This window comes from Pipra filicauda, unplaced genomic scaffold (assembly GCF_003945595.2).
Source record: "Pipra filicauda isolate LSUMZ 115617 unplaced genomic scaffold, ASM394559v2 scaffold125_size2111803_pilon, whole genome shotgun sequence".
Lineage (NCBI taxonomy): Eukaryota > Metazoa > Chordata > Aves > Passeriformes > Pipridae > Pipra > Pipra filicauda.
The window spans coordinates 1,478,070-1,622,248 of record NW_024103718.1 but is presented as its reverse complement, the minus strand read 5'-3'; the positions used below and the strand labels follow the sequence as shown (position 1 = coordinate 1,622,248).

General features: G+C 39.4%; 5 protein-coding genes across 10 annotated transcripts; 1 reads left to right on the top strand and 4 right to left on the bottom strand.

Annotated features, from left to right (window-relative positions):
• Positions 1-53,794: 53,794 nt before the first annotated feature.
• LOC113992990 (protein-lysine methyltransferase METTL21E-like) lies at positions 53,795-73,512 on the bottom strand. The gene is made up of 5 exons (XM_039389524.1): positions 73,234-73,512; positions 71,457-71,541; positions 60,835-60,992; positions 58,362-58,479; positions 53,795-57,484 (listed from the first exon to the last, which is right to left on the bottom strand). Exons 2-5 carry the CDS (start codon positions 71,524-71,526, stop codon positions 57,069-57,071), a joined length of 762 nt encoding a protein of 253 aa, XP_039245458.1. The 5' UTR covers positions 71,527-71,541; positions 73,234-73,512; the 3' UTR covers positions 53,795-57,068.
• A 2,193-nt stretch (positions 73,513-75,705) lies between these two features.
• Positions 75,706-90,147, bottom strand: ERCC5 (ERCC excision repair 5, endonuclease). Of its 2 annotated transcripts, none has more exons than XM_027730742.2 (16): positions 90,059-90,147; positions 89,793-89,896; positions 88,980-89,155; positions 88,354-88,469; positions 88,164-88,256; positions 87,343-87,403; positions 86,284-86,427; positions 85,220-85,427; positions 83,790-84,941; positions 83,223-83,455; positions 82,728-82,847; positions 81,792-82,005; positions 79,771-79,915; positions 78,709-78,909; positions 77,698-77,782; positions 75,706-76,366 (listed from the first exon to the last, which is right to left on the bottom strand). In XM_027730742.2, exons 2-16 carry the CDS (start codon positions 89,878-89,880, stop codon positions 75,818-75,820), a joined length of 3,585 nt encoding a protein of 1,194 aa, XP_027586543.2. In that variant the 5' UTR covers positions 89,881-89,896; positions 90,059-90,147; the 3' UTR covers positions 75,706-75,817. The 2 variants fall into 2 exon arrangements, with proteins under 2 accessions (XP_027586543.2, XP_027586545.2); XM_027730744.2 differs by having other exon boundaries at positions 89,793-89,893.
• A 1,408-nt stretch (positions 90,148-91,555) lies between these two features.
• BIVM (basic, immunoglobulin-like variable motif containing) lies at positions 91,556-107,154 on the bottom strand. Of its 3 annotated transcripts, XR_003542434.2 has the most exons (12): positions 107,070-107,154; positions 105,212-105,813; positions 103,650-103,776; positions 102,912-103,007; positions 102,716-102,820; positions 100,788-100,882; positions 99,370-99,502; positions 97,036-97,107; positions 96,114-96,197; positions 94,016-94,112; positions 93,409-93,566; positions 92,961-93,049 (listed from the first exon to the last, which is right to left on the bottom strand). XR_003542434.2 is itself a non-coding variant. In XM_027730748.2 (11 exons), the coding sequence occupies exons 2-11, from the start codon at positions 105,699-105,701 to the stop codon at positions 92,759-92,761; spliced, it is 1,590 nt and encodes a 529-aa protein (XP_027586549.1). In that variant the 5' UTR covers positions 105,702-105,813; positions 107,070-107,154; the 3' UTR covers positions 91,556-92,758. The 3 variants fall into 3 exon arrangements, 2 of the variants coding, with proteins under 2 accessions (XP_027586549.1, XP_027586550.1); XM_027730748.2 differs by lacking the exon at positions 93,409-93,566 and having other exon boundaries at positions 91,556-93,049; XM_027730749.2 differs by lacking the exons at positions 93,409-93,566; positions 97,036-97,107 and having other exon boundaries at positions 91,556-93,049.
• Positions 107,155-108,246: 1,092 nt separating this feature from the next.
• On the top strand, positions 108,247-121,926 carry POGLUT2 (protein O-glucosyltransferase 2). 2 transcript variants are annotated; one of them, XM_027730752.2, is made up of 10 exons: positions 108,247-108,440; positions 113,575-113,746; positions 114,162-114,367; positions 115,093-115,170; positions 118,233-118,405; positions 119,334-119,571; positions 120,158-120,367; positions 120,718-120,807; positions 121,346-121,450; positions 121,670-121,926. In XM_027730752.2, the coding sequence occupies exons 2-10, from the start codon at positions 113,665-113,667 to the stop codon at positions 121,685-121,687; spliced, it is 1,200 nt and encodes a 399-aa protein (XP_027586553.1). In that variant the 5' UTR covers positions 108,247-108,440; positions 113,575-113,664; the 3' UTR covers positions 121,688-121,926. The 2 variants fall into 2 exon arrangements, with proteins under 2 accessions (XP_027586553.1, XP_027586552.2); XM_027730751.2 differs by lacking the exon at positions 108,247-108,440 and adding an exon at positions 111,178-111,410 and having other exon boundaries at positions 113,541-113,746.
• Positions 121,927-122,939: 1,013 nt separating this feature from the next.
• Positions 122,940-128,950, bottom strand: TEX30 (testis expressed 30). Of its 2 annotated transcripts, none has more exons than XM_027730790.2 (5): positions 128,932-128,950; positions 127,592-127,822; positions 126,110-126,161; positions 124,472-124,683; positions 122,940-123,302 (listed from the first exon to the last, which is right to left on the bottom strand). In XM_027730790.2, exons 1-5 carry the CDS (start codon positions 128,947-128,949, stop codon positions 123,129-123,131), a joined length of 687 nt encoding a protein of 228 aa, XP_027586591.1. In that variant the 5' UTR covers position 128,950; the 3' UTR covers positions 122,940-123,128. The 2 variants fall into 2 exon arrangements, with proteins under 2 accessions (XP_027586591.1, XP_027586593.1); XM_027730792.2 differs by lacking the exon at positions 128,932-128,950 and adding an exon at positions 128,734-128,835.
• Positions 128,951-144,179: the final 15,229 nt, after the last annotated feature.

The following is a 144,179-nucleotide window of genomic DNA, read 5'->3' as shown; positions in this document are numbered from 1 at the left end:
TGGAAAATGTGAGACTTTGGAAGTACCAAATTGAAATAAAGTTCACGATCTTTTGGATTTCAATTAATTGGGGATTTAGCCATGAGGACTGGACTTTTGCTTTTCCAATAACTCACCAACTGAGAAATCCTTTGCAATCACACAAATACTTTAAAACTTCAAAGAAAGGGAAAAGAAAACTCAACACTGGAGAAAACTCTTACTGACTGCAAGATGGAGTTAATCAGTTCCTTTAAGTAGTTTATCCCCTAGTTACTATATGTCTATAATAATGTTATAAAAAGGAACAATTTCTGTTCCAGGCAAACAGAATCTAATTGTTTTTCCTTAGAGCACACGAAGCTTATGCACAGTTTCTCATTCTACCGTTGTTCCTGAACATACATTAGCATCTTCATATCTTATAGATATAACTTAATTGCTACAAATGTTCTGATTAGGTCTGCTGATCAGGTATCATTAAGGTAATCTGATACATTCTTTTATATATGACTGCAGACCTTCTGTCTCCTTCTTCTGCAATGAGTTTATGTATTACTCATTTGGGAGATTTCATCACAGTTTTTAAAAGACACTTTCCCCCATATGAATTCAAAATAGAAGCAAGGAGGTCATATTGAGATGGTAAGGCCCTGTTTAAGTAATTTGATGGCACAATTAATTCCCCATAAGTGGAATTAACTGCAGGGGATTAATGAAAATGTCAGGGTTACAGGTTGTGCTGGTGATGTGTTTCTAACGTCAGTAGTAAATCTGCTGTAGGTAGAACACAAATTCTTTCCACGTAAGGCTCTTTCTTTAAAAATGTACCCTGAACTCATAAAATAAACCACAGCTGATATGGAAGAATTTTCCATAAAAGTGCACCACTGAGGAAATAGAACAAAACATACAGCTTACCTAGAAGAACATATATTTCAGTTTTAAGATATCCAATGCTTGTTTAAAAAAATTATACAATTAATGCATAATATCTAAAAAATAGTCTTAAGAAAAAAATGGAAAAAAACTGATTTGTGGGCAGCAATTATCAATTTAATATGATACTTAAGGTAAAGCTCAGATAGTCCTTTGATAGTTGTTTGCTGGAAACTGTCCATATCTCTTACACACTTTCTTTAAGCACCTTCTTGTGTCATTCCCAAGCTAACTGGTGCTCTGAGGTTCTTGTGTCTGTTTGTGCAGTCCTTTTCAGTAATCATTAAATCCAAGGAAAAACACAAGCTGTGTTTAAATATTTTCCCTATTGAAAGGGAAATGACATCTGAGCAGAAGGACAGAACTGTCTATACTGAAATGAACAATGTGGTCATAGGGGGGACAGGAGAAAATTCAGAGGAAATTATTTTATGAAGACATATCTAGCTGTCTACAGAGGGAACAGTCGTTACATTAATTACTTTCTGTCTATTCTGTACCACTTCACCCATTCTGTTGTGTTTTTCAGAATTCTTCCACAGAAACTTTCATACGCAAATAAAAACCTCCCACAGTCAGGAAGTATAAAACAGCTGGACTGTTTACAACATCAAAATCACATAGGGTATTTGGGTCATCATTGTAATATGGTCAGACTAGTCTGAAACTCAGAGAGAGTATATGCTCCTCGAGGTCTTTGCAGTCACCCAGAAACACCACAGTGCTACTAAGTGTGTAGGGTGTTCAACTGCATGAGTTGAGACTTGAGGAGCCAGAGATGGCTGAGAGAGCAAGCTGGATTCACTCAGTGGTGCCCAGAGAGCAACATTTCACTCCTTGTTCTCCAGTCATCTAGACTGCACCAGCTGTTTTAGTACCATCCATGATGGCAGACCAGAAGGATGAGGCAGTCTCACTCTCTGTGCTTACTTTCCCCACTTGGTTACTTCCAGACAAGAGCCAGACAACAAGCCAACACTCAGACTTGTGTAGGCAAGAGAATAAACTGGGCTCAGGCACAAGCCCAAGCTAAGATGACAGCAGAGATGAAAGTTTAGGCTACCCCTTTGCTAGCAAATAAAATAAACCAGGGAGCAGTCTCTGACCCAAAGCTAAGCGGCATTGTCGCTCTCACATAAACAAAGCACAGTTCTCTTTCCCCATGAGCAGAAGGGATGCATTTCCAGCTCCCTTCTGGAAATATTCCTCTTCATCAGCCCTAACCTGGCACCACTCAACAATGCCAGGTCACAAGAGCTGAAGCTGTGCCATAAAGGGTGCAAACAGTCATGAGACCATGCCCTCCCCTTGGCATATTTACCAGTGTAAATGTAACAGTACATGCCCCAAACCATTTTTTTTCTTTAAACATTCAAAATCATGTGGCTTTAATGGGGCCAGAGAACACAGGGTAAAGACCATGTATTTTCCCCTATTGTCTCCTTATAGACCTATGGCAGCTCTGACTCATGTTGTTAATGATAAATTAAGTTTTAACTAAGTAGATACTTCAGTTAGAACAATTTCTACTTCTGTGGGACAGAGCCTTCACTTATATAAAAACCGAGCATGTTCATCCCAAAAGAATATTATATCTTTGATGTAGAGTTGGGCTTTTTTACAGCTTAATCATGGTTCCATTAATACTGCACTTTGAACATTACATATTTTATTGGTAAATAAATAAATGACTATGAGAGGAAATGAAAGTGATCCTCAAGATTAAGTTGTCAAAGGAGAATTTCTACTTTTTACTATGTTATGAAGGTTGATTGTGTTGCATGATCTATTTGTGTTTAACTGCCAAGAACTACAGAGCCAGGTTCAGGGTGATATGCTGTCTTTAGGTATGCTTTTCAAAAATCTGTGACTCGAATGCATACAGTGATAGAGTCACTCCCACATTTTCTACATGTGTCATGGCTTAACCCCAGCCAGCAACTAAGTACCGTGCTGCTGCTTGCTCACTTTCTCCCTCTTACTGGAAAGGGGATGAGAATCAGAAAAAGGTAAAACTCTTGGGTTGAGATAAGAACAGTTTAACAATTGAAATAAAATTATTATTATTAATAATATTTTTATTATTTTTATTGTAATGAAAATGAGAGAGAGAGGGAGGAATAAAACCCAAGAGAAAGAAGTGATGTACAATACAGTTGCTCTCCACCCACTGACCAATGCCCAGCCTGTCGCCCAGCAGCAATCAGCCCCTCCCGGCCAATTCTCCCCAGTTTACATACTGAGCATGACATTTTATGGTATGGAATATGCCTTTGGCCAGTTAGGGTCAGCTGAACTAGCCATGGTCCCTCTCTCCCAGCTTCTTGTTCCTCTCCTCACTGGTAGAGCATGGGAAACTGATAAGTCCTTGACTGAGGGTAAGCACTGCTTAGCAACAACTAAAGTATTCATGTGTTTTCAACATTATTCTCATACTAAATCCAAAGCACAGCCCTATACCAGCTCCTAGAAAAAAAATTAAGTCTTTCCCAGAGAAAACCAGGACATCTTGACAGTGGAGGAAGAGGATTAATGTTACAAGGCTACTCAGTCAGATCTATAAACACCTTTGCAAACGTGCAAAACTGTTTTCACACTTAATGCTAAACTCTTCAGAAAAGGTACCTGAATTCCAGAGACACATTACAGTTTTATCTAGGAGTTCCTCAGACAGTTAAGTAACACATTTATGCAGACTCTGAAAGTGCTTATAACACTATTCAGGTCAGATAAAAGTTTACTAAAGCCTAACCAGGACCTTGAAATGAGGGGTTCCCCCACCAGCCACTCCTCAGGGTCTCAGTTTAACAGTCATGTGCTGAGAAAACTTACTTGAGTCCCAGAGTAACAGGGTGTTTCTGCTGCTTTTTTATATGCAGTTGTTGTTGATCCATTTCCTATTCCCTCTCTCAGTGTACATTAGTCAAATTATCTTTGCTTTTGTGGGAGGGGGCCTGAGGGGCAGAGTTTGATTTCCTCTTCTAAGGAGATTTAAATCACATTTCCCAATTCCCTAAAGAAAGCTCAACCACCTAATTCTTTTTATTACATTTGTGCTCAGCATATATATCAGCATCCTTATCACACAGTCTGTGCACCAAGCTGTCCTTGTAGTTCTGCTCTCGACTGGCTTCCACTGTGTCACCTCTCTGAGGGACTGGACATTCTTAAAGCAAAAATCCCGTGTTCCAAGCAGCATGAAAACTTTCCCTAGAGGCAACACAACTGCTTACATTCCCAAAAATGTTGCAAGAGCACAAAGAATAATGTGTAGGTACCAAGAGGATCGTATAGAGCACTGAACACTACAGTACTGCTTCTAGACTCTCCACTACAATAAATGAACTGAGCCAGCAGCATATGTGGATCTTGACTTTTTTTTTCCCCACAAAATTTGATATGGAGGCATGTGTTGAGGAATATGTTTTATCTCCTTAAAAGAGCACTTTGACATTGGTGGTGCAGTAGCACAGGACTGCAAAATACCTAAGAGACAGAATAGACACCAACCCCCGGGGGCTGCCCTCCAGACAAGCTCTTAAGCAAGAGGGAAGGTAATCATGAGCACAGTTCATGTTGTACTGAAGGAGAGTGTCACACAGGCAGAGTCATCAACATAGCTGGATCTCAGAGAGATATGTTTCATCAGCAACCACTGCCAGTCATGACACCTCAGCTGCTTACATGCTCCAGTCTGTCGATGGAGATTACCCAGTGCACAAGGGCGTGCTGCTAAATGACAAGGTGGCCAGGAAGAAAGTCCGCACACAGGGTTGCAGTTCATCTCCACTGCTATTTGTGGTACCCATCAGTTTTGGCAGAGGCCAGCCCCCAGCATTATGGGCATGAATCACGCCCTGGACCTCTTTGCTTCAGCAGTTCATATATAACGAGGCAATCTTCCTTCTGGCTCTGTAGAGGTACCTTTACCTCCATCTGAAATGTGCCTTAGCATGTTGTAAACCCATCACAAACAGCGTTTGCTCTGGTGTCCACAGGAAGTAAACCTTGTATTCAGAAAGGCACAGCTCTACACACTGGCCCTTTGTCAGCCTTTGATAGATAATGCCATGTATTTCATGATACACAACAACAGATGGAAAGTCTAAACACAGTCAGAGAGGTGTAGAGAGCACTTCTGTCCTACTTCATGCAGATTGGCTAGATCATGAGCAGAGGCATGACAAAAACAAAAACAAGTTTTATCTGTTCTGGGAACACACATGTGAATGTAGGAATAGATATAAGCACAGAAGACACTATAAGGAGAGAGAATAAATGAGGAAGACAGGTAACGGAAGAAGAATGGGAAACTGAGCAACCACATTAACTATTGACTGAAGTAAAAGTGAGTAGATAGAAACAGAAGTGGGTATAACAAAAGGAAAACCAGAAGTGTCAATTGCAGCACTGCAATCCAACCAAGAAGAATTCTGACATAAAACTGAGAAGAGGAACCAGAATCAGTAAGAACAGTTTTGCTGAATCAAATAGGGTGTGTGCCTTACACTTTTACCATTGAGTCTTATCTTTACAGTATAAAAGATAAAAATGTCTTTTCTTATCAGATAAATTTCAGCAGATATGAGACAGGAGTTCACCTAAAACATATACTCTTTGCATTAGCAAATGAGCAATGGACAACTGCTAAATTGAAAAGAATCAAAGGAAAATAATTTATTTTCCCCTTCATCTTGTACCCTGGTAAATAGACAAGATGCGTCTAACTTTGTTCTTTTAAACAAACATTTCAGTCAGGTTTGCTCTGTAACTTTCAAGTAGAATATACTTTTACAGGCTGCAGTACAGGCTCTATCTCCTCAGCCCACTTTAATTTGGCTGGTTAGTTAGAGTCAGAAAAAGTGATACACATTAAACCGTTTCATGTAATGCACCATTTCACTGAATTTGTGCCACAGACTGAGCTTCCACAGAAAAATGGTGTAGTGTAGCAAATATAATCTATGTATTCTTAAGAAAAAGCTTAGAAAGAATCTTAAGCAAATATAAAATACTTTAGCACCATTTTACTGTGCTCTTACTAAGTAGTAGGCTGCACAAATTGCTTCTCTTTCCTTCCTAACTCTGATATTGAAGTCATGCAGATAGATATGACTGTTGTGTGGATAAAGGTTCTGCACGGATTATTGGAATTTGTGAATTCAGATTTTAGACTAATTTTATATCTCAATACAGATAATTGAAATCCTTTATTGTAGTTTAATCAATCATTTGGCATTTCGGCCTGGGTGATAGTGAGTACTCCATGTCTTGAAACACTACACTAAAATTTATTTTCTTTTCAGAACAAGAGTAGATTTTGGTTGCAGAAATTTTGATGCAAATTCCATGTCCTATCCTATACCACCAAACTAAACAAACTCAATAGTCTTAAAAACCCAGGGAACTGTGGAGTTAAACTCATAGGTCATCTAAGATCTGCCACTTACTATTTCAGTTGGAAAACAAATTACTGTTCTGATGCATTTGTTTTTCCTTCTTTCTAACAAGCTTAAATTATTTCATCCTTTCTTCTATTTTTCACTCTATGTCCTGAAGCTAAACTGTTGAAATCATGTGAAATATTTATACAGAAATCTGAAAACATCAGCATTGAACATGACATATGATGGGAGGAAGAAAACAGAACTTTGGTTTCATTTGGCTTAATCAGTCCTTAAGATTAGATCGTTTCACTGCACAGCAGCATGTGCCAGCACAGCGTGTTCAAATAAAAAGAAGTCTATAAATATTATCTACAGTAAAATGTGTGAAAAATTTATTGCTTCTTTGCATATCTTGTTCTCGAAAACTGACATCAGAGATATGAGATACCAAGGTGGAGACAAAAATCCAGGCAGTAATTAGTTTAATTTTTAGCTCTGAACAACACAGCTATAGGCACTTACTGTCAAGCTGCATATGTTTCTACTAAAAGATCTTTATTTACCCAACTCAGTGAAAACATCAACCCAGTGCAAACAGGTATCCAGTGTGACCCATGGACATGTCCTTGGTCAGTCTGCCTTGGCCCATTGCTGGATTTGGACAAAAATGCCTGTCCTTGCATGCAGCGCAAGATGTCACCCTGTTTGTTTGCAGAGCTCATGGGATGTTCACCCCACACAGCCAAGAGTCATAGAATCACAGAATCATTCAGGTTGGAAAACACCTCAAGATCATTGAGTTCAACCATGAACCCAGCACTACCAAGCCCACCATTGGTTCCTGAAGAGAGCTACATCCCAGGCACTGGGAAAGCTCTTCCCAATTCCTCTTGCAGAAGGCACCACTTCCTTAGGCTCAGCTGTAAACAGGACCACAGCCTGACTATATAATATTAAATGAATTGATGTGGGGACAATTTTCAGACCCCTACACCATAGCCACTCTCCATGATGTGTTGCAGCCTCACAGAATCAAAACTATCATAAAGACAAGTATATATATATATATGGATATAGAAAGTGATATATAATAAAACTGTTATATATCCCCTGTCCAGACAAGGAATACCTCCCCCATCCTCCATCCTTGCACTACATCCTGTGGCCATACAGTCTTCTCATCATTCTTTCATGTCTGAGAGAGCCATACAAGCCACCTTCACAGGCTTCAGCTCTTCAAAGCAGAAAGCAGTTCTGGTACTGAAAAATGAATTAATTATTGGGCACATTTGCACAAAATTCAGTCTATTTTTCCCAAACACTATGTTTATTCTGCTTCCTCTCCTACTTCATTCTGTTGAATTTTGTGTTATTTTTCCACTGCTGTAAATGCTCTTTCACTCCATCCCACAATAAAACCTGTTTCACACAATCCAGTGTTTGGGCTGTCAGCCTCTGGAGGCAAAAAGGGTTCCGGGGTCACACCTCTAACTGCTGTGGCTTCAGTAAATCATTTTAATAAAGAGTATCTCCAGTCTACATCCTTATCTGCATTTTCATGGAAAAACAGACCCAATTAGTGCTTATTTCTAGTATAGTTAGTTCTATTAAACTGATGAGGAAAGTTGCACACAATTTTTTGGAAAACTGATTTTTTCATAGTGATTCCCTAAAACCCATTCTTGTTTATTTGTGTTATGGGGGGACTCATAAAAAAGGTTCTGTGGAAGAGGAAAGAATGTGTTGACTAAAGGTATTATAATGTAACTTCATCGCAGAGAAAATTAGAATATAGAATCTGTTGATTTCAGGTAATATTTCTGTTTGTTTTTTCTGATTTTATTAATTTTCTCTGTAATTGTGTTTTCAGTTTCATTAATACGCTCCAACACTCTGGCACAAAGCAGAAGCAAGAATAAATCTTCATTGTTACACCTCTGAAAAAAGGTACACCCTGCTTACTTAGACCAAGATTTACCTTTCCTAGTTTAAATGGTCTATATTTGGCCTACTTTCTTTAGACTTCCCTTTCTAATTAAGAGAAAGCAATGGCAACTAATAAAACATAGTTTATCTTATCTATTATAAATATCTTGAAGCTGAGAATAATAGAATCCCTATTTCTCCCCATTGACCAGAAACATGAGTCTAGATTCAGGTATACAAGTTTGCATGGTAAACATTCTCATTTGTCCAGTTACAAGGTTTGTATGTTCCACTTAGATCAAGAAGTGCAATGTTTTCTAAGATTTTTAGCAATTCATCTTCAACTGATATAGTAACAGAAATTATGTAGAAAATATTTCTTCTGTAGTTTTATTTTTTCATGTAACTCCTTTTCACTGGTGATTGGTAATAGCCAGAAAAATGATGTAGAACTTGTTAATTCCTAATGGTATTGGTCTCATTTACCTGTTGAGTACCTCATGTTCATATTTTCAGGGCTAAAGATTTGGTGACAGGAAGAATATGTCTTTCTCTTCCCCAGATAAGGCTGAAAGGATCTGTTGGACTTTTTGTGCTACCTCACAATTCACTATTGCGGTCATCCGCTAGGTACCCCTTGGCAGTTTGATTAAATAACTTTCCTCTACACCGGGACTTAAGCCATTAGTAGTATTCTTGTCTCTTTTTCTCATTGCCTGATGTATATGTTTAATAAAGCATGTGACATTTTGGGTTGGTGTTTTGTAAGAGTTTCATAAAGTACATCTTTTTAGAATACAAGGCAGGTGTTATCAAATGTTAGTTGATTCCAGTCCTGTGCTCTTATAACTTGTCAGCCAATGAATATTTTATTTGATTTCAGAGAAGAAGGTAGATGATAAGAGGAGACAGAGTTGAATTAGTACAAGAGTATTATTAAGTGTTTTTTCCTATTATATTGTTCTTTAATTTTAATTTTATTTTGAACTATAGCGAGTCATTGTAAATCTTTTAGACAGAATAAAAAAAAATTACCACAAATTCCACACAACCCGTTGAAGAAACAGTGATAACCCTTGAGATCCTAACCCTATGGCTTATTTCACAGAAGGGCAAGTCACATGAAATTACCTAAATTAATATGAAAGTTTTGGGGAAGGTAGGAATATGAAGCATCACATTTTATTTTAAATTGTATATCTTGACTAGCAAATCTTTTTTTACGTTTCATTTTTCCACTATGCATATGCAAACTGTGTCATGGGAGGACTAGGTGCTGGCAGAACAGTGTGAAGGATGCCGTGCACCGTGTGTTACATAGTCACTACCACCAAGAAGATAAGTTATATACTCAATTCCCTTCTCCTACCACCAATAAATCCATCTTTATCTACCCCAGTGTTCTTGGGAGCCATATTTGACAATTTTTCCTTTATTCCCCCTGCAACTCCGTCTGCATATCACCTTGAATGGAGAGGTTTTATTGCACAGACTAGAATGTCATACAAGATAGGAAGATGGTGTGACACCATGTTTGTGATGACATAAACATCTCAGGGAAGTCATTTTGTGTTCTTTCTATCTAATCTAAGTCTTTATACTGCTGGCATTACTATGACTTTTAAGTTTAGTTATCATAGGTAATAATCTACAAAGATTACAACACAGTATTTCCATCACATTCCATTGCCATGTATTCTGTTTTTGCTGACTCAAATGATAGAAGTCTCCTGGGAGTGTGTTTAATTATGCATGGTCTGAGATGTGAAGAAGTTTGTTTTCCACACCCTATATGGCAATAGCATTTGATATTAAAATAAATTCCTTTCTTTACTGAATTCGCTCTTCTCTGTGATAGTCACAACCGACACTTTTCCACAGGAATCCAGTACTCTAATTTAGTGTGTTTCAGGCATGTATTCACCAGAAGAAGTAAGATCTGAACCTCTCTGCACTTTTAACACCACCATCTAACTCTACCACATACATATCCTAATACATGACTGCAGAAGTCAGTAACACACCCTCTACCCTCTCCATTTTCTGCCATAAATGCAGCTAACTCAGATCCTTTACCAGAGCAGGTAGTTGCTTCTTTTAGTGTAGTGTGTGAGCCCTGTACAAGAACACAAAAGGTTCAACTACCAGGCTTTGGGGAAAGCTCCGTGTAGGGTGGCACTGACAGCAAAACCAGGTGGCTAGCACTTAACACTCTCACGTTGAGCTAAGGCAAAAAGAATGTGGACAGGTCCATTTCCATCCAATTATATTTTATGTTTGTAGACTTGTCCTTCAGAGATTTTGGTTTTGTCTTTCATGCTAATTGGACAAAATAGTGTAAATCAGATCTGATCAAAAGCATTGTGTGCATGAAATGAGGGAAAGTTGAGAGAGGAAGGTCAGTCATGCAAAGGTGTGATATGGTCAGTGTGAGCCAAGTTGCTAAAGGGTTAGCCCTCTAAATGGCCAAGTTAAACAAGATACAATTGGTGCTAAGTTAGCTTCCAAGAGCTCCCAAGTGTAGGCTTACAAATGTCTGGAGGGACAGGTTTTCTTCGATTGTACTGTATTTAACTTGGCAAATTAAATGGTATAAGTCCTTTCTAAGTTGGCTCTTGGTATATATATCACACCTTTATATGGCTTAACATCTTTTCTAAAGAGGAATTTTTTTCTTCATGTTAATTAGATATTGCCATATGTGTGTACATAATAGTCAGATATATAGACACACACATAAAGTATATGCATCTATTAGATATCACAGAAAATTCTCATGGGGTAGGTAAAATTTTCCTACTTCTGGTCTGTAACCTAAACCCAGATTTTCAGTCTTGAGGAAACTAGTTTTCTTAAAGCAGGGTCCTAATGACTCAGATAGTCCAAGGAGACAGAGAAGTGCAATTAAGACTTCTAGAAAGAGATCCTGTCCAGTTTGGCTTGTTAGTTTTCTTATCTGGTAATTTGGGGGGGGTTGTCCACTTAGGGTTCAAGTGAATCACCAAATAAAGAGAACTGGGGTTTCCAGTGATTCGCCTTTTCCTGGTATCTCCATTGAAGACTGATAAGAGTGTACTAAAGATTACATGAGGTCACACTGTAGGGATAAGGTGTGCATTATACAGGTGTTCTCTGTCATTGGAACCAAATTCAAATATTAAAGGCTAAAAAGGGTGGTGTGATTAAATTTTTCTTAGCAAATCCTTTTCTAACACTGACATGACTGAGGCCAGAAGTTCTCTCTTTCTTAGTTTATCTCTTCATTTTTACTGTGATATGCAATGAACCTCCACTACTATTTGCCATTTTAGTAACCCAGGGGTTCTGCTCTGGGATAGAAATAAGAAAATAATTGAAGATAAATTGATCTGTTTTTTCTAGAATAGCAGCCCCATTTGTCCTCAAATTTTAGACTTTACAGCCTTAATAATGAGAACTTAAAGAACTTCAACCCTCTGATTTCTAAAGGGGCACTTTTCTCTCCTAAAAACCATCTTTTTCAGATAATACAAAAAAAAAATAAAATTTTTGTTTGTTTTGCATTGATTTAATTGAAGGAGATAGAGGAGATACAGATTAAAGGGTTGAGAAGATATGTGTTTTCTAGGAGAAAAAAGACTCTATCTTGGAACCTTTGGTCTGGAAAGCGTTCATTTCCAGGATGGGCTATTCCTTTATTACATATCAGATTTAAAAGTTAAATTTCACTTCCCCACCTTCTGTCAACAAAAATGTTGAATTTAGAAGGCAGATTACAGGTTGATGACACTACTGCAGGCTGTTTTGAAATGAGCTGTCTTGTTACTTGCTCCACTTTTAGTCACTTTTGCTTAATCCTTGCATTTGTCAAAATAAACTATACAAGCATCATCTCAAAATGGCTTTTTTTCACTTCACAGTATCAGCGGCATGTTTTAGAGGTGGGACAGTATTCTTCTGCCAGTTCAAGAGGTATGCCCTGTTTGGGTGATATCACAACCTTCAAATAGTAGACTGGGCACTTTGGGCTTCTGGTCTTGCAAAAGATATCAAAAGAAAGTAAGCAAGTAAATCTGTTAAGACAAGGTTCAAGATTTCATTACCTTTCATCATGTTTTATTGCATTGTCCATATCATCACTTATAATTCCTACTATCAGTAGAGTGTTCAATTACAGGAAGTTTCAGATATCAATTATTTGTTTAGGTGGGCCACTGTAGTACCTAATGCACAGTATTTCAAATAGAAACATGTATTTCAAAGGGGAAAACATAATATTTCTAGTTGATAGTTATGCAGTCATCACTGTCCCAAAACAATTAATTCTTTGCAAAGAGGCTGATGTGGCAATGTCATCTGCTGGGATATTTTATGCACAGACAAGTAGACATTAGGAAAATGGTTTAAAGGACAGTTTAGGTGCTGGGTTCAGTTTACTGCTTAGTCAATTGTTTCCCGGGACAACCTGGCAAAACATTCAGGACTACACCCACAAAAAAATGATGCCTGGTTCAGGGACATAAATATGCCAAGGCCACTGCCTGAACTCCACATGTGACAAGAGGGAGAGGAAGGCAGTAGAAAGAGAGATTCATAACAACAGTTTCTGGGAACCGAGAATGAAGTGGCAGGTTAGCATAACCTAGTAAACTGCAAATCAGTGGAGAAATGAGCATACCCAAAATTTTTGGAATGCGGAAATAAGACTCCCAGACACGGTCTACAATTAGACTTCAAAATGTACTCTACTTCAAAATGTAGCTGAAACAGAAAGAGCTGTTACCTTTTGCACAATAACTGAGACAATTGTTTTCTTTAGTATTTCTTTCAGTTGTCAATGAAGTCAATGGAGGAAGAAAAGTCACTGGAGGAAAAGAAATAAATAACAAGAGTTCCATGTAGTACATAGGGCTTTTCTTTTCTGCAGCACAAAACCATAATGATGACTTATAAAGATTCTGACTTTTTTTCTAGGGTTTTGTGTATAACAGTATGTCACAGCTGGAGTTCTCTAATTTATGTGTTGTGTTTATGAGAGTTCCACACTCAGTCTTTTCTGACTCAGGGTACTGAATGTTGCAATATAAGAAAACCCTAAGGTTCTAATTAACTTCAGTGTGGAAAACCAGTAGCACAAGTTTCCTTGAAATTAGTTGAGGAAAATTTACTCTATTATATTAACTTAAAACTGATGAAATTTTACTATGCATCTTTTACTTTTTAAAATCTTACTTTGCAATTTAAAAAAAAAAAAACAAACTTCATTGTTGAAAGGTATAGAAAGTATCATTTACACTGCTAAAAATCTTTAATGAAAGCCCCTCATTCGTTCAGAAGTTCCAAAACTAGTAAGCTACAGTTTGGAGAACAAGTAGGTAGCAAAGAAATGGCAAATCCAAAAGCAAAAAAACCTGTGCTTTTTTTAGACTCATGAGTTCAACACTAATTCTTTCCGATTCTCCAATTTCTTTTTCTTTCAGACTGAATTATTCTCTTACATGATTCCTTAAAAACTGACAAATGGGAACTTTAAATAGGCAAGCTAAGTTACCTAGAGCTGTCTGGAGCTATCCAGAGAAAAACCTGATCCTTCTATGTGATTTTGCCTTGTTAGCAGAAAAGGGTCATGTACCTGGATCGTGCTCTGATCTATCCAAATGAGTCAGAGAGGTAAAGTAGAGATGGTTCTTCCTTTTGACAGCCACTTGTCACTGGGCAGCTGGGCAATATAGAGGTTTAACTGGTCTGAGGTACCATATTCTCCATAATAGTCACTGGATTTTTTCTTTCTTTATTTATAGCAACTACATCATAGAACTACCATAGCTTAAGAAACTGTTCAGAACTGGTGTCTCATAGCATGCCTAGATATCTTCAAGATGCAGAAGATGTGTTAAAGCAGAGAGCAGTGCCCTTGCATGTGTCAAACTCAAACAGTGGAGATACTTCACATCAAGTGGTAATAGTCATGAAGCATGGAGAGAGCCATCTGTTTCCCATATTTGAAAGAGGTGTTGAAAAGGAAGCTTTTTTTTTTTCATTTAGCTAAGAATATGATTTTTATGAGACCAGAGTATATACCCAAAACAAGCAAAAATGAGTCCTCCTGTCCTTAGGATTATGACAATTTGAACTCTAATATTCCCTTAATATGACTGAATGAAAAAGAGTACAGTTAGGTGAAACAAAGCTCCTAAGTGCTATAGTTTTATATCAGAAAATTGAGTGGGGGCCTTCTGGTTGATCCCTAGATTCCTGCCATCCGGTGTTTGTGGGAAACTCACAGTTTGGAGCATTGCCATGGTCCTGCGGTGACAGTGAGAGACTGCTGATGCCAGGCCACGAAGGAGTGCTAGAAATAACACCTGCTCTCCTTCAGATGCAGATAACTCTGTGAGAACACTGTGACAGCTGTTAGAGATATGGGACACAGCTCTGATGGATAAGAGCATTCAGAGGGCAAAATTTGCTCTAGCAGTCCTGAGAACACTTGATAACTTCCATAGCAGAGTATGGCAGGAGATCAAAGGCAAGTATCTTCTAGAAGTCCTTTTCTGTCAACAACACACTTGGATGGCTTCAGCTTTCTGTGAAGAAATTGAAAGTAAAACAGAACCTAAATTATCTGTTCCCGTTGCTTGGCAAAGGTCCTCACAAGAGATTCCCATGGATCTGGAATGAATATTTGCTCTACACCATTCTGCCTTCCTAAAAGAAAAGCATCAAGTCAGCACTGGTGGGTTTATTCTTACTAATTTTTATTTAACTAAATTTTATTTATTGCTATTATAAAGTAATATATATATATAATTTTTTTTAAAGTGTATTACAATAAAATAGACAGGAAGTTAAAAAAAAACCAACATCTTAGGGACAACAGATCTATGGAAGCATTAATTTCACAATCAGAGATACTTGTATATACTTAAAAAACAATCCTTATAGAGCTTACAGATGGAAAATACATACTGCTTTCATGCAGCTTTGTAGCCTTTTCTAGACATCCAGGACAAAGTCAACATGTTATTAGTATTAATATGCCACTTTTCCTGAAGCATTATAAAGAAAGAAAATTTTGCTGTCTTCAGCGACCCTGAAGACCTTTGTCCCTACAGATGCACAGTGGATAAGGCAATACTTCATGGATCATTGTTGCAATTTCTGAAAGAAATAATATTTTTCTAAGAATCATACTTTAGTAATGAATGAAAAGTACCTTTGTTGCTAAAAGTACTTTGTTTCTTAAGTATTGACAGATCATGGTTTAATGCAAATCTCTGTAAAGTACCTTAGAATATACTGTGAACAAAAGTCAGGCAAATTTTCCTTTTCTTTTTCCCCCTTGTAGGGAATGAATATCTAATCTGATAAACTCTGAGGTTAAGGACATTAGAAAGCATGTTAAACATTAAGCAGCTGATGGCATTTGAAAACCATCATCACTAGTAAGAGCTATAAAAGGATTACATAGAACTACATTTAAATGAAACTAGATTCAAGTCAGGTGAAAAAAGAGAAGGATTCTGTAATTATTGCTAATTAAAGCAAAGTCTGATTTCAAAAGAAAAAAATTATTTAACATCAATGAAATACATTTCCACACTAATTTCCTACCTAATTGTCCACTGTCAGGCAGCTTGTAAAGCTATTTTCACCTGTGACTTCCCATATGCTTGTGAAACATAGACATTTCATTGCATGCTACGAAATCACTGTCCTAATGGGCTGCAACACAACCATTTGCATTACTTCAGGCACACAGAACTGAAAAATCACGTAAAGATGATGATGCTGATTTTCAAAGACTACACAGAGCTCATCAGATACCCAAAGCTAAGCTCAAGCAGAGGTGAATGCAAGAAGCAAACCCTGGGTAGGGCAAACCTTCAGGCATAGAGACATGAGTCATTGTGCACCACATGGCATGGAGTGTGCGTTACCCTACAAGACCAATGCGAACGTATGCAAATCATAATGTTAGCCCTCTATATAACTCTGTAAATATAATGTTTGGAATTTATCACCCAATAAATTCTGACCAAAAGGTTACTAATTGAAAGACAACCTTGCAGAAAGAATACCTGCATCTGATACAGAAGTCACAACTTCTGTTTACAGGAGTTTCATCTTGTTTATATTACAGGATTTTATAAAGTACATGAATGTTTGCATTGTAGCTCCTAGAATAAAAATAACCACCTTTATAGAATTCTCCCACAGCTGGCATGAACTCCTACCCCTGTGTTTTTTTTAAATTGTACAATTAGTTCGTTGCAACGATGGTCATTCCTCCCAGTTTGTGTCTCTTATGTTGAAGATAGAATTAAGGGAGACAGGCTGCAGAGATCCTGCTGTGATAAATGCTCACCACCACAGAGCTGTGTTGAGAGAATCACAGACATCCTTACTGGGATTCACTATATCCTGTAGCAAAGCAGCTATATAGTTGTGGTTTTTCTTATTGTTTCTCCTCTATCAATGGAGAAAGAAATTCAGGAACTTGTCATTATGTAGAAAATCTAGACAAAATATCTTTAGGAGGAAAAAAAAGTCAGCAAGGAAGGTTTCTCTAAGGACAGAGGCAGCAAAAGGAAGGCTAAGAGACTGCGAGAATTCCATAATTTAATCCAATCAACTAAGCACCATGCAGTCACTTGCCCCACCCCATCCCCAGGGGCATGGGGAAGAGAATTGGAAAAAAAAAGATAATACCCGTGGGTTCAGATAAGAACACTTTAGTAATCAAAATAAATAATAATAATAACAGCCTCACCTCATGCCTTGGGAAGATGGTGGACCAAATGTATTTAGAAACATTTCCTGGTCATATAAAGGATAAGATGACTTCAAACAGCCAACATTAATTTACCAAGGGCAAATCATGCCTGATCAGCCTGATCTTTTTCTGTGATGATGCTGTGGATAAGGGAGAGGGCAAGATTGTGCCACAAACCTTGACTTTATTAAGGTCTTTGACATAGTCTTCACGGCCTCCGTATCACCAAATTGGTAATGGGCTGGATGAGTGAACAATATGTGGATGGGAAATTGGCTGGACTGATGGCCTCAAGGAGTTGTGATCGGTGGCGTAAAGTTCAGCTGGCAGCCAGTTATAAAAGTGACATTCCTCAGGGATGAATACCAGGACCAACAGGACCTACTGTTTAGTGTTTTCATTAACAATGTAGATAGGAGTGCACTCCCTGCAAGTTTGCAGATGACACTAAATATATTGGTATTCAGAGAGATCTCAGACAAACTGGAGAAACAGGATGATAGGAAGTTCAGCAAAACTTTTGATGTTTTTATAAATGATCTGGATGCAGGAATAGAATGTAAATTAAGTAAATTTGCTAATAATAATTAGGAGGGGATGTGGGTCCCCTCGAGCCTTACAGAGAGACCTAGATAGAGATCTGGGCAATCACTAACCATTTGAAATTTAACAAAAGCAAGTGACAGATTTTACACTTGGAGTGAGTGTAATCTTGGTTACAGGTACAAATTAGGGGATGACAGGATAGAGAGCAGTCCTATGGAAAAAGATCTGGAGGTTTGGATTGACAGCAAGTTGAATATGAGTCAGCCACATGCCCTGGTAGCCAAAAAAGTCAAATGTGCCCTAGAGTACATCAGGCACAGAATTGCCAGCTGGTTGAGGAAGGTGGTTGTTCTGCTCTGCACCACAAAGTGTAGTCCCACCTTGAGTACTGTGTGCAGTTTGGGGCACCTCAATACCAGAAGAACATCAAATGAGAGTGCCCAGAGGAGGGCAAACAAGTTGGTGAAAGGCCTTGAAGGCAAGATTTACAAGAAGTGGCTGAGGACGCTTGGCTTGTTGAGCTCGGAGAAGAGAAAGCTGAGGGGAAACCTCATCATAGCCTACAGCTTCCTCAAGGGGGGCAGAGTAAGGTCAGATGCTGATCTTCTCTCTCTGGTGGCCGGTGATAGGACACGAGGTAAATGGAATGAAGCAGGGGAAGTTCAGATTGGGCGTAAGGAAAAGGTTCTTCACGAGAGACTGATTGGTCAACGGAACAGGCTTCCCAGGGAAGTGGTCGTAGCATCAAGCTTGTCTGAGATCAAGGACAATGCTCTTAGTCATATGGTTCACTTTTAGGCAGTCCTGAGAGGAGCAGGGAGTTGGACTCCATGATCCTTATGAGTACCTTCCAACTGAAGAGATTCTATGCTAACAAATGCATAGTCCTGCATCTCAGAGGGGAACAATCCCATGAGATAGCACAGGCTGTTTAGGAAGCAGCTCTGCAGAAAGGGACTCAGGGGCCTGATTCACAAGCAGCTGTGGGCAAAGGTCATCAGTATCCTGGTTATAAAAGTGCAAACAACAGATCCAGGGAAGAACTTTTTGGTAGTTGGAGTACTATTTGGTCTGAGGAGTCCCAAATACAAGAAACAGAAGAACATACTGGAGCAAGTCCAATGGACTTGGTGATTGAGAGAGAGAGAGAGAGAGAGAAATTGTTGCTATCTCATTATCCCTAATTACTATCCCTGAACACCTAAGTTGTTAGAGAGGAAATCACATGAATTCCTCTACTGCAGGTGAGGCTACTTTACTGAATTTTTCAGTGAAAACGCATGGAGAGACAGCCTGAAGCATGATTCAAGGTAGAAATCTTTTTTCAGAATCTGAAGTATTTTGGAGGATCTCTTATGCTCCCACTGCCTATGCAAGACAACTGAGGGATTTCAGCGTATAACATAATGGAACTCTCCCTGAATCTTAAATCTTTTTTCTTAACTTTCAAGAAAAAGTTCACATTTAAGTTTTATCACAGTTCAGCAACTTTTGCGTTATGCAGGACTCTGTGCCTCTACTGCAAGACCTGTGTGAGATTTAGGAAATTTCACACTCCATTTTACTTGTCTGCAATGAGACAGCTTTTGGTAGGCAGCCTTCTGTTGCAGTATCAGTGTCAGATTTCCAGTGGAAAGGGTTCCCCCACTTATGATTACCTGAGTGACTGAAGGTCTTATGCAATTAAACTAGGGATATTTTAAGTATATAGAGACTCCATGGCTTTGATTTACCCTCTACTGTGAGCCCGAGCCACAGAAACTATGCAAGAAACAACTGACAGTGCTGTCAGGGCAAGGAAGTTGTAATAGGAGACATTGTCATTGTGTAATATACCAATTTATTCTTTTTTATATCAATATTTTAATGTCATTTGCCACAGTCATTATCACTTTTTTGTGCACAATGGTATGAACAGACCCCCAAATCCACTAAAATTTTATATGTTTGATTCCGTATTGGATAAATCAAAAATGGGGACCTAGACAACACCTTCTCTGTCCCATATTTTCTTACGGTGACAAGTAGTCAGGCTTTGCTCTCCCTGTAAGTTCAGTGAGACTCTATTCTCTCAGTCTCCCTGAACCACCATCATATACTGATGCTCAAGGTATTTTCTACCTGATTAACTCAATAGCATGGCAAGTGTCACTACTCAATGCAGAACTCCCAGCGGATGCCAGTTGTCTCGTAGAGACACTTGCAAGGGAATTTTGTCTCTCCATTCCTCACCTGTCAGAAATACTGGTCTCATTCTCCTTTGTGCTCAGTCAAATTGCAAGTTCAGATATGACTGTGTGCAATTGCTACTGCTGCAGTGTTATTGGTGCAAAGCCTGGGGAATGGGAGGTGGAGAGCTTACATATCAATAATGAATCCTTAATGTCTGTACAAGTGTGGAGCTGGGAACATAGTAAGGAATATTTTTTAAGAAGCTGGACCACTATCTCGTTCAAAATAGATGTTCAAAATTAAAGTTGTTTAAATAGCAAGCTGCTTTTTACATTATATACATCTAATTTAACCTTTTTCTTTATTTGCAGACTCATGATCTATAGTTATGAAAAATAATATGATAAGCTGGCGTAGGTCTGTGCCCAAATGCCTATCAGCAGAGACATCAAGAGTTCTGAGCTTTTTCATAATCACCTGCAATTCATCGTATACAAGACAGACAACTTTTGTTCTTAACCTCCCTAAAATGCATAAAGGGATACTTTCATCTTAACTGCATCCTTACCACATCACTGTACTTAGCAAGCTTGCACATGTAGAATTAACAGAACTTGTTCCATTGCCTTCTGCCAAATTTAATGGTGATCCTTGACTGATAACAATCCAATAAAACTACACCACAAATTGTTTAAGAAAATTCCTGAGAACAAAAATGTAAAATATTGCCAGACATACTTTGTAGTATGTTATAAAATGAGTGAGAAAGAATTTGTTAAACTACTGCAACTCATCACAATCTTATCTACTTAGAGAGACAGCTGTCTCTACTTTCCCTTAAAACAGCAACAAAAAGCACTGAGGAGCACAGAGATAAATTCTTCACTGGATGATTTTCTTTATAAATCTGTATTAAGCTCAAAATTTTAAAACCTGAATATCTTAAATCAAGGGCTCATACCAATACATAAGCCTCCTTGAAGAAATGACCTGAGCATCTGCAGTTTCCATTTGTTTCTCTGAGCAGAAATTAGGCTTACCATGGATTTTGGTGTACTGTGCTTTTTAAATATATCTGAAAATCAGACCACTTACACTTGGAATCATAAACTTTTGCCCTGAGAGAGCAAAACCATCATTCACAGGTTCATTTCTATCATATTGCTAATAGTCTGCAGGGTATGGATAGTGACGCTACAAGTCCCCCACTGTAAAGGGATTCTTCCCTCTTTTTTTTCCTTGATTTAATTCCAAGATAAGTCACATGTGGAAGACATCATCATCCTCTTGCTATGATAGCTATTGTTTTTTGGGGGGTTGTTTTTGTGGGATTTTTAATGGAAATTAAATGGATAGGATGGAGAAGATGTAAAAATTAACTTTTTTTTAATATGATACCCAGGTAGAGAATGCTAACAGTTCTTGTTTTGGGTAAGAATTTTCTGTTTTATCAGTTGTTAGGAAATTTGTCATCACTGACTGTGCATTTCCCACATAGACCTGTGCTTGTGCGTCCTGGATCTTGTACTCCCAGCAACCAGGGGGACCGTTTGTCACCTTTGCCAAAATATCCTCCCTGACCTCAAGAAAAAGAGAGACAATGCCATTGTTGGTTGTGTTCAGCTGTTTGCACTTCCTTCTACAACAGTGTCGCCTTTCCTTCCACTATAGTTAGTGAAGCTATAGCACATAACCTTAATGTAGAGGAAACAGCGTTTTTTTCCTAGAAGGTGCCAGCACATTCATTTTCAAAGCTCACATTTTCTCTCTTCTTCAAAAGAAGATGACTGGGAAACACTTTCATCAAAGTGTTTTCCTGACCCACACTTCTTTTTATAACTTCTACAGGGCTAATTGTCTCTATGTCAGAAAGCTTTCAAGGTGTCAGTACTGAAGTATTTGTCTTTCTGCCAGTAAGCCGTAGAACCGGTGATCCTAATAAATCATCCTGAATTGTGCAACAATACTCTCGAAATGCTAAGTATAGTTCTTTTGAAACTTCCAGGGCATTTTTGAGTCAAGTTCACTGTATTGAATTGTTTAATAACCAGTTTAGCTTTTCATACCGTAACCTTGAAAAGAGTCCAAATGATACTTTAAAATAATCTCCCAAATTTGTTACCTAGCTATTACAAATTCACCAGGAATTTCATACGGAGTGCAATGCAATATAAACTGTGCAAACACATAGTCTTCAATGCACTGGAAAACATTTAATTCTATAACACTTTGAAGATAACCTTCACCAGTCTTGAGCTAAGAACAAAGAGAATTCCAAAGTCATTTCATTCATTGTTACATTTTTTCTACTTTATTTACTAAAAAAAAGATCCCATTGATTGGAATCATTCATGTATTGCAAGACTAAAACACCTTTATCCTTTTCTTCAGATGAAAATACGAATTATGTTTATATTTTATGACCACATTATTAACACTTTCCACAGAATCTTCTAATTTTACTCGTGTAGTCCAAAAAAGTTGTTAAGCTTGAAAATTTTGGGGATTTTTCTACTTGTCATTCATCCGGAGTATGGTTTTTAAGGTTTGATAAAAGCTTATTTTTTATTTCCACTTGAAGCAAAATCATCTCTAGGAATTAATATCACTTGTGTCTTACATTCTTCAAATCATTTTTTACAGTTCTGGAATTTGCTACTAAGAGGTATCTTTAAAATTCTGGGTCCACTGCAAGAATCATCATGTATAGTCTGCATTTCTTGTTTAATCAAGTAACCATTTTTTGAAGAATTTGAGATTTTTTTAATAGTTGGTACAATATTAATTTTGATTTTTTCTCTTCTAGCTCTTCCTTCATGTCTCTTTTTGCCTATGAATACTTTAAAAATGAACCCATGAAAAAACCTAGAGAACCAAAACCAAGCTTCCAAATGATTCCTGTAAATTATTCAAGTCTAATTCCAGTGTTTTTCTGTCACTAAAAACTGTTGCCACTCAACTACTGGCACTAAGGCAGTATATTGTCTACAGAAAAATCACTAGTAATTTTTAAAAATATGCTGATCATATTTAAATGTAAATCATACATGTAAATGTAAATTGAATGTTCAAAAAACAAGCAAAAGCATTGATTTATGCAATTTAGATAACCAATTTAAAACCTGTGGCTTTAGGTTATGTTACCAGAATAGGATAGGCACAGACAGGAGCTAAAACATTTAAAAAACACCAAAACAAACCAAAAAAAAACCCCAAATCAAACCAAACTCCAAACAACAACCAACAACAATGGCAAAAAAATATCAAACAAAAAAATACCAAACTATTACAAGAGACAACTCCACCACTTGCTCTTCTCAGAGTGAAAGTTTTTATCTGAAAGAAAGGCCACCACTACCTTCCTGCAAGGATGGATCAATGCTGGTATCAGTTTTGGGCAGAGGCAGGCTGGGCTGCTGGATGGCTGCCCACCACCAGCCAAATGGGGGACCTGTGGCTCCTGGAGACTCTGTGCCCTTCTTGATCCCATTTGGAGGGATCATACCAGGCATTCATGTTGGAGTTTTGCATGATAACATTGTCCAGCAACATGTGAAAGGACAGACAGGAAAGCCCCAGGGGACTTCAGTGTGAGGGGCTGCCCACAACCTCGCAGCACAATGTGCAGGGGATGCCTCCAGAGCCTGCTGTCACAGAAGAACCCACCAGATGTTTCTGAGTGAACCTCTGAATTGTGAGTAGCACCTTTTACAGTTCTTAATTGTCAAGAAAGCAAAGCATTGTTTTTCGTGGTGTAATGACGTGTTGAAAGAAGCAAATAGATCAACTGCCATATTCCTACACCCCAGCCAAGAGACTGAAGGATGTGTGTGAGCCAGCGTACTGCTGGCCTACTCAATATGAACGTTCCAGATTCTTTTAATTCCCAATCTCACATAAACTTTCTATTCTCTCTAGCATGTTCTGGCACTCATTCCCTTTTGTGTTTTTTCGCATGCCTTGAAATTTGCTGATGTCATATCAGGAGAGATCAGAAGATGTTTGCATATGACTCAGTGTAACAGCTTGACTTTCCCATAAACCTTCCTCCTTCCTGCACTTTTCTGAATACATAAGACCTCTTTAAATAACAGTGAGGCTGACAGGCATGAAAATAATGAATCCTTGTACCTAGAAGAAGGTTATAGAGCTAAATATTTTTTAACTTGATAATAATTTTGTGAAAGTATATTCACTTTCAAATAAAATGCAAAAAGGTAAGTACTGATATTTAACATACTATCAGCATATATATTTTTGCCAAGAAAAGGAAAATTAAATAGCAGTATTAACGCAGAGAAAGCATGCCAGATTTAATCTTAATCTCCTACTGGTATGAGAGAGAAGTCTATGCAACTGTTAAAACTGAAACCTTCATCTGCTACACCCCTATTTCACAGTAATTGCAACAATTTACATCAGGCTCCAAAATATTCCACATGACAAAGATTGGTCTTTTGATGTATCCATCTGGTTTTCTACAAAAAAAAGTGCAAAGTGATTCCAGGGGCTGCAGTTTCATTGGGTAGATATTGTCACTCCTTTTAAAACTTCTACAGGGATGCATGAAACAGGGATGCTTGAAGCATCAGATACTAGCAATACAAGCGTGGTACAAACACTTACCTTGTCATTCTGGAAAATCACTGACCAACAATGAACAGGGTGAGCTTTCCACCAGCTTCTTTTAGGCACTAACTTAATATTTCCAACCAAGCCTGATTTTTCTAAGCTCCCTTTATGCACAATGGGAAGATAAATATATCACCATATTGAAACTCACTCAGTTTCACGCCACAGCTCTAATCAGTGGGAGCCAAAAGTTAGAAAGTGTGAACTATCCCTGAGTTTCAAGAGAGATTTTCAGAGCCCACTCATAAAATATAAAAAGAAAATACAGATTTAATTTGAAGCTTAATTTCACAAAATTGTTCTTTACTTATGACCTCGTCCTTTCATGGATGTGTGAAAAAAAAAGAAAAAATTTTGGAGTAAATTTCTGCCGTTCACTTTAAGGATATGTTGTCTAGCTAATCATTACAAGAGTTTCAGCAATACTGCCTGCACTGTACTGTTCTGATTTCATCAACTGTTAACTCTATAAAATCAAAAAGGGATAAAGTTCAAGATAATTCCTGATAAATGAGTATGGCATCGTGAAATAAAATAGTACTATAGCTACTGTTCATTGGAATTTAGAGAATTTAGCCATCAGAACTGTCCAGACACATTACAAGCATTGCCTTTGATCCAAATGAAACTTCTACAGACTACATCAGATTGTACTGTTCACACTATTGAGTAGTTAAAAAAATGAGAATCTTAATTTAGCCTCACTGCACATCATGTAGTTATGAACACTGCATCCCAATACCCTAACCTCATCAAAAAGTACATTAAATGAAGTACTTAAAAAGAACAGTCCTATGGCATTTGTTGGCTTTCATACCCATGGGATCTGGAACTTGATGCATGAGCCCCTGGGATGAAGACTAACATTTGTTGTGTGGATTCCTTTAGACACAACTACATGGCATCAGCTCCTTGATATTGCGTGCTCACAGCTAATTCAGGATAAGTGTTAAAGAGTAACAGGTTTGTGTACAAAACAGTAATGATTAATATTCTATAAGATTTAGCCATGATCAAGAAATATGATGTTAATTAATTAATTTAGTGAAATTACATTTTAATGTTTAAAACCAGCCTGATTTTTCACTCTTCTAAACATTCCTATCACAATGATCATTAATTTCCTAATGGACATGTGTTCACCTGCAATGCTGTCTGGCTTTATCCCATTCCTTGAAATAGGCAGAAGTGTTACCATTAAATTAAATAAAGGCAGATCCAGAGTGACTTGGCTGTTTAGTATGTTTGGAAATAGTCACTATTTCCTCGCTTTAACCATCTTCTACCTTTCTCTCACATACTGATTCTCATACCTCTTTTTTCCCACTTTTGGTAAGGATGATCTTTTACTCTCATTCAAGTGAAAATTTCTCCATTTCTCTTTTATTCTTTTGTTGAACATTTATTCTTCCTGAAAGGCTGCAGAGGAACCACCCATACACGAGTACATTGATATCTTTTATTTAGCCACAGGTCCCATAGAAACAGGGGGGTGGAGTACAAGCCCCAGCCAAGATATCTAAATCAGCAGAAATAAATTACACTATGAAGGTGGTGATTTCTCTTCATTAACTGGAAAGAGAATCCAGGCACTTAACTTCGAGATGATTCAAGTTAGCAAAACAAGTGCTGCCTGGAGCAAAGAACTGATGAACATTGCTTCATAATGCTGTCAGGAGTTCAAGGTCCCTATTTAAGTGCAGGATAATGCAGGAACCAGAGTGAGCTGCACAGGCTTATGACGGATCTCATAATTTTCTCCCTAAGTTTCTTCCTTTCAGGAAATACAGGAGACTTGAGCTTTGGAGCCCTGACATAACTGGTGCTGGAAAATATGAGACACTGAGACTGGCAGATTTCATGGTACTGGTGATAAACATCATGAAACAAAATTATTTAATACTGGCTGAATATATCCTGATATCTTGTATGCAACAAAAATTTACTCAGCCATATGATCTTTCTATCATTGCTAGAGAAGTGCAACTGAATTGCTTTAATACTCCTCTGTTTTCATTACAGAGAGATTTGTGTATTGTAACAAAAAATGCATGTCTTTGTAGCAGAAGGACCTATTAGGGTTGTATACTGCCTCCTCTAATTATATATTTGTAGCTTGCCACAAACCAAATTTCACTTGACTTGAGAAACTAAGCAGTTTCAGTATGATTCAGTGGGTTTTTTTTCCTCTAAAGATGTAGAAACATATATCCAGCTTAGAAAAGCAGTAGTCAGTATAGCATTTGGGTGTCTTATAAACAGTAAGTAAGTAAACTAATTTCTCTTATTCTCCTTCAGCAGCATAATGACATAGCAAATGTGAAATGCTAAACCATCATATATTTCATGGTCCTCAACTCTTCACTATGTGTGCTCTAGAAACAAGCTTTTGCCGATATACATATCTAGAAGTATAATTAAATTAAATTCTACACTGTATGCTGAGTTCTCTCCCTAAGAAAAACGACAAATTTGAATGCAGTAAGGGACAGCTGGAATGGTGCAACATTTATCTACTTAAAGTAGACTCAAAACAGAAAAGCTACATGTATGCTTACCTCAGCAGAAAAGACAAGGCCATAAGCAAATAATTTTGAGACTGATCAAAAGCACCCAGAGCAAAAAATATTGCTATAATTACGCCATACTCTTTTGTGGAGTTTTCCAAAAGCACTGCATGCCTTTGCTAAGCTGTTTTCTATCTCTCCATCAATCTTACCATCCGAGGAGATGAGGCTGCCTAGGTAATTAAACTGTTGGACTGATTTGAGTTCTGGTTGGTCAATGGCGATGTGGGGATGATGGGGGACTTCCTGAGGTGCAGGTTGATGGAGAACCTCTGTCTTCTTTAAGTTGATTTCCAGCCCAAAGAGCTCAGCAGCATCTGCAAAGCAGGATGTTAAACGCTGCAGAGCTGCTTCTGTGTGGGCGACAAGGGCGGCGTCATCAGCATAAAGCAGCTCCCGGACAAGATGGTTTAAGGTCTTGGTGTGGGCCTTCAGACGCCTTAGATTGACTAGGCTTCCATCAGTATGATATCGAATGTAGATACCGTCCTGATCATTGAGATCTGCCATGGCCCTTTGGAGCATCGTGCTGAAAAAGACTGTGAATAGGGTAGCAGCGAGAACGCAGCCTTGTTTTACACCATTCTTAATTAAAAAGGGCTCAGAAAGTGCATTGCCATATCTGACTTGACTGTGTTGATCCCCGTGGAGTGAGATGATCATTTTAAGGAACTTGGGGGGACATCCTAAACATTCCAAAATCTGCCACAGACTCAGTGAAGTTCGCCTTCATGAAGAAGGCAGCCTCAGAGAACATGGTGCCGGTTACACACTCTTTTGGTCAGGCAAGCCCAGAACCGAAAAACATCTCCCAGGTGTCGGCTTCATGATCAAAAACTCTATTCTTCCCAAACTCGAAAATCTACCAACAGGTCACTCTGACCGCATTATCTCCCTACGCCTTCCACTCCACAATAACCAACACGTCGTCCTCTTTGGTATATACACCCCAACTCTCCAAACCGACCCTGCTGAAAAAGACAAATTCTACGCTGACCTGTGCCGCCTTACCCAAAAGGTGCCTGCAGATGATAAGGTCATTATCCTTGGTGATTTCAATGCCAGAGTAGGAAAGAATTTTGATGCCTGGAAAGGAATATTAGGCAAGCATGGTGTTGGAAACTGCAACGATAATGGTCGACTCCTGCTAGAATTCTGTGCAGAGCAACAGCTCACCATCACTAACACTATCTTTCAGCAGAAAGATAGTCTGAAGACAACCTGGATGCACCCGAGATCTAAGCATTGGCACCTCATCGATTATGTCCTGGTGCAACAGAGAGATGTTCGCGATGTCCTCCATACCTGCGTGATGCCCAGCGCAGAATGCCAAACAGACCATCGGCTGGTGCGCTGTAAACTCAACTTTAATCTCAAATTCAAACCTAAAAGGGGCAGTATCCCAAGGAGGAGACTCCAAGTTAACAATCTCCAATCAGCCACAGTTAGAGACAGTTTCCAGGCAAACCTTCAAACTAGGCTTGAAAACCATTCCACAGATTCTGCAGATTCCTCTCCTGAAACAATTTGGCACCATATTAAGAACAGCATCCTGCAATCCTCCGAAGAATCCTTAGGGTTCTCCCTCAAGAAGAACAAGGCTATAATATACATACTCTGAAAAATGAGGAATCAGACATAGAGGCATTCATCCTTACCTGATATTTCCAGTGTCTATAATCTACATCTAAGTTAGTCATCCCAAGCGCCTAGTTAGAAGGCGTATTTTCGGATACGGTTTGTCCAATCTACCTTTAGCATATCATTTAGGGTGGGAGCTGCTTGTTCTTCCCTTGTTTAGACTTGAGATGCTTGTTCCTCCCTGTGACCTTTCAAGACATTTGATCTAGGGAACCCATCCGAATAAGTCTCCGCAGTACATGTGAACACCTCATGATGCTGAATTTAAGTTACCCTGCGTGTTTTGATTTTTCATTCTTGCCTTCTCACAGGCAGTATTCTTGAAACTACATAAAGCACAGAGAGAACAGTAATTTGGAAGGCATTTCACCTTGGGTCGTTGGTGACAGTTTGCCAGTGACACAGTCTGCAGTGCAGAGTAGTTCACAGAATCACAAATCTCATCTTTACATATACTGCTCTCCAAGGACAGTGGAAGACCTCTAGCTCAGTGATGACTACCGTATGTTCACACAAAGTAAAGTTCAGAATAATCACAAAAGTATCCTGCCCTCTTTGGTGTTACCACAGTGCTAAAATTAGTGCTGAGTTTCATGTTCTTAATAAATATGTAAATATTTATAAACACTTCATCACTATTTTTATTCCATACGAAATTTTCTCTAAATGGCTCTTAAGTCATTTTTAAATACAATGTCACATTTTAAAGGCCATCTTATATTAGAAACACATTAGCAAACAATAGGAGTTCTGTCTCTTCTGATATTAGGTGAGAATTAATCTATTAATGCGCAATTCATGAAACACAATTTACCTTTTAATTTGCCTTGTTCCTTAACACGTAGGAGAAGAGCACTCTGGAAGTGCCTGCTAATCAACGCATTTTATGCTCACCAGAAAAAACAAGAATGCATATGAATTAGAGACTTTTCTGTTTCTGAAATTAGTGCCAACACCTCAGAGCGTCCAAATATTAGGAGTTGTTTCATAGACCTGAAGTTCATGATTTACTTCCATCCTAGTACTTGGTACTACTAGGTACTGCCTACTGTACTACTGCCTGGGTACTAATGTCTGCAGGAAACAACTGCAGAAAACCAGGGGAAGCAACAACTGGATTATGTTGGATCAGAGAGCAGGAAAATAAAAGGCATTTTGCGAGGGCAGAAATTGCTCTGAGAGGACTCTAGGAAGGATCTGATGATCATATAAAGTCTTTAGGTCTGAGAATGACAGTGGAGGAGATTTTGTCTGGGAGTGCTCTTTTCTTTTGGTAGAAGCTAGAGCTTGTCTTCAGAGGTGTGGCATCAAAGTAAAGCCCTTGATAAGAAAGTATGGCTTGCTGGAATGGAATTTCCAACACTCAAGAGAAGTGAGACAGAGGAAAAGATTCCCCAGAAGTCATTGTCTTCCCTTTTGCACACTCCGAGTGGCCTTTTTTTGCCATTCACCCTTTTCTTTTTATTGTTGTTTGTTCGTTAGTTTGATTGGAGTTTGTTTTAATTTAAAGAAGATACTATGAACTGAAGCATCTGTCTACATTTTGCTAGTGTTGCAGTGTCTAAAATCCCAAAAGGATCAGGAATGCCAAAAGTTAATTTATGCAAATTCATCAGCCCAAGATTTCTTCCCCTCTTGTGTGCACAGGACCAACCTTTCCCAGTAAGGAAAGGTTGCTTTGACTTGCCTGGCCTGCTGTCACTATCTCCTTCATTTTCTAGTTTTTCATGCTGCAGATGTGTTTTTCATGCTGCAGATTTTTTTTTTTACCACATTTTTGGTTACAGTAGCAGACTCATCCCCTGCATTAAATTCACAGGCAGCTTCTTAGCAGTCAGAAAGGCAAAGCATGAATATCAGTTTGTCAGATAAAGTCAATAATTGCTTGTGATTCAGCAACAAAGGCCAGCCGTGTAAGCAGAATCTCAGTAGGCAATGCTTGCAGTAACACACTTCATCCTGGGATCAGTCAGGCCAGGAAAAGGCTCAGCCTCCAGAACACTGCAGTCACAAATATGATGCTTGCAAGAGCAAAGGAAGAGTTTTCCTTTTCCAGGACACGACAGTAAAGGAGCGCTAGTTTGCATATGCCCCTTGATCACTGTGCAATCAGGATATAACCAGGCCACACGTTCAAGTTGGCCAAATACATCAAAAGCACAGGACAATAACATGATCAAAGTGTTTAAATAAAAATATGTTTATATTCATGAGTCACAGCTCCCAAGCAGAATACACTAACTCAGCATAACTCCAGATAAAGGATAGCTTCAGGGCCCAAGATAGTGAGCTGGCAATAGCTCAAGGTTGCCTTGAAAGTTATCTTTTCAGTGCTAATTTATCCCAGTCACAACCTGGAAGAAAAGGGGGTTAAAGTGTCAAAAGTCAGGGAACTCAAAAGGTGGCATTTTCGATCTTCTGAAAGTAGAGAACATTTTATACAGACGTGCAAAGGGATTTTCTGGGATTCCATGCTGAAGGTTTCCACAGTTAAATGGAAAAGAAAAAAAGGGACAGAAAGACTTCCTTGAGAAAAACAGAGTATTTTGAAAAATGAAGTCTGTGTAGTAGCAATGTTTTTCTCTTCACACTCCTCTCTCTCTTTCACACCATCTTAATACACATGCACCTCAATTTATATCTAAAGCTATGTATCTAATATTGTATATCATGTTTTATTCCCCTTTAATTACCTGTCCCTCTTCTAGTTGCTGAATACATGTGTTAACAGTAACAAATAATTTTGTAAATGTCTTTTTAATATAGACATTTAAATATTTGGTTATTCTTTAGCTATAACAACTGCCAAATAGTTTTTTCAACTTTCTATCAAACTGAGTTTTACTGTCCATGATTTTGTATATAAAAGTCTGTACGTCTATTTTCCATTTCTGTTTATGCATATGTAATAATAAATACATTATAAAAATAATTCAAAAAACAGGGCAATTCACAAGTTATGGTTAGGTGTTTATTAGTGATCAAATATCAACTGCATCAAAATTAATAATAAGGAAATTGTTAATATATACAGTAATAAAGAGACTTGTACATCAAAGTTAGAATCTGGCAGACGAGAAATTATTGAATATCTAAAATTAAAATGCCAAAGCTGGATCTGCTAAATAATGAGAAACTGATTGACTCAATTACCTCAGAGGAAATGAGTTCAGCAGTATAGAAATAAGCAACTGGGTCGATGGGTATCAAATTGAATATTTTATAGATTTTTTGAGAGAGCAAGCAGTTTTTCAGATAAGGAGTATATCATGGAGCAATGCATGGCCAATGAGATGAACACCTACATCTGTGATTCATAAGATGAGTGAGCTAGAACCTCATTCAGAGTGACAACATTTGCCCTGTTTAATTAATTAATTCTGCATCAAAGTCCTATCAGGTAGTTTAAAACAAGTCACAGATAAACTAATTCATAGAGATCAGGTTGATTCACTCCATGGCCAATTTATGGCTGATAATTTGTGTAAATTATCTAATTTAATACAACAAGTAAATAAATTAAACATATCCTCTACAGCAATCCCTGTTGATACACAGAAAGCCTTTAAAAGACAATTTACTCGAGTTCCCAAATGAACTGACTTCCCAAAATTTCTTACTAATATTTAATTACTATATTTTAATGTCACTGCATCTGTTTTCTCTAGCCATCGCCAATGCATGCAGTGAAGATGGAGGAAGAGCTTTTGACCCTCCCTCCTTAGACGTTTGTATTGCAGCTCAGTAAGATCAGCACTGAGGGAAGAGGTCCTTCCTCCCTTGTCCTGTTGTTTATTCCTTCTTTATCTCATGGAGAGAATTAGGTATTTCTCAAAGCCTTAGAATTCCTGGCTGTTTAGGCTAAGCTATCTTAGGTTCCCCCTGCCTTTTCTGTGATGAGTTGGAATGTTCTGCAAGGACTGCTGCTCATTATTTCACACACAGACACATTCACGGGGATGGAGCCATGCTATGCACCAATCCTTGTCAAAACAAGCCAGCAAAACAACACCTCTGAAAAATGTGCTATCATCCTGGCATTTGCTCTCCAGAGGTAAAGAAAAAAAGGGATAGGGAATGGAAACAAAAGGCTAGTCTCACAAGCCTGCTGAAGGAGGCAGCATGTGTCATGGTCAGCAACCTGATGGTTACAACGTCCACATTAGGGGTGTGGGACCCACCAAAGGGATAGCTCTGCTCCTAAAAACCAAGCTGTGGGCTGTTCCTTGATGGTGTTATAACTCCTCTCCTTGATACCTCTCTGTTTTTTGTAGTATTCTGAAATACTCAAAGCAGAGTGAGAATGACTCAGTAAGAGGGAAACTTAAGCCCCAATCCTCTCTCTAATCCAGGTCTTCCTGGGCTTACATTTACAAAGACAAGACAAGAGTCAGCAGAAGAGGCTGAGACAACACTGTCAAAGGACACTCATTTTCACCCCACATCCCTGGGAAGGGCAAGAAGGATCTTTAGGCAGGGGAAGAAGGTGAACCCTTGTCTGCAACATCCTGCAGAGATGCAGCCCCAGCACAGGGGATCAGCCCTGCCTCCAGCAAGCTGGCAGATGCTCTGAGGCAGTGAATGAATGAAAACAAACCAAGAGCAAAGAGAAGCAGTGTTAAGTGGCATGATATACCACATCTTCAGTCTACCAGCCAACCCACCACTATCAAGGACTAAGATGCTTCTAATCAGGATTCGAAGAATAATGAGAATAAGGCATTAAATTACTATCAGCAGGAATATCACAGAGGTCTGAGGAAGAAGAGGCAGCACGATTCTCCTCTTCTGGCAGCATGGTGTCTGTCTCCTTTTTCTCCTGTCAGTATAAGAACCTCACCCTGCAGACAAATCTGGAAACAACCATTTCAAAAAAGATCGAAGTAAACTCCTCCAATTTTCCTTACAGCATGCTGTCACTTTTATGTAACCCAGTCTTTTGGCAAAACTGAGACAAATATCATGAATTATTTCCAGCCACCTTGAAACAGTAGGGGTTTTTTTGTAAATACATTACTCAGAGAAAAACACTTTGCCTAGATCTAATCAGAAACTAATTAGAATCAGCATATGCTTTTCTTCACAGTTACCGTGTCATCTGGAACAGCAAGATGTACAAACAGATCTAATCAAACTGGGATGCTTAGTGTTGGGAGCATTATCATATGAAGAGTGTTCTGCAGTCAACAGAAAAATTCAACTTACCTAGGATCTTGAACCACCCTCCAAAAGTTATTATTGCTCCCCCTTGATTATAGAAGGGGTCTTAGAGTGTGATTTAGTTGCCTGAGCACTTGTAGCCAGCACTATCTTGGATAGCACAGAGTATCCTCCTGGTCTGCATCTGCCTCTTTGGAAAAGCACAGATCTCTCCTAGGTCCTGTGGTATATGTGACAGCCCCAGGCAAGTGTCTCAGGTACCCGGAGAATCCTAAATGGCATCTATGAGTTGCACCATAACCACTTCTTCATGATTCAGGTAGGGTCTGAAGTCATCAAAGGTGAGTTGGACCCGCTGAGGCAGTGTTATAGGCATGAGTGAATATACAAAGCCGAAGACATATGGCTTGGCTAAGAGAAAGCCAAGGAGCGAGGGAGCTATGCACAGCAAGCCATGAGTGTGGAGCTCTATTTGTTCTTGAGTGACGTGCTACTGTGCTATGAGGGGATTGCTGAGAGACTATTGTTATAAAACTCATGTCTCAAACTCCACCTGAACCCACTCCCAGCAGATACAAAGTCATAAAGCCATCAGACACACACACACACACAAATCCCCTTTTTCTGTAGCAATTTTTATTCTACACCTATTAACATTATCACAGTTACAGAAATAACACTTAGAGAGAGAAGCAACCAAACCAAAAGCCAGAATTTGCAAAACTGTAATCTTTGGCCACCACTAAATTCTTCTCTCTCCATTTTTTTGTCTGATGAACATCCCACTTGTCCTTTTGGTGTTTGCTTTTTGATAGAGCTAAATATTTTCCTACATCATAAAAAAAATTCTTCAGTTTTACCATTGCTCATAGAACTAAGACATTCATATGAAACAATTCATTTTATGGCAACACACTAGGCTTTTAAAAGGAGATATGAGAGGTTTTCCATCTTATGAGGATCAGTGTTGTTGTACAACCAAGAGAAATTTTAGTCCGTTTTTCAAACCATCTGAAGTCCCATGTATTGAAGAAAAATCATTCAGCACGTATAATTTCAATTCAAGTAGTAATTTATGATTCTATATGACTGCAATGATATTTGTAATACTGGCGACCAAAGATTGCCAATGAGACTTTGCCAAGCAAAATGCAGCGACCACCCATGCTAATTGCAAGTTTTCATTTAAACAGTTGTTCAGGATAGGACAGGTTCTCTGTATGATTGAAAACTGTTCACTAGATTTACAGTCAGTAGATAATGACATTTTTTGTAGAGTTGAACATTTTTAACCACTGAATAATTTCAAAGCATACAGTTAACAGCCCTACCCTGCTACAACATTACTCAGCTTACAGATTCTAAGGTGGTTTTCTGAGCTTGAAATCTAGGTTGTCTGCACAGACAAGTAGCATCTGACTTTTCCCTGGACTGACTATGCAGATTATAATTTGGGTGCCTATAGCAAATACCTCGAGTCAGGTCCTGAAATAATCCCTACTTTGTGTAATTCTGAGTCCAAGCGAGAGGTGGATAGAATGTTAATACTGACATATATGTAGGAAATGGATGTAGGGCTACAACCAAGCAACAATAATGATAATTTAAAAATATATAGTATGTCACTTAAGGATGTCAGATTATAAAAACCCAAGATGCAGAGATCTCTGCCAATATCCATCAAACCCTTTATCAAGACCAACCAAGACTGACACAGAAATAAGATGGACTGCAAAGATTTTCATTCATTTGCTTTTATGGAAAAGTATTAGTGTTTTGGTCCTATATGTTCAGGAATACCAAAGCACCACTCGGGTATAATATTTAAAACAACTTCATTATTCACAAATGCTCCAGCGTGTTCGACTTGTTAGGACCCCTCTGTGTCTGATGAAGTTGAATGTGCTTTGATGACAAGGTGCATGGAAGATCATTTGTGCATGACATTGAACAAGTGAAAGGAAGATTGTTTGTGCATGACATCGACCAGGCACAATCTGTGGAACTGGCCAAAGAACAATGACTTATAGAGGTCTGACCATTTCAACCTTTGTCTTATGATAAGAGAAACAGCTGCATGCAAAATTGGTCTTAAACAACAGAGATGCTGCTGGTAGAACTAAGAGAGAGTGTCACCTTTGATAAGAATGAAGGACAGAGACACTGCTGAGAAGCTGAAGAAAGAGTAGCACTGTTGGAGGCCAAAGAAGAGGACATGATGAAAATCCTTGAAGGTGTCAGACTGTATAATGCAAAAAAAATGAAAGGTTTTGCAGACATTCTTTGTATGGGCACTCACAAATCATTCAAACACATTGGACACAAGCCCAGCTCCATGCCCCAGGACCTTGGCTGGCCTCCAAGAAGCACCACGGGCAACTGGATTAGGTTAACTGCAGAGGCTAAGAGAAAGTTTAAGTATGAATGAATGTATAAGTATCTGCTTGAAATGAAGTTTCAGCCAACAAGAACATCGATACTCTTCCCCTTGCAACAGCCACACTTAAGATAAATCAAATATCAAATGTTACCTGCTGAAATGTATATACTTAAATATAACTATGTAACATACTTTAGTTTTTTGCTGGAGCATTTGTGCCCCGTGACATGAGACAACCTGAGTAGATTTAGCTTTGTCTTTGTAAATGCTTACAAAATTTTTCTAAAACTTGTTCCTCAGACAAACAAAAACTGAAGGGAAAGAAAGCAAGGTCAATCCAAAGCTAACATGAACACAGCAAAAAATCCTTTGAACAGACCTTGAAGCTGAATGATATGCCAGAGCTACTTACCAGAGAGATAGGCAGTGCATGCGCTTGATGGCAATAATAATGTTGTTATCAACATGGAAACGCTAGGTTTAAACTTAATCTTTTCCCTGATAAACTCTCCCTTCATCCAGCCCAAGGATTTAAAGCCTAGACTGTTAAAAGTATTTCAGATTCAAACACAGGACCAAACTGTGTATCTGTTTGTCCCATTTCTGTAAGGAGTGGAAGACAGTGCATGTTAAATGCAAATGCTTAAAGTCCAGACGCCAGAAGCTGAGAAGTATCTGAGGAGGTCCCTGGGGAGCCATATACTGAATAAAAAGCTGTGCAGCCAACAGTGCTGAGAGCTGGCCCAGGGCTCAGCAGCACTCCACGCTTACAGAGCAAGAGCTCTGAAGTAGGGGGTGGCAGTATCCACCCGGCTGCAGCAAAACAGGCAAAACAAAAGTAATAAACAGATACTTAGTGGTCACACAGTGTCTAGAGTCTTGTAAGGAAAATAAAAGTCTTGTAGTAAAAAGGTCAAAAAGGATCCTTTAACTTTTTTTCAGCAGTATATGAAAAGCCTTTTTGCTCTTCCCTAAGACATATATTTATTTTGAAAATCATAGATAAAAATATATTTATGTTTCCAATTTTTACAGCATTGCAAATTTTTCTGTTAAAGTATCACTAATTATTGTAAACAGTCATGGAAATGTCATTTCATTTTTGCTGATAGAAGACACATTCAAAACAGCTGAAATCAGATCTGTTTCTTGTACATATACTTTTCAGTAGTTTATCCATCATTTCACATTTTTCACCAACTTGCTGACATGACAAAGACTAAAGACTCCTGTGACCAAAGCTGGTGATTAGCACAGTGTGACAAAAGTCTAAGTAAAAGGTGAGCCACAGCTACAGCTGTGGAAATGGAGGAGAAATGGAGGAACAGAGACAACTCTGCTTCCCACAAGCAGAGAGAGTCAGTCACAGAGGGATCAGTCAACGTCACACAATGGCCATTAACATCTGAATATATGCTTTGCACTGAAGCGCATGGGTAGGTGGAGGTTTCTCGAATGTCCAGGAAAAGAAATGGCAGTGCCTTTCTGTTCTGCTACTTTTGACTAGCATGTGATGAGGAGGAAAATTAGTACATAACAGTTAAAGAGTAAAATTCCTTTTCTGATTTGAAGAAGAGAATGTGTAAATCATCATGTGGGTTTTGATGTTGATTTGCCAGTAGTGACATTCAGGGTGTGACATGAAGCTTTATAATACAGTAAAGTTTATTTCATATAAAATATTTTATTAAAAACTACCTCCCAAGCTACTTTGCTAAACATTGGACCACTTAATCAACAAATATAGTTGCAAGAGAGGAGAGTTCTCAGAGTTGTAAGAAAGGAAAACAGTGTTTCCAGGTGGTTTGAGCACCAGGGATCACCTCATCCTTCAGATGTTAGAAGCAAGGTCTCCTTTCAGTACGTTCACGTCCACTAAGAAGCAATTAGGATGTGCTCATTGGAATAAAAAGAGTTTGATAAAGAAAATTCTGGTCTCTGTGACACTTAATCTGCTCTGCTTCAAAACAGAAGCTGTGTTGTCACCATCAACATACTTGGTGCAGGACAGTCCTTGGGCACCAAGGAGGAGTTCAGACACCACAGCTGAGGAGAGCAAACCCTAGACTTCACATGTTGGCTGTCCAGAGTCCATCAGTAACAGTGCAAAGGGCAAAAAAGCAGAGTATCACTGCATTTTGTATCACTGCCTGGCAGTTTGATCACTTCCCCCAGATGTGGGATATTTGGTCTCCAGGCCAAAGGGTTCAGGGACGTATCTTCCCTGCTCTTCTAGTTGGGTGCGGACAAAGCGAGACTTGTCCCATGTTAGTGCTTATGGAGAGAACTTTCTCCAAAATAGAGACAGTGGGAGTAATGTCATATCTTTTTAAAAAGGAACCCAAAGTATACAGTATAAATCCATACAAATATAAACATTAAAAAAATCTCATGAAGCAGTTACGGAGTGGTCAACAGATGTAACAAGCCTTGTATAAATCAGAGACTTTCACTGTTAATCTCAAATTTGTCGTTATACAATACCTGCAGTCACATGTAAAATTTTCAATATGCTTTTTCAAATTAAGGCAGAATTCCTGCTACATCCAGTGCCAGTCATCACAGTATTAATTACTGTTATACTGAAACAGAAAGCATCACATGCCTCTATTCTTATTCACATAAAAGACCCACAGCTACACAAGAAGAGATTCATTTGCACCAAAAGCTTACCATCAAGGTAGTGAAAGATAAATGAAGGCAGCAAGCAGGTGGGACCAAGAAGCATAACAAAAGAAAGAAGTCCTCTTTTGACAAGTGTCGTGTTCTGCAACCAGAGCTTTAGAGACAATTTTTGTTACAAAACCCCATCTTCCTAGGTGCATTTCTACCCCTCTTTCTCCCTGGGTGAGGGACACCTTCTTCCCCATCTGCCTGGACTTCCTTCTGACCACATTTTGCCACTCTCCTAGCTATGCACATGTTTACAGAGTGTTTCAAAAGAGATTTGGCATCAAAAACTAACTTTTAAAAGTTACTCTTTGCAGACAAAACAGGCAGCATGAGAGAAAAAAAAAGTTGCTAAATGTCATGTCTTTCACAGAATAATACATTTTCAAATATCAGCAACAAGTATCAGCAACATCTTCATGCAAGTCTGTTCATTTTCAGGAGGTCATAACTCTCTGGGGTTTTTGGTTCTTTTTTTTTTCTTTTCCAGGGGTCAGAGCAAAGACAAAATTTACTAGAGCATAGTTAATTTTTATTTCAAGTGCACAGTTCTAACGAAAGTCCATAATAAGCTCTGCTCATTCCAATTTCCCTTATAGTGATACCCTTGACACTCCCCATAGCAATGGATTAAAACCAAACTAGGCCAGCCCTGTACGTGATCAAGAGAGTGCTGTTTTTACATTGTAAAGGATCAAGGGATTCTTTACAACCAAGCTTGATATTTGAAACCATTTATAAGGGTTCCTCATTTTCCCCTTTTTATTAAAAAATAATATACCCTGATGCATACATTCAGACTACGAATAAGAATAAAATTAAGCATTTGTACAAACAGTCACAAAAGCAAGACCTCAGAGTGTGAATTCTTTGGACACATGCTCCTTCTGTCCCTGCTAAGGCCAGACTTTTTGTCTTGGCATGTTCTGATGCCAACCACAACAGAACAAGGAATAAGTGGCAAACACTGAAGGATGGATTAATAGCTCTGTAGCTCTTTGAAGTTTACATCCAGGAGTGAAAATGAAGTACAGTTAAATGCCGAGTATCATGGAAGTCAGCAAACATAATTTTTTCCCAGTTCACTTCAAAAGTGAATTTAAAAGTTGAAGTGGGGAATTAACTTCAGACAGGAGGTCTGTATTTAGACCTAGCAAGAAATCTTTGAAAAGAAAGAATGGCAACCCTGAGACACAAATGAAATGAGCTGCCAAGCAGATTTTTCACAGTCATGATAATTATTTTTGAAATCTCACAGCTTGCTTTTCTCCAAGTAGAAAGCAATTCTCCTCACTATTCTGTTTCATGATAACTTGGATATCAGCTCTCTCAAAACTGATTTTCACTTGCAGTGGTATTGTTAATTATTGTAATGAGATATACAAGTATTTAAGGTTTAAAAAAATAATGCAGATATGATACCTCATTGTCTATTTAATTAGAACACAATAAAGTGTAGAATTCATCCTTTTCAATGTTTTGCAGGCAATTTTCACACATGCGGTAAGTCTGTTAGAAATTTCATGCATAGCCAGGTTTAAAGCTTCCCTGATGTTTGTCATATACAGCTGAAGCAGTGATTTTGTGTTGTAGATATAATTAGGTGGCGTATTGCCGTGAGTTTCCCTTTTTCCCCCCTTCTTTTTTTTAGCTCAGATGTCAAAGCAAATTATCAATCAGCTATGAGATGTAAGGAGGTTGGATATAGGGAAAAAAATTAAGCCTGAATTTTTATTAGTTTTTCATTTGAATTTTTAAGTTCCTGAAGCATATTCTCATGCAAACAGACTGTGTTCCCCACTCCATTCCTGTTGCTCTCTTATCCTAAGGCAGCCTGTCATTGAAATATTCTCACCTGGGAAATAATTGCTTATTTCAGTCAGGGTCTTGGTGACTGTGTGTCCTTCTCACAAGAACTATCACCCTCTTTGGCTTTTTTGATTCTTCCAACAACAGAAAAGCCAAGAATTGAAGGAAAGAGAAATACTCTGTACAGTGTTTGAGAACTGGCCCACAGCCATGCTAAAGCAAGAGCTGAAGTCTGCATGGGTAGGAGAGGCCAGTGCTGCCCGGGTACAAACGAAGGGCATCCCATGAGGAGAGTAGACCATGAGATTGACCCCCTCCACCCCAATGAGCTGCCTGCAAAGCTTTAGGGCACCAGTGGTCATCTCGTGCTGGCAGATGCTCTCACAGCTGCTTCTCAGAGATCATGTAGAGACCTGGTTAGAGACATTGACTCTTCTCCCTTTCAGCACAGCTTTTCTAAATCAAGGGCAGGAGATAGTGGTAGGATACCTGGAAAATGTTCTTCTGACATTTCCAACCATGTCTGCTCTCCGAGTACTCAGACGAGGGATGTGGTGGGCTTATCTGAACCTGCTGTGTCAGTTCCCTTCACCACCAGCAGCAAGGAACACATCTCATCCTTACGGAGACATTTAAAGTAGGAGAGGTGAACCGTATATTTTCAAGCAGCTCTTTTAAGGCACTTGGGAAGTCTGCTATTCAGCAGAAAGTGTACAAAAGGACAATGTAAGTGCCTGAAACTATGCAAAATAAGTCCCAGTTCAGAGTCGAGAAATAGTGATCTAATCCTTTCCTGCACACACTGTGCAAATGTTTTGGGAAATATACATGTATCAGTACCATTGATAATGACAGACACAAAGTAGAAGTGAAAAATAACTTACCTTTGCTTTCATTTTAAATCCCTTTGCCGTGTTATTTGAAGCTTTGGTTCTTTCATGCAGAAGCTGAATTCTGGTGGTATATAACCAGTGTAATTCTTTACATTGCTCATTCAGCAACAGAATTTTGAATTTCTTTTAATATGTAAGCATCGAAATCAAAATGGTTTTTAATAACAAAATCACGTTGTTCCTTTATTAAGGTAATTACATTGATAATGTCAAATAATAACAAGTGCTTTAGTAGTTTAGCAGTGCTAAATCAAACTCTCACAATCTTGAGATTTGTCTAAAACACAAAAGTGGTTGCCTTTGTTCTTTTCTGCTTTTGAGCATATTGACTCCAATTTGAACTCTTTTAAGTTGCACTGGGTCAAATTAATGGCTTTCTGTCTCCTTTCTTTGCAGTACCCATTCCTCTGGTGTGACTCTGCTGACCAAATATCATCCCCATTTTGCAAGGTGAAGCGTAGTGGTAAAAAAATTCCGAGAAAAAAATCTTACCACAAAGTTATGTGATGTTTAAGCAGCTACAGTATGACAACACCACCTCCCTGAGCCGCAGCTGTTATTTCCTACTCCAAACATGAGCAGACTAATGATTTTCCTCCTTACCTATTTCTTCACACCTCTGCAGCTTGTCAGTGAATCCCATACTATTTCTAACATTACAGTCGTCTTGCTTTCAGTCTCCTGCTGAACAGCATGTCAGTAGGTGGCAGCCCATGGCTCATTAAGGCAGTTCTGCGGTGCTAAATTCATAGCACGGTCTGGATTTACAGCTTTTTCAGTGGACAATTTATTATTTTAATGCCTTTTTTCTCTGTCTGTTATACCGAGAATGATGGAGACTAGCAGTAATGTGTCTAAATCCAAATTTTACTGCAAATTGCCCAATTTTATGTTCTCTAAACTGTGGCCCACAGTCAGACATTATTATTCACCGTGCACAATGTGTAGTGAAAGATTGGCTGGATATGTATGACCATGAGTTGCTGTAGTATCTCCCCTGGGGAACTGAGAAGAGCAGTTCAGGATACAACCCTCAGCAATCTTTTAACAAACATGGAAAGATCTCTGTTTGGTTTTGAGAAGGAATAAAAAATAAGAGGTGAAATTCCTTTGTGATCTTTTCATTCCAAGAGAGGACCTTTCAGAAGCATGTCCAAAACTGTGCATGTAGCAACCAAAATCCCAACAGCTAAAACAAGCCCTGCTAATTGCAGACCCTCTGTGACTCAACACAGCATTACAAGCAATCAGGGAAAATGCCTCCACTGCACAAATAAGGTAAGTAAAGCAGGGATGTGCGCTTTCTCTGAAATGATAGTACACGCAACATAATCACGTGTGATTGCATGTATGTGTCCATGTGCACCCTCTTTCCAGATCTTTGTCACACCCTCTGCTACATGGTCAAACCTGGTCAAGCTGGGTTGGGAGGATGATGCATCTGCACTGGTGGATAACTCAGACATGATAAACTGTTCATTTATAGTGTTAAAAATAGGAATGTGCAAGTTGCTGCATAGGATAGCCACATCTTTGACCTCCCAGCAGAAACAAATTCCAGCAGGGCACTATCTAAGTGTAATAAAGCGTTTGATGCCTGGGAAAAAGCCCAGACCCTCAGGGCAGCCCCAGTAGGAAGGGAGAAGGGGGAGAATGGGAAGGCTGGCAGTCTGTTGCAGCAGAAAGGGAGCCCAAGCTTGGAGAGCAGAGGCAGTTTCTCCTTCCCTTGTGTCATGCAGAGCTGCTGTGATAGACAGTGAGGGTAATCCTTCCACCTCTGCGTGAGCATGAAGCACAGAAACAGGTTCATTTTTACCATGGAGATGCCCTGGCAAATACATTACAGCATTCCTGACTTTGTTGGCAAGGTTTTGAGCATTGCAGCAGCCAGCAGATAAGGCTCACCTGTTCCAATAAGCAGAGGATTTCATGCAGCCCTTGTGACTGATATGTCCTGAAACTGAGCAGGCCTCTGACCATGACTTCTCCTGGATTAACAGCAACACCCGCACAACCCGCCTGCACATCAAAATCATCCCAGCAGAGAAAGCGTATCCGCAGAAAGTTTGGGAGAATAAAAGGGAAACAACACAATAGGTTACCAAGACTGAGCCTAGTAAGGGAGAAGAGAAAGCGAGAGACTGAATTGTTCCTCCAAAGGCAACCTGCCATGAAGGAACCAAGAAAGGACTTGGCGAAACTGTTGACATGGATTGACACATGCAGTTATCACTACCACCCCCCTCTCTTATGTTTCATGACCCGTAATAGCACAAGCTTAGCACTGAACGAGGCTCACAAGCGTACACAAAGACTTGCTTTAATTTGCTCGTCCCCACCAGCTAGAGACTGTGTAGATGATACAGTTACCATTTCATTAGGATTGGTATTGATAGAAAGAGCAGGAAGACCATGTGCAGGTTGAAACCACAGACCCAGCAGGTTTTGGTTATTTTTCTCAGATATACCTCTGTGGTGAACACGGATCCACATGAGATGGGAGGTGTCACACAGCCTTATAGGCTCCTTAGGGAGATCTAGGAGGTGAGGGCAGCTTATCCCATGGCTATTCGGTATCCCTGTCAAATGTACAGTAACAGGTCAAGCAGCAGTCCTGGAAAAACAGGGAGGAACTGGTAAACAGACTGGAAACACTGGAGTGCCTGAGAGAAGGCAGGCTTCATAGCACTCAGCAGGAAAACCATATTTGACTGACAAGAAAACAGAGGCAGGAGCACAGAGGCTTACCTAAAATCACTCAGGCAGTTATAGATAATTAGCAAAGTTGAGTTTCAAGTACATCACCCTGTGTTTGGTCTCGCTTCTCCCAAAGATGCCGGTGTATTAAGGAGAGACTGATGGATAATGTCTTTCAGATGCCAGGTCTCCTGTTTAAAGCTTGGCTGGTTTTTACAGAGTTGTCAGCCACACTTTCTAATCAGGAGCTAAAGAGCTGATTTTTCAAATTTGATAGGAGGTTAGGATCAAATGTTAACTTTTCTAAAATATTTCCTTTTGAGTACTCCTACAGTGAAATTCTTGCTGCAAATCCCTTGGAAACCGCCTTCTCCTCCTCTGAAATTTTTCTTCCTGTCTGATATTCAAATTGAATGGTAGAAAAAGGTTGTAAACACAAAATATTTTGAAAGCAGTAGAGTTGGTTGGTGAGTATTAAATGCATGATCTCTGTTTTCTCTATGAAAAGCAGTGAAGGAGGTTTCTCAATAGTGAACAGGAGCACCAGTGCCCACCTGCCCTTGAGACTTTCCCTTCTGTGTATGCCTCCAGACCCATGTACACACATGCTCCCCTCCTCCAGGGATAACTGCTGCACCTGGAGACTTCCTTACCTCTTCTCCAGATACAGTACCCATACTCAGCCCACATTATGCTTTCAGCCCCTTTTTCTGGCTGCCTTTATCAGGTCCATCAGAGCAAACCTGGTGCAAGTGCTCTCTGCTTGTCTCTGATGTGATTCAAACATCAACTCACATACTGGAAGGAAAATTGCAGACTTCAAGTAAGGCCTCTTCCCACACTTAGCTTTCAAAGAAACAAACCCAGAAGGCTAGCAAATCAGATGAAAATTCAAAGTCAGCATTGTAAGTGTCTCAAATTTCTGCCAGCTGGAAGCAGCAGAGCATATACCTTGACCCTCACCTCATGTCCTTTGTACCAGCCTCTCCCTTCCATCTATAATCCTGTGGAGGCAAAGTTTGTGACAGGAAAGGATTTAAGTAACACCTTGGTGTCAGAGAAGCTGTACATCTTACAGTACCAATGCCCAGTAACAAGACCAACCATGAACCTATTCCCCTCTTTTCTCATCTTCTCCAAATGTCTTCTTTGGCATTTTTAGCCTAGACATCTTTTGTGCATGAGACACATGCAATGAGCTGTCCTGGTGTAGCATTTCTCTATACTCCTTCAAACTCTAGCTCAGGACTCAATTCTAATGATATATTGAATGTATTTATGCACATAGTGAAGTCAAATATATTGATATTAACATCCTAACAGCTCCTCACACAAGTGAGAGATGCTGTGCAAGTCCATAAAGACATCGAACAACTAACAGATAACATCAGCCTTAAAAATATGTGACCTAAGTGGCACTACTCCTAAAGGAGGGGTTAATGGACACTCACAAAGGCCCTGTTCATAATCATTTTAAGCATTTCTAACAAAGAGGAAATAAAGAGGTTTTCTGGACTTTCTGTCACCAGAGAAAATGAGGCAACAGTGGTCTGAAATGGAAACATCAAAATCTCAAGCCCTTTCCAAATTTATTCCCCTTTTATTGAGATACAAACATAAAGCCAGCAGCTACAGCGCTACATACTACATACCTACCCCACACATCTTGCAAGGCTGCATGAGCCCACTGGAGGCATGACATGCAGACTGCATGCAGTATAAGTATATATGCAGAAAAACGAAGCCAGAGGATTCCACTACATGATTTAGCCATCTTTTATCTCAATCCACTACGCACTTGTCTTGCAAGCCTATTAACCACACCTCGCATCACCAGTGTCCAGATGTGCATGAAGGTTGTTTGCACCAACTATCAGATGTCAATACATATAATAAACAACACTTAAGCTATCAACACTTAACATACCAACACTTAAGTATGCATGAATTTTTTATTAAACTGGTTCGTTACCACCTCCCTCAAAGAAAGAGATGGGAGTGACCACTTGTCTCTGAAATGCACCACATTTGTGGCCTTTTCTGCTATTCAGTTGCCAACTTGCCTCACTTACAACAAACCTCTTTCTGCTGAAACAGGCAGATTGCTCCACGCCAGGTCTCTTGTGTTGCTGATAGCACAGCTTGTCTTACCACTGGGCATGACTGTCACCTAAGGGCAAGTACTTTCATACTGGGAAGGTGCCAACCTCACTCACTTGTGCTTTCTTCTGCACAGTGGAAAGGGTGCAGAGAGGGGGAATTCCCTCAGAACTAAATTATTAAAGGAGACCGAGACTTGTAATTTGCATAAGATGAACCTTGGCTTCAGTGCTTTTAGTAGATGTCAATCTACTGGAGCAGATTCTTAGTCCCTCTATATTTTCCCTCATTTGTATTTTTCATATTAACTGCTGACTGATTGTCTTTAGCTGAAGGCTTTTTTGAGGCCAGATCCATGTCTTCCACTGAGAGATCTCCAAGGTGCAGCACAAGAGACAGGAAACTTCGTAACCATTCTGGTACAAGAACTTAACCAATTCTGAGTCTTCTAAAAAGTTTTTACACTCTTCAACTGTATTCTTATCCACCATTTGAAGTCAGGAACATAGCTGTGACTGAGCATATGCTAAAGAGTTCTGCTGCAGGAAACCATTTTGTGTATTACTGCCAAAATTTCATCCTTCCCAAGTTGGCTTTAAGCTGGCTGGCTTGACAGCTGATGGCAGGACTGCTGCAGCAGCATGGAGCTTGGGGCAGGATAAAAGCCATAATGTCTAACCACCTTTTCACATTTATTTTGCAGCCTTTTTTGGTGTCACTGCTATACATGCAGCAGGTAACAAGTTTCAGTGAAGGTAGCTCAGTGCGTATTAAAGTGTTTGCTTATGCATCGGTAACCAGTAGTAATGAGAGCTGGTTTGGGGTCCTGGTGCATCAGGGCTTGCTGTGGCTGAGCATGTCATCTGCCTGCTGGAAGGCAGATGTTGCACTTTTACTGTCTGGAGGGAACAGAGAAGGACAAAGGTGAAATTTCTAGAAATCACAAAAGAACAGTAATTATGTTTCCTGTATCTTCATGGTATAGATCTCCTAAAGAGGTGGCCAGCTAAGAGAAGCAAATGCATCAGATAACAGTCACATGAGGCTGAAAACACTTCTTTGTAGAGAAATTCCTTCCTATGTAAAGATGAGAGGACAGGCATTATCCTAGTGCCTTTTCTCTCACACTTAGCTCTAGAAATCTTCACAGCATGTAGAGAAGGAGCATGTGGGAAGTGGACTCCTACACTATTTGCTCAAAATACATCCTAAACATGTACCATTTGAATAAAAAAAAAGTGCAAAAATATGTCACATTTTGCATTAGAGTTTTATTGTTTTTATCCCAGAGTTTTCACACTGTAAACACAGAAAAGAAAGTCTCAGAATACTCAATCTTTAAATCTTTCCTGGTCAGTTGTTAATTAATGGGTCCTTTTTTTTTTTCTTTTTTTTTTTTGTGTGTGTACTTGTGTGTAGAGCTACAGTGACCTCCAGTGGCCAACAGCAGCCTTTCACGCTTTTAGACTTATTTTGGGAAAGGTAAAACTATCCCTGATTATTATCCATGTGTGACAGGTGGGTCTGGAAATGGAGACAGAAATTGGATCCCTGTACTTCTGGATCAAAGCTGAAGACTAACTAACACTGTTATCTCGAATTAAGTAACAAGAGAGAAGCTTAAAGTATTCATTATCTAACCATTTCTTCAGCTGGTACGTCTTTAATTAAACAGAACTTGTTTATCTGTCTGTAAATCCTTCTAGCAGCATTTCTGGGTTTTGAGTTTAGTGGGATAAATTTCATTCCTCCTTATCAAATGTGAACACATCACAAGTGGTAAAAAAAAATAATCAAATATTGTAAAATATGGAAAAGCAACATCCAAGTTAAAAGAATAAATAGCTCATGTGTGACAGAAGAGTGCAGAAATGCATACACTAAACATTAATATTTTTTGATACTACAGTTCAACAACTTTATCTCTTTCATCTTCTGAAGTGTGCAACAGCTTTTTTCAGTCCCATGCTGGACTGATGAACATTCATGGGAGAACAGATGTTATGGTGTCCCTTATATAGCCCACAGTATGCTAAATCTTATTCTGTCAGCAGCTCCTACTATTTACATGCAGACACTTTGCCAAGCCAGCAAGCTCAACCTCCTCAGACTTGGCTTGAGATGGGAGATACCATCTCACCTAACACCCATTTTTGTAGGTGACACTCTTCATTATGGTTTCCAGGCTACTAAAATACTGTCAGGGTAATGATTTCCAAGGATATATACTGATACAGTCAGTAGTCTGATTTTTGATAGGCATAAATGAAAGAAGTGGGGGTTTAAGATGTGATCAAGTAATGGAAAAGAAACTCTAACTGGTCCTTTTCAAAGTGGCGTTATGGAGCTCACATACATAGTCGCCAGCAGTCCTAGCACAAATCTTTTTTTTCTTCTGTATCAGATTTCCAGGAAAGCCTTCTAGGCCATGTCAGGACAAGTGTCAAAGTACCTACAGAGATTACATCTTTAAAAGGCATAGATATTCCTTCTTTTTGTGCCAAGAAAACACCCGTTTTGTGGCTATGGGTTCACTCACTGTGCAGGTGACTCACAACAACACACCCATGAATGATGGAGGGGGTTCTTGGATGAGAAAAAAGACTGAAGGACAATGCAACAGAGGAGACATCAAACTGAGACATTCCATTAATATCATAAAACTTCAAGCAGCAGGCCATAAATTCCCAAATAGAGGCAGTAAAGTTCCTCAAACAGTGACAGAATCCACTTCTAAATCTCACAGTACCTTGACTCATCTTTGCCTCAAAAAGGCAAGTCCTCTAGATCTTTCGTCTCTAGACAGGTACAACCAGGGTCTTCCTGAACAGTCTTATTCTCCAGTTATTAAAAGTCCCCCTTTATATCCAATGCTTTCAAGATATTATCACAATCTTTCCATTGCTTGCTCAGCTCAGTTACAATTATGCTCTTGGCTTAGGGAGAATACACTAGCAACACACTGCTCAATGTATTGGTCTCCTGTATGGACAGATCCCTGATTACCCGGAGGGAAGACTCAGCCCATGGTGGTGCTATGCATCTCTGTAGGCACAAAGTGGCCTTAAACATGCAAAAAGGTGGAAGGTTCTTACTTCCCAGAGCTTCAGCACACTTGTTTGGTGATTGTATTTCACAGGAGAGAACAGGCTGTTAGCCCTTTGGAAAGAACTTTCTGGTCGAAGGAGGAGACAGACACCTGCCACTGTCAGCCTGGATGGCAAGGAACAGCAGAAGGGTGGTATAAACTCCAAATACTGAGACAAGATCAAGTGAAACTTCTTGCATACTAAGAGATGTATTGCCCTCCTGTTGCAATGAGCCCTCATTAACAAGAATCCCTGTAAAAAGAGACTGGAGAATAGGGTTTGGGTTTCAGCAGGGACACAAATAGCATTGTGCAGCCTTAGCATACTACACTAAGTGTAGCATTTCTCTGTGCTAATTCCCAGGCATAGGAAAACCTAGATGTTTGTGTTCTGAAAAAGTGTGTCACACAAGATTACAGTGCCAGAAAGGGGGAGGAGAGGAGGGGAGAAGGAGAGAGAGAGGGAGAGGGAGAAAGAGAGGGAGAGGAGAGAAAATAGGTAGATGAAAGATGTTGACTGCATCCAACAGGACTTGCAGCACTGCATAGGATACTAGTTAATCAGCAGTTGCCATATAGCCACAGCCTGTATGTAATGCAGTGGAAGTCTCACAAACATCCCTAGACAATAAGCAGACAGTAATGCCTCCAGAGATCTGCCTAGTCTTCAAATGTGCTTACCATCAGTGCCTCCATCTCTACATTTACATTATACAGAATTTAAACACCTTGGTAATGAGCCAGTTTGTTTAAATTATATAACTCCTTCTCCCACTGAGAGAAACAGCAGGTGTCTCTTGACCCAGACTGGGAAGTGGTGGTGCACGACAAACGGCTTTCAGCTAGGAAGACACAGCAAGGAGGCTTCCAATCACTGTCTAAAATATATTTGATATCAAACTTCCATGAAAAAGAAAAAAATTAACAAGGCCACATGCATGAAAAAGAATCCCAGATCTATTCTTTCATCGTCTTGCTATACTCTGACATTCTTTTTTTCCCCCAACTATTACAACCTGTGATAGTGTTGAGATTACCAGTGAGCATCCTTATGTACTAACCAAAAAGCAGATTCCTCTTCACAGGCTGTGTCAGACAATTTTTCTTATACAAATGTTTTCCTGCCTCTATTATTTAGCTATTTATGGCTACTACACAGACTATCTGCTAGGAGTTTACTGAAATATGGGCACTGGACTGCAAACAAGTATTGAATAAAGCTGGGCTATTTTACATAGCTCAGCAATAATTTCCATATGATTTCTTATCTCTGCAACCTTCTGTACAGCTTGTTTAATAGCTTTTTTTCCCCTGTTGCATTTGCCTAATTAGAAATTGTTAGGACTCTCCTGACAAAGTCAGTTTACAGTACAAAACACTGGTTTTACAGAATATATCAGTTCCAACAAACTCATTTTGACTGAAATTGTTTGTTTGCCTACCGTCCTGCTAGGAAAACCAGATTTTAAATGTTGAAGAGTCTCTATCTGCCATGTAGGCAAAACCAGAGTCTTTCAGGCCCCTGTGTTAGAGCACTGGGTTTCTGGAGATGGGGTACTAGCAGAGGTCATCAGATATTCAGTGTCACTGCCCAGATGAGTCTGTGAAACTGTGAGGTTTGTCATCTTATTCAGATTAAAATACTCTCCAAAAGCTTCCTTCTTTGATGAAGGAGTGGAAAGAGGCAGACTGTGTTTATGGAGTGCACTTTAAAATATTTTAACAGTCATCTCTGCTTGAGCAGGGATGTTGGACCAGACGACCCTCTGTGGTCCCTTCCAACCTTACCCATGCTGTGATTCTGTGATCTGAAATGGGTAAGAAAGCATTCTTTCCTCGTGTAGTCTCTGAACCTCTAAATCAGACTCTAGTCTGACTCCATCTATCCTCCAGTCTATCTCCATGTGTGTATTCCCTTTGTAAAGCAAAGCAACACTGTTTGATTTAATAAACTGAAATGGAGCCAGGTGTCTTTCTTACTGTTCACAGCAGCATGACAGCAGAATGTTCTAGGGTTTCACTGTTAGGTCACCTGGACCATGTGTTTTGGCTGTTCAGGCCACTTGGGGAACATTGTTAACAATTTTATTTTGAGAGAATAGCAGAAAAAATAATGAGAAATCATATGTTCTGAACAAAGATGGTCTCTGCTATCAAGAAATCTGTACAGTTACCCAGAGTGTTCATACACTTCTACCAATTAATTCAGAAGTGCTAATGCTACTATAAGCTGATTGACTTCTGATAGGAATACAGTCAATATCTAATGAGCCTTCTACTCTGCTGCCAAGGTTGAGCACCTTGGAGTGCCACAGTTATTGCTGCACACAGGAGTATAATAATCACAGGCGTCATGAGAGCAACAACATTTCTATTTACATGAACTGTTTTCAAGCTTGAAAGAAAGTGAGTAGGGTCAATAACATAACATGGAGGACAGTATTTTGTAATAAGTTGTAATAATAATAGAATTTGTAATAATAATCATCTGATAATGCATAATGTGGGTAATCCAATAATACAGTAATCTCATACTAGACGTTAATAATCTCTAACAATCAATGAACTTCTATAGAACACTCATCTAATTATGGACTTCCTAGAACATAAGCACTCAGGATTTCAGTACATTTAGACTTCATGCCCGTATAACTCGTAAGAGTCAGCATCTTTTAAGTAATCCCGATTTACTTGTCTCTTGATTTCCAATTATCACTCTTTCTCAGAGATAGTAATGGTTACATGTATATTTTAGAGCCTTGTATTTCAGATAAATGGCACAACTGCAGTGCTGTGATCCACAGGTCTTTAAGAAGGACAAGAAGAGAGGATAAAGACGGGAGTGGATTTGCACTCCGTGAGAAGAGGTTTAAATGCATGGCACCCTGCACATATTCCTGCAGATAATGCCAGTTAACTTCATTGTCAAGAGTGTAGCCAGCAGATCATTCAAAGTGATAATTATCCCAGTATGTGGCATAATGACACCCCATCTGCAGTCCACTTGTGGAACCATTAATGGTAGAAATCTTAACAAACTAAAGAGAATCCAGAGAAGGACTAAAAGGGTTCAGAGGCTGAAGGAAGCAAAGGCTGAGAGTACCGGGTTTGTTGAGAGGAAGATTAGAGGTGGATTTCATAGCTGTCTTCTGCTACATAACAAGAGAGTTATAGAGAAGATGAAGCCAAAGGTGCACTGCAAAATGACAAAAGACAGATGCCCAGTTGCAGCAAGAAAAATTCCATTTGGTTATGTGAGAGGGGAAAAAAAGAAATTAACAGGCTGCTCAGATATATTGTGACATGTCCTTTTTTCAAGATTTTCATGTACCAACTAGAGAAACTGAGTAACCTCTTCATACTTTGAATCTGGTTCAGATTTGGCCAGGAGGTAGGACTAGATAACCTTCAGAGGTGCCTTCCAACCTGAATGATTCTGAAATTCCAGAGTATCCAATACTGTCTGCGTATTGTGTGTTTGGATGGCATAACTATGCAAAAGGAAAAATTGATATTTTACTCTTGCTTATTGCTGTGTGCTTATACTTTTAGGGTGTTTATTATTTATTTAGAGTGGTATGGAAGCATTTGTTTTTACTCAATATGAAAAATAATTTTTTTTCTTAATGTGAACAAATTCAAAGCACGGGAAATGTTATTTTTACTGTGAAAGAACTTTGGTACTGACCTTACCACTAACTGACATTAAATCACCTGATAGTTAGCTTAGTCTCCCCTTTGTTTTACACCTGAGTAAAAATATTTCCCTTATGTCACAGAGTTATTATAAGAATGAACATGTCAATTTCTTAATTACATCCATGGAGTAGTAATATTTTGATAGCATCTATATCTCTTTCTCATTGAACTGGTTACCAGTGCAGTAAGAGTGGCTATGAGTAGGGAAAAGTCCTGCACCTTTCAGGTCTTCAGAATTCAAAGGCTGTTAGATGAATTGGAGCCTTCTAAATCCATTTAGGTTTCAGGACTTGGTCATCTGAAGAAATACTACATTTATCAAACACCCCAAGTTTCCTGTGCTGACATACTCAATGGTAATTGGCATTAAAGATCAATTAAGGAGGACATGTGTGGTATCCTTTTAATATTTTCTGCTCACCTAGTGCTTGTAGAATGGTTAATTTCATCATTCAACTGCCATTTGTGCCATGGGTAGTTATTTGGATATTTTTGGTAATCGCATTTCCTAGGCTGGGGCTCCATTGCTGCTTCTAAACAAAAATGAGGTTTTGCACAATAGATCTGTACTGTCACTTGAATGCTTTTTTCTAATTTTTCAGCAGCTACAGCTTTTTCTTACAGTTTTTATAGGAGGCAAGAGGCCACATGGGTGGGTGTAATAATGCAAATGAAACCAAATCACTCAGAGTTGCAACACGGCAATTCAGCAAGACAGAGACAAAAGCACAATATTACCATATGGAAACTGTACAATGTTGAAAGTGTTTGTTACTTTAATTCTAAGAAAGAAACAACAATGAATTGTAGAATACCTTGATGAAATTATTGTATGATAAGCAGCAAAGTAAATCACTGTAATGATTTTATATATACTTTATGCAGAAAGAACCCTTCCTGAAAACATTAGAGTTAGGGTTAGCACTTGAAAAACATTGTTTGGGGAAAATTTAGCAAATACCATCAAGTTACTTAATTATAGTGTTGCTCAGTAAGTTATTCTTATATTGGAATACAGAAAATCAGAGGAATGGATTTAACTTATACCATACATCCCAATTTATCTTTTCAATTAGTATGATTACCATAACACTCTATGAGAGACTGCAAAAACCTACCAGCATAGGCAGATTCTCTGGCATTCCTCAAAGGTGAAGCTCTTTCACCCACAAATTTAATTGACCTTCTTTTCCTTCTGCCTTTCACAAACTACAGATACAAATGCCAGTGTATGAGCAACATAATGCACTGAATAACAATTTGATCCTTTATCTGAAATGTTAAAACTAAGAATAGGTGGCTAGTAAAATTATTACTGAATTTAGGGGTCAGTAATACTTGACATTCATGTGAGACTTGTTCTCAAAGAGCAGAATTAAACTCCATAGGCAAATGTGATATACAACCTCACCCTCCACTGGTCATGGCTAATAACCTGCCCATCACACCAGAGGACAAAAGTTGGCTGTACAATAGAGCAGCCAGTCACCAGAGATTTCCCAGGAAGCTTCACACAGCAGTGCTAGGCAAACTTGTGAGAAAGAGAACTGATGTTACGTTCCAGTAAATATTAACAAGCTGTTGAACCTAAAGTGGCCAATCTCAAATCCATTCGACAAACACATCTCTTGTTGACTTCAGCAGGAGCTCAGCAGGGGTCAGTCTGCGGCCCAAACAGGAGGGCTAGTTAGCTGTTTAAAAGTGATCACACTTAACCACTTTACTGTAGCGTTCCTCTTTAGCCTTCATAACTTTGGAATTCACCAGATAATTTCACTGTTATTGAGTACTTATAGTCCCAATCCATTTATCCGTAAAGTATTTGTAGACAGAGATGCCCTTTTGGATACATGGATTACAGTGTCAATTGCAGTAGATTTGATGGTTGCAAACAAGTTATAAGGAAGCAGGGAAAGGAAATCAAGCAATGGTAGAGATCCGTGTTTGTTTCTTTATTCACCTACACTGAACTATTTCTATTAAACAGTCTGGAAAAATATTTCCATTTTGCAGTCATGTTTTTCTACAGCTGTAATGATCTAAGGCCATGTGCATAATAACATCTGTAAGGAGGGGTAATACTTCCTGCCAGATGGCATAGAATCTAATTTTCTAGCTATACTGATTGATCCAATAAAAGATGCTACCTGTATCTACAAACCTTGTCACAGGAAACTAACTGATGAGGATTAGAAGCTTTTTCTCCAATAACCTCCAAACCAAAATCTCACATGCAATCTCTCATCAGGAAAGCTAGAAAGTAGACTTGACTCCCTTTCTTCTCATTTGTTGTCCTGGGCTAAGACATACTACTGATTGCTTTAGTTTTATCCATGTCTCGCCAAGGATGCCCCCACTACAGTCAGTAGCAAGAAAGGCGGTGCTATGGTTCTTAAAACTTTTTGAAGTCAGTCTCACTATTCTCTTTCTTTTTCTCCATCTGACCTTCTCCCTACAGCTACCTTTTCTCTGCAACCCTCCCTCCAAAAACAGATCCCTCCTGCCACATCCTCATCTGCTCTTCCCCAAAATTTTCTTCAATACCTCCTTTCACACATAGGATACCCAGCTCCCACTGGAAAAGCTTGGCAGCTCAGCCTCTCCTCTCTGCAACACTTCATCTCTAACACCAAGCACCTTAGTCCCAAGAAAACCCAATGTTCAGCTGGAAGAAAAAGTACATCCCAGTTGTACCAGCTATTTACCATAATTCTGCCTTGTACTTGTGCCAGGCAGCAGAGTACATAAGTAGCATGCATCTGCCCCAATCAGAGGTATAAACACTAGTATGCTCTGGAAGTCAACAATAAAAAAATGCTCAAATCTACAATAGATAAAATACACTTTGAGGAAGTACAGATAGTGGCTAAAAAGTTAAAGACTGGCAGTCCCCAGAGCCTTCATATAGCTAGGGCAATTGCCTGCTACAGCAGAGGTGATAAAGCTCTCTTCTCTAGCCTGCAAGGGACTTGAAGGTTTCAAAATCAAGCAGAATCAGAAAATACGGTATGTGGAAAGAATAATTTTATTAATCTCCCCATAAGAAAACTATTGGATAGGCCACTGTAAACAGAAGCACACAATCCTGAGGACTAGGAGGAAAGTATTTTGTTTGTCCGTATCACAAAACCAAACAAATATCTAAGCCTGTCCATGCCTCAGGCACACTATGACAGGTTGGTTTAGTTTTCTACCTCCAGCCACCAGCAGCCGGCAGTGCAAAGCTCCTCTCTTCATGGTCACCATCATTTTTCCATTGTTGTTCCCTGATGTCCAGATAACTGTCTATTTTTGGAGGAGCAGACATCCAAGAATCTAAGGTCTTTGCAAAGGGCAGCTGGTGATATGCTGTACTCTTCTTATACAACTTACATATTGAGCACTTGTTCAAGCAACAAAACATTTAACTCCCTCTTGCCTCATGTGTGCAGCTGATGAAGAATCTCCAAATCTAAATAAAAAATGAAAGCATAATTATTAAATCAAAGGGTAACTAATATATTCTATCCCTGTATTATGACAATATAGGTAGTAAGGTTTTTTTTCAGCTAATTCAACATCCTATTAAGGGTGTTCTAAGGAAGGATTAACATGATAGTGAGAATGGGAAAAGATCATATTTAACACCTCAACTTTTAAATGCAAAGATTCATGACAGTCTTGAGTTTTAAATGATTGGTTGATCATATAAGACACCACTCAAAGCTGTAGCTGAAAGCTTTTGGAAATATTCATTACATGACCCATAACAATAGTGGTAAGACCAGTGAAACTTATTAAAGTTGTCATCTTAGCACGTAAAAGTCAAGAGAATGTCAAAAGTACATCTCTTCTGTGTATAAAACTATCAGCAAATTGAATTTAGCAATTTATTAGGGAGGCACTAGGAATCAGATGCTTTGTTTTAGCTACCTCTAAAACTGTGATTCACGTAGACGTTAGCAGCTACTAACATGGAAATTATTAAAAAGAGAACAAGCTACAGAACAGCTGAAACTGTCACCTTCCTATATCTCACTTTCAGGCCATCAGTTTGGAAGGTTGGCTTTCATGCTGTCTTTCCTCATTGCTTTATACAAGGTTATGTTCAAACTGGGGAAATTAGAAATCATCTCTAAGTCAAACAGGGTCTGAAATCTGTCCACAAATTTGTTCTCTTTCTCTAACCTAAATTTCATAGCCCACAGAATAACAGTATCATTCTTGCACAAGTGATCAAAAGTTAGGAGGAGTTCATCCAGGAACGGATGGTGGTAAACTACATCAGCAGCCATAATGTAGTCAAAATGACAGGAAGACCTAGGAAAGTTCTTTTCCAGATCAATTCCCCAAGACAATTCCTTAACACAAGGCTGGTGCTTGCTTTTCAGCTTTGTATTACGGAGAACGTTGTGCTGAAGGTTTCCCAGTAATTCTGGCAAATCTGTGGCAGTCACAAGGGCACCTGTGACATGGAGAAAACAAATGTAACATTTTAATATACTTCAAGACTTGAGTAAAAGTCCATTCACAAAAGCCACTGCACAAGGAACTCGTTTTATCAAATAGCTCTCACTGAGGCTAACAGAACAATGTAAATGCTCCCAATAACTCTTAGACATTGTGCTTGAAATAAATACTTGGTTTGTGATAGTTCTATTCTACAGATTGCCATCTAAGTGCAGCTGGTGGGGAGAAATTATATACTTATTGTGTCTTGATATCACATTGGTTAAAAGTACAGTGACCAGCTAAGGATAGAGGAATACCAGTTACTGACTCCAAGAAGTCAGCATAAGATTTAAGCATTGCCTCAGGTTTCTTCCTTTTCACAGAGAAAGAAGCTTTCTCAGACTACAGAAAGCTAAAGTTCTGTTAAAATGCAGACACCACTGACTTGGAATACTCTTGAGGAAGAATAGGTTACCATGAGAGAAAACACAACAGTGTCTGTAGCAGAAAAATCAAGATGTTGAAGGAAAATACTGAAACACAAATGGATAGAAAGTGACCTGGCATCTACGAGCTTCTTTGGTAAATGGAAGGGGGTGCATTGGTCGTACTTACATCTGGCTCCAACTGACATCCTGTGAAGCCACTAATTTCTTATTTTGGTCCTCTGTTTAACACAGTTAATGACAATATATTTATTCCTTTCTTGCATCAATACACTCAGACAAAAAAAAAAGTGACAAAGCATGTTTCCAATTAGAATTTACTGTTTCTCGGTCTGGGAAGCTCTCAAACAACAGCTTTTTAGAAGAACTAAGCCACTTCCTTTGTCCTCCACTATTCATCTGAGAGCTATTTCTAAGACCATAACAGCAATGGCACATACTCACCCAGTAAGCTGGCTACTATGGAGACCAACCCAGTTCCAGCTCCAATTTCAATCACATTTTTGTCAACCAAATTGTATTGTTTAGAATTAGTTTCCAAAAAATAACACAGAACAAGAGCCTGTAGTGGAGGAAATCCGTGAACATACTGAATAAATTAATTAAATAAACCCCTTCACTAAATATGCATTGTCATTCAAAAGCATGCAAAAAACCTGTTGTCTGTTCAAATGAGCAATATCCATTTAAACACTATCCCTAAAGGATCACAGTTCACTATGATCTTTGAGCTCTATAGGTCACAAAATAAATGCCACAACATGCCTCCATGTAGGTTAGTAAATTATTACAGCCAGAAGGAACAACTACAATTAGATAATCTGTCATTATGCATAACATGAGCTGTAAAATTACAGTCAGCAATTCCTGCTTATAACTGGAACTTCTGATTGATTTAAAAGGTGTCCTTTACAAAGAGATCCTGACATAAGGACTGCTTGTGAGAGAAAATCCACAATGACCCTTGTTAAGTTTTCCAGTGGTAAATTATTTCTACAAATAATTAATTATCATAATGATTCAAAAGGGACGAATAGATTTACCCCCTTTTCTTCCAGTTCAGTTTGTTTTCAGTTTCTATGTGCTTACCTCGTTAAGCTTAGCAAACTTTCATAGCAAATATAGCCACAAAGAGCCCTCTACAACAGACTCCTTACACAAGTATTTATAAACTGTGATTAAGAAGCCCCTTCAGTCTATCTGCCCTGTCTCACACTAATCAATGAATTTTAGTTCACTGTTGAAATAGAAATTGTTAACTTTATTTCTCTGGCAAAGATAGTTTCGAGCTTGTCTCCCATATTTTTCCCCAGATGATGACAATTACATAGTCTCCACTGACAAATATATATGATGGTTGCCACATCCTCTTGCCATTTGGAAAGGTTATTATTAGTGGCTTGGTCTGGCACAATAAAATTACACTCTTAGTTTTGCTTTTAACTAATTAAGAAGTAGAAGGAAAGGAACAGGAGTGTTGACCCAGTGTTAACATTCTAGAAATTCGAACAAAGTTTTTGTTTTCTACCTCTTAATTCAGACCATGAAAGAGTAGGTAATGCGAACTTTGGTAAAGAAACAAGTCTGTGAGAACTAGGACTAATTAAAGTCAGGTTCCTATAGATTGGGTCTGATATTTGACTAATATTTGGCACATTATATTAGGATTTCCTGTTATTCCATAAATTCCTATAATTCCTTCCCTCAGAGTTCACCCTATTCTGCTGTAGAAACCAGCTAGCAAAATCAAAGTTCCTGAGAGTTCTGCCTTCCCATGAAACATACAGAAACTTTATTTTCATTAAAGTTTCTCCCCTCTTGACAAATTTGGCTGACATTTTTCATAAGAGTTCAAGTAAAGCTAGATCAAGAGGAAGGGAGAACATCAAGAAACATAGATTGAAAGGTTGTCTTCCTTACACAGCAAAACTGGCTAAGCCCCTCCAGGAAAAAAAAAAAAAAGGTGCTTTTCAATGAAGCCCATGATTCTGTGAGAATAATCAGCAGCCAGCCAAACTTTCCATGAGGACATGCACTGACATCACTAAAACATATAGTAGAGATTATTTGTCCAGATCTCCTAAAATAAGGAATATCGCAGCTGAACTATAGCCATACTTCTTAAAAACAGTATGAACCTGGGACGCTGATACAGCTGGGACAGAAATGGAGCCTCGTGGGTCTCTCCTACAGGGACTGTTCCCTGAAAGCCACAAGTGTCAATGGTTTATCGTGGCACCTCTTGGTGCATTCTTTCAGTCTTAATTATTTCCAAACAGTCAGTTAGCTACATTGTACAGATTCAAAACCTTGAAGAAGGCTTCTTGTATGGTGGATGTGCTCACGGTTCTTATAGCAAGAGCCAAGGACAATGGTTCTCTCCCACTATATTTCTGGCTGCTTAAGCAACTGAAAGCTCCTTTTCCCTTGTCTACATATTTATATGGTAAATTTGTTTCTTACATGAGTAGCCTGCGTAGCTTCTGTGAGTGCTAATATCTTGTGAGCGTGTAGCATAGTGGTTTCCACAACCTGGATCTGCCTGATACACAGTCATCTGTATTTACAAAACGTACAGAAATGCAATAATCATAAAACTGCCATATTTCCTTCAAAATATGCATGTAATTGCCTAATAGAATCAAAAGTTACTGGTAAATGAGGAGGGGACACAAGATCATACACCTTGTATGACTGGGGCACAAAGAAGAAATACCATCTAAGCTTTCAGAACCACAAATTCAAACAAAATCAGGTTAAGTTCAGGTTTGAGATTTCCAGAACAGAGACAGAGAAGCACAGAATTATTTCCTTGAGTTTACAACATATAATAAAACATATTTGTCCTACAAAACAAATTAAAAAGTGCTACAAGACTCCAAAAATAAAAAATAACAATACTGCAAAAATATTGTACCGATGGCCAGACGACTGCCCCATAACAATCAGTGGCTTCTGTAATTCTTATCTCATGGCCAGCAAAGTGAAAGCCTTCCCAGTTCTCATGAGTTATAAGAGCAGGAAAAAACCGCCTCCTCATGATTTCTGCAACTATCTGTTCATCCTCTTTTTCCCCTGGAAGAAAAAGTATAAAAAGTCAAACAGGCTGAGTGGACTGATAATGAAACTACCAATTCATGTTGAAAAGTTTATTTGGAAGCAAGAACATGAATTACATCTGTAAATAAAAATACATTTCACCATTAGCAGTTTGCATGATATATGACAATTCTCCTGAATTCTAATTGAAGTTTTAAGTTTTATGACTAAATAATTTCTTTCTATTTTGCTGAAGCAGCTAAGTTCATAAAAAGTAAAGAAGGGAAATGTCACCATACGTTGTTTTTCCTTTCAGCAATCCAAAGGAAATTTTTAAACTTCTTTTTCCCTTCAAGAACAGCTGCCCTAGTATAGGTACTCATGGTCTTATGTGCCCAGATTTTTCATTATTTTCCATATCCTTTTGCTAATCACTTTCCCCACATTATGGTTCTTTTTGACAGTAAACAAAAGGAGGCAGAGTATCATTTATAAGTCTGTCACAAAACTTGTGAAACAGATCCTATCAACACAAATTATAACAGACAGGAGTGAAAGCACTAGTGTTATCAGGAAAGCTTATCCACCCACCCCAACAGAGCCCTGTCAGAGGTATTTTTTCCAGTTGGCTTGATATCCTGAATGCCATTCCTGTTGCTAAGCAAAGGATATTTATGCTAGCTAACATAATCTTGGATAACTCTTCTAACAGGAGAGGATTCATTCTTTTTTAGCTGCATACCAAGCTAGTTTCAGTTTTGCCATCATCACACAAAGCAGCACCACAATGTTAGGAAAAGAAATATGTAAGTGAAGTTGTCTAGAACATTTTCTTAGCAAAGTCTAGATTCATTCCAAGTTTTCACAAGAATTTTGCTTTCAGTGCCAACTACGATCTGCTGGCAAATCAGCTAAAACAAAACATGTTTACAAGCTACACCTTCTAGAAAGCATGCTAGAGATTTAGATAACTGGGTTACCACCTTGTCCAAAGCAGAGTTTCTGGATCAAGCCTGCAGCCCCCAACAAAATCACAGATATCAATATCAGGATCTGCATGGAAATTGTAGGCCCAAATGCTGTTAAAAATGAAAACATTTATGCTTTCAACAGCATAAAACACATTGGTCTACCAAAGATTCTTCATATTTTCTTCTCCCTCAAATCATTGCAGTCACAGGACATGACAGCCACAAGTGTCGTCACTTGTTTTGCCATATGCCTCAGTAATTTTATTGCTAACATATTGACAAAGTCTCTCTCCCTTCCTTGTGATACAAGGCCCAAGGAACAAAAGCAGGAGTGAACTAAGAAAAAGATGATACCAAACAAAATTACATGAGGAAGATGTTCAGGCTCATTAGCCAGTGCTTTAAGCTTGTAACTCAACTTTAAGTATCAGAGGAGACTAGAGAAAAGCAACAAATGAAGAAGAAAAAGCAAAAATATTCAATCTTAGTATGTTGACCCTAAGACACAAAACCCCAACAAAAACCAACTAACCAACCACAGTACTCCAAGAATTTATTGTGAGGGGAGAACCCTAATCATGGGATACAGCAAAATTAAAAATAATGCAGTGCATATTCTACTGGAAAAAAAATACAAACAGGTTTTTATAAATTTTATAAAGATAACTAAAATAAAATGCTCAACACTGAAACTTTGGTATTCTAAAATGTTAGGAAAAGTAGTATGTGTCAGCCCATTATATCTTCTTCAAGCCTCTAATGCTAAGCTGAGAGAAAACACATGAGTCATTGTGCCTGTAATCAGGGAGCTCTTGGCAAACATGAATTAAATGTCAGAGAAATGCTGCTTCAGGGCAAAATTAATCTTTTTTTTTTAATTAAAGAAATAATATAAAGCTGTCTTATTACTCATATCATAAGTGTATTTAATATATCGTCCTGTTTCCAAGCATACCAGATACAGACTGCTTTTAATCTTCTCCTATTGCTTGGAGCAGTCTGATCTTGTTCTGCGATCATTACTAGCTGGGAAGTAAAAGCTATTCTTTCTATTACTTCTCAATTACAGCCATTTTTCTTGATTCTTCCTCCCCTGACATCAGTTTTTGATCCAATTTTGTTGAGAAGCTGGTAACTTATTAAGTCTTAACTTACAAAGCTTCTGCCAGAAGATCTATAAAACTTTAGCAGTATTACAGCTGCCCCTCTAGCGCTTAATAAACATTTCCCATCTATTCCCTACGTGATCAGCAAACTTTCTATTTCAGCCTTGTGTAGCACCTACACTAACAGAGTTTGTAGGCCACTGCTTCCTTCCTGAGCTAAACCGTTGGCACTCCTAAAGGAAGAATGCCCAATCTGCTGATTAATAACACCATTTAAATTTTTGCCCATCTTATCCCTTTGGTAATCCTCCAGGTGAGTTCCCTGGAGAAGCTTACGCAATTTTTTATTTTTTTTTATTTCCCCTTAAGATGATACTAGTATAGTGAAGAATAAAGAAGAGTATCTGTTTCATCAGAGTTACCATATGGTAGGCAGGCTTTAAAACCTGAGAAACTTTATCAGGCCTGGGATTCTAATGATCCTGATGAAGAGTGCTGACAAAATAAGGAGTGCAGACTTTTAGTCAGATTCACTTTCCTTCATACAAGTTTACATACTGCAAAAGACACTCCTCTGTTTGTTGCTTTATATCTTTCAAACTAACTTCTTGTGGCATTATGCAAAGGGAAAGAAGTTAATTTTTCTGTAACTGCCTTCAGAGCAGTCAGAACAGAAAAATAAAGAACTAATGGAAAATCTGTCAAGTGACACAAAAATTACTATAAGAGTAAGTAAAATCCAAGTGAGATGAAGTCTTCTAATACCTGAAAACACTAAGAAAATTCTGCTGGTACTTTGATCAAGCTAGTTTCTTGATAACAGATGTAAAAAGCCAAAAGGAAGTTATGCTCCTGGAAGTGTTTATCTCTGTGTTCATATTCTCTTGTTAAAAAAAAACAAACTGAAATTATGGCTCAATGAATGATTCTAACGACGTTTTAAGACAAAAAGAAAGACTCATCAGTAGAACAGGATCAGACAAGAGAGGAGGTGGCTTGAATGACTTGGCTGTCAATTCTTCTAAGTATGGAAGTGCATAATGAGCATTTCCAGCAATACTACTCAAGCACCCATTCTGAACTGTCAGAACTTAAAGGTCTGCTAGGACTGGATCCTCCCCTCTTCATTTGCCTGTGCTTGACCAGGTAGGTTTGCCCTCACTCCTCTTCTGTGATGTGGAGAGGCATGAAAGTGGTATGTATATGTATATAGAATGATTTTCTTCAGCCTATTTATCTATTTGCATGAGCATGTATACAAAGAAACCACTGGAGTTTCAAGTCTAAAACCTTATTTATAGTAAAATGAGGCAATCTGATCCTGTTCAGGTAACACAGAAATTGAGATAGTTTTTCTTAGTGAAACAGATAGCACTCCTTTGGTCTTGAACTTGTGTTCACAAAGAAGTTCCCATCTATAGCTGCTGAAATTCTTTAAGAAATAGAATTTTAATGTCTTTAAGTTGCTTAAGACTTTATGCCTAATAGGCTAATTTCTTAAGTGTTCTTTGAAATACTTCAGATAAAGTATTGTTTATTATAGAAGTCTAACCTTGGAGTCAAAAATCTTTGGAGTGTGTTGTTTGAACTCCCTGCATTTTACATCAATATCAGGGCTGAGGGAAAAAAACTCAGGTACTGCTGACACATCTGGCACTGTATCAACCACATCAAAAGAACGAAAGCATCATTCTCAAAGGCAAAGCAATCATCATTATTACAACTGAAATGCAAACACAGTTTTCCAAAGAGACATACTAAATCAGGTGGAAGACCGGAGTTGTGAAGTCAGTGGCAGGTTAGTTAGAGAAACTTGTGTCAAGCTGCAAAATCTTGTGTAGGGAGCCAGAGGATTTTGCTGACACATTCACAAGTAAAATGTTAAAATGTGACTTTAGTTGTCTTGTTACAACAAAACTTAAAGAAAGAAAAGGATGTGAGTTCTGCTGAGACAGACCTGGAGAAGTCCTTCAAGTGGGAAGGAAAGGCAGAAGAAAATAACAGGAGATAGACCAGGTTAGAATGAAAAAAGTTGCAAACTGCAGCATTTTTTTCTTTAACAACGCAGAAAGCTGTCTTTATCTTCACACTTTTTGATTAGAATGAGTAGAAATAGCACTTGTTTAGAAACCAGCTACATGATCAGCTGTTCCCTTTACACGACTTGTCACATAAAAACATGCCTGGAAGTATATAGCTCCACTAGGAAATGGTAACCTTAAAATTCAGTTAAGTATCCATCAATTAATAGCATATGTTAAATCTCTCTTTGCATAACTAATGATATTGCTTACATTATTGCATTCTCCACAGAATGAAAAGCAAGCAGAGATAGGCACCATAAAACAGCACTTAAAATGCAGGGAAAACAGCAAAGACAAGGGGGGTAAATCAAAATTACATTAAAAAAAAAAGTTACCATTGTCTAAATACCTGAATTAAAATGTGGCTAAAAAAGTAAAATGACCCTTATACATGAAAGCTATTAAGAAGATACTAGCAGTTAACATCCATTTTCAGACTCACTCACAAATAGCACACAGAGTAACAAAACATATTCCAAATACTTTGCTAGTGGATTAGAACAGCATTAATTCAGAAACCACAGTTTCAACCACTGATTCATCAAAACAGCCTACAGAAAAAAAATACATGTTAGCCTCTTTCAAGTGCTGCTCTGACCCTATTTAATCTCTTGAGGTCAAATGGTGTCACAGCCCAAGGTCATAAGGAAATAAGATCCAATCATTTTCCGATTCTCTCCAGCTTTGATGGATCTTCTCCAACTGGCAAAAGGAATGAAATTCAAGACTTAAGCATGAACTTGACCTCACAAAGTTCAGCCCTACAACAACATACTCTCCCTTCTTCAGAAGCAATATAATCTCACCTATGGAGTTTAGATTTAAAATGTAGCATAAATATTTGTACTTACAAATATTTTAATACCATGTATCAACAGCTGTGAAGACATACGTGGAGAAGTCCTCCATGACTTCTCAGCAATTATGTCAGGGTCTGATGAACACAAGAGGACTACCTGTGCTGATATTACTGATTGAATAATGAAAAAAAGTAATTTGTAATATCCAGGACTCTTTAGATCCCCCCGCTCTGGACACATGGGACTGGAGTCATACAAACTAAGTATTTAAGATGTATTTTATATATATCATATGGACATGATATATATAATACACATAGCATATATATATATATACATATATATGTATAAAATAGCTATCTATATATCCCAAAGTCAAGAGGATACCTGCAGAAAGATTGGTGAGGGAACAAATCTGCCACCACTTCTGTAACTGTAAGAGATGACCGGAGAAGAGTTACATTACTCCACTGATAGAAATCATCAGAAGGTATTCCTGTGAATCCATATGGGTATTTCCAATGGCTCAGACCAAGTTTACCCCCAAAAAAAACCAGAAAGGTCTCAATACTAAGGGACTCTAGCATCTCAGAATTTTTACTGAGCTACTGATATCTCCAGATCAGAGCCCTGCTCCTGCAAGCATTACAGATGGCTCCATGGAAACATACAAAATCCTGAATCACAAAATAGTCCCTAAATTCCAGGTAGTATCCCTTTAGTATCTTTATGTCATTCCACTTATTTCTATTTCATTCTATTCCAGCCTGAGGACCTTTAAAGGAAGGGGTTAGGAGGGAAATCTAATCATGTTCTTGACTTCACAGAAGTCAGATGTAACCTATACCTTTCTAAGAATATAAAGCAAAGTACCATTGAAATACTTGTCTAAATGACAGTTAATTTTTCCTTATTTCATCCCTACCTACAAAAAGGGAGATCATCATGTAAGTGTTAGCAGTACATTCATTACAAGTTCAACCTGCTGAAACGATGGCAATGAAGAAGTGTATTATATTGATTAATCTGAGATACTATGTCAGGGTAATATAATACTTGAAATTTTATACTTTGAAATGCAGAAATACACAACTGCCACCACAGGCAGCCTCTTCTCAGTCAAAAGACAAAATGCACTTAGCTCAGAGCATGAGGACACAAGAACTGAAGAGGGGTACGCTCACAGTATCCAGTCTATGTATTTGCCCAGGCTTGAGAGGCACTTGTAAATTTGGAATTTACACCACTGCTATCCTAGTCCTATCCAAGTCACAGGTCATTTAAAATCTATTAAAAGGTTGAAAATAGAAGTACCATAGTGTCCATCTCAGGGACACATAATGAATTCTAATATGTGAAGTACTTCCCCTGTTACTTCATCATGTTTGTCTGTCATTGGAAACACCTTCAGGTCAAAGCTCTGCAGCTAAAAATAACTAAATTATTTGACTTTGACAACAAAAGATTGTAACTTTAAATTAGATGGTTTAATGTATATTAGAAAAGGCAACCAACTTCCTGATGGATAGAAAGAGACTCAAGAAAATGCCATCAGTTTTCACCTACCAATAATTCTAGGTTTCTAAAATACATCTTTGAATAAAGGACCTGAAATAAACTAAAAACACCAATCCATGCCACCTTTTCCATGTGGCAGTTGAAAAATATTATTTATTGTCAAACTGCAGTTAGTGCAAAGATTAGAGAAGTGAAAATAGGAAAGACGGGCACATGGCTGAGAGGGTAGAATAAGTTGCAGAGTTCTCTACAGAGTTGATGTATACTTTGATTATTTGTTGAGTGTTGCCTCCAACTTCTGCTCTATCCATATCCAAGAAGTTTCCACTTGAGCTTAGCAATGTCTTCAATGAAAGTGGGTCTACTTCTTGTGGGGAGAGAAAAGGAACACAGAAGTGTTAAATTAATGAATTTTTACTGATGTTTACTAGAGTACTTGAATGTTGCCACTTTCAAACAAAAGAGCTCAGAGGTAACTTACTGCAAGACATTCAAGAGATAAATAAAGAGAAGAGTTATTTCTAGACTATTCTGTTTTGCTGTGAAGGTGCCATTTATTTCTAGTCACTCCTTAATTGAGTTACACTGAGGTCTTATTCTAAACTACCTCTTTTAGACTTTTTTTGGTTTAGAAACAGCTTGTTGCCTAAGAGGAGTAGAATTTTAATTCTGCTATTTCTCAATCTTGCAATGAAGAAAAAAATGTAGGTAACTAATGGTGTGACTTCCATGAGTTGGAGTGTGTGTGTATGTAGGCATTAATGCTTTTAGGATGAGCATTAATGCTTTTAGGGTGAGCGTTAATGTAAGAGGTTATATGTTTTTTTGTGGGTTTGGTTGGTTTTTAATCTTAAGATAGAAGCATAATTCAAAGCAAAAAGACAAGAATAAAAATGAAAAAGAAGGAAGGTGAAAGAAGGGAAGTCAGGTGGTGTGGGAAGATATTGCAAAAGTGTTATTTCTATATAGTATAAATAAGCTCTTTATTTAACCAGCACTATAAATTGCAAAGTCCACTATATAAAGAATGGTTCAGTGATTGAGGAACTCAAAATGGAGGAACTGAGTGCTGGATCTTCCTCAGAAGAATTCAAATTCAGAACTCACACAAGGGGTGTGTTCCAGCCATCCTACAGAACCAGGTGCTTCCCCTCCCCTCCATCACCACCAGAGGTGGGCCATCAGAAAACCTGGATTGCAAGAATCATGCTAGAAGGACAATAAGCAAGGAAAAGCCCAACTACAAATTGGGCACTCAGTTGTGAAAGGCAAACTTGGACTCCATGCTCAGGTCCCAGGATATTTTTCACAGTTTACAGCTAAGTCTATGAAGTCAGTGGGAAAGTGTCAGCAGGAAAGGGAATGAGAAAGAGAAGTAGTATCTTTAGAACTAGACCTAGGAAATAGGTCACTCCTCTTCCCAGCTGAATATCTTAATTTCTAAATTACAGGGTTAGACTGATTCTCATTTTCCTCCATTCCAAGTATGTCCTGTTTAAGGCACCTTTCTGGACTTCACAAAAAGGTACTTGACATGATGGCAGGAATTGCCATCAATTAGGACATCTGTCAAGCAGGGTGAGTAGAAGGAGTGTGTCCCTTCTAAAGTGTCAGGAGTTATTAGACGGTTACTAGGTCAGCATTTTCTCAGATATTTATGGATTAAAAACTAAGGCCTGGCCAAGTGAACTGCAACGATGGACTGTCAAGGACAAGTATGCCTTGCAAACTTGTCCTCCTCCTTCTGTCTCAGACGTAAAGTTATTCTGGGCTAAATTTACACGATGCAACTGGGGTAAAGTAATCTAGTATCCCAAGAAATTTGGATGGGAGTGGTAGAATCTGATCTTAGAAACATTTAGCCAAGGAAACTTAAAGCTAATGATCGGGATAAATTATGTGAGGAAAGAAAGGAGACATCTAATAATGCAGATGTGGAGAACTGATTGGATAAAGACACACGAGGAAGGATCAGACTGGGTGAGAACCTACCTGTAAGTTGAGAACCAGTAGTAATGGGAATCGTGAACAAAAATAAGGAGTTTTAAACTGAAGAACTTATGATGAGTTAATTAAGAAGCAAAGGGGAAGGCACCAAAGATAAAGAGCTCAGACTGTGAGAGTGGTGCAACACTGGAACAGGTTGCCCAGAGAAGCTGTGGATGCCTCATCCATGGAAGTGTTCAAGACCAGGATGGATGGGGCTTTGAGCAATCTGGTCTAGTGGAAGGTGTCTCTGCCCATGGTAGAGAGGTTGGAACTGCATGGTCTTTAAGGTCTCTTCCAACCCAAAATATTTTGTGATTCTATGATCCCATGACTGGAACTTGCATAGAAACTGAACTAGAATAAGAACCCTGAGAAACAGATATTGAGACTGGGTAGGTGAAATAATGAAATAGGGATGGTGAAGGCAGTAAAGAAAAAGGATAAGAACAGGGAAGGCACAGGCTCAGAGTGATTGAGCAGGTAAATCTCCATGCAGCAGGTTCAGCACCCTTTACTTCCAGAACCTGGCATGGAATTTAAGATGCCAAAGTATGGTGTCAGATGAAACTTTGAAGATATTCCATTTTCCACTCATGTCTCCTCATTCTCTTAAACTAGTGTTTCTAGACATGGAAGAGAACCACCTGTCATTGCTATCGACACAGTTCCTCTGTTAGCTAAGTGGAATGTATTTCTGCATTTGATCTAAATATTCTACTGACTAATTTGCTTACATTGACCTAATGTCCTAGAATTCAATTTATTTTCATAATTTAAAACCCAAAGAAATTATATGCAGCCTCACTCTTCCCTGTCCTGAATCCTGCATGAAGAGAATATCTGTATTGGACACTCAAGCTTTCAGAAGCATAGAAATGACTGTGGAACTTCATTTCAGCCCTCGTGTACTATGGAACACACAATGACAGGCATCAATATTTCAGTCTTTAGTAGATCTATCTTTAACATTTATTCTTCTAGATAATTCTTCTCCTAATAATCATGCTTCATTGCATAGGATCAACTTGAGCTCTTTGTTCAAATCAGAATTAGACAAAAGGAAAGACAATTGCATTAAAGAAAATCTCCAAATTAAGACACTTGAACAGTGCTTTGTAGAACAGCAACCTATACCAATTGCTATCAGACATCCTCTTGTGCAACATCAGCTTTCCAGAGAAGGTCATCAGTTTGGGGTACTCCAAAAAAAGTATTTGAAAGTGAAACAACAAACATTAGTTTTAATGAGAAAATAATTCATTTTAAGTATTGCAGTCATGCCCAAAGCTCCATGTTGCCTCACTGAACAGGTAGCAAAGCAAAACTGCATGCTGATCTGTCTTGAGAAAACAGAAACCCAAAAGCTTGGCTGTACATGGACCACAACTCAGCTGAGATTTTAAACAAAAATATTATGAAAAATAAAATAATTTTAAACCCCTCTTCCTTTCACACATGTTATGTAGAACATAACTAGACCCCACCGCAAAACACATGCACTTGCCCTAAAACCTTGTCTACTCCTGGTGACTGCTAAAAAGGGGACTACTTACAATACTTTAGGATCTTGAAAGATGTGCAGCCATGAAAGTGCTGAAGAAGAAAAGCTGTCAGTAGCCCCTGAGGGATTTGAAAGATTAGGTCTGAGACTGTCTGGACAGAAACCAAGCTTGTAATAACCAATTCTCCCTAACTGACAGCCCGTAAACAAACCTCTCTGAATAGCTTGATCATAGTCACAGCTTCATTTCCTGGAACCAGTCACAGGCAAGTAGCTGGAGGACAGATGCCAGGCACTGGTAGGAAACTGCCAGGACAAGAGTACGCAGGTGTAACATACTTAAGATACCCACTGCATAGCTAGAATACAACAGCGCTATCTGTTGTATTTTCTGCACAAGTGGCATAAACACAGTTCTTCAGAAAAAATGAATGAGAAGATAGCTCACTGTCAGCCAGACACTTTGTTCCTTATACTTAACAATATTCTTAAGTGCAACAAGGAAAAATAATGAAATAAGAAACATTTTACCTTCTTGTCTTTCCAATTCTCTTACCAGTTCATTTTGTAGATAATTATGTTGTGATGATGTCAAATCCATACCAAGTCACAAACCCTGGGACAGAGAAACACAAGCCTGCCTGAATAATGTAAGAAATAAGTACCTTATTTCTTTTTCCCCACAAACACTTAATTAAAAAAGAAAATTCTTTTTACATGTATTATGCTATAATTTACTTATATAGATGATAAAAACATGTAGACACATAAGTATCAATATTCAAGGCATAAAAGAACCAGAACCAAATAAGTTCAACTCTTATACTCTCAAAGAGGCAAAAGAGCAGATTTTTTTAAAAATGAGAGATAAAGAGCTTTGATAAATGTTTAAAACTATTATATGAAATCTTAAAATTAGAACAAACTAAAATCAGGGTTCGTAGGCTTATAAAGGATTGAAAGGAAAGGTAGCAATAAGTGTCTGAAAGACATGAAAAACTGCACCTTAAGGATCTAATCTTGTTTGAATAAATTTGCATATGAGAATAAGTAAGAAGCAAGATCTACAAATAACATGCTAAACAGAAAGCATATGTGCCTATATAAACAGTCACAAAACACAAAGACTCCAGAGAAAAAATAATAGGAAAAGTATGACAGAGGACAGTACAATTTTTGCTGTCTGTAGAAAAGTAGACAGAAGCAATCATCTCCAATTCTTGATATTTTACAATTAGGAAGAACACTGAGTTCATAGGAATTAAAAAAAAATAAATCAGTGCTTTAAAAATTAAATTAAAACTTCAAAAATTATTAAATTTCCACTGTTATGTGCAGATTTAACTGATTTTTGCTGGAATGGTTACAGGCAGTATACAGTTAATAACCTACACATGTTTAAAGACCCGACAGGAATGCAATTAAATAAGGCAATAGGTGAAGGAATATCTCTATACAGTGAAAAGAAAAAAAAAAGGACAATCAAAGTAAAAAAAAAAATGCTGAATACCAAGAATCTTTCTCACAGTGCAAAGTCCTAGGCAGGTTTTTGTCTCAAAACTTCAAGTGAAAAAGCACAGTATGGAATAGCCCTTTCCTTTTAGAGAGGATGCACCATGCCCTTTTGACTTCACGCTACCAAAGACACACGTTTAATGTTTAACTTTACTACTACAATACCAGCAGCCATTAACCTGTTTGAAGGTGAAAAATATCTTTGGAGGTTTCTACATGTTACCGTAACACCTAGAAGAAAATTATTGACATTATTTTTGTGTCTACACACGAACTTAGCTATAGCAACATCATTAGATGAGGAACAAAAAAGAGATTCAATGGAATTTGAAGTCTTTGTATGCATCTGCAGAATAACAAGTAGCATAAGAAACTACTGGGACATTAAGCAGAAAATGCTACACACATCCATCAGCTTGTCATCTACCTCAGAAGAATAAAAAAGACAAATTTTCTTCACATTAGAAGACAAAAGAAATGGTTAATAATCAGTCCTTTTGCATTCTAAAGGATAAGCAACATTGCACTGTAAAATCATCCTACAAGGGAAAGCCTTTTTATTTTGTGATCCTCTACACTTTTTATGTCATTCTAAAAATATCCTTTGAAGTACACTGAACAACATAGCAATCTGTCTGAGTTTAACATACACATTCAAGGGTGCTACAAGCAATTAAACAGAGCAGAACAGCTCAGTTTTGCTGTTTAAAGCAAAGGATACAAAATAATTTAGAGTATAAGACACAGACAAGTGAAATATCACTGGCATCCACCGCATTTCAGTCAATGTTACCTGAATCTCTTGCAGCTTTCCGAAGATGGTGCTCAAACAGCAATGTCCTTATCTGCCTGGTCTCTTCCCTCCAGGGCAGCCACAGGCAGGAGCGTGTCCCGAAGCCTGTGTCACACATTGCCAACATCCCCACAGTGGGAGCAATAATAAATCCTGACAGCTGCAGGACGAGCACAAAGAGGGCACCGCACACCATGTCCCTTACATAAGGGAGTGGATTTCGTAACAGCACCAGTCACCCACTCAAGGGAGCTCCAACCAACAAAGTAACCAACTTGGGAGTATTTTTTACAAAATAAATAGTGGCAGGATGTAACACTCAGTGTTACTAAAAAGTAACCACAGAGCATATCATTCCTCAGTCAAAAGGGTCTCCCAAAGCACAGATTTAAATTTACTAAGGGGCAGGGGGTGCATTGGCAGCAGGGGTGGTCACGTTAGAATGCAAAACTGTGACAACACAACTCCCAAAATCCTACTCTGCTTTACTCCATGAGACAGCTGTCAATTTGCATAAATATCCACACACTACTAGATTAATTTCAACAAAGATTTTAGCAAGGTGAAAAACACCTTATCTGTAGAAATGTACTCAAAATGAGACATAACAGGGTCAGACCACTTGATATAACCAGATAAAACTACTTAGAAGCCTTGAAGCTGTTCCAAGGAGGACACAGAGGACAAGGAAGATGAAGGTGGAGAGGAAGGGGTTGTCATTTTGAGACCACCAACTCAGATTTAGAGGTGTGGCAAGGGTGGGATGATGGGAGGGACGGTTTTGGGGATGGGTGTAACCAATGAAGTAATGTCCAGATATTGTAATTAGATGGTATTATAAAATTGTAAAGGTCTGTGCCATGGTCGGTACAATATTGTTTGTGCACCTACAACGCCTCAATTAAAGAATAGCTTTTTGCCTTTCTATACTAAAAATTGTCAGAAAATTATTTCTTTGATTATTTTCTTTGAAATTCTTGACAGGAAGAGTTTAACAGCATTTTAGGAATCTAATACAAAGGTGCTTAGCAAACTAAAAGTACTAGTGAGTTATACTATATATATATAGTTATACTACGATTTAATATAATATAGATTTTAAGGCATCACACTCCTCTATATTCCAAATGTCTATTCACTCAACAGATTGCAAATACTTACTGCCATAAGAACAACTACAGCTATCTAAGATTTCTCTGTTTTAGTGTGTAATCAATTCAGGACAAGAACCGTCTCTTACTTAACACATTTTTTAGAAAAATTAGACTTCAACCTCAACTGTGGTTTCTAGGTGTTACAGAAAAATGATAAATTATTGTACAAAAATACTAAACAAGCCCTACAGAGAGGTGAGGGTGTGTGTACTTTACCATACTCAGCAGAAGAAATTAACAGGAGCTCTTCTAGACCTATAAACTATTAAATAATTCACTGAGACCTGATACACACTTTTAAAGTAAAATTCAGTAATACCAATGAGTGATTCACAAACTAGTGCTGTAAACTGGCTGTACAGGCTGAGAATTTGCTTAAAATGTTATAATCTTTTAGAAAAGAGGTTTAAAGAGGATCATTTTTGCCCAATATAAACTGTACACGAAGTATTAGACTCTCTGCAACTGTGAGGGTCAAATCGCACCCAGTTCACGTCAGCCCTTGATCCTTTTAGGGGAGGATAATATCTAATACAAAACTTAAATATATGGACTTGGATTTCAAACAATGAAACAATGAGAAACACAGTAGAAATATCAAATGAGAAGACAAAAAAAAAAGGCAAGAAGGACTAAAATGTAATGTGAGAATAAAAGTAAGACTGTACTTTTCCTCCTTAATCCACAGGAGGTAGAAATAAATTCTACAATCATTCAAAGAGGTGAGATGTGTGAGAAGTCTGAGCCCAACACATTGTCTCTCACAAATTAATCTGATGTGAGTGCTGCAACCAGTGGGTTGCTGCACCACTTTTTCAAACAAACACTGTCTTTTGATATGGTCATGGAAACCCAAATCTAGAAACATGACATTTACATTCAGAACATAAACAATTACTGCTCATCAGATTATGTAAGGACTTATTATACTGTGTGTTTTTCCTTGAGATTTTACGAGAGTTTGCTTCATCTCTCTTCAATAAACAACATTACTTTCAAGACAGGCTTAGTGAAGGGAAAAGAAAAACAAAACTAATTGAACTTATTTTCCTTCTTGCAACACCTAGAAATCACCCAGGTAGTTTTCAAAATTTCATTTAAGTTCTAAGTTAAGGAAGCAACAGATTGCAGGTGATTTTAACAATTAACTCAGAATGTAAATGAATGGACATCACATATTGGCTCAATTTTAAAATCTGAATCCAGAAAACTTATATCAAGTTCAATCTAGGTCTTTACGAGTAAATGTCCTAAAATTAGTTTTTGCATTGCTTAGAATCCCTTCTATTTAAGGTCTGGACAGAAAATGCATGACAAATACATAACAAATAGAAATAATTTATTATATTTTATCAAAAATTCATTAGAATATTTACAAAGCTTAAATCATAAATGCCACAAGAGTCTGCCCTTTTTATTACTTTTCTTCTTTAAGACTTTTTCTTTCTTATTCCTCTCTTGCCCCGTGATTTGTTTTTTCTGCCCTCAAACACAGGTTTGGCAGTCACCATGACTACATTTCCCAGGTCTTCATCCTCATCACTTGAGCTACTGCACCCCTTTTTCTCTTTATGGTCTGCAGTCTCTATCGTAGAGGTGTTTTTCCTCCCTTTGCTCTTGCCTAAATCTCTACTATCTGAGTCCTCTGAGGAGTCACTAGAAGTTTCTGAAAGATGCAAATTTCCAATAAAACCACCTCCATATAAACATTCTTTTCTGGAATCTGAGTGTTTTCTTCTCTTTCCCCTCTGGGCTTTTGTTGCCACAGTTAGATTTGCGCAGCCTGTGGTACCTTCCCCTTTTGTTTTCTCATGCTGTTCAGGTTCCATCTCTGTAACAGCAGTGATCTCCTGAATTTCATCGTCTGCTTCTTTTTCCTTTCTCTTCAGGCAAGTCACAGCTCTGCGCAGTCTCTGACTTTTAATAGTTAGTTTTTCATGCTGCTCTAGTCTGAAGAATGAATCAATTCGAAGCTGAGTCTATCAAAAATAAAACAGAAAAACACCTTTGAATAGGATAGGAATTCAGTTGTTATCGCAGCTATGCTATAAGCCACCCAAAACTAAAGCAGGACAAAGGACTAATGAAATTAATACATGTGCACATAGATGTGAACAATAAGATGCATTATTAAGTAATACCTATACCTTATTATAAATTATACAACAAGAACCTTTACAGAAACCAAATAAGTAGCAACCTCCAGTGAAATTCATAAACATTGTGCTGCTGATGATTAGACATATGTTGCTATTTTCAATCCTAATACAGAGAACCTCTGTAGTGCTCTTAAGGATGTCCTTACAAACACATCCTTAGCTTCAAGCTGTTAAAACAGCAGAATGTTTACTAAGTAAATGTTGTAAGTGCACTTCACATTTGTGCCTGCAAGTGCAACACACAGTCATTTGATTCAAGTTCGTTGTACCACATGCTGCTACAGTGTAATTCTGAAGAGTAGAACTAGAAGTAGTCATACAGGATGGATCTGTGCTATTCAGCCACAGCTAGGCTTATTGTAGAGACTAAGCTAGTCCTCTATATTTTCCCTAAAATTGTCTAGGAGAAACAGACGCTTCCAAAGGATGCTCCAGTCAACCTGAAAGTATAACTATTTAACCATGGGGTTTAGTACCTTTCAATCCTTTGAGTGATACAGAGAACCTAGAACACTGGTTTAGACAACATACCTACCTTGTATATGACAAAAGGAGAAAACAGCCTGAGATTGGGTGATCAATTTCACAACTGACTTTGACAGTTTTCACAGTATGCATCACTATTCCCTTTCAGCTTTTATTAAAGTTGACAGAACATTTATTTGGAAATTAGAATAATATTATTAATGGGCACTTGCTCAGCAGTTCAGCCTGCATTCCTCCTCAAAGGATATGTATGGCATCAAATGGGCAGTATCACTTCACCAAAACCTTAGGGGTATTTTTATAAATACTTTTTAGAGACAGCACATTGTCGTTTAAAATTACTAAAGTTGCTTGAGGCACCTGTAGCATCAACTACATCCAGAAGAAACAGCAGCCTCGATTTGAGATAGGTGCTTGATAGATAATAAAATTTGAGACCAACAATTGAAATTATGTAGAGTCCCTCACAGCACACTCAAATCATACAGCAATGAAGTCTGGAGAAGTATGTTTAATGATTTAAATATATATACATAAAGATTATAAAACATATGACCAAAGCCCAGTTTTCGAGAAACATATTTTAGTTTAAATCCTTGCTCTTAATTTTAAAATGCTTCTCACAATTTTCCAGTTGCCCTTAAACTATAGGTTTTATACTTTACCTGCTGCACATTCAGTTGTTTCATCACAGGCAAAAGGATTCCATCTATCTTTGTTGTAGTCCAGCCAAAGTGATCCTTACAGAATGTGCAGAAAGTCAAAGAACTTTACAAAATGGCTATTAACTACTATTGTGTAAACACGTAAAATGAAAATTCCTCAAGTAAACAATGTCTGTCGGAAAGTTGCTCCAATTCAAAAGTTCTTCTAGTATAAAACTAGAGAAAAGACTCTAAGTTATAATAGCTGGTTTATGTGGACTGTTCCAGTATTACGCTATGCATCACGAATCACACTGTTACATCTCCAATAGTTGCAGAACCTTTTCTCTAATATCAACACTTCCAAAGGCATGTTTCAGTGAAGACAGAACTCACTTTGGCTATACAGTATTGTCATAAGACAAAATACCTATAAATAAACCTTATTTTTACACTTGCACACACTGGAAATTCCATTTACTGTTTAAAACACTATTAGCTCTGCATGCATTGCCATCTACTTTTCAACAATCCACTGCAGCTCAGACTGCAACAGATTCAAAAAACAGACATTACTGGAAGAAATGCAGGGAATTACTAGGGATAATGTGCAGATTGAAACACCATTTCTGATTAGGCTTTGAGACTTATTCATGAAAAATGGCAAACATACACCAGGAGTGTGCAAACAATCCCACTCACTCTAAGTCTAGAAACAAGCACAGGACAGTTACAGAAGCAGGAAGATCAAAACTAATTAGTTAGGCCAGCTACAAGATTCTCTTTCCACACAAAGCAAAGCAGCCCACTCTCTAGGAGGGCACAGCAGCCTTGAGTACCACACAAGCATGGCTGCATTCCCTTCCATTCCAGAGCTGGTGTCATTTTAGGAAAGCGCACGCAGATAGGGCTGGAGGCCCCTCACACCCAAGAGATGTTAAGAACTTGCCACTCGATTACTGACTCACTAACACACTTTATGAACTTTGAGTACTTTTACCTAACAAGTCCTACCATACAGTAAAAGGATATTCTCTGATCTGCTCTAAGTCAGGTTTCCCCCAGGTGAACGAACTCCTTGTCTCATCCACCACAGGCTTCAGGTACGCTTCTGCCACTGCCGGATTTGGGAAACCTGAAGAAAGCTGGAGCTCCCGCAGTTTCTTCTTGACCTTGGTATCATGTGGATTAGGTCTCAATTTCTTATTCTTCTGAGCCTCATTCCACCACTCACTGAAAAACAGAGATTATTAATTTGCCTCCATAACATATAATTGGAAGTATCAAGAGCCACCATGCTTATTTCAATAGCCTTAGTCTCTCTACTTCAGTTGCTACAAGGTATGAGGTAGAAAATTTCTAAATAAAGGACGGTCAAAGTGATAAATAATCTGAAAGCAGAAAAGACAAAACACACACATTAAATGCAGTCATTGTAAGCCACAGTAGTAAACATCACCTGGATTCCCCATAAATTGCTAAACAGAAGACCCTAACTTCAGCCTCGCTTCCACACACAAGGATCATTTTTGGAGATTTTTTTGGTATGAAAGGGGAAAAAAAAGAAAACAAAAAGAAAACCCAAACCAAACCAACCCCAACAAAACCAACCAACCAACCAAAAAACCCAAACAAAAAACCAAACCTTCTAACCATCCTTGCCTTTGCCAATACAACTGCCTTGGCCCTCTTCAAATCTTGTTCTTCCCCACAGCCTACCTGTCTGTCTCTTTCCAGGTCATCCATCCTCTTTTCTCTATGAACAAGCTATAGCAACTTCTCACAAACTCAGGCAGAATAAACCTCTGCTCCATTATGGATCCAGCTCTGCAATGAACTCTGAGGCAGTCACACAGTTTTACAGCTATTCTATTTTGCTGTAATTGCTCACTCATTGTAATCGCTGTATCAATATGTCACCTTATTTACCTATCATTTCAAATAGTGATATAATGGAGACACATGTTTTGCAGCTTAGTCTCCTTAATGATGGTCAAAGATGGTCATATGTCTTGGTGCATGCTTAAGCAGCAGCAAAGCATATTCATTTTCATAATATGGAGAGAGAAAAGAGCAAAATAGAATGAAGCGTACGCAAATTTTAAGAGTGGTTCTAAGCCATGCCCAGGAAATTCATTTAAAATCTCCATCGCTGTTACGAAGCCAACATTTGGGATGCCCTCAGTGTAGTCACTTCCAAGCAAGTACGCCAAATTAATTAGCTTGCTTCTATCCAACCCTGTAAAAGAAAGTGCATAAACCAAATAAAACCAGTGGATTCAGCATTTATTCTCTTACAAATTAAAAAATATTATCTGAAAGGTAAAAATCAAAAGGAAAGCAAAGGCATTTACTCTGTAAAATTATATTTAGTTCAACATCAGAATTTGCTCAGTTATATTCTAGAGCACTACAAATATGCTCCTGCTAGGTCAAGCACCAATAGTTGTGCTAACTGGGCAAATACATCTTGCCAAAATTAAACTGTTACAATGGACATCGAGAGGAATTTTTTCACAAAAAGGGTTGTTAAACATTGGAATAGGCTGCCTGGGGAGGTGGTGGATTCACCACCCCTGGAGGTGTTCAAGAAACAACTGGACATGGCACTCAGTGCCACAGTCTAGTTGGTAAGGTGGTGATCAAAGGCTGGACTCGATGACCTCAGAGGTCTTTTCCAACCTAAATGATTGTCTAATGTCAAAACCTTTGGGAAATTCAGGGTTGCTAAGAGATTTATTTTTTTTACATTTATTTTATCCAATTACTGTAATATTCCCATCTAATGCGGACTCAAATTTAATAATGCTTTACTAAAAAAATGTTTAATTAAAAACATTCTGTTTGAATTCTAGCCCATAATATCAATGCCTCTGCTTCTTAAGTGTTCCCCAACTGGGAGCCTTTTGTTCTGTGCTGGTGCAGTTACTAAGTAGGCCAGAAGAGCCTGTGGAACAGCCAGAAAGAAGGAAAAACTCAGCCGACCACTTCTACTTGATATAAGGTTTGAGGCAACCAGATTGATTTTTAGTGACCAGCTTCAATAATTTAGATTTAAATAAAAAATAACTTTAAAAAAAATTCAATGCAGAAAAGGAGGCACGTGATTCTAAACACACAAAGCAAGATCATCATCATGCTAGTCAGGATATCTATCAAGAACGGAGCTAAGAAAGAAGAATTGTGCAACGCATAGGAAAGAAGTAGCAGTACAAGGCTGCAGAGGAATGTGACACAAAGACCGATGGTGACTATTTTTCCCCAATAAATAAATAAAAGCTCTGGCTTATTACATTAATAACAGTTAAAAATCACACACATGCTTTTACAGCAATTCTTTCCAAGTAAGTTACAGTAGCATACTTCAGTAGGGGAAAAAATATTCCATTCAATTTGCTGGAAGAAGAAACCAAAGATATATTTTTCATCACACAAAAATGGTATGAAATGTTACATGATGAAGACATTAAAATATTACTTCAAAGTCTATAGCCTCTCAAATTTGAAAGTGTCAAAACTGATTTTAAGAATTCTGCTAGAAAAAGACATAATAACAAGTTTAACTCAGCTCATATTTTCCCTAATACACTATGTGACACTGAAGTTTAGTAGTTCAACAAAATTAGCAACAATTTGATTAGTCTGAAGAGCAATCTGAAAGAAGGAAAAAATCTGTCAGTGTTAACTAAATGAAAAATGTTTTACATAGCATACACATATTTCTGATCCTCTTTTAACACATTATGTGTCAGTATGCCCAAAACTAACTTCCATTTCCAGAAGACTATAAATTTGATGACATCAGAATATAATTTTCCTACCACATCAGGAAAGTCATGCTAACATTTACCCAGGAACTGATATCATAGTTCATATCTCCAGCCTTGATGATCATCACATTAACTCAGTATATGAAATGCAGGAGTTTGTATATTCAGGGTGGTCAGTTGGCAGTAAAAACAGCAACCTAACTGAATGGCTTTAGAGACTACCCAAAGAACAGGCATTGTAATAACAGACACACAAAATTCTGTAGAAAACACAATTTCAAAGAGACAGATGGCAGCGCTGTCTTATTAAAGACTGTGTTTAACAAACCAATACCTGAGGCTTACCTAGCTCATTTTGCAAATCAATATACTGATAATATTCTACATATTTGTTCTGGCTGAAGAAATTTTTATAAACGTGTCGTGCGCCAAACAACCAAACATCACTGTCATCGGTGATTGTCCCAGAGGTCTGGTCAGTAAGGTCCAGTATGGCACACTGTGCCTCTGCTTCCATTGGAGCTTCGATATATGGAATGCCAAACAGACGCAGAAGCTCCTGTAGGATGGAGGGAAAGCAACAATTCATCTAAAGAATTAACTTCTATTATACTTCTGCTTGACTTGGAACTGCTAGATTCACACTTGGGATGTATTTAATATTTGGCACCAAATCTTAATTTCCCCTAAAAAGTGCCAAGCGCAGTTAAGTAAGGGGGAAATCACACTTATCTCAGGCAGATAGTTCCACATAAGTCAAGCACTACTTGAGCACCCTATTAGCACAGAGTTTGAGAACCTGCTATCTTAATTACACAAGCATACTTAACTACTGTGTTTTCCACAGCAAGGAGAAAATTCCATGCATTACAGTTATGTGGGCTCCATGAAAGAAAGATGCAGGTTAAATGAAAAAAAAAAAAAAATCATATTTTAAAAAAATTGGTCATCACTTTAGATAAGAAAATAGTTGAAAGCATCTGAGAAACATTCATATCAAGCAGGAAACAGTGGGCAGACTAATCATTCTTTGGATAGTGTTTTGATATACATGTATTTTGATGCGTTTTTGCTTTTATGGAATACATTAGTTAACTTCAGTTAAATATCCAACACACACTAGGTTTACAGACTTGTGCTATTTACACAATTCTGGATTATGTTCCCCACTCAGCTAGAGGAAGAAAGGAGACCTATAATTAACAAAAATTACTAACAGCTTTTGAGTAAATTACTAGGGTGGAGAAGTGAACCAAATCAAAATGACTCAGCAAATACTACCTGGCTTTCCAAGAACATCTGTCCTGTTACAGAAGCAGCAACACGCTCCTGCTGCTGTTTTTGAGACTGAAGCATATTTTGCTCAGTAGAAAGGTCCCTTTCTAATTCTTCTAGTTCTTCCTGAAAATATAAACCAAGACTTTCATTATTTCAACAATTCAGGTATACTTAGTTAAGTACAGCACTAAGTCTCTGGCTATAATTATTCTAGTAGTATATGATCCATTAATTCACACTCAGAAGTTGTTACAGCTTCTCTAATGCAGTACCAGGGATAGGTTGTCATCAGCGTGCTAAACCCTTAAAGTTTCCCTCTGATTTCAGGGAGATTATGATTAACTATCTTTAAACAAAAATCAGTTCCTGTACAATTAGACACATATATGAGAAAGCAATGAAACAATACAAAGTTGTCCAATAGTTTTCCTTAACAACTACTTGGAGACAAAGTACTCCATTTATAGCTCAAAACAAGTAACAAGGAGAATAAGTTACCAAACTGATGTCTTGCCACTCATCCACTGCATCTTTATTATCAGCTTCTCTTTCAACATTCTGAGCATTTCCCAACTGCACTTCGTCAGACTCCTTCAGCAGCTCCTGTGTGACAACATCAGGTCTGTCTGTCTCTACTTCTGAAAGTGCTGTTTCATCACCCAGTTTTTCATCATATTTAGTAGGAAACTCAGTCTCATTACTGATTTCAGTATCCACTTCAATAAAGCTTGCTATTAAGAGAAAACAGATACTTGAACATATGCAGATTTAGATATAAGGATTGTGAAATTACACAAACCAAGTGGCTGACCATTAATACGCCAGTTAAATTCAGTGTACACAACAACATGCTTTCCTGGCTTTTTGTATTTTATACTCAGGTTTCAATGATAAAATGTGACACCAAGGGGAAAAACATAGCTCAGATTTTCTTCCCACCTCCTGTATGTGTAGGGATAGGTGTATTTAAAGCATTTCGCACTGAGAGAAAAGGTTAACTTCAAATGACTACAAATATGCTAAGTTCCTATTTTTTATCTTTTTACACAATTAAAAAGCACATACCATCGGAATCACTGTCTTCAGACTGTGAAATCCCTTCTCTGTCCTCCTCAGGACCTCTTGCTTCTGGAAAAACTCTAATATGTTTCTGTACCTCAGATACATTCTCTTCTGTTTGTGAAATTACTTCCTCTATATTTTCAGAAATTTTCAAGTTTTTCTCATTTTTAGAAAGGTCTGTTGTTGCAGCATGAATCAAAGCCCCTATACTAGTTTGTACAGAGGAACAACTTGGCTTCTGCACACACAAATTCATATCCTTATCTTCCAAAGACTTTAAGTCCATTTTGGAACCATTTTCTTCTTTTTCTAAGTCTTCTTTGCCTTTCCTAGTATTTTCAATACAAGAATAATTTTCAGCTCTGGATATACTGATATCTTTGGGTGAAATATGATTTTTGGAACCATTTTCTTCTTTGTCTAAATCTTCTGTGTCTTTTCTAGTATTGTCAATAAATGAATAATTTTCCGCTCTGGATATATTGGTATCCTTGGGTGCAATACAATTTTTTGAACCATTTTCTTCTTTGCTTACATCTTCTTTGCCTTTTTTAGTATTGTCAGTAGAAGAGTAATTTTCAGCTGTGTCTTTGGGTGTAATATGATTTTCTTCCAGCTTCTGACTTTCCTGTTCAAATTCAGCACCATGCATAGTCACTTGGATTGACGAACAAACTGTAGCTGTAAGTATGTTTTTTCCCTCCTTAACTTCAGGAATCTGCTCTTCCTCATCTGAGCTACTAAGCAGAAAATCTTTCACTTCTGATCTTTCTGGTAGCACTCCATCAGTTCTAATAGTAACAACTTCCTCCCTTTTATCCTCATCACTCAGAGCTTGCTGAATTGCCCGTAGTGTTCTTGGAGACACACTGCCTTCCTCTGTTACAAATTGGTCTACATTCAATTGTTCTGTATCCAGTTCTTCTTCTGAGTTGCTTTCTACCATAGCAGTCTGGATAGCAAGCAAAGTCCGAGGAGAGGGTGGTGCTGTCACCACATTATTATCTTTCTCTGTTTGCATCTTGTCAGATGCAACTAGCTTTGCATTAGCAGGAGATTCGTTGATTTTATTCAATTTAGTCAATTCAAGCATTTTTGATGAGGGTCCTGCAGTAGTTTCCAAGTCTCTATTTATAGCTTCTTTTGCTTGAATACCTGAAAGAAAGTTTTTTGTTGATTTTTTTGTTTTAGTAAAAAACTGCTTTATAATAACATTCCATTTTACATAATGAACATCATTATATAAAGATTAATAAACCACTTTTCTACAGATTTACAGATCATAGTTAATTATGTACAATAGTAATGCACATTTCATACAAAGTACTGGCTACATGTGCCCGTAAACAATATTCAGGGTTTTTTTTAAAAACTGCCAGCTGCAGAGTGTACACTCCAAACAAGAGGTTTTACAAAATTAAGACCTGACATACCCTTTATCAGAATATAGTGAGAAGTCTCTTCAGAGACCACCCTCCTTGATTCCACTTCTTTCACAAAACCACCTTCATTTTCATATTGTGTTTGGATTTCACCCGAGTGCTGTTGATTCATTTCTTTTTGCACATTCTCTATGCACCGATTGAGGTTGCTTTTTTTAAGCAAGCCCCTAAGCTGGTACTGGGAAAACTCATTGGAGTCCTCAAAACAAAACAAAACAAAATGAAACAAAACAAAACAAACAAGTCAATTGAAATAAAATGCCCCCTTTAAGCAAGTTCATTTCCCACACTCTGGAGAGTGTGGAAACTCTTTTAAGAGTTCCTTTAAACACGTAACATTTGTGTTTTACTGACTGCTGCACTCCCAAGCGACAGCAATACTATCCTGGAAACATGCAACAATTCTAAAAGGTACCAGTAGTTCTGACTGCTGGTTAAACATGAAATCTCAATTATGTGACCAACAAAACTTAGTTGGCTTGCAGAGGTCATTTCCATCTTAAAAAAGAAAGCAATTAAAACAGAATCCACACGTGGACCATTTTAAAATTATGATTCTTAGCTATCATTTGATCTGACATATACTGTACTTTCAAATCTAACTGCAGAAGCGGCACTGTAGGATTCTCCATTTGTCTCTGAGCAGCTTCAGCAACACATCTGCCTAAGTTACAAAAGCCTTTTCCCAGCTGCCAGCTCCCCTAACAACCTCAGGGTTTGGAATCCTAGCTGTGTTCATTCTGCCTGGTTTATCCACACCACTAGCTTGTTTTTGCAATTGAAATCTTGGGCATAATGCTGATGAGGCACGAGACAGAGTACGCTTTTTCTCGTTCTTGCCAAACTGAATTAGCTCTGCTAATTTTAGTGGAAATCAAGAGATAAGGCTGTTAAGAGTCATTATCTCATTGGATTTTTTTCCCCCTCAATATAACATCTCTTATTAAGTAGTCCAGGGAGTAAAGTTTTCCAGATGTGATATGCTTACATAGTCCTCATCTGCATTAATGGCAATAGCTCCATTCTGTTGTCTTGAAAACTATTTTAAATATTACCTCTGGCATTGCTTCAAATAACGTTCTTCTTCGCTTTGTAAGTTCTTTAATATCAGTCAAGATCTCATGTTTTACTTCTGGAGGCAGCTTGTTGAAATCTTCTGATTCAATATCTACAGCATAAGGATTTTCACATAACTGTTCCTATAAAAATGGAAAATAACATAAAATATATATTTTATATTACAGCACAGCAAAAATAGTAAAATATTTAGAGCATCATTCCAAACAACAAGACCAAAAAAAAAAACCTTAAGAATTTTGTGCTACTTTCTATATGGTAAAGAAAACAAGGAAAAAAAAAGGTAACTGCTACATAATAAAACAATGTAAAGTACATAATTATTGATGTACATTATACAGAGAAACTTGGTTTTATTCTTTTTACAAAAAGATATTTGTATAAATCACAGAAGTAGGTTCTATAGCCTCAGTTAGTCTGATTTTATCTTTCTAAAGAGGTTCTCCTGAATAAGAACGACTTCAAAGATAAACAGTATTTTCAAGAGTTTTTTCTTTTTTTTTTTCCTATTGATGAAAGCAGAGATAATTTTATTACTCATTATGTCTTCTCCTTAAGTTATATATTTCTCTTATCCTCTTCCTGTGAGCACAACAGAAGCAAATACAGAATTTATCTGTGAAAACTCAAGGAATGAAATGCTTCAGCATCAGTTCATATGTGGAGAAGCACAGGAATTTTGTTAAATGCTGTTTTTTATATGCATACACATGTGCATAAATGCATACATGTCACGTACATCATCAGAAAAACCAATTTTTTCTCAATATGTTCAGAGAAAGTAGTAAAAAGAAAAAAAGGATACCATAAAAAATTTCTCTTCCATTGTATCCTAGTGGAGAAATTACATTTATATTTCCTCATTATCAGGAAGTCTAATAGTACCAAAAATTAACTTGTTTGCTTGAGAAGCAATGCTATAGTAAGACTTATATCTCCAAACATTTGGGCTTTTTTAAGCTTTTTGTTTATCTTTTAAGCATAGCACATGAATGAGAAGACTGTTCACAGTAACAGGGCAATTAGGTTGCACTTACTTGCAACATCTTTTTTTGGCTCACTCTCATTTGCCATTCTTTTTCTTCCTCCTCCTCCGAGCTAAAAATCACAAAGAGAAAACAAAAGGTGTAGATATTTACCCAGGAAAATAAAGTTCCTATTTAAAGCAAAAGGACATTAGTCATCGCTTTGGTAGTAAGTACAAAAATACACACACACACATATATATATATACATATAAACACACATTATAAATACATACACAGGTCAAAAAGATCTGAGCAGAAAGCAAGAAGGCAGACTTATGTCAGCTAAAACTAGATTGAGACAACTGATGCTGCTTAAATCCTTATCTGATGGTCAGTGTTTAAATTACATGAAAGGACAGATATACATAGAGCAATCTAACGCATAGTTTCATGTTCTCAGTTTTGTTATTTGTCATATTTGACAGCACAAACAAAGCCTGCTTCTGCTGAACACGTCAGTGCTCTGAACAAGGGGACACAAAACAGAATCATACAGGCAGCAGTCACCCAAGTTTGAGCAATCAGTCCCATTTAGTTGTATAGATACGGTCACAGAGACTGAGGTAGACCTTTCATCCTTAAACATGAATCCAGTGTAGAAATTTAATCTGTGGGCTGAAAGCTTCTTCTGTTACTTTCTCATAAGTAACTACAAGGGTTCTGTGTACAGTTATAAACAAACCCTCCAAAAAGAAACTGAAATGAAATATAAATTAAAAATATACTTCATATATTATGGAATCTCATAGATCAAAGGCCTTTCAGCAGCATCAAAAAATGTGTTTAATGCTTTTATCCTAGTTTAAGCTATTTTTTTTAATTTTACCTACCTATTCTTCTCTTCATCTTCTAAAGCAGGCAATACGTACATATCATCAATTTCTCCTCTTCGAACTTGTGTAATACTGGGCAAAACTTCATTGCTTAGGGAAAAGGAAAAAAAAAACCCACAGTGATTAACAGCTATATAAGGAATTATCTGACATTTATAAATGAGGGAAAAATAATTTTTATTCTTGCCTTTTTCCCGCAAGAGCAGTTTTGATAACATGTCTCTTCAAAAGCGTTTTCAAGAGTTTCTCTGTAGTTTCCCTGGAATCACTGATGGCAACTTCCTTTCTTTGTCTTCGCTTAGCCTGTGAAAATAAGATTAACACCAACAAGATTTTGCTAGATGCTGAAGATGCACATCCAACGAATCACTGTTAAAATTCAGTGTGCTGAGCCTACGAGCTACTCCTAAATCATCCTACACTACTGGGGTCACAGCCTTCAAATCCTCTAAATCTACATCTGTTTCCTCTGTGGGACTTGGGAACAGCTTTCAGCTTCTGGGTACAAATGCCACAAGAGTTCATTCAGGTCCATTCTGGAGCATGATCCAGGCTTATGCCATCCTCTACTTCTCCACAACCTGGTTTCTATGGAAATCAAACCCGCCTCTATCAAAAGAGAGCTGCCGCATGCTCCAAGAGCTAACCCAGGTTGGGACTGCAGAGGACACTGCACAGCAGTGGCTTCAAGCCCTCCATCCTCACAGATCAGAAGCATAGGCAGAACAGTAGGAAGAAAATTGAACATGGCTACTCAGTTTCAGCGGACGCACACCCTATTTTGCATTGCAATGACTCAGCAAAGGCACTTACCAAGGTTTGTCTCTTCAGAAGAGGCGCCTCTCCGTCAAAAACAAAGACAGGTCGAATTCGGAAAAACAGTAACTTGCAGAGTCGATGGAACAGAGTGAGGAGGTGAGCATTCCGTACGGAAACACCACCACGATCTCTGGCTCCCTTTATTGCTTGGTTCAACCAAATACTGATATCTTAAAGAACCGCTGAGAGGAAAAACTGTGCTCTCTTACACATATACTACATTAAGTTTCTATAAAGTGCACATATTTGACTGAGTGGCTTTTGCCCACTGCTTCAGGCTTGGCTTATGGAAACCAAAATTATCCAAATAGCTGTGAACTTTGGAGAAGAATAAATTCTTGCCCTTATTGCCCTGCATAAAAAGTAGAGTGGAAGGAACTGTGGAGCAAGTACCTCCCCAATTATTTTTACACATAAATGAAGGCTAATTTCCCTCCACATCTTTCCAGCATTTAACCAAGCATACAGGATAGGAAAGCTAATTCTTAAGCATTTAATTTTTTTCATCTTACAGTCCTACAGAGAGCAGCACGTTTATTTATAAAGCACAAAATCCTAGAGTCCAACACTTTTGTAAGGAACCTATTCAGAAAAGCCTATTCTTCAAACAATAAAAACAGAAAGAGCTTACTATTCCACATATTATAAAGCATAAAATTCACCTACCAAAATGTGTTAATTTAAAATTAATAACAACAATAATCATCATAATCACAACAAGAAAAGATGATCACTTATAAGTAAGGGAAATAGTTAAGATAATTTCCCTCACAGTTTTGGCTCCCCAGCTTTACTTTTAAAGGATACCCACAGCAAGAATTTTCCCTTCTAGCGTTTCTGGGCTTATGGTTCTCCCGGTGCATTCGAGCAGCTTCCAAAGTCCTTGAACTCCCATGGTCCCTTCTTACCTGCTTTGAGAGAAAATCTATGAGGCAAAAAGAAGGGATGACCCAAAGACGACACGGCCCACGTCTGCTTCATTAATGCGAACAGAAATAACGAGGCAGCCGTTCGGCCCGGGACCAGCTGGGGCAGGCGGGGGTCGTGGTGTTGGACCTGCGGCGGGAGCTTACCTGCGGGGGGGGGGCAGGGAGCGGAGCCTGGCGGGGGACCCGGAAAGGCCGGACAGGCCCAGCGACCCCTCCAGCCAGCGAGCGCAGACACCGCCCCGGTACCGCCCCGGCGCTGCCCCGTGGCCCGCCGGGAAGCGCCGTGCGCGGGGCGGAGCCGGCCCCCCTTCCCGGCCCGCGAGGAGCCGCTCATTCCCGCCCCTCACAGCGGGGCCGGGCGGCTCCCACCGGCCTTTCTCCGCCCGCCGGGAGCGCCAGCGTTCCTGAGAAGGGGGACTCTCTGCCTGCCCGGAGGAGAGCCGAGTACCGAACACCAGAGACTCACAGAATCGATTAGGTTGGAAAAGACCTCTGAGATGATCTAGTCTAACCTATGAGCGAACACCACCGTGTCAACTAGACCATGGCACTACGTCCCGTCTTCCCTTAAACAGCGCCAGGGACGGTGACTCCACCGCCTCCCTGGGAAATCTATTCTAATATCTAATCACCCTGTGAAGAAATTCCTCCTTATGTCCAGCTTAAACCTTCCCTGTTGCAGCTCGAGACTATGTCCTCTTGTCCTGTCCCTGGTTGCCTGTGAAAAGAGACCAACGCCCACCCGGCTACAACCTCCTTTCACACAGTTGTAGAGTGATAAGGTCATCCCTGAGCCTCCTTTTCTCCAGGTTAAACAGTACCAGCTTCTTCAGCCGCTCCTTATACGGCTTGTGCTTCAGACTCTTCACCAGCTCCATTGCCCTTCTCTGGATGCAGAACGGGAAAAGTCTCATGCCACAGAACAAAGTCTCACATCGCAGAATGAAAAAAAGTCCTCTATTTTTTTTCTTCCCGAATGAGATTTTCCTTGCAGCATGTGCTCCTCCCCACTCCGCTCCCACTGCAGCCACAGTGCCCCTCACTGGACACACCCACCCCTCGGTGAATCCCTAGGGAAAGCTTCCTGAAGCATAACCCCGAGGACGTGGACTTTCCTCCTGCCAATGCTGGACGAATCCCATATACGGAGTACTCCGGATGAAATGTGACAGTCTCCATGTCCAGAGCAAAATAACTCTAAAACCAGTTAAGCATAGCAGCCGGCTACCATCAGAGGAGAGTCCCTGTTCCTCAGTGTAACTATTATTAAGCAAAACTTAGGAGACATACATATAACACCGCATATATGTCTTAAATCCCTGAAAGAACACAGTGCAAGTATTCCAGAGAAACCTGAGCCCTCAGCTCAAACTGAGCTTGCAAAAACAGCTCATCTGGAAAATAAATTTTCAAAACCTATGGGTTCTGTTCAGTCGTGAGGCTGCAGGCTTTGGGAAATTAAATATCAGAAGTTAAGTCACATTGGCTGCACAGAGCAACTACTTTTTATGAGCAAAGAGATCCTACCTCCAGGATAACTTTGCTAAAGCAGTATTTGCAACTGATCCATTGCTTACCTACTCTGCCGAAGACCTTTTCTAAATGTACGGTCACCGTTCCCATGACAAATGAAAAGCAAACAAGATAGAAAACAAATTTTATTGAGTGAACAAAAGTCTAAAAGTCTCCCATTTTTGGTTAACAAAAGCAGCAACCTACAAAACCCCTGCATTCCATGACAAATCTTTTTATGTCAAAAAATTAATCCTTGAGCAGGTATGAACATTTGTACACAGAACATTGCAACTGTTGAGATGTGTTTGGGCAAACAACTAGATAAATTTCAAATCAGGGAAAACAAGAAAAGAAAAAAATAGACTGCACGTGGACACCTGAAAAAGCTTGAATTGTTTGCTGGCTGAGAGGTATATCATCGGGGCTGTCAGCACTTGCACCCCCTTCATACAAAATAAAAAGAGCAGCAGAAAAAGAACAGAGATTTTAAGACTGAACAAGAAAAAGAACTGCCAACAGAACATAGTGTTCAGCTAGCTCATTTGGCTAATGGTAAATGCAGCTTTTTAATACTGAATTTCACAAGCTCGTGTTAAGTGAGTCCGTGTTCTGAAGAGGCTCCAGGATAAGAATTCAGCCACTATACCCACAGAGCAAAAGCAACAGAGAAGTTCCATCCTCAAAAAGGCAATTCCCCACAGTCTAAAACAGGCAACTAGATAAGGGAAAAGAAAGTGAGAGCTGCTTCTCAAGATATGATTATCTGACCGACAGAAGTCTAATGAGAACTAAATGGAGAATGTACATTCCCTTTGTAAATCCAAAAGGTTTTCTAACCCATGTGATTTTTTTTTTCCTTTGCACTGGATATGGGCAGCCTTAATAAAATTAAGTGTTTAAAAGGAAGGCAATGATTACTTTTATCCTTACACCATTTGCAGAATAACCCTTTTTTATAAAGTCATACCACAGTTTTTCATGCTTTTGAACACTAAGTATTTTCAATGAAGTCTGTTTATTACATTGGCTAATTTCAATCTGTTCTTTTGTTTTCACAAATCAGGACATAATACAATTACTTCAAAAGAAATTATTGATTTTGCTGTCACATTTACCTTTGATTGCAAAAGTACAATAATCTGTGCTTATCTATCGCTTTACACATCAGATCTTGTCCACTGCAACCATATCATCAGATTTATTTAATAATTATGAGGCTGTATCTTATACCATAATTTCTATTCATATGTATTCTAGGACTAATAGATCCCTAATATGTTTTGATTAAAACTAACTTTGATATATCAACTCTATCATCTAAAGTTAATTTTAATCATTTTCATCATAATCATTATAACTCTGATACCCACTGTTCCTCCTCTCTCGAAGATTAGATTTCTTCCATGTAGGTTCTTGATGAAAACTAGCACTGAAAGATCGACCCAGTCGTCCATGTTGTTTCTTAGAGATATTGTCTTCACTCTCAGATTTGGAAATTCCTTGTCCTTGTGTTTGGGATTGTTTATTCTGTCTAACATTTCCAAATGGAAAATTCCAAGGACCAAACCGTTGCCAGTTAAGTCTCTGAAAGGCAATGATGCAATGAAGATTTCCTCCAACCTAATCAAAGTAAAAAGGCTCTTTGTTAAATGCACATGGGTGCTTTTCTAAAACACATTGATATTTGACATCAACATCTTGGCAAGTAACACAATCATTTCAAAAAAAAAAAATACACAAAAAAAGGCAACAAGTACAAACCAGAAAAAAAACCAACAACAAACAAACAAAACCAAAAACCAACAAAAAAACCCCCAACACAAAACTATATACACAAACAAACAACTCGCATCAATCAGTTTTTAATTGTATCCCAGATTCAATTACTGCCTTCTTTCTCATCTTTTTAAGTTATCCATTTTATCTTTCATGGGCCAGTGTTGCTTATCTTCTGCTAGTCTTTTTTACTTTCTAGCTACCTTCTCAGAAATTATGTGTTCTGGTCCATTCTGATCTTGCTGACACAGTCTTCCATAGGATCTTCACGTTTGAAATTATCTCTTCAGTCTATTATTTCTCATAGACTTGCAATTGGCAAATCACAAATACATCTTCCACCCATGAGATACAGCCCTATCTATAGGAAAGAAAGCCACATGCATTGACACTAAGTCTGCACAAGGGATAGACATGCATTCTTTTATGCCTGATCCTACTCGATTTTGCCTTGTTTCCTACTTAGAGGAAGCTAGAAGGGTCATCCCCCAAAGGGTTTGTAATTTGGCTGCAGAGTATTACTATACTTGCTGCAGCTACATTTTAAACCAGCACAAGTAAATATTGTGACCAAATACATTGTATACACACATATCCTGGTTCATCCTGGCATATGCCAAACTACTGCTGTTCTTGTCCTACAAATAAATATAAAAGATGCTGGTATGCAAGTACCCACGTTTTACTTTTTTTCTTCAGCAACACTTCACAACAAACTTCTTTAGTGAAGTCATCTTACACTGCTGAAGTAGCAGTAAGTTTGCAAAAATCTACCACGAATTTCCTCCCATCTTAGTAAGTTTACCTTACCTTCTTTGTTTTTCGATGCTGCAATCCTCTCTCTAGGTGTCGAATATCTAGATATTCTGGATTTTGAGTGTTTAAGTCAGTGACAATATCTGCCCACCTACAGAATAAAATTATTACTACTCAACTGACATTTAAGAAATCTCAGCAGGATTAAGACTCAGGCGTATGTGCATGCAAATACAGATCTGTAGCTTTAAATGGTCTTAGCAGTGATTTAAAGATAAATGAATGTGTAAAGATATAAAAGCCTCAATATCAGAGACATCAACATAGATATAAAAGCGTCACGTTTAATCAAAGCATTCACAGTGATTATTCCTGCTCTTGGAAAACACCTTCCAAAATGAGTGAGAGCACCATGAGTCATTAGTTACATTCCTTACGCTTACCAATTCATCAGTTTGTGACAGGAAGAAGCAAAGTGTGGTTTAGGCAAGTAGAAACATTAGCTTTTCCTTTACTTAAACCCCTCTTACTCTTTCGTATTATTTTGTTTAAACCCTTGGTTTTTTCCACACATTAAATCTGCTTTTACCAGACAGCTCTTGTTGTAACTCACTCCTCCATTTTATTTAAATCTAAACTATCGGTTGAATCCTTCTCCACTCACTCAGCTCTTCAAAGATTCATAATTCCTTCTAGCACAACTGAAACAAATATCTACATATTCCAGACCTCTTTAAACCTACACATCACCTTTTCATTTCTACCAATACCTGTTTCTCTCTAACGCCATCCTCCAAGTTCAGCAAATGCATTTATACCCCAACCTTTGCCTTCCTACCTTAAGCACAGAACCTTCTGCTAGCTCTCATTGGGAGTGTAGCAAAAGACAGAATGTCTCCACAATCAAAATTAATATTACAAAGGTTTTTATTATGGATTCAGAAACCTTTTCTTGTGCCATTTGTAGTTTATATACCACAGGACAAAGTTCTGTCATGGAGATCTATAACACGACACTTCTCAGCACAATAACCACATGCATAATGTGATTTTAATTTTGTTGCACCTAATCTCATTAGTCCAAAATGCACAATTATTTGCAATTATGAACATAGTCACATCACTGAAAAAAAACAAAAATAAAAGAAGTAGAATCATAGAATCATAGAATAGGTTGGGTTGGAAAAGACCTCCAAGATCATCAAGTCCAACCCCTGATCCAACTCCAATTACTATATCATGGCACTAAGGGCCACGTCCAATCTCTTTTTAAAAACCTCCAGGGATTGTGAATCCACCACCTCTCTGGGTAGGCCGTTCCAATACCTGATTACCCTCTCTGTAAAGAATTATCATTATAATTTGTTTTCACTGTTCTTCTCCTAATGTATCAAGAAAAATCACTCCATAATTAATGTGGGGGTAACAGAGATGCTATTTGCTAAAACTTGTATTTTGGCCATGGAACTAGTTTCTTGAGAAATACTACTATTTTGCACTGTTCCCCGATTTCAGAAATAATACTAAGCATAAGTTAAGCTGATAAACTGTACTATCAATTTATCTTGACAAATATAACTAATCGATGAAATTTCTACAGAGCACCCTCTAGTTCTTCTAGTCTGTATGTCTAGTTTAGACACCAACTTTGTAGGAGCCAAACCTCATCATAAATGTACTGTTTTAATGCACAGATAAGCTAATAACACAACAGAGTACAGGCTGTAACTGCACCTTAGCTAGGAGACCTTGGTAGCAGCAGAATATCCTGTGCACAGCCCAGACACAGCCTGTGGATGTCCTCAGCTGCGGGGTAAACTCCTCCAAGGGCCGTACAGCCTGTAACTGGCACCATTGCAGACAGGTGAGGTGTCTTTTCTTCCTGACTAACATGAGATGTCACACTTAAGAGAAATGGGCTTTGGCTTGCAGCAGCCCACAGGTGTCTTGACAGGTGATATAAAACTGCAGAGCCAACCCTAACGTCAAAACACAAAGTTTCTCACTGAAGCACCACCTGTTTCTGTTTGATAGATATATCTATATATATATTCATTCAAAAGAACTAAAAAGTCATTTGTTGACCCTGAGTAGAGAAGTACAAAGTGTTTTGAAAGAAAACATTGTTTTATATTCTTACCAAGTAACATACCTTTTGCAGTGTATTGTTGGATGCTTTCTGCTCGGCTCTCCAATTAAGATCCAATATTCTACTTCTTGCTGCAAGACACGACCTCTGTTCAACAGAAGATACAATCCTACTAAGATTTATTGTGTATACTAAAAAGATATATTCACATTCTGCTGTTCTTTTTAGGATTTTCTAATGTTTAAAATTGTTTCCTCAGCTCCTGTGCTATATATAGTTTGCAATTCCATACAGGGAACCTTTCGTTTCACAAGGCCTGGAAGCAAGCCTTGTAAAAGCTACTGCATATTATTTGGGAAGAAGACAGATATTCATTAAAAATAGTGTTACATGGATGAAAGGCAGTCTGGTATATGATCTAAATATAAATATATAGGTAAAACAGAAATAAGAGCTGTGGAAAGCCACATGAATGTGGAACAAACATCCTCCTCCCTATTTGTGATTGTCTAACAGCCATGAAAGAGTCCTTTCCACCATTTTTAAACCATACCTCCACTGACAGTTGTTACTAACAGCTGTAGGGTAACCTCTAGAACACAACTGGTAACTTCAAATGCTTCCTCCGAAGCATCCAATACCACATATTAAAAATCCAAACCCTTCAACAGATCAATTTCAAGTTTGTGATCAACTTCCAAGAAACTCAAAGCCTGCAGTAACCTTATCAGGGAAAATTTGTGACAGGCACCATGAGATACACAGGACAGTTCTGTGACTTCCTGTAGATAATTACCTCATGAAAAACTACTTCAGTTTCAATTGTGACAAAACCTGAGATTTTTCTGCCTAGGGTATTAGACAGCATATGGCCTTAGTGCTTACAATAATCTGTTTACTTATAAAAAATTCCCTGTAAAAAACTAATGTATGCCATCATTGCACAGATGGGAAACCAAGACACAGGATAGATTAATAGACTTACCTAAAGTCACACTGGAAGTCTGTGGTTGAACTGGGAACCGAACCCAGGTCTCCCGAGTCCAAATCCAGCAACCTAAGATCATACAGGAAGTCTGTGGGTGACCTAAGAACTGTCTCTAAGCTCAGCCTAGCAGCCTATCTACTTAGCTCAGCCTAGCAACCTGTCTACCCACTGCTTTTGGAACTGAAAATGTTTCTTAGCTTCATTTTTAAAGAAAAGCTTAAAACAGATAAACAAGAACTGCTCCAGAATCTATAGAGTGCTCTGGAACTGAAACACTTTTTTTTTTCCCAGTAAGATCAGAAAATACAAAGAAAAGGGGATGCTCTTCTGGTCTGACCTCCAGCCTAAAGTAAGGCTATGAAAGCTCTTTGAACTTATTATTTCCCATTACATTTTTAGAAGATAACTCCTGTTAGGAAAAAAATGTAATACTGACTTAAAAATAACATCACTAGTGAATAAGAATCTGTTTCAGCCATGGGTAAAGGACCGAAAGTGTCCTCACTTATTACTAAACAATGTAAATTCAGATTAGTTATAAGGCATGTTCTGCTTCCACACACTGGATCATATTACTTGGCAAACTGCATTTTTCATCTAGTAAACTTTTTTTTTTTTTACTTTGTTTTTCTAGTGCAGATTCTTAGTAACTGATTGAGTAAGTAAGCCACTAATGTTTTGGTAAATTTAAGCAGACTGATGTATTGGATTTCTACTTGGGGCATATTTTCTACACACTTCTCACAAACATGGCACATCAGTGAATGCAATCTTAATAAAAAACTGTAGTCTTTTGTTCATATACTAAAAGCTTTCATTAACCTTATGGTGAGACTCACTGGGAACAAATTAGATTCATAAGATTATGCTTTATCACCTCAAAAGAATTACCATTTTGAACTCCAAAAGCAGAGCTATCATTCTCCATTCCTTGACATGACCACACCTCTTAACAGCTAAAGTCAGACTGCTTAGCAAGCAAACAGCAAGACTGAGACTCACCTTATACCAGTGATCTATTCTATTAATTGGTTAATATTCCCCACTATTGGTATCTGCTAATTGTGTCAGGAATTGTCTTCTTATGCTCTATGATAATTCTAATAAATACTGACCAATGGTTGAACCTCGAGAAAGTCCAACAGAAACCTCCAGTACATACTGTGTTTGTAACTACTCTGAGAGAGGAAAAACAGTTTAATATGATTCCGCGAATGAGGTAAAACAAACTACTCTCCACAGGAGAGTACATGGAGTACTCTACTACATAAAGCAGCAAGGTAAATGTCTTACAAAATATAAATAGTGTCAGCATTAATATTTTCAAACTTAAAATCTGTGAGTTTAATACAAGACTTCCCCTAAACTCAGTATGAGTACCAATGCTATTATCCTCTTTTAAAAACTAAATTTAATTGAAATCTCTATCAACTATTGCATTATATTATCCTGAGCAACACGGCCCTGAGAAATCTGAAATTATTCAGGTACCTGTAACTGTATTTTTATTCTAAAACAACTGGCATATTAAGCTTCTCCTGGTATTTTAGAAGTGCTCCAGCATTCCAAGCATTGCTTAAAAAAGCCAAACAAACTGTGATAGTCCAAAGATCTCTTCTAGCTTCCCTCCCCCCGCCCCCTGCCAATTCCTGGTAACAAATTATTCAGATATCTTTACTTTTCTATGCCTTACACTCCAGTAGTTGCAGTTTATCATCATTATTAGCCAACCCTGCAAAAAATGTATGCAACCACCATCCTACAATATCTACACATTCCCTGTTCTTGCTATATACAAGTGTAAATTTTGTGTAAATTTTATCACATCAACCCCAGGATGGACTGATATCACTGTAGGCTTTTTGATTCTAGTTTATAAAGAAAAATTGCAACATACACACACTTCTGTTTTCCCCTCCAAAGTATCTGGGAACAGACTGCCTCCATAATTAGCTGGCGTTTTATTCTTTTGCCTTAAAATAAAGCATTTGACATTTTTTCAGCCCATATGTTTTTATTTTTCAGACTAGTTACCTTCACTTGTCCTTCAAGTAAATAACTACCCTTTCTATATCTGGCTAAAATGTCTTTAAACAATTTCTGGGTAGCACTCATAGTTTTCTGTTTTAAATTCTCTCAACCTAGTCTGCTTAGTTATGCTTAATTTTAAGTCAATCCTTTCAAATTACACTGTAGTGTTTTGCTAGCTCAGCCATAAATGTCTTTTTGAGATACAATGAAATGTTACTCAGGGAAGAAAAATGGTATCAACTTGCAGTAAATTTTCTGCATGTTTCTTCACCTAAAATAAGCATAAACACAGTATCTTACCTATAGGCTTTACTAGCTTTTACTGGGGTTGCTTCAAATCCAATTGGGCAAAAATAATGGTTTTGGCAATGGTAGATGTAGGCCATTGATTCATCTTTCAGTCCACGTGTGAGCTTTGCAAGGGCTCCTGCAGCTACAAAGAAAGATCAGGTTACACGACAGGGCGTGTAACACCCTGTGCAACATATTCAGCAAAAAAAAAAGACCTGTTCGATAACAGAGAGTACTTATACTGCTTTTTTAAATGAGAGGACATGACCTGACAGGCATGCACAAAATACAGTTTTGATCTCAAACTTCTTGTTATTTTTGAGGAAATTAAGTACTATCTGCCACACAGTGTGTAATAAGAAAGTGTAATGTAAAGTATGCTTAGTTGCTTAGTATTTGGATAAAAACAGTATTAAAATTTATCATTCTCGGGAAAAAACAAAAAAAAAAGAACCAAAAGTATCTCTCGACCTTGGAAATACACACTGTAACACAATGCAGTCCTGCTGCCCCAAGTCACTGGTGGCACATATCAATGATACTACTGAAACCACTGAAAGCTTTTAAATGTTTTGGTATCCCTAGCTTCTTGGAGATTCCTAGTCTTAGAAACACATTTGGGCATACCCTGCTTTGTAATGTGACCACAACACTCAGTTTCAGGAAAAGACTAGAAGAGGCATTGAAACATGACAGAATTTTCAAATGGGATACCACAAAAAAAAAGTTATTTCTACTTTAATAATCTCCCCCAAAACTTTTCAGTGGGGTCTTATGCTTTTAAATAATATTTTAATTAGAAGATAATTACCCAGACTATACCAAAGGCTAGTAAACTGGGTATGAAAGTAATTTTTTTTTTTTAGGTAGTACACTTAAAAGTAGACATAAAAATGCAGCCTCATAAGCTAATTGAGAATAATCACCTAACTTTTAGAGACAGATGTTAGCCAAAGTCATGACTTCATTAGCTTAAAAACTGGGTTTTTCAAAAGTATAAAACATTTATTAAGAACTAATACTTTTGTGTTGGACATTCTGAATTTTTATACAATACAGTTTTCTAAAAAGCTGAAACAAAAATGTGTTGTTCTCCCAGTGTATGACAACAAATAAATCTTCCCAAACACAGAACCAGAAACGCAGTGTTCTCCTGGATACTTTAAAATTTCAGTTCTGTGATAGCAGAATATATAGTGCAGAATGTATAGCACAGAATATATATTATCATAATAAAACTAAAAATGAAAATTTTAGCAAAATAGGAGAAAAAGTAAAAACAGAAAAATCAGGCTACTTGGAGCTTCTTGATATCTTATCTCAAACTGGAAGTACTACTTACAGACTTTGTCCTGTCACATGCTACACACTGCAGGATTTTTCAGTTTATATACTGTAAGATGAATGCTTTAGGATTAGCTACGTACCAGTTTCTCCAGCTGTCTTGTTCTTCCCATGAGGTTTATACAGAACATATGAGCATCCCTTGATATGGAAGTGATCATTTATTTGCCTAAACCATCTGAAACAATAAGCTTAAAGATTGTAGTAACTCAAGAGTGATTAAATGCAATTTTATTTTCTCCCGCTCTTCATGTCTTGACAGTTTAGGAAAAAAGGTTTTTGTGTGCTACTAAATACCTACCACACCAGTATATAGATAGTAGATAGTACCCAAAACAAACAAAACTTAACATATCCTAGAGAAAGAAATAAATATGCAAAGACTTTTCCTTCACTGTGCTTTTCCAGACCTGACATAGATCTATAATAACCAAAGATCTGGATGTGAAATGTTGGTCCTATTGTATTCAGTCCAGACACCTTTAATTTTCAGTTGCTCAGCCTTTAGAAAGATACCAAATTCTGAAGTGCCAAACTTCAACCATGATTTGTAAGCTACACAAATGAAATCTAAGATACCAGAAGGAACCCTTCAAGAGAGAGACTGCACATCATTTTTGTCACATAAGCTTCACAAAGCCTGAGTGCTACAGGGGTCCCATACTGCAACTCCTCCTAGGAGCAGTAAATGAGGACAGGCCTGCAATTTTTCCATATTAGAAGATTCAAATTCACATGCCTGAAAGATAACACCTCATTCATACAGCTATGTTGGGTGATGGGGTTGGCTCCCAGTCCTCCTGTTTCCCATTCTGCCAAGTACTATAAAATTATTCGACCAGGCAGAAAATAAAAATAAAAAAAAAAAAAAAAAAAGAGTAGCTTCCCTGAAGTACACAGGATACTCACAGGGGAAATCAAGGAATTACAAGTTTAACTTTTGTCTGTATAGACTGTTGACTTAAAGAGACAGAGCATTTTATCAGCTTGGCCTGCAAGGGTCACTATAACCTGACATATTCCTGAAGAGATACAAATCCTGTATCTGTATCTGAGTCTCCTAAGGCAGATGAGGAAATTTTCATGACACTTTTCAATGATCTAGCCAGTATGCTGGCTGGAGAACAGACTGCTGACATATTTTCAAATCCAGCACCAACCTGCTGAGTCAAACACTATACATTGCCTTCAACACTATATAGTGCCAAAAAAAAAATTAACTAAATCAAATGCAACTCATGAAGCAAGCAAGAACACTATAAATTTTTTTTTAATTTCACACCAAAGCCCTGTCAGATGTTCAACACTCAAGTATAATATGCTTCTTGGCTCTGTTTAATCCTAAAATTCCTTTAATATAAAACAAACAAAAAAACGTATAAAGATTTTAGGTCTAACTTATAAATAACAGGAAACAGCAGAGCAGAAGTGATAAAAAATTTCAAAGTTGAAGTGTTCTGTGGCTTCAGCCCCATGTTTCTGTTTCGTTTTTTTTTTCCTCTTCCTCCTCCTGAATAGTTCCATTGCAGCAAAGCTGGAGCACTATCTCATTTTCAATTCTTAAATTATATTTTACATAAAACTACTAGTGTATCAATTGCCTTTTCAAGCTGTTTCAGTGATATTAGCAAGCATTTAACATGCCTTTTCAAAAACAGGAAAATGAGTATAAAGAAAAAATTTCCTAACCAGGAGACTGGACTCACGAGTATTATACAACCGCTAAACAAACTGAACGAAAAATCAAACAGAATTTCACATTCACCTGACCTGTGTAGCAACACCACACTATATAAAATGGCCAGTGCAAACCACTCTCTGAAAAGTGCCTTTGGGCGCTGTCAGAGTACCCAGGTATGCTTCATTATTCTAAAGCTTAAGAGGACTAACTTGTGTTAGCCACTTTTTTTAAAATAAATGAACTGGTGTATTTTTAAAGGTTCTATCTCTTAGCTTTATGTTATTTTTGCATAAATTAACAATTTAGCTACATCAAAAGAACCAAACGTACCTCATTAGAGTTGTATTTCCAGTGAAGGGACCAAACCTAATCTCCTCAAATGGGGGCTGAAAGCCCAGTATATGCAAAGCTTCTTCTTGAGTGATGGGTGGTAAACTAAAAATGAAAAAAAAGAAAAGAAGTAAATAAAGTAATTAGTAACATATTTTAGACACTCAAGAGGCAAAGCAGTCTATGTCTGACTTACCTTCCAGCTCCCAGTGTACTATATAAGAAATTCCAGCAAGACACTAACGATGAAATGCCACAAGAAGTCTTGTATTGAGGTCGGCTAACACAATACCTTAAACAAAAAAAACCCCAAACACATTAATAAGCATTCTTGATTTAGTTATAGGACCAACCTGAACTACTTTTCTGTGTGCCACGTCACTGAAGTGTCATGTTATAGTGGATGTTTTTATGTCACCTGTATTAAAAAATACAAACAAAAAACCAAAATAACTGCATTCTTTGAAAAATAAATTGAGTAAATATGTTAACCAATTTCTTTCTCAGATGCTAGTACGCTATTTTATATTAGTCAGCCAAATTTCCAACAGCTCCACGGGAGTTCTGTACAAATGATCCCACAGGAAAAAACGGTAATGCACTAATAGTGTACAGTCTCTTCTAACATGTCAACTTGCAGTAAACTGCATCTCTACCAATTTACTAATGAATGTCATTCCAGATCGCAGATTCCCTAAGCTAAGCCTCATTTTCTATGTCACAGACATACAGATTCTTTAAACTAAGTGAATTTAGTGAACTATATTCATATGATAATAGGTTGTATAGACACTGTATGTATGCGTAGCATATCCCCATTTCTCCTAAAAAATTTATGAAGACGTTATTAAGAAGTTTTAAATCAGGTAACTAGCAACAGTGTTTAGTGATAAACTGTATGGGAATAATTCTAAACACAATTCAAAAATACTACCATCTCCGAAGGTCCAACACTTTTCTCTCCTTCACATCTTCAAGAGCTGAACGCTGAGGACACTCTCTGTATTGTTTGCTTTTTTTGTCCACAGACTTTTTCTTCATCCCTTGTTTCTTCATGTTGCCTACAAAACAGATTTCAGAAACAAATGAATGTCTAGTTTACCCTCCATAGCTTTCTTCTTAAATACTTCTACTAATAGCATACAGCTCAAATAGAGACACTGGTTGTGTTAGTAAGTGCCAACTGGGACTTTAAGTGAAAGGAAAAAGCTCAAATATATAATCAAGATTGTCAACAGGTTTGTAAAGCTGCCATTAGCTCTGTAAACAACATGGTGTTTAGATCATGAACAGAATTAATGATGTCCTGCCCAACTGTTTAGAGAGATAAGTCAATCTGATTATTCTAATGCGTTAAATCAGCCATCCCAGAAATAGACTCACACCAACATGGACTTCCCATCTCCTAACATTAAATGCACGTGTAATATAATCAAATGCTTGTTTTTCACTGCCAGCCTTGTAACCAGCTTCTGATGAAAGCTTATATGCAAATTCAGTAAGAATAATATACACCAGAGGTCTCTTCCTTCTCGTAAGCCACGGAGACAGGGAAAAACAGAGAGTTGAGCCACATTGTACAGCAGAAATATTTTTGTCCTATTTTGAAGCCATCACATCCAGATAAAATATACCACATATTTTAGAAATTATGACCATCCTCTAAGACATTATAATTTACTTCTTACTTTTATTTAAGGACACTTCATGTATACATGAAAAGGCAACGGCAACTTGCCAAACATGTTTTTAAGTTTTGCTGAACAGGTTTCATACTAATGTAGAGAAAACAGCAGTTTGACTAGCTAGCCAAGCCATTAAGGAAAAAAAAAATCCACAGCACGCTCTAGATAAACAGAGGGATTGTAGGACAAAGAAAACCAACTGGGTATGCAAGTGTTTGATTTGTAGTTGCAATCAGTGACTAGGCAGAGAAAGAACACAGGAGGTAGCAAAGGAGCCAGTTTTAAAGGATCCCTAACACTGTGTACATGTAGCAAATTGAAATAAATAAAATTCTGTTACAGAAACCTACTGTTTTCCTAGGCAACTGTCATGATTCCATTGTCATAAACAAACCACATCTTCAAAATACATCTCTGAAGTATCTTGAAACATTTCTGCAAGTGACAAACCTGTACTTAACAGGCAAAAGTAATCATGGCACGATGCACTAGATCCTAGTAAAATTAAAAGAAAAAAAAAAAACACTCCAAAAACACAGTGGGGAAAAAAATAGCAGAAACCACCCCAAAAAAATAAAAAAAATACACAGTTAAGTAGAAGCCAGCCTGTTTTAGAGCCACTTCCCCAGGCAGCTACATCTGACTTTCACTCCTCTTATCTCACCCTCTTCTTTTCCAATGAGCAGGTTCCTTGAAATGAAGTAGAGGCTCTTCTATAGCACTTCCTCAAGGGATACATGGCCAGCCCCCTCCACAAACAAGCTGTAAACATGAAGCCTTTTCCTTTCACATCAAAACTCCACCACCTCACCTGCTTTGTTCTTCAGATTTGTGTTCACACCATTGAACTCCGATTTGTCTATTTCCCATGCCAGTGGAAGCTTTCCCAGACTGCCAGGCAGGCTTTCCAAGTCAGCATCTTCACTGTAGATTATCTCTGAAGCACCAGTTTGAACGCTGAGTAAGTTAGGTGTGTTATTTCCAACATTTAAGGCAGCACTGCCTGACAGGCAGGCACTAACTGAAGCACTTGGGCTTTTACAAATAGATGTTACTCTGTTTAAAAAAGCATAGTCTGAGCAGATGGTATAAAATTTCTCTCTTGTATGAGTCACAGGACATCCCCATGGATAATGCCCATCTCCCCTGGATACCAACGATGCAGTGGAGCTGTCTGACATGCAGTATGGCTTCACAGGATCATGAAGAGAAGCTTCTGGGGATTCTTTCCCAGCTCTGTTTTCAGTGTTTCCATTATTTCCAGAACCATTTTCCTTTTCATCTTCTGAAATGGTAGGCATTGAATGATACTAAAAGAGTATTGCGCAGCTAAGAATACTTTTTCTTTTTGTTTAACTACACCAGGGTTTTCATCATTGCCTCCATTGCCTCTGCAAGGTATTGACGAGGCACCTGAAAGAAAATGTGTGTCAATCAACATAAAATAGACACAAAGCTTATCTCTGAACTCATAGCCAATCAGATCTGAAATACCCTTCAAGATATACCACAACATACATGGTGTCGTTCCCCAAGCATCTCTAGAGCTCTACAAACAGCACTTTTTATTATTTGAGAGTTGCCAAAAGCATACACCATAGTGATACTATGATGAAGACATAATGAGTAATTACATTTATAAATGAGCATACAAATAAGAAAAAAATAAATTAAAAAATTAAAAGCTTCCTACATTTATATAGTTTTGGTTGACTCTTCTATCCCTTACAGTAATAGTACACTGTTAATGTTGAGTGCAAAATAATTTATACAAATTAATATATCACAGAACAGCAACTTAAGATCACTTAATTCTGCCAAATCCTGCATACTTTTGCTGCAAGTGGAATGTAGGTGTACAGTTACCGTAACTATAACCTCCATTGATTGTAAATTGACAACACTTCCCTCAATCTGTTCCACTGCTTTCCTCCTATGGCTGTTAAGGATTCCCTTTATTTTTATGTGCCTCCTATCCCTCAAGACGTGAGAAAGAAAAGCAGGTGTTGTTTATGGTAGCTAAGAATTACCAAAAACAAATTTAGAAAAGCTGGCTGGCTTGCTCTAAACGATCACTTTTAAAGGGCAAGCCGACAGCGTGTGTGTTATCTGTCATCTCAGCAGCTTGCACGTCTACAGACACGCGCCGCAGATGGGAACCTGGCGCGAAGGAGGCAGAAATTCCGCTCCAGAGCCGCCTCCTGCGACACGGGCTTCGGGTCGCTGCCCCACACCCCAGCGGCGCACCGGGAGCGGCTCCGGCCGCCTGACCCCGGCAGGGCTCCGCTGGGCACATCCCAGGGACACACTCCAGGGACACACTCCAGGGACCCGTCCCAGCCCCCGCCCGCGCCCAGCAGCGCCCGCCCGAAGGCAGGCCCAAGACTCGCCCCTCGCCCGCCCGGGCCGCTCGCACAGCCCCGCCCGGGGCGGGGGGCACCGGCCCCGGGGAGGGGCGGGAGCGCTGGGGCGCTGCCAATCGGGGCCGCGGCTCCCCGCCCCGCCTCCCGCGCTGCAGCCCGCCGGCTCCGGAGCGCACAGCCGCAGGCTGGGGGAAGGGGGCCCGCGGGAGGGTGGGTTTGCTTCCTTCTCGGGCGGCGGCGGGGGCGGCAGCGGGGCCGGCGGGCAAGGCGGCTGCGACCCCGCAGCCCGCTCCCGGCCCGTGTTACCTGCGCGGAGCGGGACCGCCCGTGCTCCCTCCCCGGCCGCGGCGGAGCGGGGACGCGGCGCGCCGGAAACAGACACGGCCGCGCGCTCACCTGCGCGCCCCCGCCGCCCCCCTCCTCCTCCGCGCCGCCGCCGCCGGCCCGCACCAACTCCTGCAACCGCGCGGGGTGGCGGGAGGCGCGGGGCTGCCCGGCGGCGGCGCCGCTCCCGCGGCGGGCCCTCACGGTGCCGCAGAGGCACCGGCCGCTCGCCGCCCGGCTGGGCCGTGACTGCGCCTCGGCGCTGTGAGAGGCGCCTCCTTGGCCGCCCCCCCCCCCCCACCTATACGCCCTCATGGTCTCGCCCGCGGGGCAGGCGAGGGAGGCAGAGGAGGGGCAAGTCAGGGATGGCGGGAAGGGGGTCTGGCGTTGGTAGTAGGCACAAAGCGGGAAACACAAAGCCTGAGGGTGCTGGGCCTGTTCAGCCTCGGGAAGTGATGTCTGAGAGGGGATCTCATCAGTGTCTATAAGTATCTGAAGGGAGGGTGCCAAGAGGATGGATCCAGGCTCTTTTCGATGGTGCCAAGCAATAGCTCAAGAGGCAGTGAGTGGGTAGAAACTGATGCACAGGAAGTTCTACCTTAATATGAAGAAGAACTTCTTTACTGTTCAAGTGACTGTGCACTGGAACAGATTGCTCAGAGAGGTTGTGGAGTCTCCCCTACTGGAGATACTCAAGAACCATCTGGATACAATCCTGTGCCATGTGCTCTGGGATGACCCTGCCTGAGCAGGGAGATTGGACCAGATAACCCACTGTCCTCCCTCCCAACCTGGCCCATTCTGTGATTCTGTGAAAAAGCAAAGTGGTGTTGGCTAATGAAACCCTGATGCAAACAGTTCATCGCCACTGCCACCCAGAGTGCTGCATGTGCTCAGCAAAGCCTCCCAGCTCTGGCCCCAACAGCCACTGGAACTGCTCCCTGGGCAGCTTGGGGTCACCCCATGCCCTCACTACATCCCTTTGGGATGTGGGTGCTCCAGGTACCTGCACCTGCTGGCACCTGCCTGCCCCAAATGGCCCAGGGGGTGTCTGGGACACCAGTCCCTGCTGCCCCAAGCTCTTATGTGAAAGTGGGATATCGTAGGTCAGGCTCAACACAAGTCTTGGCTTAGCTTTGGGGCCACGCTTCTAACTTGGCTGCATCTTCCTGCTGAGCATAGGAAAGGTGTAGGAGCATAATAGTGAGTGTTAGGTTCTCTCTGGGAACGGGGGACTGACATCTAGACCTTTTATTTGCACCAGGTTTCTACTGGTTCCCCTGACAGTAGTAACAATACATGTTACAAAAATGCTTCCGGAAAAGTGTATGAAGGAACAGAAGTCTATTTTAGGTAAGTGTCTAGAACTGCTGAAAATATTTTTCATCGCATCCTTCACCTAGCATAATTTCAACATGAACAAACACAATGACACTGAAGATACAACTGGAGCTGTTCTGGTACTGCCACTATTATTTAAAATTTGTTTATTTTTAAATATCTGAAATCATGATATTAATTGATTGATTTTATAACAAAGTAGTTACAAAATTTTAAATAAAAAAAGTTATATGGTGTACTGCTGAAGATTCACTGCCAGCGATTACAGCACAGTGCTCTCAACCCACAGAGCCCCTGCTCCCAGCAGTAGTTTATGTGAGAAGTGCTGCAGATAATGGGAAAAATAAATGTCTTCTCGAATGCTAGAGTTATTTGATAGTTCTTAGTGGTTAGGCAGAGCAAAGTTGCAAAAGTCATCTAGAAAGAAGTTGTGGGTACAGCCAAGTTTGCCATCCCCTGTGTTAAGGAAACTTCCCTGTCCAACCACTCTGGCACTCTGGCAGTCAGACTCGTGGGACTGAGGCCCCTTCACAGCTACACCCCCCACACTCACAGTCAGACCAGGTTTCCTCACAAGCTTGACCCCAGGTTTCCCATAGCGCAGACTCAGACATCCAGATCCTTAAAATAATTTAATCTTGGTGCAATAACTAAATAAGAAAATAACAGCTCGTGCTGGTGTCTCCAAGAAGGGACCTTGAACAAAGAGACTCCTGGGCTTTTAGACCCTCATAGTCTAAGGAAGGGCAAGTCTGGGGGTCGTCGGCTCCTGCCCTGTCGCTGAGTGTCTGGTCCCCTGGATGGGCCACGGGTCCAGTGCCCTTTGTTAGGCAAAAGGTCAGCAGTTCACAGCCCCTTGCCTCAGGCTGGAGCTTCTGCACCCCCAGAGCTCAACCTGCAGCTGGCACTGCAGCTGCACACCGAGCTACCTGCACTGAATGTATTCTTTAACACCCTGGACACAAGCTTTCAGTATTTTACATGGCTTCATCCTGAGGCAACATGCCTATTGTAATGGAGAGCAGCCCTTATGCCTTTGCCAGCTGGAAGCCTATTGAGCCTTAGTCGGCCAACAGCCTTTGATGTAATTAAATGATTCTCCCTCCAAAGTATTTTTATCTGAGCCAAATTATAGACATTAGGGTAGCAGCAACGTTGGCTTTGCCAGCCAGGACTAAAATTAGGTTGCATGATTTATCTTACAACTTGTTTGGGTGCTGACAAATAGTGTCAGATCTCTGCATGGATTCCCTGAGCTGCACTTACGTGGAGGAGAAAAGCTGGAGGAGAGAACATCAGGAGGGTGGAAGTGTGTCACCCTTGCTTCATCACTGCTGTGTTCTTTTTAACATGTCAGTGCCACCCTGCTAGGAAGAAGGATGTTCTGTGAATTCTATAGCTATCAAATTTCTTTTTAAATAAAAACATCTTTAAAGTTCTTTTCCACTAGAGGGGACTGGCTTCTCTGGTACAGCAAAATACAAGTTGAGTATGATTTCTGCCTGTATAACACATCAGCAGAGGTAAAGATGGAGAAAGAAGAGCTAAAGGGTCATGGATATAAAATAGGGCCTGTGTGAATTTTTAGGCTGGAAATTGCAAATCTTCCAACTGAATTACCTGAAAAATCATGTCCATGGGAACATCATGGGGCAAAAACTGTATCTTTAAAAGCTGGAGCTTGATAATTTTTAAGTCATTTCATAATGAGGTTGTTGGTTAGAAAAGACTGCATTCATTAAACCAACTGATCATTTTTCAGCTTGCAATTTTCTCCAAGCAAGTGACTTTCGTGTGCTTTTCTCTAAACATACAGTATTTCAAAATGTAAAAAACAAAATCTCTTTGAAATTCATGACTCTTTGATGATGAGGTTCAATTTCCTGTATTGTTTGCCTTAACAAGAGAAAAGCAAAAAGGAGCAAAATTGAAAGTATCTTTTGGGATTTGAGTTCTCCCATGAAGAAGCCTTAATTTTTGTAAGGCTTCTGCAGCTAAATGGCAAAAGCATTTGTGTGAATACAACCTACCTGAAAGGAGATTGTAGCAAGGTAGATGTTGGTTTTTTCAAGTAGCGAGTGATGAGAGGAAATGGCTTCAGGTTGCACCAGGGAAAGGTTTAGACTGGATATTAGTAAAAATTTCTCCACGGAAAGGGTGGTGAAGCAGTGGAGCAGGCTGCCCAAGTTAGTGGTTGAGTCACCACCCCTGAAGATATTTAAAAGGTGTGTAGGATGTGGTGCTCAGGGACAGGGTTTAGTAGTGGAGTTGGCAGTGCTGGGTTAGCGGTTGGACTCCATGTTCTCAGGGGTCTTTTGCAGCCCGAATGGTTGTGTTTGTAGTTAAGCACAGCACTGGCACTAGCGTTCTGCATCCTGAGGTTGGATTATTTGACAGACTAAAGCCCATGGAATCATCGAAGGTGCATGTTGGGCGACTGGCAGCAGACTGATAAGGTGCCCTTTCACCTCCGCTGCGGACAATCCTAGACCTGAGCTACTGGCTGCCACACATCACAGAACCACGGCATAGTGAGAGTTGGAAGGGACCTCTGGAGATCATCTAGTCCAACCCCCCTGCCAAGGCAGGGTCCCATAGTGTGGGTGACACAAGAACGTCTCCACGCGGCTTCCAGATGCCTCCAGCGAGAGCTCCCGCGGCGCCTCCCGCCCAGCCTGCGGCTCCAGCGGCACCGCCCCGCCTTCCCCCCCTGTCCCCGCCCCGTGAAGCCGCGCCGAGGGCAGGACTCCCCAGCGCCGCGGCGAGGGCAGGAGGCCGGTTCCGGCGGTGTTCCCCCGTCTGGGCAGCGCTGCCGATGCTGTGGCCTCTGTGCCTCGCCCTGGCAGCCGCGGCGGCGGCCGCGGGCGGGGCCGGGCAGCCGAGCGCCGAGCGCAGCGCGGTGTGGGGGCCCGGGCTGCGGGCCCAGGCGGCGCTCCCCGCACGGTACTTCTACGTGCAGGCCGTGGACGCCGAGGGGCAGAGGTGAGGGCGCGACGGCTTTCCAGGGACATTGTGGGCAGTCCGGAAGGCTTGGGGTTTTCTCGTAGAAAGGGCAGGCTGAAAGATCTCGACGTGACTTTTTTCTGTATATCACTTAGTGAAAACTAATTAATTTTTTCTATGGTTATCACATAACTTCGCGATTTGCAGGGGATGAGATAAGAGGATGAAAATGTTCAGCAGCAAAACATACATGTTAGTCCAACCAAAAATTTATTATTTATTCTCCTTTGTCAAAACTTTAACAGTGACAAATACATTTAATTTATTATGTTCAGGCGTCCAGCTTGTTTCCATTGTTGGGAACATCAATATTTCTCCTACATGTGTAGGCATGAGATCAGTAGAGTCATTTACTAATTACTCCATAGTCCATTAGATAAAACTTCATCGTAATGAAATAAGACGAGGAGCAATGGCCATAAACTAAAACACAAGAAGTTCCACCTCAGCGTGAGGAAGAACTTCTTTACGTTGAGGGTGGCAGAGCACTGGAACAGGCTGCACTGGGAGGTTGTGGAGTCTCCCTCTCTGGAGACATTCCAAACCCACCTGGACACATTCATATGTCACCTGCTGTAGGTGACCCTGTCTCAGAAGGGGGGTTAGACTAGATGGTCTCCAGAGGCCCCTTCCAACCCTAAGTATTCTGTGATTTTGTGATTTTCAGAGGACAGTCATGGCTTCCCATTTCTAAAGGGAAGAAACTCTGATTGTACAGCCCAGGTAGGAGCTTGGAATGCTCCATCCAGTCATCCAGATTAGATGCACCATGGCTTGTGTCAGTCCAGAAGCTGCCAGTTCAGTTTATCATGGAAAGTAAATATTTCCTGCCTTTCGTTGAACTGCCAGCTCCCTGGTATGTCTGGACAAGTTAAGGTAACCAGGCTGTTGGGCTGTAGTCCAGCTACTTAGTAGGAACTTAGTCCAGCTAGTCCCACCACCTCTTTCTCTATCCGAGGCTCTCCGTAAATATTTTGGACTATGTTTAAAGGGATGAAAGAAAGGTGGAAGAAAGTTGGCAGATGCAGCATTTTGACTGCACCAGCTTTGTTCGTACCTCAATGATATGTGGTAACTTCAGATGATTTTTCAGATTACTGTATTTGGTTTTATGGAGATTTTTCTGTGTTTGGTACATGGCGAATTTTACCAAAATATTATAAGTACACACTGAATTACATGATCCCACTGTAATGTTTTTTCCCTACTGAGACAATGGAATTTTTAGTATTCTTTTTCTCCCCCTTGTATGAGCTACCATAATGATTAAGATGTTTAACTTTATTCTTTACTTCCTTAAATAATACCTGGAAAATAAAGTAATCTGAAAATATTTTGCATCTGAATGTAAAATAACAGACTTATTAAGCTGCTAAAGTGAAACTTGTTTTAGTATTTTTTTATATAGAATCATGGAATGGTTTGGGTTAGAAGAGACTTCTAAAGATCACCTCATTCCAACCCCTATGCCATGGGCAGGGACACCTTCTACTAGACCAGGTAGCTCAAAGCTCTGTCCAGCTTGACCTTGAACACTTCTACTTATGAGGCATCCACAACTTCTCTGGGCAACCTATTTCTGTGTCTCATCACCCTCACTGTAAACAATTTCTTACTTATATCCAATCAAATCTACTCTTTTTCAGTTTAAAACCATTGCCCCTTGCTGTGTCCCTACAGGACAGGACACCAAGATATATCCGTTTATTTACATGCTCTCTACCTTCCCATCATTTTATATTTGAGCTACTACTAATCAAGAGCTGTGCTGGATTTTTAAAGCTGCTCTGTTCCCATATAGTCAAAGACCGTATTTCCAACACTGTTCAACCTATAGGGCACCAAGTGATTTTTAGAGGTGTGTTCATGACCGAGTGAAACCTTCTTGATGCCTTATGCTTCAACACCATGAGACATTTTAGGTAGCCTAACAAAATTCTCTTTGGAAAAAATCACGCCTTGTTTGTGAGCATTAGGATGTACTCAGAGAGGCCTAGCATGGCTCAGTGAAGTTACTGGAAATCTGTCGGCTTGAGAAGGAATGGGTTGGACTAGGAAATCTGTTGTGTGTTGGCTTTTTTATTAAGCTCCCACTTACTCTCCGGGTAGGTTCACTTCGTCACCAGGTGAAAATGCATTCCAGGTGAAGATCACTGCTCCCGATGAACAGTTCACTCGGGTTGGTGTGCAAGTGTTAGACAGGAAAGATGGTTCCTTCCTCGTGAGATACAGGATGTACGCAAGCTACCAAAACCTGAAGATAGAAGTCAAAACTGGAGATAAACATGTTGCACAGTCTCCATATGTTTTAAAAGGTAAGAGGCAGCATTACACACAGATTTCCTATCACAGTTTTTTCTCACAAACTGTGTGCCAGAATGTCTTCTTGGATAAGCATAGGATTCTTTGGGACCTCAGTACTTTTCTGAACCGTCAAATCCATTGGAATTATGGATTCATTATAAGTGTCCTACACATACTATTTAAAATAATAAAAAGAAGCAAATGCTGTGAAGCTGTTGCCTAGCAAATACATGGAGAGGGCTCACACAGAAGCTGATGTAGATTGACATGACTCCGTTGAAATTAAAAAAAAAAATTCAAACGTCCATTCGGAGAGTTGCTGACTGCTTGGCCCTAAGCAATGAATGTTCAGTGCCTGACCCTCTTTTGTGATCTCAACAAGTCAATAGTATGATTTATTAAAAATAATAATTGTGTTCCTGATAGGACCTATTTACCATGAAAACTGTGACTGCCCTCAGGAGGACAGCAGTGCATGGCTGGAAGAGATGAACTGCCCTCAAACCATGCCACAGATTCAAAGAGACCTAGCAAATTTTCCCACTGTTGATCCAGATAAGATTGCAAAAGAAATTCCACAGAGGTTTGGACAAAGACAGAGTTTGTGTCACTACACCATCAGAGATAACGAGGTACGGAATGGGATAATCTGAAGTCCCTTTGGGAACTTGGTAGCAAATCATGCAACTGGGCAGTTTGGCTGTTCCCAGTTGTAAAAGCTTCTTTGCTTGCTTCTCTGTCCTTGAATACTTTGCAGTTTGTATATGAGCTCAGCAATATCTGTCCTGCTTTATAAGTGCTTCTTGTCCACATTGCAACTGAAGCAACTGCAACACAGCAAAGGCAAATTACTTTCCAGGCAATCAATATGAGTACTGGGCACACACCCAAGTCTCCTAAATGCTAATTCAGTTTCCTGTTCGCTGAGTAATATTGCTGTGAAGTATCACAATCATCTAATTCGGAGTGCATTAATAAATTACACTGTGCATAGTTCTGAGGTAAGGAAATACCACTTTTAGTTCCACTGAGGATCAGAGCTACAATTCTTTTTAACAGAACTGTACTTCAGTAGAGTTTTATAGGGAAATGAGTACAATGGAACACAACAGAAATAGGCAACCAGTTTCTGTTTCCATAAAACAGACCTGGAATATTTTAAAAAGCAGGCAAAGCTTGTAATTTTTTTTGTCAGTTTTCTGTGATGAGATTTCTAAAGCTTCCCAGCTGATTCGTAAATCTGTACAGCCATACAATCTGTCTGATTAGTTGCTAAGCAATTAGAAGAGCTCTAAATTGTGGCAGCAATTCTCTGAAATGAAAACACCGGGCCAATGAAACTTTTGTTTATTTTCAGGTTTATATAAAGACATATGGGGAACATGTTGGCTTCAGAATTTTCATGGATGCCATACTGCTTTCTTTGACAAGAAAAGTGAGTATATCTGCACAGTCATTTATTCTGTATGCCTCAATTTATAGAAACCTGGGCTTAACAAATACACTTCTGCATATTTGTTGCTGTATCTGTTAAAAAGCTCTTATTCTTTCATTAATAATGGAAAGGTCAGATGGATTTTCTTTATTTGAAGCTGGCATGTTCTAGAATGCCATCTGATCAGAATATCACAAAAGTTAATTGAATAGCAGGCTTTTATAGGTGAGTTGATAAATCTGGACAGGTTGTGTTGGGTTTTATTTTCTGTAGACAAAATAAATCATCCTGTAGCATTTAATACGAAATTTGCTAGTACATTTTACAAGATGACTTTAAAAAAGTAGGACATGTATATCATCCTCCATTAAATTCAGTTGAGGAGGAGTACCACAAGCCCAGCAGGTGGTGTGTGGGGAAACTCCCTTGATTGTACAAGCAAAAAGCACCATGAAGACTCTTTCCTAGGGAAACTTTGGAAAAAAACCTGACATGTACACGGTGACAGAATATAGCAGGGCTGAAGTTTCAGCACACACAAATATGTGATTTTTACATAAAATAAGTAGTAAGAGAAATATGAATATAGCCAAGTTAATATCTGGTTTTGACTACAAAAAGGCAAAGTGCCTGGCCTTTTAAAAAGGGGAGAAGGAAGAGAGAGGAACTACTAAAGTATGGAGTTGTTCACCTACAAACCTTTCTTCAAAATTTAATAAAAATAAACACATTATAAGTAGCTAAAAGATAAGGTAATTGGTATGAAACAACATGGATTTATCATGAAATATAAGTCATAGCACTATAATTTCTTTCTATAACAAGATAACAGTTTCCCTGTATGATGTCTTCATTTTAGGCTTTTGGGGTTAAGTCTCACAAGTTTCTCACGAACAACATAGAATTCTTTGCCTAGAAGAAACTAATGTAACCTGCTTGGAAAGCCTTACTTAAATAACTTTTGCCAGTGTTTCCAGAGATGTGAAAGGTGTCACAAACATACTTTTCAGAGATTTATCATAGATCCAGTCACCATTTAATAACTAGTTATATTTTGACTGAATAATGGACTAGAGAATATGCTTATTGAATTTTCAGGTAGCAAAAACGAAAGAACCTGCAAGCACCTCATGGTGCTTTAACTTTAAATTTTCTTAACAAGTAAGAGACATTGTATGGAAAAATGGATAAAATAAAGTGCCAAGGGCAGGATACTACAGAAAGGCTGGATAAGTGATATAGTTATGACAGCTATTTAAAAAGGAGGGAGTGGTAATTTTCTGCAGAAAAGCGTGAAGGTTTAAGGTGTCACGAATGTAATGTGAGTCAACAGTGGCATGCTGTTGTGAAAACTAACCACACATATTAACACAACACGTGAAAGAAATGTAAAGTAACCATCCTCAGGATGAGTAATGGATTGGTTATGCTACTCCGTCTGCCTTTGAGTGTCATGCTTTAAGAAAGATTGCACAGGAAAATGGTAAGAATGACTAGACATACAAATGAAAAATCATTTAAGTGGGGATTGTTTCATCTAACAGTTTCTAAGAGAAGATGTCAATGTAGCCTTTAATTATCTAAAAGGTTGCTCCACAGAAGGTGGAAGTAAACTGTTCTTGGTGTCAGTAGTCAGTAGAAATAATGGAATTAAATTGCATCTATGGAATTTAGGCTGAACATTGAAAAAGAATTGCTAACTCTGGAGACAGAAACTGTTTACAGATCTAGAAGACACAGTTTGTCTTCTCGGAAATTTCTATCAAGACATTGTCACTGAATGACAATACATCTTTTGGTTGGAGAAGAAGATATAACCTGTTGAATGATTCTGCCATTGAAGATGTAGATAAAATACAATTTGTATGGGTTTGTGCCCATTATAACCATTAGATGGCACTGTGCTAATGAAGTTTAGTGCTGAGGATTAGAATGTGTAGCAACTCCCACGGAAGGTACACAATGAAACCTTTTCTGTTCGTCTGTGTACTGAAGGCAAAAAGTACTGCTTTGGGTATCTGCCTCTTCCCGTGTCATCGGGTTAAAGAAGAATATCTTCCAACCATTTAGGGGAGTTTTTATATTTGCCAAATTATTAACTTCTTTTGCTTTGAAAGAGGCAACTGAGGGGGATGTAGTAGACATTTATGGTTTTTTTAAGAAATTAAGAGAGTGAACTGAGATACAACCTTAGTTCTACACTGACATTATAGGTACCTTCAGGTTTCTGTAAAACACAGCCATATGTCATCTTTTGCCTTTTGCTCTCCAGACTGAACTGTCCTACTATTTTCAGATTTTCTTCACAAGGCAGCTGGTCCTTTCTTTGGAAAAGTATAAAGCTGCCTTTCTTTGTACCTTTTCTTACTTCACTTGCAAATACCCAAACCGCATGCAATGCTTAAGATCGGGGTGCATCACAGTTTCATATAGCTGCAAAATTATGCCCTCTATCCTGCTTCCTGGCCATCAACAGTATTTTGCTTGCTTTTTAACTGTGATAGTGATTCAGCAATGGTTTCATACTACAAAATATTTTAAGTTAAGTGAGGCTGTTATGTTTAATAATTAGCTCTGACTAAATGTGGTCTTCCCATCATAGCTGTTCATTTCTGTTTCTTCCGTTGGATTTAGGCATCCTGCAGACACAAGGTGAATCAGTTCACTGATGTGACAGAAAACTAATTTACCACCCAACAGCAATATCCCATATAGTAACAAGGTGGTTCAGCTTACCTTGGAACTATACAATTGCTTACTAGGTCCCAGTGCTAGCCTGATACAAAGATTGTGTGGCCAATTATGGAAAGAAACCAGCTTCTAAAAAGGGAGCATTTTTGTGACTTTGTACAAATCTTTTTTAAAAAAATATTATCTTGTAGGCTTTACTCTGTGGTCTCAGTACTTCTAACATCTTCCTAAAGTCTAATGATGTATTACAGGTATATTAAGTATATTAGACACCTGGTTATTTTTTCCTCATGCTTTCAAAACGCAAGATGGCAGCAGAAGAATACTGCTTTGTGTTAAATTGCACTTCTGCCTAATTTGCTTCTGTTTAGGTGAAAATGCCAGATGTAGAATTTTTTGTTAATTTGGGGGACTGGCCTCTGGAGAAAAAGAAGTCCCCACAGAACCTGCACCCCATCTTCTCGTGGTGTGGGTCCAGTGAGTCAAAAGATATCGTTATGCCAACATATGACTTAACAGACTCAGTTTTGGAGAGTATGGGACGGTAAGAAATTGCTTAAACTTTCCACAAAATTCACAGTGAATGATTTTCCGTAGAGATATGTATATTAACAGTGTATTAACTGTTTCCATTTATTCATTGAGACAATGGCATGCTGCAGGTAGGCAATAACTGTGTAATCAATATGTTAACATTATAGCTCACTGTTTTATTTAAAAAACCAAAACCAATAGCAGTTAGAATGCTTCAAGGGTAGTTATTTGGTTTGTTTGCTTTGTTTCTCCCCACATGAACATACTGATGACTAGCCAGCTGTCTTTTTTTCCTGATTTTGTTAGAGTCCTTTTTTCTGTACCTTTAAAATCCCAGCATGGCTAGAATTCTTGAACTAGGAGCTACCATCTCCCATGTTGATTACTGATCATAATTAGGCTTGGCAACTGCTCTGTTGTTGTCCTGACATACTGCCAAGCCAGCTTCTAAGAGATCTCTGTAATCCATCTTGCAACTGTTTATCATTTCACTGCATTTAGTTCTGGTTCCTTTTTTTATTATCAAGACTTTCTCTAAATTTGCTACCTTCTGCCCTCCCAGTTTATGTGTTTTAATTTAGCAACGTTTTTAAGGAAGTGAAATATGCTGTATTAAGCAAGTTACTTTACCCTGCATCACTTTCACCTGTTTTGAAAACATATCCACTTTTACCTGTTTTTTTCCATGACAATTGCCAGGTACTCTTTCCCCATGCCATGTTGTTGAACTGATGCTGTCATGCCACACACCTGTGAACGTAACATTTGTTATCTGTTTTTTATTGTTGCAAAATACTGATACAATACAGATCATGGTGTGCTCATGACTTACTTTCCTCCTTAGTATTCGCCTGTTTGTACTGTGAACTCTTTGAAGTACTTGCACTTAAAAATATTTCCAGCAGGCTTCCCTATTAAATCACTTCTTTCTGCTCCAGAGTCAGTCTGGATATGATGTCAGTTCAAGCAAACACTGGCCCATCGTGGGAAGACAAGAATACCACAGCATTCTGGAGAGGACGTGACAGCCGCAAAGAGAGGCTTGAGCTTGTAAAACTCAGCAGAAAATATCCAGAGATCATAGATGCTGCTTTCACAAACTTTTTTTTCTTTAAACATGATGAAAGCCTCTATGGCCCTATTGTTAAGCACATTTCATTTTTTGATTTTTTTAAGGTAAGTCACTAACCATTTTTCATAGAACTAGGTTCTCGATGTTTCCCATTATCGAATAACTTAGTATGTATTATTGATAATAAAGTGGTTTTTAGCTTTTCAGGACAACACCAGTAACAAGCACGAATAGACATCCCTCCAGGGAGATTAACTGCTATGTAGCTCTTACACTGAAGATGATAATGTCTGATTTACGTCTAAAGGTTCTATAGAACCTTATGTAATCTATATAACTTCAAGTTCCTTTTTATTTCTTTTTCCTGATTCAGCGATCAGGACTACTAACATAACTAACATAGTGGGAAAATCGGTGGATGAAGTGGCACATCTACCCTCACATCAGAGGATGAGCGTCTAAGAATTCCCGGAGAACTTAACTGATGAAGAGGGCAGCTCTGTGTACCCTGCACTGTGATGAATTCCAAACTAAATAATAAAAGCTACTTAGACATTGATGCTTGCCTAGCCAATGCTACATGTCTCAATATCGGCAAGTCAGTAACACCAGTGCCCTCAGAATAATATAATCTAACCAAGCCACTGGGATCTTGTGTTTGTTAATAACGTATGGTCCTTTTCTTTCCAGTATAAATATCAAATTAATATTGATGGCACAGTGGCAGCATACAGATTGCCTTATCTACTAGCAGGAAACAGTGTGGTGCTAAAGCAAGACTCCATATACTATGAGCATTTTTATAATGAGCTGCAGCCGTGGAAACATTATATTCCATTTAAAAGTGACCTGAGCGATCTACTAGAAAAGCTACAGTGGGCAAAAGAGCATGATGAAGAGGTAAATACACATTTAGAAGTGCTCAGTAATGTTTCTAGAAGACAACAAAAATTGCATTTCTTTAAAACAAACAAAAAAACCTATTAGAAGAACTTAAAAATTATTTTCAACTCCACAAATAAGAAAAACACTTGAAAAATACATAATACTGCCCTTAATTTGAAATTAAACTTCGCAAAAAATTGAGAACATTTTCATAACAGTGCCTTAACATTTAAATTAAAAATACTTATTTAAGTTATCCTAAACTCTCAACATCATACTTTACTCCATAACCAACACTGGCATCCTGAAATAAATATTAGTTTTGGGGAATAATAAAAAAACAAAACTTTTATTTTTTTTGACAGGCAAAAAATATTGCAAAATCTGGACAAGAATTTGCAAGAAACCATCTCATGGGAGACCACATTTTTTGTTACTACTTCAAACTTTTCCAGGTCAGTATATTTTTAATGGCTACTGGCACAAAAATAGAAATCACAAAGAAAGAATTCAGGGCAACGGAGCTGCTGGAAATTGGCCAGCCCAATACTTGAAGCCACAAAGCAAGCATCAGCAATTAAAATCTTAATTTGGTTTACAAACGTATTCAGTTATATCCTGTGAAACCCCTTTAAGACTATGGTGATGCGATGCTTTGAGAAGCAGTCAGATCCCATAAATCGTGATCTAATCTGCAAGAATATGTTGCCCACAATGATCAAAGAATTCCACATCAGATGCACACCCTGTGAACCACAGCTGAAAATATCTGTGCATTAGCACCAAGGTACCGAAACTCCAGTGAGGCACCCGAAGGGGCTCCCTTCTGCAGTTAAGTATCTGCTTACCCTGTGACACAGTGTGGAGTAACAGATTGTGTACCCCAGAGTTTTTACAGAATTACTCAGCTGAGTTGGTGCAGTATTTACAGCCAGACATACAATCTAACAACTTTATGAATTAACGATACCTTTTTTTTTTTTTTTAAACTAGGAATATGCCAGCTTGCAAGTGAGCGAGCCAAAAATCAGAGATGGAATGGAGAAGGTGCCACAACCTGATGATGACCTTTTCCCATGTACTTGCCACCGAAAAAAGGTACAGTACAGGCAGAGTTAAACATGAAGTGCTAGGTGTCTTCAGTTCTTGTCAACCTCCCTGGGAGAGGCGCTGCTCAGTGCCCCTGGTATCAGTTAACAGGCCAAGCCATTAACACCTATCAAACTTAGAAATGTTTCTTGATGTATTTGCAGGACTAGACAGTGAAAAATTGAGCTTCCAGTTAACTGAAACACATTTCTTCTTTCTTGACTGCAGGCCAAAGATGAACTCTGACAGAAAGGAATTAATTAATTTTTTCAGTATTTGCCTACATTCAGACTGTCAGAAAAATTTGAATTAATATGCCAGTGGATAATTTCAGTGGATATTATGAAGTTTACCATATAATGATCGACATATGGAAGAAAACAAAGTACCTCCTATTTCCTTTTTATTATGTGGTGGTGGCAGAATCTTGTTCAAACACATTTTTATAATTTTTTTTTTAATAAAAAACATGTTTGTATCAGTTATGTGTTCCTGTCCTGAGTTACCTTGGAGATCCAGATACTTTTTACTCATGCTTGTTATACTGAGTCTTTTCTGAAGTATGTTCCGCAAAAAAGGGCGGATGAGAATTGTACATTTGCTCCCCACACACATATCTACCCCAAGGCTTCTTTTTCAGACCATAACCTTGATCCTTCTGAGAGAATCAGTATTCTCAAAGTTAGGGGTGTGGGGTTCATAATAAATCTTGTTAACCTGAAGGAAAAACACAATTCATATATTGCTGTAAGCTTTGGTTACACCAGCAGGTTACTCATAGCCCATAATGGGGAAGGCTGCAGCTGCCAGCACACAGGAAGTGTTTCATCTGCTGTGCAATGTCAGAGCTCAGACAAGGACTTGAGTTCCCCTTGCTAATGGGTAATGAGGTCCAAACCCTGACCTGCCTCTTTAGAGTCCTCCAGAGAGAAGTCTTGTGCAGCAGGTCACACTGGAAGCAGAACCGCTTCCTGCTCCAGGAGCTCCTCCATCCCTATAAACACAATTTGTTGTTCATCAGTATTTATTAGAGGGCCTCTGTGATCAGTCCTTTTCACAAAGGACGTGTCTGGAGGAGACTGTTCAAAACTGTAACCCACATTCTTTGATCCACTGCCCAGCTGTGCCTGCATTACCTCCTCCTACCCACACAGGCCCACAGTCTGGTTCCCTGAGGTGGCTACACTGTAAACCATGAGAGACTCCTCTCAGCACCCGGGAGTGGAGGATGTGGGACCAAGGCAGGGTAGTACACCAGGCTCGCCAGCCTCAGGGGATGTGCTGGTAGAATTCTACAAATCAGTAGGTTTTAACTGCAAGCAAGTACAGCATCAATGATGTACTCAGAAACTGAAGGTACCTAAAGATATGCTGTCCAAGTAGATTTTTTTCCAGTATATTACTTCAAATATTAGCCAAAAGCATTTACTTAGTGCTCTCATTCCTAAGTGTTGTATATGGTTAATTGCACAGAAAAAAATGCTGCCATGATACTAAATATTTTCTGTCCTTCAAGAAGTTCTTTATTGTTTTGCATACTTTTTTAATTCATACAAAGCTTTACTCGCATTTGCACTGAGACCTGTGAAAAGATCTGTTTCAAAAAATATGCCTCTCAAAAATAACAAACTCTTAATTTGCCATATTTAGGAAAAACTATATGAAGAAACTGCTTAAACACTGCAAATTATTTGTGCTCCAGTTCAACATTCTCTTTAAGCCATGAAAAAACTTGTGCATTTATTTCTTCCATGACATCATCTGTTGTTCGTCCTTTGACTGCCATCCCATGGTTAGCTTTATCAATCCAATGGATTTTCTTGGGGGCTTTCATTTTGCTTGCCACACCTTCTAGCAATTGCTATGGAGAAAATAAGAATAAAAAAGTTAGAGAATCAGCTGCTACAAACTGTGCAACTCCTAGATGTCTCTCATTTTGCCTGTGTAATGCCTAATAGGCAGCTCTTAAAAACAAAATGGATTTGTGTGCAAACGCAAAACACCTTGATAGGAAAATGGGATGTATTCTGTATTCAGGATATGAATGCTGTGCTCAGCAATGGGATCTGCTCAAAGGTCCGCCCTCACTCAAACACGGAATAGCAGCAAATTAAAACTTCAAAAACTGAAAAGGTCACAACCCTGTGCAGGCACCTTCCCCACAGTGACAAAGGAATCCACTTCTACTGTTAGAGGGTAGTGGTAGCCATAAAGATAGAACTTTCTAAGTTAGATTTGTCTGTAGGGGCTGAATAGCAATATAATTCCTTAGGGACTGGCTTTGATGCTGTTGCACTTTCTCAGCAACCAGATCTAAGAACCAGTTCAGAAACTCTTAAAGATTTCTGCATTGAGAGGGCACACCAGGGATCTGCCGGTTGCTAGCCAGACTTATTTTGGTGACAACTCCTCTCAAATGCACTATGACTCCTTAGAAGCTGTCCAGGCATGGAAAATGCCAGTTGGACACACTCCCAAATTCAAGCTGACCTGTTCAAGAACAACAGATACTTGTTTGCAGGAAAATGAGGCAGAAAACCACTGTGTGCTCACCTCTGCACACCTGCTCTTCATCTCTACAAAAATATCACTTTCTGCTACAGAAGCCTGATTTGTGAGCCAGAACTGCTTTGCTAGAAGAATTTGTCATGAAAACATGACAAATATGAAATTGGTAGTGCAGTACAGCATATATGTTTTGTAACCTGAAATAGTTAAAACAAAATAGCAACTCGCTCCTTCCACGGGCCGCTTTTAATTTGTACAATAAAAAACACTTAAATCTGCGGTATTGCAGTGACCCAAAGATGAGTTAGCTAAAGTGGAAGATCAAGCGTGATCCATAGGTTTTAAGCAGCAAAGGAAAGCACCACCAGGCTTCCTTATGTCCAGCAAAGTCCACCCAAGGCTTCCTTCAGAAGACCTATATTTAGAGAAGGCTGTAATGAGGTACACCATACAGATGTCACTCTGGCTCATTTTTACTCCTCCAGACTGCCTTTTCATGGCAGGATTTACAAGGGTACTCACTTTTTCACACATTTCATCTGCTGATCCTGAGACAAATAGCACTGGACAGCTGATAAATAATAAATCTTCATCCCGGAGCTTGGACTGAAGTTTTGGTCGATGCAATGGGTAAGATAAACATATGAGACCTCGAATGAAGTCACCATCATCATCATCATTCTGGCTAAGCTGACGTATCAGAGAGGCAGCAGCTCGTGAGCCCATGGAACGGCCTTTCTCCCATGTAGAAATAAAGGAAAAAAGTATATCTGCTGTCACCTCATTCGCATTCTGCTTGAGTAAACAACTCCTAAAAACAATCCAACTGAGTGTATATCAGTGTACCAGCAGTATGAAATGCTAGTGATGCTTTTATTCTTTTATTCCATGAAAAATATTAACCTTAATTTCAACATTTTCTGCTAAAATAGTTGTCTAATTATATTGTGATTTCATGTACCCATTTAAAAAAGAAGGGAAAAAGAAAAGATAAATGAAGAAGGATCCTTTGCAATACTGGAAGGATACAGCCCATCCTGGGGCAGGGGGAAGAGAGGGATAGGTCCTATGCTCTAGAGCCTTGAAATTTGAGATAGCCATTATATAATCTTATATAATTCTTTTCATGCAACCCCAATCTGCTCAAATTAAAACAAAGTTCTATGCACCTTATTCCCAAAACCAAACCAGCAAGTGTTTATGCACAGCTCAAACTTCAACCTAAAAGTAAAAGTAGAAGGGGAAAAAAAAGATAAAGTGTGAACTTGTAGCATGAGGTCAGTCAGTAACAGCAGGGGAATATCAAAGCATCTCCTCAAAGACAAGGCATATGAGCTGACAATGCTCTGTAATTGAGTGTTACAAGTGGCTGATTCCAGTGGGATTAACTTGCATCAGCACAGATTTTGTTTCACTTAGTCAGAGAACATTTAGAATTTCCCATATCAAGTTATTCCTAATCACCCCATCTACTGCCCTTTTCACATAATATAGCTTTTTTTTTTTTTAGCTCCCACTGGGTTTTAACTACCAAAACCTGTTTTGGGAAAACTGTTTTCCATTTACCAGTAACTAGAATTCTTCAAGACCTGCAGTTAAAAAGTACACATGGATTATCAAAAAACTCATGCCCTGTCACTTTTAAGTGATAAGTAAGTTTTCTCCCAAAGTACCTGGAAAATGCAATCTGTTGCTCTTTCCTTCCTCCTCTACAGCAAGATCTGTGGCATAGTGAGGAAGGTGAATAGATCTAGACAGCCATGCTCTCGAGAATCTGACGGAAGCAGCAGGCTGAATGTTCCCACTGGTGACCTGAGCAGCAGTGCTGCTCAAGCCAGCTGCACACATGCCCTGCACAGTCACCAGCTCCAGGGGAAGACCCCCAAATGCAGATCTGTAAGTGGGCTTGGCACCCATGTTCCCATGGCAGGCAGAGGGCTGCTGATCCACTAATGAAGGTTACAAAGCATTAAACTGTCAGCTCTCCCCAGCTAACCCACTACTGGGAGGTTATTCAGCTTGTTCCAACATCAGACTGAAACCTGTCATCCACATCTGTTTGTTCACTTCTCAACAAAGTGGGATAGACTTGGAATAGTTACAGACTGCTATTACTGGAGACAGTATAAGAGAGAAAAATATTGATAATAAAAACAATACCTGCAAGGAAGACGCCATAAAGTTTATAATCATCAGAAAGTTTTAAGTATTCCTAAACAAATAAGATAAAGAGAAGCATTACAAGTCAGAATTACGACAGCTGGGAAGCTGGAGATTTCTTCTGTTTGTAGCTACTAAATACAAAATGGGAAGCTCTTTGAGCACATCAGATTAAACAAAAAACAGATACATACAAGTTGCTCTCTTGGTTTTTTCACACAAATGGTTTCATAACATTTTGCAGCAACGACATAAACATAATCGATTTCACATTAGCTCTCAGCAAGTCTAAAATATCAGGTGCCCTATCAAGTTACCAAAACACGAGTGATTACTGTGTATTAACTTAGTGTAGTAACAGAGGCCATGCACACCCTTGGCCCATCAAAAGGAAAAATAAGTTACCAAAAATGCCCTTCATTCAGATCACGTATTTCCAATTACACGTTTGAGACACGATCATTTAAGTCTGACAGAAAAGATAAAATTCAGCAACAACTTTTTCAGTTTTTAGGAGATAACTAATCAGATGCTATCTTAGCAGAGGCCTTTAAATTACCTTTACACAGCAGCATATTAACATAAACTCACTAACAACATTGTGCTTCTTCCAAAAAGAATGCAGAACAGATCCACATTAAAGAGAGAAAAGTCTGACTTTAAGTTAATGTACATATAATCCCAATGACATACAAATTAGTTCCTTAAAAATTGGAATTTGTTCCCCTACAAAACTGCCTCATGCTCAAGGAAAAGTGCTTCCCATGCCCCACTAAAAGTCACAAAATAATCAGGAAAAAATTTCCGTTCCATCCTACATGCTCCAGAAGAAGAGGATTATCTAAACTGATTCTATTGCAACAAAAGCTTCCTTATTTTAACAAAACTTAACTACATGTACCAGCAGCAGAAAAACACCTGCATATAAGAGGTTAAACTGATTTTGAAATCAAAGATTACTTAGATATTAGGGCTCTCATACACTAATTCCAATCTCTCTTGCTTCAAATCCTGCCATGACCCAGTCCCCTACTCTTTCCCAAAATCTGCTTCTCCAGCTTCCAAGCCTCAAAGACCCAGCACAACTCCCAGATCAACTTCTTTCTCTCAAAACTACTTTTAAAGCTGTTTCTCTTAATCCCCCACCCCTCACCAAGCCCTCCCAGAACACCTACCTCTTGCTTTCATCCCAAACACTTGAGTTTTTTTTTCAAGCTGCAAATTTTGCCAGGAAACACCCTTGCTTTTTCTCAAGCTTTACTCTCTCTCCCTGAACTCCAACCCACATATTTGTGGCAGCTGTTCCAGCTATTGCCCACATAAGAATTGCTTCTGCTGTTTCTGTATACGGATAGCTCCATTTCGCTAATCATTGGTTCTAATTTTCCTGCTGTTGCTTGACTAATGCCTGGCCGTAATTTCAGAAACCTGGAAGACAACACTAACAGATCTAAGCTTTGGCAGAATTTGGTCACTTCTTACCACAACTGTTTTGAAAGCCTTAGTCCTATAAGCAACATTAAGACCTTTACAAGTAAACCGCAGGCACAGAACTCCACGGGATGCCAGATAGGTTGCCAAAGACAGTAAGTGAGGGAAATTCATATCTCCTCCAGCTCCATGGGTAAGAATCACTCCATATGTTGATTTCTTCTCTGGGACAGAGAAGACAGCGTCAAGATATTTGTTTCCAAAAGGTATTTTCACTTTAACCTAGAAATGAAACAAACCCCAATATTATTAAAAAAAAAAGGAAGCGTGTTCTAAGTCCACACATTATGATGAACTAAAATCAGACAAGAAATAAACAAAAATTGCAAGCCTGCTTATATTTCTTCCATTTAAGAGTACTAAATGAGTAAGTTTACATTACTCAAAGATTCAAAGATTTTCCATACAAAAATGGGCAAGTCACTTTATGACTCAACACCTTATGTGCTGCATTAGAAAATGAAGCATCCCTAGCTTCAAAGCATGAATTGAAACGATTATTACCTTCTCTATGTATCTATGTCTAGCTTTTTCAGAACCAACTAGCAGCCTAAACCACAAGAATATGCAACATTAAGACACAGCTCAGCAAACATCTCCAGACTGCACAGTGGGAATCACTCAGTGAAAGAGCAGCCTGCATATAGTCAAGGACTGAACTCTCCCCAGGGACAGGAGATAGCACAGGTGCAGACAATGTCAGCTCCAAGGGGGGCGCAGAAACCCCAGTCAGCACAGGAGGAGCAGAACCAAACTGCTCAGGACCAGCTGATGTTCTGCAGAATGAAAGGGAGCTGGACAGCAGAGCATACGTGTTCCTGCTGCAGCTTCTGAGAACAAAAAGGCAAACACCCCGGTGCTGGGACGAAACCCAACTTCATTCCACTGCCTCCCAAAGGCTCTCCCTGGCAGCGCTCCCACGGGGGAACTGCGCAGAGGGGCAGGAGGTTGGCGGCGGCCTGGCCGAGCTGCTGCTCCCATCGCCTCTGCCCGCCTGAAGTGGTGGGAGATGCCAGACAAGGGGATGGTAGTGGCGCCTGTACACAGAGATGGGCAGAGCAAACACAGCTGCACTTCCCGACCCCCGGGCCGCTGCTCAGCGGGGACCAGCCCAGGCGGCCTCAGCTGCCCACCAGTCATGGATGCGCCTCTGCGAGGAAGGCAGAGGCGGTAGCACAACCACCCCGCCCCGCCTTCCCCATCTCCAGGGGCTCCTCAGAAGGGAAGGGCAGTTGCCGAGGCTGCAAGACCCCACGTATCCCAAGGGAACAAAGGCACGCGGACCCCGCCGGCAGCAGGGCCAGCCGATCAGATACAGCCCGCGGCCATACCTCGGCATGCCCGCTCATCCTGGCGGTGACGTCATGCAAGTGACAGTCCGCCGAGCCAGTCCCGACCCGGGGGCCGGGCACTGCCTGGCGCTGATTGGTCCACAGCGGGCGAGGCCCCGCCCTCCCGGAGGCGAGAGCGGGCAGCCGGGAGGCGTTGGGGCTGTTGGGGAGCTCTGAGGGTGGGTGGGTTGAGTCGCGTTAAGTAACCGAAAACTGACGAAAAATAGCTTCTAGTCCCCTGTACATGTAAAAAAACACGGAATGATGGATGGTGACTCGGAAGAAATAAACCCAACTATGTGGGGATTGCTTGGAAAGTCATGTTCTCACTGACTTCAGGGAGTACAAATGTGATGCTTCTGATGAGTTACGGATCACAGAATCAGTTACGTTGGAAAAGACTCTGAAATCATCGAGTCCAATCTTTGACCTAATACCACGTTGTCAACTAAACCATAGCATTAAGTGCCATGTCCAGTAGTTTCCTGAACACCCTCCAGGGATGGTGTCTCCACCACTTCCCTGGGTAGTCCATTCCAACGTTTAACAACCCTCTCCGTGAAGAAATTCATCCTAATGTCCAGCCTAAACCTACCCTGGTGCAGCTTGAGGCCATATCTCCTCTTGTCCTGTCACTAGCTGCCTGTAGAAGAGACCAACCCCCACCTGGCTACAACCTCCTTTCAGGTAGTTGTAGAGAGTGATGAGGTCTCCCCTGAGCCTCCTGCTCTCCAGGCTGAACAACCCCACCTCCCTCAGCCTCTCCTCATAGGACTTGTGCTTCAGCCCCTTCACCAGCTTCATTTCCCTTCTCTGGGTACACTGCAGCACTTTAATGTCCTTACTGAATTGGGTCCAAAAATGAACACAAGATTCAAAATGCAGTCTCACCAGTGCTGAGTACAAATGGAAAGGTCAGATGTTCAGAGCAACATCAAGCAATTTTTTTGGCAGCTGGTGGCACACTGGATCTCTTTGGCATCCACAAGCAGGAGAGATAGACTCCATGGCTGGTGCTCTAGGTACCAACACATATCTATGCCTTGGACTGGGCTTTACTGTACAATAAATAACATAGTGTATTCAAAACAGCCCTAAACTGATGAAGACAGCACCAATAATCTACAACAGTGCTTGCAGTATTTGTATATTGAGTATTTCTCAGGTTAAAAAAAAAATTTCCAAAATCCCGTATTGCAAGGTATTTAGTTGGAGATCATGTTTTCTTCCAGTATCAGTGTATAAAAACTCATATCAATTAAGGTGCCTTATTACTTAGCTGATTGAAGATGTCATCACCAAATAGAACTTTGTTTTTCACATGTTCACCTGCTGGAAAATAAGCACTCTCTGACTTCTGCTCCAAACGTCTCACTGATTGTCACTCCACCAGCTGGATATTGTCAAACACTGGAATCCAAATCCTGCAGCCTTCTGAGAAGTGAACCTGGTATGGCAGCTCAGGTCTAACCTACTGTCTCAATTACCACCCCTGCTGCATGAGGACAACCAGCCTCACAGGCAAATTCCCAGTCCAGGCATTATTATCATAAGTGTGAAAGACAGAAGTGGAGAATCTGAAAAAAAAATGGGGAGATTTATTTGTCTGAATTTCTACCTTGCCTAAAAAATGTTAAGCTAAAGAAAGATGCAGATGCTTAAAGCTGAGTGAAAGGCAGCAGCACAGACTGAATGAGTTGTATGCCTTTCACGAGGAGCTGCACCACAGATGGTGTTGAGACAGCAGCTCCTTCAGCCATAGCTCAAATTTGGGCAGTCCAGCAGACTAAGGGAAAGAAAATACTTCAGAGCAATGCAAGATCAATTTATCTTGGATGAAGATGACACTGTTCTGATTAATACTTAACACCAATTAAGCCTTTATAAATGAGATATTGGCAAAAAGGGACTGAGAAGATTTGTTGTCCCAAAGTAGTTACGACCTCAATCTAGAAGATAGGAATGCAAGAAGGAAGTTAAGAAAAACTTCATATTAATTTTCTATTTTTTTTTTCATTGCTTTCTTTCTATACTTAAGTGATGCTTATGTGGTTTTGTGGGGATTTTATTTTCTATTTTTTCCTCCCACTTAAGTCCACCTGCTATATTTGTCCTGCTTTATTCACATACTGTTTTCAGAGCAGTCCTTGAGGAACACGTATCCCATTAAATCTACCCAAGTGTAACCTCTTCCCACTGGAAAACTGCTTTCTTATGCTTTCCTCATACAGCAAGCTGCTACCAGTTTCCTTTCTATTTTCTCTCTTCATTTTCTAAGACCAAAACTCCTTTCAATATTTAAAACTCTTCTCTGAATAAGCACAGCCTTCAAGGTAGTCTAGCTAATACCTGGCAGAGTCCAGAACAATGCAAATGCCAGATTGGATGGGGCTCTGAGCAACCTCGTTTAGTGGAAGGTGTTCCTCCTCATGGCAGGAGGGTTGGAACTGGGTGATCCTTAAAGTCCCTTCCGACTGAAACCATTCTGTGATTCTATGATGAAATGAATGTGTCAGGAAGAAGAGACTGTCATTTTTTTATCCTTTGATCCATGTGAATGGGACTAGCCTATTTTTGCCACACTTCTCCTGCAGAAACTTTCCTTCTGGAAAAGGAAGTGGTGCCAAATATTGCTAATATGTCAAAGGCTAGGAACTTGAGTTATAAATACATACATTAGATTCCAACTCATGGGCATATTTTTTATGATGGATAAATTCTGGGTTTTATTAAGTTCTGCATATGTAATGAAATACCCTGATTTACATGCAAAGGAATTGTTTTTCAATTTTGCAACATAAGGCAATCCTCATATCTAACTATTCAAAATTAGGTTTCTGTGGGTTTAGGGCGACATTTAAGTAGATTCTGGTTGATTTGCAATGTTCTGGTAACTCTTCTGAAATCCAGTTGTATTCACTTATAGGCATATTGAAAATCCTAATTCTTTTCTTTACACACTTATATATGAATTAAAATTCTAAGTTCAAGCTCCCACCTTTGAAAAAAAAAAACAGATTATAAATATTTTTTGAATTTCTTTATTAATATTTTTAAATAAACATCTAAGAAAATGCGGTTTCTTAGGTGCATGGTATCATTTCATAGCTTTAATCTTACATCACCCCTGGAAATAGAAGTTTATTCTGAAAACAATATATAGTGCATAGTAACCTAAATTTGTCACCAAATATGAAAACTAGGAAAGGTATGTGATTTGTCATTTCTCAATGAGAATAAATGTTGAGTGTTATAATAACCTATACACTGGTGTAAGCACCTCTGACAGATTTGATATGCCAAAGACAGCTGGGTTTGAGGAAACAGTGGCTGTTTATCAAAGAACAACATTATCCCCAGTCTAAACCTGGGACCTGTTAACTTTCAGTAGCACATCAGACAATCCCTGTTCTTTTCCTCAGATTATAAATACTGTTTTCCATACCAGAGACTTAGGTTAACACAACTCATGCAATGGGAACAACAGAGACGACCCTTCGCACTAATCTTGTGTTGGAATAGATTTGTTTAGAAAAATATTTAAAAGTAAATATAAGTGTAAAAGAATATATTGGGTTTTCTTTCTGTATTTCAGTGCAAAATAACTAACAGCTTAATGGCATGGGGATAAAAAACATTTTTTTTCTTTTCTTAAACTGTTTAACAAAAGGCCATCAAATTTTTTTGCTTGTTTTAGGCTGAAGACATACATATTTGTTTTAAAAGCTCAGCTCTCCCTCTAAATTACAAACTTGACTTTTGACCAAGAGCCTTCATTTTTTCTTTTCCTGAGGATGTGGATATGCAGCAACACATGAACATGCTTTGTTCACAGGCATCAAAAACAACTTTACTAATTTTCTAAAAGTGATCAGCAAGCTATTATTTAATTGGCCAGTACAGTTTCCTATGTTTAAAAATGGTGATATCCATAACACTGCCTAATTTTTAACTGTCCTATCATACGTCTAGAGGGTCTGAAAAAGTTTAGAGATCCTCTGTGAAAGAGGAAGTGATGGGCAGGCAATAAGCAGAACCACTATAACATGCAGAAAAATACAGTATTTTAATGTGGCATATGTAAATCCTCATGTCTCCATTATGAGCTGGAAAACTTGGTCATTTGCATTGGATGACTTTCTTTAGCAAGGGTGAAGGAGCAAGCCAGATGCTCACATTCTCAAGGAACAGACATTGGCCACCAGTGAGATCAGAAACTGTCTTGGCTATAACTTTTTTTGGGACTTTGGGCTGGTCAGAAGGCAGAGTATTCAAACCAATCTGAAAACAGTTCTACTAGTGGTAACTCTGTAATACAGTCTGATAAAATGTACTTATTAAGTGATTTGTTCGTTCCCCATTGATAACCATGTGATTGTTTTATTATTATACTTTTTTTTATATATAAATATATTTTTTATTATATTATTATATTTTTTCCCGTGATCTCAGCTTTCTTATTGTGCCCACCTGTTATATATAGTTAGCCTATTCAAACTGTAATATATTAGTAACATGCTTACATAGTAATATAATGTAATATATATAATATATAAGAAATGTTGTGTATTTGCTAGATAGTGATTTTTGTGAAACTATACCATGTACAGAGAACTGGTGCCTTTTGTAGCATTATATTGGCCACAAACATCACATTGATCACATAACATGAGGTAGCAAACGTGCAGCAAATGTGCAAAGACTTCTCTCCCTTTGAACTGCACAAGACCCTTTGGGAACATTTTTGGCTTTGTAATTGTGGTGCTAAATGGAATTTCCTTACTTTAATTAAGGAAGGTGTCATCATAACACATACTTTTGGATGGCAAATTTGGATGCTATACATTTCTCAGAGTCTTTGTTAGGGATTTTGTATTCCTTCATTGTTCTTGATAAATGCAACCACTTTGTTTTCCAGTGGCAGCTGTTACAATCCACGCGTGTGCTGGGACTGCACAGAGCACTGCTGGCAGGAGATCGCCCTGGCTGTTCTGTTCCCTTGGCTTACAGTGAACTGACCTGGCCAGGAGCCGGTGGAACAAACCTTTCTACTCCCACTGCTGCGAGGAAAGAATTAATAGTTATGGCATGTTCGTACAATCTTTGAATGCTGAGCTCAATTCCATATATGTTTTCGCTCCAAAGTTTCACTCTGTTTTTATCTGTCTTTTTTTCAAAAGATTAGAATGGTAAGGGATGGTAAAGAACATTATTGATGCTGCTGGGATTACCTTTGTCGTGAACACTGCATTAAGATCTGAAACTCTTTAACATTTATCTCATAGTCAAAAATCTGATACCCTCTTGCAATCGTGTTATTAGTCATCCACGTAGGTTACTTATCTGGAGTTTATTGCTAGTTATAATTATAAACACAGTGCTACAGCCCCTAAATATGGGCACTGTGTACATTTTGTGTCTTGTCGCAAGCTTCTAGGCCATTTTCACTTCCATTAATAAATTGATCATTTTGAGATGCAGAAAGTGACATTGCACTTCTCTTTGCCTTTAGCTCACACAGAGATTCACAGAAATTAGAGATTTAATCCCTTTATTTATCCATAAGTTGTCAGAATGAGCAACTGAGGCTCTGCAGATGTCTGTTGCACCTTCCTCATTTGTCATTCCTCCAGGTTATTTCTTTTCTTCAGGCAGACAGAATCACAGAACCACAGAATCACCTAGGGTGGAAAAGACCCCTGAGACGACTGAGTCCAACCTTTAACCGAACACCACCATGTCAATTAGACCATAACAGTAAGTGCCACATCCAGTCATTTCTTGAACAATTCCAGGGATAGTGACTACCACCTCCCTAAGCAGCCCATTCCAATGCTTAACCACCCTTTCAGTGAAGAAATTCTTCCTGATGTCCAGCCTGAACCTCCCCTAGTGCACCTTGAGGCCATGTCCTCTTGTCCTGTCGCTAATTGCCTGGGATCAGAGACTGACCCCCACCTTGCTACAACCTCCTCTCAGGTGGTTGTGGAGAGCAATAAGGTCCCTCTGAGCCTCCTCTCCTTCAGGCTAAACAATCCCAGCTCCCTCAGCCATTCCTCATAGGAGTTACTTATGATTTTTCTAAGCACTATTCTCCAAAGCATTCCAACAATCCCTTTCAGCCTTACATTACCTGTACATTTAAGAAGTACATTATCCACTCTGTAGTCCAAGATATTTCTAAACATAGTGAGTTCAAGAAAAGAGTGCATGGAGCTGTCTTTGATTTATTCTTCTGTTCCAACAGAATATCTGTCACAGTTGCATTACCGAGAAATGTTTTCTGGCTTTGCGTGTGTGCTGTTGGAAGTTTAATTTATGCTATGATTCTCTAGTCAGATAGAAAGAAGCAATAGCAAAGTTTAATGAAGTCAACATCTATTACTGTTCACAAAATGTGCTACAGTGGGGTAGGAAGAGAAATAATTTGATTTAACACAACTTATTAACTGTAAGTAGATTTTAGTGTACACAGATAGCATGTATTTGCTTAGTGCCTAGAAACTGAAGTTAAACTGAAAGGTCTAATTATTAGCTTCTTATTTTCCCCTTTTATCTTACATGTTTTCATGAATTTACATGTGTAACAGGATATAGTGTGCTACTGGCTGTATACTTTTGAATATAAACATCCAAACTTACATACATGCACACCGAAAGTGTTAGTGAGCAAGGAAATGAGCCTATAAATGTCCGAAGACTGACAGATGTGGCTATGGGTGGCCCTAGACATAATTTTTAAAAGTACTATTACTTCTCACAGCAGTCTTCTAGCTCAGTGTGTTCATAGGACAGTTCGTACAACATCTAACTGGGCTCAGTGAGTCTTAGGTGGAGGAATGCTTACAAGGCTATTGCCAGCTATTTTAAATCCTCCTGGTGTCATGAGAAGCTGCACTCAGTGCTCAGCCAAATAGTGAATTCATCTCAGTTCATGTGTTCCATGCATCAGTGCTGTCAGTAGCTAGCTGACAGGTAATCACAGAAGCATAAAATGGCTTGGATTGGAAGGGACCTTAAAGATCATCTAGTTTCAAGTCCCCTGCCATGGGCAGGGACACCTTAACTAGACCAGGTTGCTCAAAGCCCCATCCAATCTGGCCTTGAACACTCCCAGGGATGGGGCAGCCACAGCTTCTCTGGGCAACCTGTTCCAGTGGCTTGCCACCCTCACAGTGAAAAATTTCTTTAGAATATCCAATCTAAACCTATCCTCTTTCAGTTTAAAGCCATTGCCCTTTGTCTTATCACTTTCTTTGTAAATCCAAGTAGGTGGACATTTTTAAGTTTTGCATTTAGTGCCATATCTAAAACCAATCTGAGCATATCTGGAGAGATGACATTTGTCTTAGTCTCAGGTATCTTTGGCACAAATCTCTTTACAAGACCTGCTCTTCTGAACACAGAAGAAATTGACTGTTGAGAGACAATGTCCCGTCTTACAGCTCTCCTGTGTTCCCAGCTGCGACAGTAGCTGAAAAACTACTCTTTACCCTTTTTTTGGGTCCTTGTATCCACACTCCCTCAACTGAGCTGAAGCTCCTCATTTTCTGTATACAAGATTTTTTTCATCTCAGCTGCCTTACATTCACCCTCCTTTCTTTTCTGCAATCTCCCTCCCAAGGAAAGACCATCCAGAAACAGCATTGTTTAGGAGCTTTCAAACCTGGTCAGGTGTATTCTCACCTCAGTTCTGACAAGTGTAAGAGTTTCTTCACATCTTCTACAGCTTCCTGAAAAGCGATGGTTAAGTATGGTTCCAGTGATCTCCAAGCCATCTGTTTGTGCTCTGCTGTTTTGGTTGTAAAATTTACAAGAGAGATGCACAAAAACTGGAACATTAAATGGTGACCAAAGAACACTCCTTAAATAATGCTGAAAGACATGCTCTGACTATGCTGGTTTTTTCATGTGCTGTGGTCAGTCAGCCAGAACTCATCTGAAATTCATGGATCAAAGCTGTTATAAAATTGTATGGCAATGGGTCTTGCAGCCATTGCAAAGACTTTGATAGGCTGGAAGAGAAGATTTGGGAATGGTACAGGTAGTAGCACACACATTGTACATGGATTCATTAAAATTCAGATTTTAAAGAATGCTGAGGCTTGTAAGTACTTCTCTGATACACCATTAAATGTGCCCTAAACTAGTTCTTCTCTAAGCTTCTTGCTATGTTAAGTATGTCAGGTATCCTGACCTGAACTTGAAGTTATGGGTTGCATGTCACAAAGTCTGCTTTCCTTTTTATAAGGGCACATTGATTGCGAAGTGGAAAATGTCCCACGGGATGCTGCAAGGGCAACAAATTACTGGTGTCCACATGACAGCTTTTAGCCCCAGGCATGTTTGGCACTTCTCCTCAGCACTAGTAAATCAAGAGATTATATGACATGAATAATTTCAAGAAGATGCAAGAAGAAAGGTGAAGCACAGGATTTAATGAAAGTACACCATGTGTACTTCAAAGATCCCGGAGCATTACATGACTTTTACTTATTTAGGACTGGTCATCCAACCTTTGAACTTTTGGACGTGCAGCCTTGTCTTAATCACCTGGATACTTCAATAAGCAAAGCCCAATCATTTACTTTGGAGACTGGATCTAAGATCACAGGTCTCTCATGTGTCTGTTCTGCAATTAATCTCATTAGCTGAAAAACAACTATGAGAAAAGTTCATTCTACTTCAGCCTTCTGGGAAAACACCAAGGATAGTAACAGTACACTCAGAAGCTGGAGGACTCGTTTCCATAGGGAATTCATAGGTCTTTGCCAATGGTAGCAAATCAGACAGAGAATGTCTGAGTAATGACATCAGGCAACACCGTCTGTGGAGTCAAGAGGCAACTTGGTGATAAAGTCAGAAGGAGACAGGCCTGGCAAACTGCATCATGCCTATGCCAGCTTATGCCGGTACACACGTCAAGGTTTTGGCCTTTTGCTTCATAGTGCGATAGCTAGGAACAGAGCTAATGAAAAGGGTGGTGAAAGGAGAACCTAGGGGAAGGTCGTCTGCAGGATGGAATTTATGGTGTTATATGTTTTGTGGTTTAATTGCTCCTTTCAGTCCTTCCAATTCTATATGCTCCAAAGGGAGCATTTGTTCCCTGTGGTTTTTAGTTTGATTTTGGTATTTTGGGTTGTTATTTGGTTTGGTTTTTTGTTTGTTTGTTTTCCCAAAGGAAATAACTACAGGGTTTATGGCCAGTGAGTTTAGAATATTGACCCTTAAGAAAATGAACCATTTCCAGATTAAGGGAGATCTATAAGCCCTCAGTTTCAATCAAGATCAGGTTTAGCCCATCACTGTACGGTGGCCAAACCAGTCTTAGCACCCAGTGGTGGCAAACCACATTTATAAACTTGACCTTCTCTTGGATGCTCTGTTCACTTTGAGCTCTTGGCCTTGTCCAAATGCTGGGCTGAGATTATAGGCCCTCATGTGGTCAAGAATGAATTTGTATCTGCAAAAAAGGAAGTCAGATCAGTTGATCTGTGAGATAGGTCAGCTAATTTGTCCAAGAAGAGTCAGAAGAAACTAATGGTTTTGCATTGATTTTGCATCAAACTGTTAAAATTCTTGAAATCTTTCAATATATAGTAGTGGAATGCCTCAGAAGGAGATGCAGCAGCAATGTATCTCAGTAGATGCTTAGACGTCACTGCAGTCAAATATCTTTTAAGTGATAAGACATTTTCCTAGGACCACAGAAATGAGAGAATCCAACTACATCATCTAACCCTATCCCTGCCAAAACAACGTTGTATGACATTCGCTGTGGTAGCTTTTGGGAACTCTTAAGACCACATTATGGCACCAGTCCTTGTGTTTGCAGTGACAGAGTCCCTTAGAGGGGAAGGAAGAGGTTGTACCACTACAGGCACAGCAGGTAATCTTTTTAGTCCCTGCAACTCTCTCACTTCCTGTAAGTTTATGTTGTGCTTATTGCAGCCAATCAAATACAGCAGAAAAAATAGGCAAAAAAACCCATCTATTCTCATGTTTATATTTATGCCATTTAATCTTTGGCCAGAAACTTAATGGGGTGCATTTTCAAATACCAGAACATGGGAATACCCACAAAAACATGCAGGTATGCTTATGCACTTTTTTTTAAAACTTGTATCAGAATTCTTACAAGTTTATGCATGTTAGGCCTGCAGGATGAAATAAACTTTCTTGTGGAAAGTCTAGCACAAACTCAGTATTTAGACCTTGTTACAGCCCTAGTTTGAGAGGTTAAATAGTATTAAATGTTGCAGGAGCCTCATGCCACATCTCTGGAAGGGGAGTGGGTAGAGTTCATTCACTGTGAAGTAATACTTGTGTGAATAGTTAGAGGTAGGATGACCAGGAATCCATGCCTGGAAAACCTGTGATCTTGATGATTTCAGTGCCCTCTCTGGCATCCTGTGAAAGATCTCACATGACAGCTTTGAAGGCAGCTGGATCCCTTGCTGGTCAGCTGCTCCTACCAGAAAATTCTTCTCCAGATATTCTCTGGATGGCAGAAATCCCCATCAAAACACTCACCAGAAGGGAAAGAGCAGCGGTGCTGTGAAAACAGCCTGGGGAGTGTCCCCATATCAGATAAGCCCATCAAAAACACTGGTAGTTCAGCAACATCAAACTATTAAAATGTCACAGCATGGAGCTCAGCTTGAGCTGTTTTGTTCATTTCTGGGATAGGATTCGAAGCCTAAACTGCACTCCATGCTGCTGGGGGAAGATTGCCACCAGTGCTCTGGGGAGTGAGCTGGAAGGTGCATCCATGAAGTAGAAACGTACTGAGTGACATCCTTTGGAGTTGATCAGTCAGGAAAACATGAATAAATAAGTCTTTGTGCAAGGGACACCACCTTTATGAAAGGCATCTGGTGTGCAACTTAGGCAAAAATGCCATGAAGGTGAGGGCAGCACCTCCCCGTGTGCCCCACAGGGTCTATAGGTAACTTTGGAAAATGCCTGCGCTTGGGCAGGGCTGTGCTGGCCGGTGACAGTGACCTCCTTGCTTCAAATGTACAGATGCTGCAAGATCAATATCCCCCAGGGAATGTGATTTTTTAGAGATGTTTCTCAAGCCATGCTTGAAATACGTGATATTAGTAGGCAGCCCATGAGGCAACTCTGTGAACAAGATGTTGGCCAGCCAGGGAGTTCACTCTGCTGATACAAGACTATGCCTTAGGACATATTTGAGATAGAAGTGGCCTTCTCGTGCCCTCTTCCCTAACAGCTTGCAATGTTGAGCTCTGCAGGAGCCTCCCACCCACCACGTCCCAAACAGTAATTTCAAGCTGTCTGGCCTAGGAGACTGGTAGGTTTTGAAATGATGCTAGGATATGATTAATAAATTTCCAGGTGCTTGCAGGAAGGACAAGGAAAGCAGTGCTGGGAACAGCTGTGGAGGAGATTGCCAAAAGCGTGAGGTGACCTCCATCTTGTCTATGGTTGGGTGTCCCTCCAGACAGCAGAGAGATATTTGCAAAAACCCAACAGGATTGTACCCCACAGTTCCAATTCCCTATATGGATTCTCCTTTTCTGTGTAAGTGAGAACCGCTATCTTGTCCTCCTCAGCCCAAGTGCCATTACTGATCAGTCAGGAGAAGTGACAAACCTCTTGGCAGCAGGAGCTGAGGCCTCTAGGATGAGCTGTGGAGGAAGAGGTGATGGCTGGTTTCAGGTTTGTTTCAGTCACTGGAGAAGAAAGACATTCTGCCCCCACTCTCCTGGGGACCAGACAGAGAGTTCACAGAGAGTCTATGAGGAGGGCTGAACTCCTGCTGCTGAGGTGAGTCTTCAAAGGTTCATCTTTTTTTCATTTTCTTCAACTGCCAGAAGTCACAAGCATGTGGTTCATGAGACAAGATGTCCATGTGCCACTGGAAGACTTTGCTCTTTCTCCTGTCAGCGCCTGCCCAGCCCTCCTACGCTCTCTCTTGTCTTCTTTCAATGACTTGGTTTACAATGCTCCCATAGAAAGGCTTGTTGCATTCAGAGAATTGAATAGGCAAAAAACTAGAGAAAATTATTCAGTGTTTTGCCCCTGTTGGGTTAGTTTCCTGGCCACTGTTTTCTGCATCAGCTTCCTGTAGGCTGACAGGAGCAAGGGGGCAGTCTGAGCACCTTGGCCCTGCAGGTGGCCCTTTGCAATCTCATTGCCGTCACTGCAGAGGGACAGCACAGCCTCTGTCACCCTTGGGGAGCATATCTCAAGGCAGAGCATCTCACAGTTCCTCCAGGGTGAGGGAAAGCACTACAGCTTGCTGAGGCAGGGGCACCCCAAACCTGTGTGAAGGAGTGAAGAGAGAAGTGCTCTCCACAGGTACCCATGGCAGATATTTTTTCGTTGCTGCTTATTATGTAGAGTCAGGAAATGGACTGTTCCCAGGGTTTTTTTGACCATGAAGACCTTCTCACTCAGCAGTAACCTAATCCCCACATAGGCAGGGGTCTCCTATATATTGATGTGCAGTCTGGTGCCATTCTTTGCATTAGCTTTTTTAACTTGCTCAACAGCTTGCCACGGACTCTGAAAACAGCAAGCATAAAAAGCCATGCCAATGGACATGTAGAATGAATGGAATAAAAATGGAGCAAGGTAAATTTTTTTTCTGAAATTTAAGGAGGCATCAGATGTTGATCAAGATAACTTTAGTCTTTGATAGTGCTAGACAGTTTAATGTCCCCACTCATATATTAGCAAAACCTTTCTGTGTATAATGTCCTTTGTACTTGTAGTGACACATTGAAAGAAGCCCTCATTCTCAATTTAATGGAGACACATCTCACAGTGATTTTATATATTTCTTAGTTAACAAAAAAAACACCTCTCTCCCAGGGACAAAGACCTCCCAGCTTATGGAAAGGCAGCATCAGTTTTTCCTTGGTTGCAGAGCTCATTTTTTTCCCTGTAATTGGATATTAACCTCTGACTGATATCAGAAGCAACACTCTGGCACTATCCCGGCAGGTTGATAGTTGAGGCTTCTGACTTCAGGTTTCAGTTTCCCAGGGAAGGACCATGCCGAGGTATTTCCTCTTTCCTCAGAGGTGTAGGGAGCAGGATCAGGAGTGTGCCTGGCTGTGTCAGGTGTCCTGCTTCAGTGTGTTTCCTGGTACCACAGGGACACAGCTGCACAGTTCCTCTTCCTAACACTACCCACCACAGAGTGCCACTGTTTCCTTGCCCTCACTTGGGTGCTAGTTGGTCACTGTGGTACACACAAACCTTCTCTAGGAGAAGGTGGCCCCCTCCTCCTGTGGAGAGAGGGTTACCAAGCTCAGTGATGTCACAGACACCAAGTGCCAGGGCCACCTAAAGGCTAGGAGCCAGCTGAGGAGGTAGGCACAGCAGTGGGAAACAAAACTTCCTGCTTGCGGTGGCAGGAGCACCAAGGGCCTCCACTTTTTGATACTGAGGTGGGTGAACAGGTGGGTGCTACTCTGCCAAGCTCCTCAAGTCCTGGCTTGTTGGTGGCCCCCTGCCTGGAAAAACCCTTGACCTGGTGGGAACTGATTCAGGTGCCCATGCAGGCTGTCCACTCCTGCCCCATGGAGGGCTGAGTAGGTCATATCAAGTGATTGGAAATTTGATGCTTGGCTCAAGAGGGTCTCATGGTTCATTGGAAACTAAGCTAATTAGGCCCTGAAGACAGCAGTTCAGAAATACCCTGTCTGGCTATGGGTGGCATGGCGGGAGACCAGGACCAGGAAAGCTCACCTCTCCCCTTCTGCACTTGGGCAGCTCCACACCTAGCACACACCATGAGGTGTGTATTACCTGGCCCAACCCCAACCCTGCCTTATCTGCCAAGGGGTGATGAAGGAAGGATTTCCTAAATGCTTTTTCCCGAGTTATTTTGGTTCTGTGAAAAGGCCTGCTGCTTTGTGTTCAATTACAGAATCACACAGAATCAACCAGGTTGGAAAAGACCTCCAAGACCATCAAGTCCAACCCAACACCACCCTGTCAACTAGAGCATAGCACTGAGTGCCACATCCAGTCTCTTCTTAAATACCTCCAGGGACAGTGACTCCAACCACCTCCTGGGCAGCACATTCCAACATTTGATCATTCTGTAAAGAATTTCTTTCTAATGTCTAACCTAAAGCTCCCTGGCATAGCTTAAGACTGTGCCCTCTTGTCCTACTGCTGGTTGCCTTGGAGAAGAGACCAACCCCCACCTGGCTACAACCTCCTTTCAGGGAGTTGTAGAGGGTGATGAGGTCTTCCCTGAGCCTCCTGCTCTCCAGGATAAACAGCCCCAGCTCCCTCAGCCTCTCTTCATAGGACCTGTGCTCGAGTCCCTTCATCAGCCTCATTGCCCTTCTTTGGACACTCTCCAGCACCTCAATATCCTTCCTACATTGAGGAGCCCAGAACTGGACACAGTACTCCAGGTGTGGCCTCACCAGTGCTGAGTACAGGTCCTGGTCCTGTTGGCCACACTGTTCCTGATCCAGGCCAGGATGCCATTGGCCTTCTTGGCCACCTGGGCACACTGCTGGCTCATGTTCCACTTCCTGTCAATCCAAACTCCCAGGTCCCTTTCTGCCTGGCTGCTCTCCAGCCACTCCATCCCCAGCCTGTAGCTCTGCATGGGGTTGTTGTGGCCAAAGTACAGGACCCGGCACTTGGCCTTGTTGAACCTCATCCCGTTGGAATCAGCCCAACTCTCCAGCCTGTCCAGGTCCCTCCGAAGAGCCCTCCTACCTTCCAGCAGATTGACACTCCCTCCCAACTTGGTGTCGTCTTCAAATTTGCTGATGGTGGACTCAATTCCCTCATCCAGATCATCAATAAACATATTAAACAGAACTGGGCCCAACACTGATCCCTGGGGGACACCACTAGTGACCGGCCACCAACTGGATGCAGCCCCGTTCACCACCACTCTCTGGGCCTGGCAAATGGCCCTGGCAACCCCCCTTGCTCACCAGGTTGGCTCCCAAGAGTAGCCAAGCCCAGGCTATCAGGCTACTGTCATTTATTCCTCTGGATTATTACCTGAAGCAGGTCCACCCTGCAGTGCCCACCCGGGGCACTGTTTGGGTTAAGCCCAGGTGCTCAGCCAAGCCAGCTCTGGCAGCAAGGGCAGAGTCTGAAGGGTCACAGCCTCTTCCTTCATGTCACCAGCAGGGACACAAAGTGAGACAGGCCCTGGTCTTTGCTTCAATTCTGTCCCACCTTTCAGCAATGCTTCAGAGCCCAAAGTATATGAAAGGGGCGTTTCCAGAGACAGG

Bases quoted from the DNA above. Each gene is read 5' to 3' on its own strand.
- LOC113992990 (XM_039389524.1), bottom strand. From the start codon at position 71,526: ATGGATTTGACATCATCACAACATAATTATCTACAAAATGAACTGGTA. The intron at 60,993-71,456 runs GTAAAATGTTTC...TTTTTCTTCCAG, and splicing joins AGAATTGGAAAGACAAGAAG to GGGAAAAAGAGGATGAACAG. The intron at 58,480-60,834 runs GTACAATATTTT...CCTCCACTACAG, and splicing joins GGGCAGTCGTCTGGCCATCG to GCTCTTGTTCTGTGTTATTT.
- ERCC5 (XM_027730742.2), bottom strand. From the start codon at position 89,880: ATGGGAGTTCAAGGACTTTGGAAGCTGCTCGAATGCACCGGGAGAACC. The intron at 88,470-88,979 runs GTAAGTGCCTTT...TTATTTTCACAG, and splicing joins TTCTGAAGAGACAAACCTTG to GCTAAGCGAAGACAAAGAAA. The intron at 86,428-87,342 runs GTAAGTGCAACC...CCATTTTTATAG, and splicing joins GCCAAAAAAAGATGTTGCAA to GAACAGTTATGTGAAAATCC.
- BIVM (XM_027730748.2), bottom strand. From the start codon at position 105,701: ATGCCTACCATTTCAGAAGATGAAAAGGAAAATGGTTCTGGAAATAAT. The intron at 100,883-102,715 runs GTACGTTTGGTT...TTATTGTTTCAG, and splicing joins GGAAATACAACTCTAATGAG to ATGGTTTAGGCAAATAAATG. The intron at 99,503-100,787 runs GTACGTAGCTAA...CTTTCTTTGTAG, and splicing joins CAAGACAGCTGGAGAAACTG to CTGCAGGAGCCCTTGCAAAG.
- POGLUT2 (XM_027730751.2), top strand. From the start codon at position 111,244: ATGCTGTGGCCTCTGTGCCTCGCCCTGGCAGCCGCGGCGGCGGCCGCG. The intron at 118,406-119,333 runs GTAAGAAATTGC...TTTCTGCTCCAG, and splicing joins GTTTTGGAGAGTATGGGACG to AGTCAGTCTGGATATGATGT. The intron at 120,808-121,345 runs GTCAGTATATTT...TTTTTAAACTAG, and splicing joins ACTACTTCAAACTTTTCCAG to GAATATGCCAGCTTGCAAGT.
- TEX30 (XM_027730790.2), bottom strand. The intron at 126,162-127,591 runs GTAAGAAGTGAC...TTATTTGTTTAG, and splicing joins AGGCTTTCAAAACAGTTGTG to GAATACTTAAAACTTTCTGA. The intron at 124,684-126,109 runs GTATTGTTTTTA...CATGGGAGAAAG, and splicing joins TTATGGCGTCTTCCTTGCAG to GCCGTTCCATGGGCTCACGA.